The 124,582-nt window shown below is 48.6% G+C and overlaps 6 protein-coding genes, 2 long non-coding RNA genes, 2 other non-coding genes and 1 pseudogene across 39 annotated transcripts in view; 5 read left to right on the top strand and 6 right to left on the bottom strand.

Annotated features, from left to right (window-relative positions):
- The window catches only part of Rhbdf2 (rhomboid 5 homolog 2), a 25,794-nt gene extending 12,200 nt beyond the window's left edge, over positions 1-13,594 (bottom strand). For 4 of the 16 annotated variants that reach the window (XR_015450239.1, XM_021241106.2, XM_087208438.1 and 1 more), the window contains exon 1: positions 2,415-6,237. Coding sequence is in view for 3 of the 16 variants with exons in the window: in XM_021241106.2 (XP_021096765.1) it covers positions 2,415-2,608 (194 nt within the window). In the remaining 13 variants the exon portion in view is untranslated. The other 12 variants (XM_087208432.1, XM_087208433.1, XM_087208431.1 and 9 more) reach the window with 12 other exon arrangements.
- A 28,440-nt stretch (positions 13,595-42,034) lies between these two features.
- On the bottom strand, positions 42,035-51,969 carry Cygb (cytoglobin). 5 transcript variants are annotated; one of them, XM_087208150.1, is made up of 5 exons: positions 51,742-51,918; positions 45,736-45,967; positions 45,316-45,479; positions 43,277-43,351; positions 42,035-43,135 (listed from the first exon to the last, which is right to left on the bottom strand). In XM_087208150.1, exons 1-4 carry the CDS (start codon positions 51,882-51,884, stop codon positions 43,321-43,323), a joined length of 570 nt encoding a protein of 189 aa, XP_087064276.1. In that variant the 5' UTR covers positions 51,885-51,918; the 3' UTR covers positions 42,035-43,135; positions 43,277-43,320. The 5 variants fall into 5 exon arrangements, with proteins under 5 accessions (XP_087064276.1, XP_087064274.1, XP_087064275.1 ...); XM_087208148.1 differs by lacking the exon at positions 51,742-51,918 and adding an exon at positions 50,316-50,470; XM_087208149.1 differs by lacking the exon at positions 51,742-51,918 and adding an exon at positions 50,316-50,470 and having other exon boundaries at positions 43,277-43,348.
- Prcd (photoreceptor disc component) lies at positions 50,539-66,039 on the top strand. 5 transcript variants are annotated; one of them, XR_015450237.1, is made up of 7 exons: positions 50,539-50,671; positions 51,293-52,244; positions 54,699-54,767; positions 56,875-56,950; positions 57,298-57,380; positions 65,451-65,504; positions 65,630-66,039. XR_015450237.1 is itself a non-coding variant. In XM_087208430.1 (5 exons), exons 1-3 carry the CDS (start codon positions 54,382-54,384, stop codon positions 56,889-56,891), a joined length of 156 nt encoding a protein of 51 aa, XP_087064556.1. In that variant the 5' UTR covers positions 52,609-54,381; the 3' UTR covers positions 56,892-56,950; positions 57,298-57,380; positions 62,189-62,284. The 5 variants fall into 5 exon arrangements, 3 of the variants coding, with proteins under 3 accessions (XP_087064556.1, XP_004860816.1, XP_012933616.1); XM_087208430.1 differs by lacking the exons at positions 50,539-50,671; positions 51,293-52,244; positions 65,451-65,504; positions 65,630-66,039 and adding exons at positions 52,609-54,455; positions 62,189-62,284 and having other exon boundaries at positions 56,879-56,950; XM_004860759.4 differs by lacking the exons at positions 50,539-50,671; positions 51,293-52,244; positions 65,451-65,504; positions 65,630-66,039 and adding exons at positions 52,609-54,455; positions 62,189-62,284.
- LOC106010733 (uncharacterized) lies at positions 64,922-65,616 on the bottom strand. Its single transcript, XR_001184482.3, has 3 exons — positions 65,435-65,616; positions 65,203-65,324; positions 64,922-65,059 (listed from the first exon to the last, which is right to left on the bottom strand). It is a non-coding gene; the product is annotated as an uncharacterized LOC106010733 (long non-coding RNA).
- A 2,775-nt stretch (positions 66,040-68,814) lies between the features above and the next one.
- LOC101715869 (uncharacterized) lies at positions 68,815-73,524 on the top strand. 2 transcript variants are annotated; one of them, XR_015450238.1, is made up of 6 exons: positions 68,816-68,922; positions 69,375-69,543; positions 69,867-69,966; positions 71,297-71,406; positions 71,529-71,568; positions 73,175-73,524. It is a non-coding gene; the product is annotated as an uncharacterized LOC101715869 (long non-coding RNA). The 2 variants fall into 2 exon arrangements; XR_002388242.2 differs by lacking the exon at positions 69,375-69,543 and having other exon boundaries at positions 68,815-68,922.
- LOC147828752 (small nucleolar RNA R38) lies at positions 69,721-69,796 on the top strand. The gene has a single exon (XR_015450305.1). It is a non-coding gene; the product is annotated as a small nucleolar RNA R38 (small nucleolar RNA).
- On the top strand, positions 71,113-71,192 carry LOC147828751 (small nucleolar RNA R38). The gene has a single exon (XR_015450306.1). It is a non-coding gene; the product is annotated as a small nucleolar RNA R38 (small nucleolar RNA).
- A 163-nt stretch (positions 73,525-73,687) lies between the features above and the next one.
- On the bottom strand, positions 73,688-111,867 carry St6galnac2 (ST6 N-acetylgalactosaminide alpha-2,6-sialyltransferase 2). 6 transcript variants are annotated; one of them, XM_087208426.1, is made up of 10 exons: positions 111,741-111,828; positions 84,231-87,161; positions 83,661-83,700; positions 83,194-83,368; positions 82,075-82,243; positions 81,546-81,684; positions 79,591-79,694; positions 77,639-77,722; positions 76,400-76,499; positions 73,688-75,232 (listed from the first exon to the last, which is right to left on the bottom strand). In XM_087208426.1, the coding sequence occupies exons 2-10, from the start codon at positions 84,236-84,238 to the stop codon at positions 75,065-75,067; spliced, it is 987 nt and encodes a 328-aa protein (XP_087064552.1). In that variant the 5' UTR covers positions 84,239-87,161; positions 111,741-111,828; the 3' UTR covers positions 73,688-75,064. The 6 variants fall into 6 exon arrangements, with proteins under 6 accessions (XP_087064552.1, XP_004860819.2, XP_087064551.1 ...); XM_004860762.4 differs by lacking the exons at positions 83,661-83,700; positions 111,741-111,828 and adding exons at positions 91,008-91,150; positions 91,636-91,655 and having other exon boundaries at positions 87,101-87,161; XM_087208425.1 differs by lacking the exon at positions 83,661-83,700 and having other exon boundaries at positions 87,101-87,161; positions 111,741-111,867.
- Positions 77,718-79,552, bottom strand: LOC147828750 (testis-specific serine/proline-rich protein). The gene has a single exon (XM_087208429.1). It carries the CDS (start codon positions 78,539-78,541, stop codon positions 77,735-77,737), a length of 807 nt encoding a protein of 268 aa, XP_087064555.1. The 5' UTR covers positions 78,542-79,552; the 3' UTR covers positions 77,718-77,734.
- On the bottom strand, positions 96,741-96,848 carry LOC147828749 (U2 spliceosomal RNA; annotated as a pseudogene).
- On the top strand, positions 101,235-101,714 carry LOC101720503 (selenoprotein K-like). Its single transcript, XM_013078100.3, has one exon. The coding sequence runs from the start codon at positions 101,276-101,278 to the stop codon at positions 101,549-101,551; it is 276 nt and encodes a 91-aa protein (XP_012933554.1). The 5' UTR covers positions 101,235-101,275; the 3' UTR covers positions 101,552-101,714.
- Positions 111,868-124,582: the final 12,715 nt, after the last annotated feature.

Genomic DNA, 124,582 nt, shown 5'->3' with positions numbered 1-124,582 from the left:
AGGATTTGAGCCGGAATGATCTTGGGTACCTGGTTGGGGCAGGCCAGGGCCCCAGGTTACCTTCCTGTGGTCAATGGGCCCTGACTTTGTCCCTGGGAAGGGTTTAGGGGAGGAGAACGCAAAGCCTCCAGGACAACCTGGTGGGATGAACCACTGATATGGTGCTGGTACCCTTGCTGGCCAGGTGTCTGCGGTGGCAACCAGGGGCACAGGTGCTTCTCAGAGTGGGGATTCCTGAGCTGCACAGCAGGAAGCGGCAGCTCAACCTAGTTCCCAGAGGAGACAAACTCACCATGCCAGTCCCTGCCAGTCCCTGCCCCTATGCCTGTCAAAAGTAAATGAAGACTTTTGACTTATGCCTAAAAAGTGACTTATGCCTATAATCCCAACTACTCCTGAGGTGGAAGATTGCCTGACCCACGAGTTCAAAGCCAAGCTGGTCAACAGAGTGAAATCCTGTCTCAGAAAAGAAAAGAAGAAAAAGATAACTGAAAATGCCTGTCTGATATTTTTCCACAGTGGCAAATACATTTTAACAACAGAATTGATATGTGCGCCTGGAAACAAAAGATCTAGAACTATAATCTAGAAAGGGATCTCTGGGCCCCTTCCTCCAGAGCTGCCCCTCTCTCTGCTCCTGGAAACTACACACACTCACACCTTCTGACCTACAGTGTGGCCCTCTTTCCCTTTCCATACAGACAGACACACTTTATCTGCTTTGAAGACAGCCAAGATTTCATTGAGTGGAATGCACTGAGATTTACTCAACACATGGGTATTTAGGATGTTTTGGGCCCAGCACTGCAGCAGACACCCCAGCCCACACTGTCAGTGGTGGAGAACCTATGGCACGCATGCCGCAATAGGCTGTTTGGAGTCACTGAAAGCTCTAAAACGTTCGCCATCACTGCCTGTATACTACAAGTTCTAGGAACGGGAAGCTGGCGTGGAGGGCAAGTGCATCTGCATTTCATCGGATCCTGTCAAATGGGCCTGGAGGGAGAAGGCAGCAACTCACTCTGACTGGGCCTCTTCCATGCTCTTCCTGCTTCCATGCCCAACTCCCAGTTCCCCTCTGCCTGTTTCCTTCTCTTCCTTACAGCCCTGTTCTGCCCTATGACCTTTATCTGGCTAAAACCCTTAGTGTTTTCTCTCCTCCACTTCCGAGGTCCTTGGCAGAGGGTTTGGTTTTTCCTCCCCTTCTACAAGGCCAGGGACCCTATACCATCTTCTGAGTGGGTGCTGGCCAGGACTCATGATCAAAAGCACGAGAGTGGTGCCAGGCGTGGTGGCGCATGCCTGTAATCCCAGTGCTGGGGAGGCAGAGGCAGGAGGATCTCTGCAAGTTGGAGGCAGCAGCCACCCAAATGCCCATTAATCGAGAGAGGGATAAACAAAATGGGCTGATCCATGTTATCCCTTTATCTGCCACAAACAGGCACGTAGCATGGACAGATGCAGGGCACATGCGTGAGCATCATGCAAGAGAAGCAGCCAGAGATCAGCTGTGATGGGAGACTGTCCACCTGCAAGTCCTGAAAAGGAAAATCTAAAGGGACGGGAGCAGACAGGGGTTGCTTGTAGTGAGAGAGAGAGAGAGAGAGAGAGAAGAGAGAGAGAGAGAGTGTGAGAGTGTGTGTGTGTGTGTGTGCGCGCGCGTGTGTGTTTCTTCTTGGAGTGATGAGAATGTTCTGGCTGTGGTGACAGTTTCACAACTCTGTGACTGTACTGAAGACCACTGCATGTCACGTGTGAGACAGGTGAATGGAATGGTTTTTATGCACTGTATCTCCAAAGGGCTGTTAAAAAACAAAACCCTTGGGCCGGGGATTTAGCTCAGTGGCTTCACCCGTTGCTGCGCAAGTGCAAGGACCCGAGTTCGATTCCCAGTACCCAAAACAAAACAAAACAATAAAAAACCCTTGCCAGCTGTGGTGGTGCACACCTGTAATCATATGTCTGGGAAGCGGAGGTAGGAGGATCACCTCGAGTTTGAGGCCTGCCTGGGCTACATAGCGAGACCCTGTCTCAAAAACCAAACCGAACAACAAAAGCCTCAAACAGCTGCTCCACAGACGGTGGGGCTTGACCCATGTCAGTCAGCACCCCCATCAGGGGAGAGGGCAGCTTCTTCTGTTGCCACGGGCTGCCGCTCAGCTGCCACTGCCTCCTCACCTGCCTCAGAGCCTCTCTCTTTCTCGGTGCATTGGTCTTTTTCGTTCACTGCTGGCTTCTGCCAGGGGAGCGCTGGCCCCTCAGGTGCCATCAGCATGTATTTGTTAAAACAATCACGTGGATGAGGCTGCCCTGGGCTTGGGCCACCTGGGCCCAGCTTCTTACCTTCAGATCTGGGCTTGGCCTGAGGCTTCCTAGCCTGTGGAAAGGCGCCTAGAGCATGTTCTGGGACTCACCACCCGCGTACAGAGGCTCTGGAGTCCAGCCTCAGCTCCAGGGACTGGGGACAGGAGAGATGGCTCCACGTTAGCTTCCCTGGCACTGGTGGTCTGTAAGAAGGAAGGGTGGCTCGAGGGGGCTGCTGATCAACGAGTCCTTTCTTTTCTGTTTTTGTTTTTAGTTCTGGGCATTGAACCCAGGGCCTCTGCATTGAGCTACATCCCTAGCTCTTTTTTGAGATAGAGACTTGTGAAATTGCTAAGTTGCCCAGGCTGGGCTTGAACTTGCAATCCTCCTGCTTCAGCCTACCAGGGGGCTGAGATTACAGGTGTCTACTACCAGGCCCAGTTCATCAAGACCCCATCTCAAACAAACAAACAAAAAATAGAGTAAGGGCCCTACAAGTTGCTTGCAGCCCCACACACCACCCAAGGCCAATGTGGGCCCCCAGGGCCCTCTGGCTCTCCACCTGTGGGTACTACTGGAGTCTGGAACCTGCCTAGAGCCAGATGTTAAAATCAAGATGAAAAAAAATTTTTAATAAGGGTTTTAAATTTTAATCAGTCCATGTTTGCAGTACATAATGATTACATTCGTCATGAGGGGCTGGTACCTGTACTTAGCACATCTTCATTACTTCCCCTTCCACTCCTTTCCCCATCTCTAGATTCCCTTCCCACTTACAAAAGATCTGTCTCGCTGTTGCCTATTACCTATGTTTGATTTTGCTCTTTAAATTATTTACACTTTGGGTTTCTCCTGTAAGAGAAACCATGCAAGACTTAAGCTCGTGTATCTGATTTATCTCACGTAACATCATGGTCTCAAGGTGCATCCATCCTTATTTTTTGTTTCAAAATTAATAGAATAAAAACATTTAATTTTAACAACCCAGGAACTGCTGGCTGTCTTCTGATTAAGGTTTCCTTTCTGTTAAAATCAGCCAGGCATTTAAGACAAGTGTTGGAACTAGCTGGATGTGTTTTGTTATTAATAATTTATTGAGGTGAAATCTACGCAACATAAAAATCAACCGTTTTAAAGCGAACAACTCAGTGGCACTTCTGTGTGTTTTTAGGAAGTCTTGTGTGAGTGATCGCCGAGGCACATGGCAGGTCCTGCTGGGAGTGGACCCCGGAGCTGCAAGGAGGCGCCCCACTGGGTGGGCAGCAGCAGTCTGCTGCGCGCCAGCAAGCCCTTATCTGTCTCTGTCCTCCAAATACCCTTCAAGGTCAAAGTCACTGCTTCCTTTTTTTCTCCTGTGGTACTGGCGACTGAATCCACGGCCTTTACACTGAGCTATATAGTACATCCCCAGTCCTTTTTATTTTTTGAGACAGGGTCTTGCTAAGTTATACACACTAGACTGGAGCTGATGATCCTCCTGCCTCAGCCTCCCAGAGTGCTGAAGGATTACAGGCCTGTGCCACCACGCCTGGCCACTGCTTCCATTTTATAGTAGGGAATGGAGGGTCAGAGAGGCTCATTAACTTGCCCAAACTCACGCAGCCAGGAAGGGCTTGTAGCTGGGACTCAAGATATCTAATTCCAGGGCTAAGGTCTCCTGGGGGGAAGGAGGGGCAGGGACTCTCCTGCAAAGCAGAAAACAGGGGCATGTGTTCAGGGTTGGAAGACCCTCCAAGGAGCCAAAGCAGAGGGTCAAGCAGGAGGGACACCGGGTTTAGCGTGCCAGTGCTTTTCAAAGAAGCCCCACAGAGGCCTGAGGCTGCCTGGAGGGGACAGAGGGACTCCCCGGGGAAAATAGAGGCCAAGGGGCAGAACAGGTCCCTTCTGATTCCACCGCGCACTTCCCCTTTAGGCTCTGCACATGGCGGGGGGGCTTTGGCTGCAGAAGTCCTCGGCCCAAGTGAGGACTGTGGGTTGAGAGCGGACTCCCAGGTGGGCTCCTGAGACAGCACCCCGGGCCCGGGCTGCTCCACCTCATCCAGGGGGCACCTACAGCCTGGGTTTTGGCCCTGCTATCCCCGAGCGCAGGGCCACTGAGCCCACACTCCTGCGAGACCACAGATCCGTGACCCTCCCTGTGGGCTGGCCGCTGGCTCCGAAGAGCTCTGGGGTCTCCAAGGACAATGCTGCTCAGGACGGCTCTGAGGCAACAGCCTCCCCTGGGGCCTCCGAGGGGCACCTTCCCCAGCACAGCCTCCTCCGGGGCCAGGGTGCGGTGGGAGGGCCTCAGGTGGGCACTGCTTTGGGAAACTGAGGAGGGAGGAGGCAGCAGAGGAAGCCAGGTGGGAGGGGAGGTGGCAGGCAGGCAGGCAGGCAGGCAGGGTCTTTCTGGAACCCTAAGGAGATCGCACTCAACCCCCTGGAGCCAGAACTTCAGACCTGCCCCGCACCCACCAGACCTCCCACCAGGCTGCCGGCAACTCCTCTGCCTGGCCACGCGCAGGGTTCCTGTAGGAGCACTACCTCCTCCAGGAAGCCTGCCTCTCCCCACCAGGCAGAAGCCACACTGACCCCTGCTGTCCCACAGCGTCCTGCAGACTTGCCTAAGCGGCGGTCCCCTGCCGGACCCCGGGCAGCACGGGGCCCGTACCCAGCCGGCCCCCTGAACAGGAAACCCATACATGGAGCTTTTTCTGTACCACTTCCTCCCAGGGCCTCTCCACCATGAAGCGGAGGGGCTGCCAAGACCACCGCGGCCCGAGGGTGTGCAGAAGAGGACGGGCTGGAAGTCCAGCCCCTTCCTGGGGCTCAGTGGGTTGCTAAGTGCCCGGGCAGAGGGGATACTGTCAGAGCCACCCTGGGCTCTTACACGGCCCACCTCCAAGCCAACGGCAGAGGCCCTGAAGAACAGAGTGCTGGACCGTTGGAGGGAGCACCCACTTACCACTTAGCTCCGCCCCCAGTGTGCATGCTCACCACACAGGAAATTGGGACATCTCGGGACCAGGCCTCCTCCTGCCTGCAGTCGCATCCACCGCTCTCTCCAACACCCCAGGCTGCCTTCTCGGCTGACCTGGGGTTGAGTGGGTGGGGGTGTCTGAAGGACCAGGCCGTGGGACAGCCACCTGCCCATGCTGGCTTCTAGGGAGATGCCCACCCCAGAGAAAGACCTCTAGGCTGAGCCCCAGAGGAGCTGGGAGACTCAAGGGCCCCAGATAGAGGGAGTGGGGCTGTGGGTGGGTCAGACTCCATTTCCTCTTCCTTCAGGCCGGTGTCCAGCACGGGGTGGGGGAGGGACAGATCCAGAGGAAAAGGAAAGTATTCAGATCCCCGAGGGACCACAGGTTGAAGAATCTATACCTGGGGCCAGGGGTCAACACCTGCTCTAGAGTCACAGCAGCCAGGACCAGGTGTACACAGAAATGCAGGCTCAAGAAACCACCTCTGCTGCCCAGAGAATCTGGTTTCCCCACAAAGGGTGGGGCTGGGCACTCTCAAGCAGGGCCTGTCTGGTGTAGCCAGGGTAGACAAGGCCACCATAGGGAGGTCCACCAGAAGCACCACCAGCACCCAGTAGAGGCAAGGTGCTGGAGGGCGGCCCTCCCCACAGAGCAGGTGGCATGAGCCCAAGCTCAGTGCCAGCCCGCTGTCTCCTCCCAGCCCCAGATGCAGTACCATCTCCATCCAGGAGTCTGGCTGACGCCCCTCTGTCTCTCCACCTGCCCATCACTAACATGCCCACACCGGAGGCTTCTGGAGGCTCCCCAATTCTTGCTAATGATGAATAGATTCCCCACACCCCTGGGCTCTGCAGATTTGCCCAGAAATTCAGCCAGAAATGGGGGCAGAAGGGAGCGAGGGCCCCTGGGTGAGGGAGGAAAAGGACCCCATTCAGAAGGCAGGATGTGAGCAGGAAACAGGCAGGGAGGGGCTGGTCACCTGCGGTCACCTGCCAGGCAGTGAGGAAACCACAGCCTGGCTCAGAAGTCACTTCCAGCTCTGGAGCCCTGGGGACGAGTCCACAGCGTCCCCAAAGAGTAGGCGGCGAGGAGGGAGGGGGCAGCGGAAGGCCGGTGGCAGCTGTGTGTCAGTCCTGGACAGAATCACAGGATGACACCACAAAGCTCGGGGTGCAGAAGTTGATTCTCTCCCCTGCTTCCTGGCCACAGACACCGAAACTCAACCTCCCTCCCAGGCTGCTGCTGGGAACCAGGGTGTTTTTAAAAAGCAGCCAAGAGGAAGAGGGCCCAGCAAAATGCCAGTTCTGCTGACCTCCGGGAGCTGTTTGGCCCTGCTGGCTGGCCCCGGAAGGAAGGCTCATGTAAGCACTGTCATCTAACTCTGTGTCCCCTGGCCAGCCCCCACACAGCCCATGACTCATCCCTGCACACTCCCGGCCCTGGCCAGAGGCAGTGGGATGCAGAAAGGGCAGGAAAGTGAAAAGCTGGCTTGCCTGAGGCCTGGGGACAGGACTTGGGAAGGGCAATGAGGGACAGAGAGGCACCAACAGCAGCGAGTGGCCAGGTGGGAGGCCAAGCAATGGCGGGCAGTCCCAGGAGAGGAGGGGAAGAGGAGAAGGGACCTGAGCTCCCTTCCCTTCCAGGACCCTTCCTGAGGAGAGGAGCTGGAGGCACAGACACCAACGACCCGCTCCACCTGAGCCAGGGAGCCACTCAGAAGGAGGGAAAAAAAAACGGCCCGGCCGGGGGTTCGCACCCTCAGGAACCTCACAAACAGCTGGGCTCTCTCCTCTCCCTCCCTCTCCCAGGCTTGCCCCAAATTCAGAGCAGGTTTGGGGACTTGGTGGCCTCTGGTTTCTCTGGGCTTTTCCCCATCAGGCCCCACTCTCTTTGACCCAGTTACAGTGGTTTGGCTGTCAGAGACCACCACAGACACGGGAAGCGGGTACTGGGCCCCAGAAGCCGTCCCGAGCAGGGTGTGAGGGCCTGGCCTGCCTGTGCATGTGACAGGCCGAGGGGCACACGCTGCTCCTGGGCACCCCGTGCCCTCTGCCCCAACCTCTGGCCTTTCTCAGGACCACTCAGCAGAGGAGCTGGCAGCAATGCAAACGCTTCCTCCTCCGCTGGGGGACCCTGACCCAGGTAGTGGGCAGAGCTGGGGGTGCCTGAGTTCTGGGTCCCCAAACCCAAGATGCAGCAGCTGCTGGTAACATTCAGAACAGGCACCACAGATGTGGGGATGCAGCCAGGCCTCCCCACTGGGCACCCTCTCACTCTGGAAACCGCTGGACCCCAGGTGTTTCCAGTGTGTGTGGGGGTCTGGCCAGTGATAGCAGCTGGGCAGGGATCCGGGTCCCCTGGACAGAACTTGGGACATACTTAAGACTGACAACAGCAGTTCCCAGAGCTGGGGGTTTGACTGCAGCTCTGGGGGGCCGTGGAAAGGGAGCAGGCATGGTTGGGTCCCAGGATGCTCACCCAGCAGCCCAGTCTCCTTTGGGGGGGGGCTACTGCCTCACTTCTGTGGGCCCCTCCCTGGCAGCCACACACCAGGACACAGGAGGGCCCTGGAGAGGAAGCGGGCACACCGGGTGTCACATCAACACAGGGTTGGTGTGAACTGCGCTTTGCTCCAGTTTCCCAGATTTGCTCTTGGGCTTGGGTAAAAGTGAATTGGGTTTTCATTGGTCCTTAGAAGCAGCAGAGGCCCAGCACATGCTCAGCAGTTCGGGCAGGAGATCGGTTCAGGCCGGGTGGAAAGCAGACATGGTCTCTCTACTTTCCTTAGGGGCTCCTTGACACCAAGGTGTGACCACCCAATGCATGTAGCTGAGGCTGTCTTGGGTTTGCAAACAGATGGGCCGCCCAGTTTCCATCTCCTCTTGGTCAGACTGTAGACAGAGAAAATATAGGTCTACCCCCATTGGCTGTGTGTCCTCGGGCAACATTTCTGAGCCTCAGGTGGATTATACACCAGACACTGAGCAGCCTCCCAGCATCTCAGATCTGGCAGCTTTGTCACTGCTAACCCGGGATCACACTAAGAACATGCTCAGCTGAAGGACAGAGACCCTCCTATCTCAGAGAGTTAAGTACCCTGCCCAGTGTTACTCAGCCAGAAACAGACCCTGAGCTGGCCAGCTGGGAGCACCCAGAGCTCCAAGGAGCTGCAGGTCGCCCTGGGGCCTTATCCTCCACACACCAGGGGGACCCTGGGCATCCTCAATTCTGCTCTGTCTGCATGGAGCCCCTCCACAGGGAGGGTGCATCCCAGGCAGACACTTTTCAGCTTGTAAACAGTCATTAAGGAGCTAATAAACCTGATTTCCCAGAAACTTACCCTGGGGCTCCCCACTTCCCCTGAAAGAGGCTGGCCCTAGCCTCGGCGGCTGCCAGGGCTTGAAAGCACTTGGACATAGGCCCACCTGGGCTGTGCCCATAGCGGGTAGGCTCGAAAAGGCTCCTGTCCGCCACCTCCCCTCCCAGCTTGCTTTGGGGCAGCATTGGGTTCTCTGGTTGAGGAATGAGAAGGGGTCAGAGGCAGGGCCAAAACCTGGTTGGGCCACCTCACTGCTGGGAGACTGTGGGCACCCTGCCACTGCTGAGCCTGTTTCCTCTGCTGGGAGATGGGTGGTGCCCCGCCACGGGGAACCAGCAGAGATGACAGCAAAGATCCTGACACACAGTGCCTGGCACACAGCCAATAGCAGGCTGCTGGGTTTGTTTTGTCCTAGCTGAGCTCTGCCATCGCCACTCACATGGCCTCTGTATCTGAGCCAAGAGCCCCAGAGGTAACAGGGCTCTATTTGACAGGTAGGGAAACTGAGACTCAAAGAGGCTGAGTAACTTCTGAGGTGCCACAGTCAGGGAGCGGGTGAGGCTGCACCACCAGCCAGGGTCCTGTGCTCTTAACCTCTGTACTCTGCAGGCCCCTAGAAGTGAGGCGGTCAGGAGGCAAAATGATGCACATGGAGGGGCAGCTCCAAGTAGCTGGGGTGCACAGGCCTTTGGCTCATGAGCCCCTCCCACTACCAGGCAGAAGAGACAACTCCTCCTAAGAAAAGGCTTGGAAAGCACTTCTCAGCTTATCAAAGGGCTTTTGCAAACATCTCATCTAATTGAGGCGAGCAGCAGGAGGAGGTTGTCATTAAGCACCCTGGCTGCTAAGGTCCCCAGCCCCATGGCAGGTTCCCCCATCCTGCTCTTCCAGGTCCCCTAGTGGGCACAGGAAGTCAGGATGTAAGGAGACCCATAGGAGTGGGAAAAGGCACCCCCTGTGAGGGATCAGGGACAAGAAAGCCTCCTGGTGCCACCTGTGACACTGGGCACAGATGCAGGGGCCATGTGTGGGAGGCAGGGGAGAAAAGTGAACCCTGTCCACTCAGCCCAGTCTCAGCCCCAGGAGCCTCGGCCAGAGAGAGCCAGGGTGAGGGCCATCACCTCTGTGATTCCCCCAGTACTGTGAGGGATACACAGCCGGGTAGGTAGGGACACCCAGGGAGTGGGCAGCAATCCAGGCCCAGATGGAAACCCGTCCTCATTTCCCTTGGCCCCCACCCCAGACTCAGCTGCTTCTACAGAACAATACCAATGCCGCTCCTCTGGACTAGTTCCCACCTGGGCCCCCAACAGTCCATCCACAAGGCAGGGCCTCTGCCATGACCCAAGTGCGTCATGCACAGCAGCCATGCTCCTAAGATGCCCCAAGTCCGTGACCACAATGGCTCCGCTCACTGTCCCCATAAGAGCCACACACGAGCTAATTCCCACCGGAGTCTTCACCTCACAACGCTCCCACTGTCCAGCTGGGGAAACAGGCACAGACCATTTCAGTGACTCCCACCCTACGGGGCACGCTCTGATAGACTATGCCTGCTAGCCCCTGAGCCGTGCCTCTGCCCCCGAGCTTGGAATCACCCACTCCCCCTATCCATCATCATACTCACCCCTCGCCCTCGGCCAGGGCCCACCTGGCTCAAACCACAATCCTGCAGGGTCCAGGCAGCACTGGGGCCGAGCTGCTCCTGCACCTTTTACCACAAACGTGCCCCCGGGTCCTTGCATGAATATACTGAAGAGCCCTAAAGGTGTGTGGGCAGCTCTGCACCTCCCTGAGGATGAGAAGGAAAGAGGAGCTCCCCTTACACAATCTACTTCTCAGGGAGACAAAGGTCACTTGAGGGGCAGTCCCAGGAAAGCCCTTCTTCTCAACAGTGGGGCAAGTGGCAGCTTCTCCTGTGAGGACGCCTGTGTCCTGAGAGTTGCCTGGGCCTGACAGCTTCCCCTTCCCAGCCACTGTGCTATCGGAGGTCAGCCAGCACCCTGCAGACGCTGAGTCCGCCACGCCTCCCTAGCCTGGCTCAGCTGGAAAGGAAGCCGGGAGCCACTTCCAACACACTGCAGAGGTGTGAGCTCACTCCGGAAACTCCCTCAGGCCATGGAGCGGCACCTAGGCCTGCTCCAAAGCCTGGGGCAGAGATCCCAGGGGATGTGCAAGTGGAAGGTCACCAGGAAAAACACACACTTCCCTTATGCTGCACCAAGGACAGGTCGGGGTGGGCAGACCCAAAGGGAAGCGTTGGGTGGCTCATCCAAGTCACTGGGACACACCTGACCTCCTCCCGCTCTGATCTAGTGTCTGTCTGGGGCAAAGTTCATACAAGTAGGACAGGGATCCTGGTGGAGGCCACAGCAGTGTCCAGAGCTCAGGGTATAGAAAAAAAACTCCACCACTGGCCCCAGAACAAAACTGAGACCTGACATGGCCCCCTCAGTGAGTGTGTGGCCATGACTTAGTCCACCGCTTACAGGAACCGAAGTTTCCTTCCTGGATTCTAGAGTGTGAATGTGGGTGGGGGTGGGGGTGATGCCAGGAGCAGCAGTGGCTCGGGGATGCGTCAACCGTGTAGGAGTCACTGGGTGATTAGTTTACCAGGCTTTTCCAGTGAGCCTGGGGATGAAGAGCTCTGTACAGGTCTGGATGCTCAGCCCTGTGCCTCGAGAGAGACACACAATGGGGGCCATTAGGACTGTTTTCTGCCCAAAGGAAGGGTGGGTATTTCACTCCAGTCTGTTACGGTAAAAAGATCAAAACCAAAAACCAACCACATACCTCCACCTGCTGCCCTCTTGCTCTGCCAGGGTCCCCAGGCAAGGGGGCCAGGTATTAGAGTGGACAGGACTGGGGGAATGGAAAACTATTAGGAAATAGGAAGTGAGGGCCAGGGAGTGGCCTGGGCTCCTGGGCACAGATGTGGCTGCCTCATTTGACGCTGTCCTACTGGCCACCATCCTCAATACCAGAAAGCTGGGAGTCCAACTCCAACAGTTCCCAGTCATCCCTACCAGGGTCTGCCGGGCCCGCAGCTTTGATCTTCCATCCCTCACAGCCGCTCAGCTGATGCCATGATCAGCTGCCTCCTCCACTAGCGAGGTCCCCACCATCACACTGCAGGAAGGGAGATCAGGGAGCCACGGGAACAAGGAGCCCTGCTTCTCCTCAGGTATTATTTTCCTGGTATAAGTAACTGGAGTTAGGTGTGCACTCAGAAGGGAAAATTCCAGCAGGTCTCACGTCCACGCCAGTTTCAGCAATCCAGCTTTGGGAACACCTATGGGGCCAGGGCTCACCCTGTCACTTTCCATCCTCGGGGATATCTGAGCTCAAGGGCTGCCCTGGGGTAAAGAACCTCTTTCCCAGCTTGCCCTCCACAGCACCCAAGTCTGGTTCCTGCTGGGCCTATGTGAGAGGGGGAATCAGACTCCAAAGCACACCGCTTGCCAGGGGAATAACTGCCCTCCTTACCCTCATCTCCTTCCAAGCTGCTCCCTTTGGGCCGGGGATTTAGCTGCACAAGTGTGAAGGACCCAAGTTCAATTCCCGGTACCCAAAAAAAACCCCAACCTGCTCCCTTCACCACTGAGGAAACTGAGGCTGAGAGGGGAATCAATGAGTAGGACTCTGATGGACCAGGTGCTAGGGGTGTTCCTCAATCTCAGCGCGGCACTATCAACCTTTTGGACTGAACAGTTCTGTTTGATGTTTAGCAGCATCCTCAGCCTTTACTTTCAAAAGCCCAGTAGCAACAACACTCGCCTCCCCTCCTAAGTCTGTGACAACCAGGATGTCTCTAGACATTGCCAAATATCCTCTGGCAGGCAAAAGTCCCTGACCTTCAATCCCTCAATAGCCAGGAGTGTGACACACACCTGTAATCCCAGCACTCCGGGAGGCTGAGGCAGGAGAACTGCAAATTCGAGCCCAGCCTGGGTAAACTGGGTGACTTAGTGAGAATCTGTCTCAAAATAAAAAATTTAAAGGGGGTGGGGGGACTGGGGATGTAGTTCGGTGTGAAGGCACTGAGTTCAATCCCAGTATTAAAAAAAAGTGCCAGTTCCCAGTTGAGAACTACTGCTCTAAAACAAGCTTCACTTTCCCCTCCCCACTCTACTGTGACAACGGCATAACACTGACACTGGGTTCACTCTTCCACTAGCAAGTGTCACGCACACTGGGGTCCTAGGTCTAGCCTCGTGAGGGAGATTTCTCCTTCACCGCGCTCGCTCTCTCTGTGTCTCTCCTCTCTCATAGCCCCAACCCTCTCCCTCTCCCTTGGTCTTTCACTGAGCTGGGAAATCCCGGACAGCTGGGTTCCCTCTCTGCCCTGGGGTAGGTCAGCTCTCCATAACCTCCAACCCGATGCCCTAAAGAAGAGCAGAGGGGGGCAAACTGGTAGAAGGCAAGCAGAGGGCCCACTATCCCAAGCCCCTCAGTCCAGAAGTCGGGGCTCCAGGGTCCAAGTGCAGAGCTCCGGAGCAGCCTGGCCCCGCCCCGCCCCGCCCCGCCCGCACCTGTTCCACCTCGGTGAGGCTCCGCGCACAAACTTCGGCCCCGCCGCCCGGAGCTCACCCGGGACAAGCGGGAGGGCGGGGAGGTCTGAACTGCCGGCTCTTGTGGGGCGAGGGCGGGGCCGCGCTCCGGCCCGGACAGTCCCCTCTCCTCCTTCCGGGCCTTCAATCGACGTGTCCCGAGTGCGGAGACTCGCGCCTGGACCCAGCGTCGGAGCCGAGTCCGAGTCTTGCGGTCCCGCGGGCGCAGAGTCCGCCCCCGGCCTCCGAGGGGGCCCACGTGGGTGGCGGGCGCTCGCCAGGGCGGGCGCGTCCCTCCCCCGTCAGGCGCCCCGGACGCAACCCCGCGACCCTCCGGCGCCCGGCCCCGCCTGCCGACCCGTGCGCGCAGCCCAGCGCTCACCTCCGCGCGGCCCCAAGTCCCAGGACGCAGCTGGGAGCGACGCTGGTGGGCGGCTGGGCGGTGGTTCCTCGGGGGCGGGGCGCCGGCGCTCCGCCTCCTCGTTACCTGCGCTCGGGCCGGCAGGGGGCGGGAGGGGGCGGGGACGAGGGCGGGGCTCCGCTCGCAGAGCTCCTCCCTTTGCCCCAGTCCCGCGGGGTCTTCGCAGGGGCAGAGCCCTGTTTTCCTACCACCTGACCTCTTCCTTGCGCCTTCCTCTCCCTTCCTGGCACGAAGCACATGCCCTAGGTCTGCACTGCCACCATCACGCCTCCTCCTAAGGAAAAGTCCCCCGATTCTCCCCTCCCCCTCCTCTAGCGCCCCGTTCTCGGGCCAAGCCGGCTGTTCCCTCGAACCCTGTCCAGGTGTACTTATCACAGCCTGTGGGCCTTCTGTGAGGAACGAGTAGTGGAGTGGAGCATGTCAAATTGTCTCCTTTAGGGCCGGGGATTTAGCTCAGTGGTGCCGCCTGCCTCGGAAGCACAAGATCCTGAGTTCAATCCCCGGTACTGCCCCCCAAATTGTCTCCTTGAATGTGTAACTATTGACGTAATACAGGCGCTCCTGGCAGAGAAACTGAATGCAAGCTGACCGAAAGAAAGCCTGTCTGGGATGCAAGTTGTGATCACTCTGGTGCCAGATGCTGGCCTGCCCTGGGTCCCTTCCAGGCTCTTGTCCTGTTCAAAGACTTGGACGAGACAACCGAATAACGTAGAGGTTTAACATTTATTACAGGTGACAGTAGGGAGGAAAGAAGAGAAAAGTGTTCTTGGCTGGGAATAGTGGTGCACACCTTAATCCCAGCACCTGGGAGGCTGGGAGAAGAGGCTCACCGTGAGTTTGAGGCCAGCCCGAACTGCATGATGAGACTGTCTCAAAATAAATAAAATAAAAAAGAGGTCCTCTGAAGAGTGAGAGTGGGAAAAGAAAATATACCACTTCAAGGGAAAGACAGTGTTCCTGAGTCCGATGCTTGCCATTCTTTTATATCCCCATTCAGCCATCAGATCGGGGCTGACCTAGGCAGGGCTCTGAGGCTGTTCTGCAAATGTCTCCTGGCCATGATTGACAGGTCTCCATAATTGACAGGTCAAGCCCAACTTCCTGTCCAGTTGCCATCCCCTAATCTCCTGCCTCAACCCCATTCCCATGGCCCCTCCTCAAACATTTATATAAACCCCAGCCTTCCATCCTGATGGCATGGTTCTCTTGGACTTGCCCACTGCACCTTGCACAGCATCATGGATTGAACCCAGGGCTTTCACATTGAGACACATTCCTAGTCCTTTATTAATTTTTAAAAATATCCAGTAATTTAAACCAGTTTGTACCTTTCTGTGGTACATGAAAGTAATCTTTAACCTTTTTTGCAGTTACATTTAATCTTTGGGGACATACAGTGTAATCTGAAGAGTAACAGTTCCATTCATTTCCAGGTCTGCTTACTGTATGACTAGGTACACAGGCAGAGGAGCTGTCCTTGTCATTACATTGAAACACTGACCTTGTGCCTTGAGAAAGAGCCGACTAAACAAGATGACAGTAGCACAATGGGGAGACCTTGGGACTGCCTATTTAGAATGTAGGTAAAGTAATTAATAAAAAATTCATAAAGTTTATTTGAAGTGCACTTTTACATGCTTTTTCTTTATAATAAAAAACTTCCTAACTGCTGCAGTAGACTTGATTATTATATCATTTGGCCAAATATACTTTACCAGTAAACTTAAAACAACCACAAGAACAACAACAACAACAACAACAACAACAACAACAACAAAATCTTTGTCCTTTCATATACTAAGAAAGAGGAATGGCCTGGGTGTGGTGGCAAATGCCTATAATCTCAGCATTTGGAAGGGCAAGGCAGGAGGATTGAATCCAGTCTGGGGCTACACAGTGAATTCAAAGCCAGCCTGAACCATACAGTGAAACCTTGTCTCAAAAAAATAAAAATTGGCCACTGAAACAATTCAATGCAAGACACATGAAAATGACATACTTGGGAAGATGGCAGAGTGGTGAACAGCAGAAAACAGCCTCTCCGAGATTTGGTATTCAGATGCTGGTGGTATATAGCAACATGAGCAAGAGAAGAAGGAGGGAAATTGGATCCCAGGACCCATCAAGGATCTGAAGCAAGAATTGAAGCCTACAGGGAGAGTGAAGAGAGATACCTCATTGCAGAAGAAGGAGGTGGCAAGTGACACTTTCTCCCTGAGCCCTGACGTGCTGTGTGGGAGGGGCAGCTCAAACCCACAGATGCGTGGTGACTTCTGGCAACCCCAGAGGTCTCCACAGAGAAATGCACCAATGATGAGTTATTCAGGTTCAGACATCCCTCGGGAGAGGGCAATTGGCCAGTAGCCTTCCTGGAAAGGGGCCAACTGAGCTCAGATCTCAGAACAGCTGTGGGCTGGCTTCATTTAGCAGCTCCCAATGTCAAGGTGAGGAAGAAACAAGTTCAAATCAGCAGGAGGATAAGGAGCCAAGCTCAAGCTGACAAGAGGCCCATGGAGTGTTGCAGGCTGAACAAGTCAGGTTCCAGCCTCACAACCAGAAACCAGCCTGAATTTCAGTGGCACTAAAGGAACAGGCCTGCTGGGATTAATCAGCACAGATCTGGGCTCTGTCTGCCCACTCTACCAGTGGCAGCAGAGATATGCCCTGAAGTGGACTTTCTTTCTTTCTTTCTTTCTTTCTTTCTTTCTTTCTTTCTTTCTTTCTTTCTTTCTTTCTTTCTTTCTTTCTTTCTTTATTGTTTTGGTACTAGGGATGGAACTTGGGACCTTGCATTTGTGAGGCAGGCAGTGGAACCACTGAGCTAAATCCCTGGCCCTAAGTGAACTTTTCTTTTTCATCTTCTTTTTTTGTTTGTTATTTTATTGATTATTTATTCTTTTTTTTGTGAGTGAGAACATTATGTCTAGTTTTTTGTTGTTGTTCTTCTGTTCTGTTCTTTTTTTTTTTTTTTTTTTGGTACTGGGGTCACACTTGGGTCCTTGCACTTGCGAAGCAGGTGGCGGAACCACTGAGCTGAATCCCCAGCCCTCTGGTCTTGTTTTTATTTCTTCCTTCTCTCTTTTCCTTCTGTCTTCTTAACCAGTTTCCCAAAGGTCACGTAATCTTCATTTGTCCTCCAGCCTGTCTCCTAATCTCTTCCCCTTCCTCTATTTCTCTATTTTTGTCCCTAACCCCCTTTAAATTTTCACTATATGAGGGTATATTAACCATATAAAATTTCTGGTTTGTTTTAGATTTTGTTATATAACCACAAATATAGTTCATACAATTAAAGGTGGCAAATTAATAGTTACCACAGTTAGTCATTTTCTACGCTATGTTTGATGCTATTGTTATTACTGACTGTATTACTTTAGCCAAGGTGACTGTGGTAGATTCACTAATGGTCAACTTGGAATGCCCAGCTGAACTGAATCAGTGTGGTTCTGGGCATGGGAGACCCACCTGAGGATTGTTGCCCATGGCACATAAAAGAACTGGAGGGGAAGATAGTTGGCTGTTGATTTTCTTGGAGATGCCTGCCACAGCTAGTTTTCCTCATATGAACTTGGCTGTTCTCATTAGAGGAGCTTGGATCCTTGCCGTTACCAGAGATGGCTGCTGTTCTCCTCAGGGGAGCTCTGGTCTTTGCCTTAAGCATCATTTCCTGGCTCCAGTGCAGATTTCTCAGTCTAGTGGCACAAATCCTTCACCCTGCTGGTGCAGACTTTCTAGCTTCCACCACTGACCTTTGGGCCTTCCCAGTCCAGATCCTTGATATGGGCTTGCAAGAGACATTGCCTTGGGCTCTAGGCCTCTGGCTATACTCATGGAGGATATTGCTTTGGGCTCTAGGCCTTCAGCTGGACTTGTGCAGGACATTGCTGTGAGATTCAGGAAGTTAGCTGTATTATTTGGGTCTCTAGTGTGTGGACAGATCTCTTGCACTTCTCTGCATTTGACTTTTTAGATGAATATTATAAAATAATTCTATAAATTATGTGTCCTGTATTAAATCTATTCCCTTGCAAACCCTGACTGCAATAGCGAAATTATGTTCTAATCAGTTGTTCTTCCTTGTATGCCAAGACTGAGATTGCATAAGGCTCATAAACAATACTATAGGTTAGTGCCAAAGAACCAGGGAGTAGGGCAAATAGACAACAATTTCTCATCTCCAATAAACTGAAGCGGTAGAATCTTGCAACAGATTCAGAACCCAAAAGCCAGCTACACCTGGAAGACATCTCTGAGAAGTAGCCATTTTTTAATGGTTCTCAATACTAGCAATAAAGCTACCTGCCATACACAATTTACAAGCATCAAACCAGGTATTCAACTTCAAAAAACTAGAAAATGAGAAGACATAGAAAATGCAACCCCAGACTTTCAGCTCACCAAAGGCAAACACAGGGGGCAATGAGGTGGAACAGTCCAAAGGCACACCCACTTGTACTCTCTGAAATAATAACAGCAGAAGTAACAAAGCAGATGAATGAGGCTGTAGGAAAAATCAAATCAGAAATAATTTCTCAGATAACTACAGAGATGGTGACAGTAATAAAGGACATGGTTAGTGACTCTAGAGCAGATACAGATTTTAAAAAATAGAGGATCTTAGGAAATGATGGAACACCATGAATGCCTGACATAGGAAAGAAATGGAGATTCAAACAGATATCCAGGAGATTAAAAATTCCATTGAAATTATATGCAGCAGAATGAGCCAATGTGAGGACAGAATATCAGATATAGAAGACAGGACTGCAGTTAGCAATCATGAAAAGAAAGGTTTCTTAAAAATAGCAAGGGTCCATGAAAAATCAATCCAACAGCTGCTAGATGATGCAAAGAAAAATAACATAAGATTGATCAGAGTCATTGAAAAAGCAGGAGATAGCACAAATGACATAAAAACTTGTTTACATAATTAATGGCAGAAAACTTCCCAAGCATGGAAATAGAATTTGACATACAGATAAGTGGGGTATATAGAACTCCAATTAGCCATGATAAAAAAAGCTACACCAAAGTATATAATAGTTAAGATTCCAGAAATTCAACACAAGAACAGAATATTGAAAGTTGTTAGAGAAAAGAAACAAGTCACCTATAAAGGAAATCCCATCAAAATTATAGCAGGCTGGGCCGGGGATTTAGCTCAGTGGTTTTGCTGCCTCCTGCGCAAGCACAAGCACCCGAGTTCAATCCTCGGTACCAACAACAACAACAAAAAATTACAGTAGACTTCTCAGCACAAATCCCCAAGTCAAGGCGAGCTCATAGTGAAGTATTTCAAGGCTGTAAAAGAAACAACCTCCAGCCCAGATTGCTGTAGCCCACAAAACTATATTTCAAAATTGATGGAGAAATAAGATACTTCCGTGACAAAGAACACCTGAAGAAATTTATGACCACCAAACCAGCACTCCAAAATGTTCTGAAGAACATTCTAGAGAGATAAAGAGGACTACAGCTCCATGAGCCCAAAAGAATGAATCCACCAAGCAAGGCGAGTAATTAAACAGAGGTGGAAAAAAAGGGAACCAACAACAGGAAAATAACACAACAAGGATAAGTCAATATATATCAGTTATAACCGTCAATGTAAATGGTCTCAATTCACCAATCAAAAGAAACAAACTGGCAGAATGAATCAAGAAGCAAGATCCAGCCAGGGATTTAGCCCAGTGGTTTTGCTGCCTGCTGTGCAAGTGCAAGGACCGCATTCGATCCCCGGTACCAAAAAAAAAAAAAGATGCCAGAGACATAAAGTTTTTGGGCTGGGGATTTAGCTCAGTGGTTCTGCCACCTGCCTGAGAAGTACAAGGACCCGAGTTCGATCCCCAGTACCCAAAGAAACAAAGAAACAAACAAAAAAAAACGAAGCAAGATTCAGCTGGGGATTTAGCTCAGTGGTTCCACTGCCTGCCTCAGAAGTGCAAGGACCCGAGTTGGATCCCCAGTACTGAAAAAAAAGAAGCAAGATCCAACAATATGCTGCATACAAGAAACACATTCAATTCAAAAAGAAATCCATAGACTGAAGTCAGAGGATGGAAAACAATACTCCATGGGAAGAAACCTGGAAAAAGGCTGGGGTTGCTATTCTATTTGCAGACAAAGTGGATTTCAAGCCACAAAAAAAGTCACTACTTCCTTGTAAAGGGAACAATTCAAGAGGAAGAGACACAAATCATAAATGTATATGCACCAAATACCAATACACCCAAATATATTTAACAAATATTAACAGACATGAAAAATTAAATAAGAATTAATACAATTATAACAGGGGACCTCAATATCCCATTGTCACAAATAGACAATCAACTAGACAAAAAAATCAACAAAGAAATATCAGAACTGAACCGACCTTTTGAACAAATGAGCTTAATAGAAGTCTACAGAGTGTTCTACTCCACAACATCAGAATATACATTCTCTCAGCTGCACACAGGATTTTCTCAAAAATAGACCACACACTAGCTCATAGAACATGGTAGAACATAGAAACATAGAACACAGAAATTATGCCATGCATATTATCAGACCATAGTGCAATGAAACTGGAAACCACAAAAACTTCATAAACACATGGAAATTAAATAACACCCTCCTGAACAACAAATGGGTCATAGATGAAATTAAAGAAGAAATTAGTTTCTACAATTAAACAATAATGCCAATACAACATACTGGAACTTATGGGATGCAATGAAAGCAGTCCTACAAGGAAAATTCATAGGGTTGAATTCATATATCATAAAAACAGCTCAAATAAACAACCTAATGTTGAAACTCAAGCTACTAGAAAAAGAAGAGCAAGACAAACCCAAAGCTCATACAAGGCAGGAAATTATAAAGATCAGAGCAGATATTAATGCAATGGAGACCAAGAAAACAATACAAAGAATCAATAAATCAAAGAGGTGACTCTTTGAAAGATTAAATAAAATTGACAAACCTTTAGTCAAACTTATCAAAAAAGAAAAGATTCAAATCCATGAAATTAATAATGAAAAGGGTAAAATCACAAAAGATGCTGCAGAAATCCAGAAGATCATCAATACCTACTTTGAGAACCTGTTTTCTAATAAGATTGAAAACACAGAAGAAATGAACAGATTCCTAGATACATATGAATTACCAAAGCTGAATCAAGAAGATATAAAAATTCCAAATAAACCAATATCAGTCAACGAAGTTGAAGATGTAATTAAAAACCTACCAACAAAGAAAAGCCCAGGACCTGACAGATTCACTGTTGAATTCTACAAGAAATTTAGAGAGGACCTAATGCTGTTACTTTTCAAACTCTTTAATGAAAGGGAAGCAAAAAAAAAAAAAAAAAAAGAAAGAAAAAAAGAAAGGGAAGCAATGCTCCCAAATTCATTCCTAGAAGCAAGCTGTTCCTCTGATACCAAAACCAGAGAAGGATCCAACCAAAAAAGAGAGCCATGGGCCAATCTCCCTAATGAACACGGATGCAAACATCCTCAGTAAGGTACTGGCAAATAGAATGCAGTAAATCATTAAGAAAAGTATATACCATGACCAAGTAGGATTCATCTTGGGGATACAAGGATGGTTCAACATACACAAATCAATAAATGTAATACACTATATTAACATAGCCAAGGACAAAAACCATATGATCATCTCAATAGATGCATAAAAAGCATTTGAAAAGTCCAACACCCCTTCATGATAAAACCCTACAGAAAACTGAAATAGGAGGTCTTTATCTCAATCTGATAAAAGCCATCTATGACAAACCAACAGCCAACATCATACTAAATGGACAAAAACTGAAAGCTTTCCTTCTAAAATCAAGACTAAGACAAGGATGTCCACTGTCACCACTCTTATTCAATATAGTTCTGGAAACACTAGCCAGAGCAATTAGACAAGAGAAAGAAAAGGAATAAAGATAGGAAAGGGAAAAGTTAAATTATCATTATTTGCAGATGACATGATATTATACATAGAAGACTCCAAAAACTCCACCAAATGTGGGGCATGGTGGTCCACACCTATAATCCCAGCACTCCAGAGGCTGAGGCAGGAGGATTGCCATGAGTTTGGGGCCAGCTTGGGCTGCACAGCGAGTTCAAGACCAGGCTGAACTCTATAGTGAGACCCTATCACACACAACACACACACACACACACACACACACACACGCACAAAACAAACCCCAAACAATTCCACCAAAAGACCTTTAGATTTAATAACCAAATTCAGTAGCATAGCTGGACACAAAGTCAACACTCAAAAATCAATAGCATTCCTGTACACAAATAAACAGTGAGAGAGAAAAATTAGGGAAACCTCACCTTTCACAACAGCGTCCCCAAAATGAAATACCTAGGAATCAATCTAATGAAGGAAGTAAAAGACCTTTATGTTGAAAACTACAGTACTCTGAAAAAAGGAGATTTAAGAAGATATTAGAAAAGATATTAGAAAATGGAAAGATATCCCTTTTTCTTGGGTAGGAAGAACCAATATAGTGACTGATTCCTAGTTATCAAGAAAGCAACCAATAACAAATGCTGGTGGAGCTGTAGGGAAAGAGGAACCCTTCACCACAGTTGGTGGGAGTGTAGACTGGTGCAACCACTCCGGAAATCAGTGTGGAGATTCCTCAAAAAACTAAAACTAAAGGTTCCATGTGACCCAGGTATTCCCCTTGTTGGTATCTTCCCAAAAGAATTAAAAGCATCATACCACAGAGGTATATATACACACCTATATTTATAGCAGCACAGTTTGTAGTAGCTAAATTGTGGAAACAGCCCAAATGCCCATCAACTGATGAATGGATAAAGAAGATGTGTGGGTTTTCAAAAAATAAATAATGGACTACCACTCTGCTATAAAGAAGGATAAGCTTGAGACATTTCTAGCTAAATGGATGCACCTTGAGACCATACTCCTAAGTGAAATAAATCAGACACATATGTTTAAATACCACATTGTTTCTCTGGTGTGAGAAACTGAAAGTGTAAATAAGAACCAAGATGTATAATAGATATTAGGAAATGGGAAGAAAATCTTCAAATGGGAAGGGGAACAAGTGGGGGAGAAAGGGGAAAGAAAGGAAGGGATAAGAAAAAAAGAATAGAAGGAAAAAATGGAAACAAAGCTTTTGTAAATAAGTGTGGTTGAAGGGAGGGGAGAGGAATGGGGGGAATAAAGAACCAAGATATATCATGTACAGGTACAAAGTCCCTATGATGAATGTTGTCCATATGTATATCTAAAACGTACCAATAAAATGTGTGAAAAAAACCACAACATACTCTGGCACGAGTTGTTGGTAGTTTGTTGTGTTATAGTTGAAGTTCTGAGGGCTACAGTTAAAACATTCCAAGTTCTTCTATCTTTATTGATTCTCACGATTTCATTCAGAAACTTTTTGGGGGACTAAAACAGCAATACTTGTATCACACTGTTTCCAAGACTTCAAGTTCCCAAAGCAAACTGTTCATTAAACAAACAGACAAAAAACCAGAAAGAAACAGTTCCTGATTTGAGTTAGTTCCAGGGACAGACTATAGCACATACCTGAAGGTTACATGGTCTACAAATGGTGGCAATGATTTCCTTGGGAGAGTAGTTTTGTTGGTATATATATTTTAAATACTTAAAAAACTTCTATTTCAAGCAGCAATAAACACAAGCAAAATTTATTTAACCCTTAAACTAAACATTCAGAAAAAACCTGTCCGTACCTACAAGTGAAAGAATATGTAACACTTTTAGCACCCCCCCCCCCCAAGTTACAATAAATGTAGCTGAAATCTGCATTTCCAGGCCAGGGTCCAACAGTGCCTGCAGGGGCCCGGGGAGGTGGGGCAGGCAGTGTGGAGGGCACGGGTGACAAACGTGTCCCCTCTCTTGAGAATGTGGCTGACACCGGCTCCCAGGCCTCCTTTCCATTATGCTCAGGACTGACTTCCCCTTACCCATGGGCCATCTGGGGCACTCAGCCCAGGGAGGATGGACTGAGGAAGCCCAGAGTGGGAAAGGCCTGAGGCTCGCACCAGCCGCAGGCATTGATGACAAAGAGTTGCCATCTAGTGACAATAATAGGTATTGCACCAAGGAACCCTACCTGGTCAAGAAGCCCCTCAACCCGCTTTCTCACCAGGAAACCTGGTAATTCCAGCCTCAAAGTTAAGGGTATAAGGCACAGGTGTGATCCTGGCTAGTGAGATGCCAAATCTTATATAAATCCTCTTCTGCACCTGCCTGCCTTTCAGGACCCCGTGCCTGGGAAGGGCACCAGTGACCAGTCCAGGTGATCCTGTGCCCCAAGACCTTCAACACCCTGAGAGCTCCAGCCCAAGGGGAAGAGCTGGGGGTCCCCAGATGGCTGGGGGAGGTTGATGTGGAGACGAGGCCTTGGGAAACTTTCCAGCTTTCCCCTTCTGGTACTGCACTCTTCTCCAAGGTGGCCTTGAAATCCATCTTCTCCCACTCCTGGAACGTGCTGTCCCCACCCCTTATCCCCCCTCCACTTGGTCATCTTAGTCCCAGCCAAGGCTCTGTCTTCCCCACGGGCCTTTGGGAGTGAACTTTAAGTGCACCTGCCATATCCCAGCTGGGCTCAGCTGCAGACCCCAGGCCTCTGCTGCATTTCCTGCCACCCCCAGGAGGCCACTGTCACTGCAAACAGCATGGCCTGGGATTTCAAAAGGGCACACAACTGCTCAAGTATACCCAGCTCACCACTGACTACCAAGTTACCCAGCTTCAGGGTGCCAAGGCCTCCCTGGAAAGGCATGAAAGATGCCATGGACTAAAAGAACAATGGATTGGACACCACAAAATATTTGAAACATCTGTGCCAGAAAAGGCACTCTGAACATAATTAAAAGCCAAGAAGGCCGGGGATTTAGCTCAGTGGTTTCGCCGCCTGCTGCGCAAGCGCAAGGACCCAAGTTCAATCCCCGGTACCAAAAAAAAAAAAAAAAAGCCAAGAAAAGCCAGGTATGGTGACACATGCCTATAATCTCAGCTACTCAGGAGGCTGAGTCAGGATGATTGCAAATTTGAGACCAACCTGGGAAACTTGAGACCTTGCCAAAATAAAACAAAATAAAATAAAGGGATAGTGATTTAGCTCAGTACTTCCATGACGACGCCTAGCATCCAGATCTTGTCTCAGTAGTGGGTTCCCAGGGGAACTGGAGCCTCCTCCGGAAATAGTGGCTCCAGGTTCCTACACTGGGCAGGAACACCTCATTTGTAACAGAAAGCAAGGGAGCTTCCAGGGATGAATGGGGCCAGGCCACAATGACACAGCAGCCAGCTGGCCAACTTGTAACAATTTGAACATCAAAAAGAAAAATGATCGTAGGTAACTAAGATACACTGGATTTATGAAAATTCATGTATATATTCCTGAGAAACTCAAACCAGAAAAATCCAGAGACACTCTGGGGACCCCACTGAGCATTTTAAAAGTAGACTTTAATTTTATAACCATTTTCAATCTCATTCTCATTATTTTCTTTAATTGACACAATACTTATACATATTGCTTGCGTGGTTGTGCATGCCTGTAACCTCAGCACTCTGGGAGGCTGAGGGAAGAGGATTGCAAGTTCAAGCCCAGCCTTGGCAACTTAGTGATTTAATGAAACCCTGTCTTAAAATACAAATAAATTTTAAAAGGGCTGGGAATGGAGCTCAGTCCTTGGATTCAATGTCTAGTACTGCAATCCACCCATCCATCAATCAATCATTGTACACATTTCTTAGGGATTTATTAAACCAATGTCACACTCTGAAAACTGACAAATAAGGGGAAGAAGGAAGTGTCTGTGTTCCCGTAGGGGCTGTTTCACAGTTGCCAGGTGGCCGTAGTGGAAGGAAGGCGCTGCTTTCTGGAATGCCAGATGACCCCGGGACGATGGTGCTTATAACAACACAGTTGCTATCTCAGTTGCTATCTCACGGCTTCTGGGGTCAGGAATCCAGCCAGGCTCAGCAGATCCTCAGGCTCACTTGCAGGTTATCATCAGGGTGTTCCCAAGTCGTGATCTCAAGCCTTGGCTGGCAGACGGTCCACTTCCAAGCTCACTCACGTGGCCAGGGTGTCTGACTCCCCACTGGCCATTGCCCAGCCACAGGGCCAGCTCTGTGCGTGCAACACTTGGGCAGTGGTCCCGTGGTCCAGGGCCCCGTGTGCAGAAGGGCTCTGTGCTTGGTTTAAGAGTTACTGTTTTGGGGCCGGGGATTTAGCTCAGTGGTTTCGCCGCCTGCTGCGCAAACGCAAGGACCCGAGTTTGATTCCCGGTACCCAAAGAAAAAAAAAAAAGAGTCACCGTTTTGAGGTGCTTAATAATTGTATCTTTGAACTTGCATTTTGTAAGTGAAGTCCAGCAGGACAACAGAGCATGCAGAGAGCAAAGGAGGCAAATGCCATATGTGTCCCCCATTGTTCCGAGCCACCCGGTTCTCATAAAGCTTTCAAGTGGTCCCGACGAGTGCAGCACAATCAAGGCGAGTCACAGATAAGTGAGTGGGAGAAACCACTGGCTTCCTTACTGTTATAGAATCAAGCAGTGAAATAATCCCAGCACTTGGGAGGCTGAGACAGGAAGATTGTGAATTCAAGTTCACCTTGGGCTCCATATTGAGGCCCTATCTCCAAAAAAACAAAACAAAAAAAAACCAGAAGAGGAGGAAGAGGAAGTGAAATAAAACCAGCTGAGCTGGTTTTGTGTATGAGTGACACACACTATAGATGCATAGACAAGCTATGAAAAACAGGTTGTGTAATGTTGCTAATTCTGCATATGAGCTCTCACATTTGCATGGAGAAACTGGTGCTGCACAACAGAAACATGCACAGTGAAAGCCAGGTGTGGTGGCACAGCCCCCTAGTCCCAGCAGTCTGGGAGGCTGAGGTGGGAAGATCAAAAGTTCAAGCCAAACCTGGGCAACTTAGCAACTTAGCAAGACCCTATCTCAAAATAAAAATTAAAACACACAAGACTGGAGATGCAGCTCAGTGCAAAAGGTCCTGGGTTCAATCTCCAGTACTGAAAAGAAAAAGGAAGAAAGAAGAGAGGTGAAATCCAAGCTAATAATTTAACATTTTATTTCAAAATGAAAGGCATCAATAAATGATATTAAATATCAAGCAGAAAACACCACAAGTCAAGCAAGCACCGAAGAAAAGTGAAAGCTAACATTTCTAGTTTAGCACCTCTAAGCCCAAGGGGCAAAACGGCAATTTTGTCATAAAGGCACAGAAACTTGGGTGTATAATACCCACATCTATTATTTAGAATATTTCTATTGATGAATTATTAATTTTAACTATGAGTTTTACTATATTAAACAATGGGTATTTAACAGGAAAAAATTATCAAAAAAATAATGTATTGAATTTTTAATATTTACTGTGTTCATAAAAAAGCATCAAAATTTTCAACATTGGGCCAGGGATTTAGCTCAGTGGTTCTGCTCCCTGCCTGGCAAGCACAAGGATCCGAGTTTGACCCCCGGTACCAAAAAAACCCCACATTTCAACATCAACCGCTTTTTGGTGTACAAAGTCCAAAATATAACAACAGAAATAAATTCCTATATGAACTATAATAAAAATACCAATAGCAGGGCCGGGGATTTAGCTCAGTGGTTTTGCTGCCTGCTGCGCAAGCACAAGGACCCGAGTTCGATCCCCGGTACCAAAAAAAACCCGATAGCAATCTACAAAAAAACCCCTTTAATTCAATTATCACCCCTAAGGCAGTCTTCACACGTGACAACAGTATGGCCCATACACATGTATCACTTACACTGGCAGCACATGTGTTTTGCTTTCCTGGCCTTTTGTTTTTCCCTTAAATTCTTTTATTGGTACACTTTAGGTATACAATACATTTACATTCATCATTGGGTGTTTGTACCTGTACATGATGTATCTTCGTTCTTATTTTTTCCCCATTCCCTTTGCTCCCTGCACCCCCTCCACCCTCCCCTATTTACAAAGTCTTTGTTTCCATGTTTTCCTTTTCTTATAATTTTTCCTTTTCCTTCTTTCCTTTCCCCTTCCCCTCCCACTTCCCCTACCCCTTTGGACCTTTTCTTCCTATTTCAAATTATCAATTATTCATTTTAATCATTTTAATTCTTATTTACATTTTCAGTTTCTCACACCAGAGAAACAATTCGGTATTTACACACGTGTGTCCTATTTATTTCACTTAAGAGGATGGCCTCAATATGGATCCATTTAGCTATAAATGTCTCTAGTTTGTCATTCTTTATGACTGAGTAGTACTCCATTTTGTAAAAAACCCACATTTTCTTTATCCAGTTTCCAGTTGATGGGCACTCGGGCTGTTTCCAAACTTTAGCTATTACAAACTGTGCCGCTGTAAACATGGGTGCACATATATCTCTGTGGTATGATTATTTTAATTCGTTTGGGAAGATACCCAGCAGGGGAATAGCTGGGTCAAATGGGACTTCTAGGCCTAGTTCTTTGAGGTATCTCCATACTGATTTCCACAGTGGTTACACCAGTCTGCTCTCCTACAAACCATGCAGAAGGGTTCCTTTTCCCCACATCCCCGCCAACATTTGTTATTGGTCGATTTCTTGATAGCAGCCATTTTTTCTGGGGTGAGGTGGAATCTCAGTGTTGTTTTCATCTACATCTCTCGAATGACCAGTGATGTTGAACATTTTTTCATGTTTATTTGCTGCTTTTACTTCTTTGTCTGAGAAATGTCTGTTCATTTCAGATACCCATTTTTGAATTGGGTCTTTATATTTGGGGGTTCTGATTTTTTTAAGTTCTTTATATATAGATAGTAGACCTTTGTCTGAGGTTTCTTGGCCTTTTTGTAGGACATATTTGACATCTCACTGGTCCTGCTGCTTTGTCAGGAGATTTTCATTATATTACACAATGTGTAGTTAACAGGAACATAAAATATCAATAAAATAAAGTATTAAATTCTTAATATGTATTGTGCATTTAGAATAAACATCAACATTTTCACACCAGTTGGGTACTTGATTTTAAAACCTAAAAGGTTACATCAGAAATAAATTCATATATGAACTACAATGAAAATACTAATAAAACTCTACAACAAAAATAATCTTTGCTTCAATTGTCACATTTACGGTAGTCTTCACACAAGACAACTGCATGTTCCATGTACACGTCTGGCTTACACTGACAGGACCTGTGCTTAGCTTTCCTTTCCTATGTGGCAGGCCATTCTTGTCACTTCTCTTCCTGTTTTGTCAGGAGCTTCCTACTATATTGTACAATGGGTACTTAGCAAGGAAATAACATATCAACAGAATAAAATATCAAGTACGTAAGGAGTGCTTAGCGTAGACATCAACATTTTCACATCAGCAGTTTGCTTGCTTACAAAACCTAAAAGATAGCATCAGAAACAAGTCTAAGTGAGCTACAATGTAAATACAAATGAAAGTCTACTACAGAAATAATCTTTGCTTGGGGCTGGGGATTTAGTTCAGTGTTTCTGGTGCCTGCCTCACAAGCAAAGGGATCAGAGTTCAATCCCCAGTACCCAAAAAGAAAAAAATAATCTTTGCGTCAACTGTCAAACCCAAGGCAGCCTTCGCACATGAAAACTGCATGCTCCAAATACAAGTATCACACTGATAGCACACATGTTTTGTTTTCTTGTCCTTTCTTGTAGGGTACAGCTGACATCTTTTTTGGTTTTCATATTGTCATAGTAGGTCTTTGTGATGCTGTGCATGCCTGTTCACCTGCCAGCTCACCAGTGTTTTCTACAATTTTTTTTTTGCATAATTCCCTTGGCAAAAAACATTTTGTTTTTCCTCTGTTGTCAATAATCTCTTACGAGTTCCAGTCCCAATCCTCTAAGAAAATTTGTCCAAGGTGTCTTGCCCTTGCTATTTTCTTTGTAATATATCAAACTATGCCACACATGTTTAGGGTTGAGTAAAACACAACCTTTGGCCAATGCTTTGTGTTTCAAGTGACATCATAGTTGTTACATAACTCATCAACAACTTCTACTCCACCTTTGATTTTGTTGTAGAAAGTTTCCATCTCAACCTTCCATTTTGTTGAGGTTTCCCTATCAATATTTCCATCATGGTGCAATGTTGACATCAGCAATACCAGTTTGTTTTTATTTGCCATAAACATGGCCAATGTAAATCTTTCTAAAATCCAAAGATTGTACTATACAATTCTCTGTTTTGAAGTTACAACATTTCATTTGGAATTTCTGCTTTGTTTCAGTGAACAGGTCCTATGCTGGTCAACTTGGCTCTCTGAGCAAATGTAACATTGACTGGAAACTGATAAACCAGTTGTTGAATGTCACATTCCAATTAGTTTGGGAGATGGGAGCAACAAGTCTGTTCACAACATCATTTGGTTTATTACTGTATGAATAAGGACCTGGTACCTGAGTTCCAGGATAAATTTCTAGATTGAAAGCATATTAAGTTTTTGTATCTACAAGGGCATAAATTTTTATGCCATATTTGACCTATTGTTTTTCCATAAGTTTTTTACATTCCTGCTACTACCATGAGAAATCCCTGCTAAGTACTTCAGACCTATGAATCCTTTCAGTTCAGCTAGTGACATTTCATAATAAATATATTTTTGAACATGGTTATTGGTGCACACAGAATGTTTTACTTGTATTTCAGCCTCTGTGTATTTCACAACATCTTGTAGCATTTCATCTGTTACAGTTTCCAATACTGAATGGCAGTGCTGGCATTCTGTCCAATAGGTTTCATCCCTGCCAAGATCCTCCCTATATTTTTGGACCTAGTTCTAACATTGGATCATTCCATTTGGTTGTGTGACCATTTTGCAACATTTTGACTACTCACATATGCACTCACCTTGCTGTTTTCTTTGTCATCTGAATCAAAGAGGTCTGTGTTTTCTATGTCTATCTCAGTTGATTCTTACTCCATTTCACTGTCACAAGAACTTTGACTCACATGGCCAGGATCATTAATTATCATCTTCATCATCCATCCAGGAGTAATTTGATGATTCACTTTTGACCTCCTCTAAAACTTGCAAATCTGGATTTTCATGTGCCATTGTACTGAATCGGGGCTATTTCTACCAGAAAAATCAAAAGAAAACTTAAAAAAAAACAAATCCTAAAGGCACAGAAATTTAGCAGTGAGCATTTAATGGGTAAAACTCACCTATTGCTGTTTTGGAGCTCCTGTACATACCTTGCTGTTTGTCTGCCAAGTGGGTGAATGCAGAGATGGATTTTTGCTTTCCCCAGGTGCAGCTACTGGAAGTCACACCTACATTCCATTATGAAAAACTACATGTTTTCATAACAGAAAAATAGTCTGGTGTGTTTTACTCCCTCTGATGCTGAGGTAAACATAAGGAAAACTTGTTAGGTGAAGCATTATATGGATAAAAATCCAGGTTTGACACTTCCACAAATGCACACACTTTGCCATTCATTGTACAGGTGAGTAAACCCAAAGATTGTGGGTAAACACAAAGATTGCTTCCTGTATTCCCCAGGGAAAGCTACTGAAATGAATAGCCAGCTACTATTATGCTAAAGAACAAAATTTTAGTAGAAAAGTATGGGATGGGTTGTTTTGACCCAATGTTATGCCCTTTGGGATAATTACTAATGACACCTTTTTCCTTACTTTTAAACAAGAGGCTCCTTTATTCACCTGTTCTGGTCCCTGGAAATGGCACAGCAGCCCAGCAGCCCCTGCCTCAGATGCCCATGTCCCCCCTCTTTTCATTTGTTTGTTTTTGTGAGAGAGACTCGCTATGCAATTCAGACTGGCTTTGAACCCACTATGTAGCCCAGGCTGGCCTCGAACTCATGGCAATCCTCTTGCCTCAGTCACCTGAATGCTGGAATTACAGCTGTGGAGTCACCACACCTGGCTCTATGGTGTCTGTTCTGTGAGCACCTCAGTGCCCTGCAGCCAGGTACCCTCAAGGGACAAGCAGGGGGATGGCAAGGTGGAAGCTGACTTTGTAACTTCACTTTTGCCCTCCTGCATGTGTTGCTTGGTCCACACACCAAAGTGGAAGAATCCAGGCCCTGAACTGTCCTTTTGAGGCAAGTCCATGGAGACAGAAAGTAGCTAGGGAGTGTCAGGGTCTGGAGTCCGCAATGGAAGAAAGTGCTTTATGGCGATGGGGTTTCCCTTGGAAGTGGTGAAGATGTACTGGACTAGACAGAGGTGGGCATGCAATGCTGTGAATGTGCTGATGACATCAAACTGATTGCTCCACAATGAATAATTTTGGCTGGGTGTGGAGGCACACACCTGTAATCCCAGCACTCAGGAGGCTGAGGGAGGAGGATTGATGGCAGTTTGAGGCCAGCCTGCCAATAAACACATACATATGTACATACATACATACATACATACATACACTGAACAGTTTTGCCAGGCACAGTAGTACCTTCCTGTAATTACAGCATTCAGGAGGCTGAGAGAGGAAGATTGAAAATTTGAGCCCATCCTATGCAACCTCATGACTTAGTGAGACCCTCTCTCAAAATTCAAAATAAATAAAGGGCTAGGAATTAGATCAGTGTGAAGACCCTGAGTTTAATTCCCAGTTTAAAAAAAAAACATGCCAGTTTTATGTAATATGAACTGAACTCATTTTTTTTTTTTTTTTTGTAATGGGGATCGAACTCGGGTCCTTGTGCTTGCACAGCAGGCAGCGAAACCACTGAGCTAAATCCCCAGCCCAATTGAACTCATTTTTTGAAACCACCAGGTCCAAATGATATCCAAGAGAAGATTACAACAAAGAACTGCTATGAGTTGAGTTGTGTCCCTCAAATTCCTGCACTGAAACCTTCCATTCCCAGAACCCCAGAATGAGATTTTCTCTGGAAACAGAGTTGCTGCAGGTGTAGTTAGTTAAGGAGAGATCATCTGGAAGTAGGGCGGGTCCTGATCCCACATGACACTGTGAAGTTTGGGGTTCTGCTGTCCCCAGGCCAGGGTGACCAGATGCTGGTAAGAGGAGGAGCACAGGGTCCCCAGCTCCTTCACAGGGAGCATGGCCTGCCAACTCCTTGACCTTGGACTCTGGGCCTCCTGACCATGACCTCATGGGTCTCTGTCCTTCAGGTCACCCAGTCTGTGGCATTTTGTGACAGCACCCTAGGAAACTAAGACAGTCATCAATTCGGGGCAGTGGGAGTCGCGAGGGGGCCCCATAAGCTGCCTGCTACCCCTAGCCCTGATGGATACACTGGGAGTAATCAAAGCAGAATGGCACCATTCCCATGGCTGAGTCAGGCAACGACAGTCATGGGCATCAGAATCATCAAGTGGGCTGGGAAGGCAGTGGCCATTCAATGACAGAGCAAACCACAGGGTCCCTGCCTGGTCCACGTGGCAGAGGCAGTGGCCATCAGCCTGTGCTCAAGGCAGCCTGGGCATCAGCCACTCGGCTGCCAAGGAAGTGGAGCAAACAGTGGGGCTTCAGCAATCAGCTCCTGCTGTAGAAAACAGACTGTGAGACACGAAGGGACAGAAGGACTCAGGGACCAGAGGAACCCTGCCATGACCTGCAGTCCTGAATTGGGTCCTGGTTTGGATAAACTTACCTTCAAAATATTTTGAGGAAGCGGGGCATGGTGGTACACACATATAATCCCAGCACTCACGAGGCTGGGGCAGGAGGACTTCAACTTTGAGCCCAGCCTGGGCAATGTAGTGACTTAGTGAAACCCTGTCTGAAAAATAAAACATAAATGTCCTGTGTGGTGATGCACACTTGCAATCCCAGGACTCAGGAGGCTGAGGCAGGAGAATGGCTGTGTTTGAGGCCAGCCTGGGCTACACAGGGAGTTGAAGACCAGCCTGAACTACATAGTGAGACATTGTCTCAAAAAAAAAAACCCCAAAAAGTAAATAAAATAAAGAGCTGAGGGTGTAGTTCAGTGTGAAGGAACTGGGTTCGATTTCCAGTACCACCTCCCTAAAAATAGAAGCAATTAGGAGAATATTAATATGACTATGAGGTGAGGCTAAGGATTTTTACTTTTTTTTTTGGTACTGGAGATCGAGCTCAGGACCTTGCGCTTGTGAGGCAAGCAGCGGAACCACTGAGCTAAATCCCCAGCCCTACGTTTTGTTTTGTTTGGTTTGGTTTGGTACCAGGGATTGAACTTGGGACCTTGTGCTTGCAAGGCAGGCAGAGGAACCACTGAGGTAAATTCCCAGATTTTTTTTTATTTTTTTGAGACAGGGTCTTGCTATGTATTGCAGGCTGGCCTTGAACTCACTGTGTATTCCAAGTTGGCCTCAAATTCAATGTGCTCTTCCTCCCTCAGCCTCCGGAGATCTTGCTTTACAGACATCTGGCACACACCCAGCTTTTATTTTTTATTTTTTGAGACGGGCTCTAAGTCACTAAACTGCCCAGGCTGGGCTCAAATTTAGTGATCCTCCTGGCTCAGGTTCCCAAGTGCTGGGATTACAGTCATGTACCACCAAAGTGCCTAGAGATTTTAATTTATTTTATTAACTGTAAAAGTATTACTTTGGCTACCTAGATAAATGATTCATTTTTTAAAAAGATTTATACTAGGGAGCCAGCCATACTGGCACACACCTGTAATCCCAGCACTTGGGAAGCTGAGGCAGGAGGTTTGCCATGAGTTTGAGGCCAGCCTGAGCTACACAGTGAGTTCAAGACTAGCCTGAACTACAAAGTGAGACTCTGTCTCCAAAAACAATAACTAAAATAGAAGAGATGTGGGAGATGTCCCTCCATTCACTGACTTGGAAAGATCTCCAACACATATTTGAAGTAAAAAAATTATGCCTAACGTCTGTTCCATTTAAATAAAGGCTATATGGAACGTGTGTAGTGCACAGAGCGGCACCAGAAAGACACACACAGAGGTACTGTGAGGTTGTCTCCAGGGAAAGGAGTGAGGAGGAGGATAGGCAAACAACAGTGACAGTGGAGGCCAGGTGTCAGTGACAGACCCCGGGCGGCTATGTTGTTTATATTTACTAGTTCACTAGAGCCTCCCAGCAGCCACTCCCAGATGACTAATGGAGGCACCGGAAATCCAGCCCGGTGCTTAGCCAGGCCTGTGTCCCCGCCCCAACACAGCTCTGGGCTGGCCTGTCCCACACTGCTTCCCATCAGCAGCCAGGCCAGACCCTGAGTGGTCTTTTGGCTGCATCCAGCTCCTCCTCAGTTTCCTCCTGGCCCTCAATTCACTCAGTGAATCTTTTCCAAGCCTCGGAGCTGCCTGGGTGGTAAAAGAATTGAAGGCAATTCCGGGCGTGGTGGCACATGCCTGTAACTCCAGCACTGAGGAGGCTGAAGCAGGAGGATTGCCGTGAGTTTGAGGCCAGCCTGGGCTACATTGTGAGCTCAAGGCCTGTTTGAACTACATAGCGCGACTCTGTCTCAAAAAAATAAAAGAACTGAGGGCAAGCTGGGTGTGGTGGCACAGGCCTATGATCTCAGCACTGTGAGGTTGAGGCAGGAGGATCAAAAGTTCAAGGTCAGCCTGAGCAGTATAGTAAGACCCTGTCTCAAAATCAAAAACAAATAAAGAGTTGGGGGTGCACTTTAGTGCAAAGGCCTTGGGTCCAACCTGGGTACTGGAGGAAAAAGCCTGCATCAAGTATTATTCCTTTGATTGCTGAACTGTGGGTACACTCTGTTAAATTCTTCAGAGGCTAGCGTCCTGCTTACTGCCCCCTGGTCCAACGAGGTTGACAACGAACCGAAAGGGCCACATCAGGTAGGAGCCAGAGCCATGAGGAAACAGAAGCCAGGGTAGGGGGGATGGAGGGTCGTGCTGTTAGAGAGGCGCCTGGGCAGAGCCACTGGCGACAATGCTGGGAAGAGCATTCTGGGGGCTAAAAGGCCTTGGGGAAGGAGGCGGAAGTGGCCCTGGGCCCAGTGAGGAGGCCCGATCGGTGCCGGGAGAGAGGTCAGGTCCGGGAGGATGCCCTGGCTGGGCAGGCCCTTGTGCAGGCCAAGTGTGACTTCAGGAAACAGGGATGGTTTTGACAGTGGGGACGGAGGCCACATGACCCGGTTCACACAGTGACAGCATCTCCTGTGGTCTCCTGGGCGCTGCGTGGAGACCGCAGTGGGGAGGCAGAGGGGAAGCAGAAGGCGAAGAGGCTTGCGCATCCCGGGGGGACAGACAGCAGTGTTGGGTCATGTCGGGCACACACGTGTTTCCGTGGAGTCCAGGGCTGCGACCCTGCCTGTGTGACCTGGATCTAAACTCAGGCGCTGTGCAGCCCCAGAGGCCTCTTTCTGAGAACAAAGGGGCCTCTGTGTGAGCCATGCCATCCTGACCTGACCTAAACCATACACATGGTGTGGTCAAAAAACACGGTAAATGCTTTGATTAAAAATATGTTACAATAAAAGACAGCTGGGGGTGGTTATGCATGCCCATAATCTCAGCATTTGGATAGGCTGAGGCAGGAGGACTGTGGTGAGTTTGAGGCCAGCCTGGGCTATAGTAAGTTCCTGTCTCACAAACAAAACAAAACAAAAAGTTTATTACAGTGAAAGACACATTGCCATTAACACCTCCCTTAAAATCCATCCCCTTGCCTCAAATACACTTATCCCATCATTCTTTTTCTTTTTTTGTTTTTTGGTACCGGGGATGGAACTCAGGACCTTGCACTTGCAAGGCAGGTGCAGTGCCACTGAGCTAAATCCCCAGCTTGTATCCCATCATTCTTGTCACTTGTGTTTTGAGACAAGGTCTCACCACATAATGGAAGTTCAGGGAGACTTGAATTCACTGTATGGCCCAGGCTGGCCTCGAACCCCTGGTGTTCCTCCTGCCTCAGCCTCCCAAGGGCTGGGAGTACAGGTGTGGGCCACCTCCCAGGAGGAACTCTTATGGCATAAAAAGATATCCAACACTCACTGTGCAGATTCTTTCTTGCTCGAAGTCATAAATCTATGTCTAAAATAAACACTACCTGTACTTCTGCATGGCTGCCCGTGTGTCTTTCCTGAATTCTGTCTTCAAAGTTAAGGGGTCCTGGGGTGCTGAAGTTTCCTTCTAGAGGTGATTTCTAGGTACTTTCTGCCCTGAACAAAGAATTGGTCGAGACAAGCCCAACTTTTATTTTTATTTATTTATTTTTTGGTACTGGGGATTGAACTCAGGACCTTGTGGTTGCCAGGCATGCTCGGTGCCACTGAGACACATCCCTGGTCCTTTTACCTCTATTAAAGGTAGGAAAGGAAACGCTCTGCAGAGCGAGTCTGGGCCAATTAGAAGTGGGAAAAGAAGTACCATTTTACAGTGTGCAGAGGGACCAAGGTAAAAGAGAAAATACAGTAGTCTCCCACTCAAGGGTCGTCTGTAACTCCCACACTTCAGGCTGACATCAGGTCTAGACCAGCCTGTGTCAGGAACCTGCTTAGGTTCTTTGGGAAAGAACTGAAGCTAAGACTCTGATTGGTTCCAAGTGCAGGGCTTTGGGGACTGTTCAGCCAATGTGTCCCAGAAGTCTGTGATTGATGAGCCACACCCACCCCTCCAGCCAGTTTGCTGCAGCCTAATCTCTTGTCCCACAAAGATCTGGGGAATGTGAGGGCCAGCCTTCAATGTCAGGACCCTGGCTTCTGGTGACCGGGACCACAGGTGATTTCTAGCATCCAAGCCCTGACAGTCTCTCCAGGCTTCTGACTCCGGTGTCTGCTTCCTGGATCTTCCCTGTTGCTTTTCTTCCCCCCAGAACCCTACAATGACCATGCATTACTTTTGTAAATCATGCTCAGCCACTGTGAATGCAACTTCAAAGATTCCACATACAAATGTAAAGCAGTATAAAATGTGCAGTGTATACAAAAGATATCCACAAGACCGGGAAGGGTCTTGGGTTAGGATAAATTCTTTTCTGACTTTCTGTGTTTTTTGAAATGCAGTTAAATAAAAACATTTTTTTAACATAACAAAATTGTAATTTGTTGGGATGGCTGGAGATAGAACCTAGGAGCTCATGCACACTAGGTAAATGCTCTACCACTGAGCTATACCCTCAGCCCCATATATATATATATATATATATATATATATATTTTTTTTTTTTTTTTTTTTTTTTTTGAGACAGGATCTCACTACCTATTCCAGGCTGGTTTTGCACTCACTATGTAGCCCAGGCTGGCCTCAAACTCACAGGACTCCTCCTGCTTTAAGCCTCTCAAGTGCTGGGATTACAGGCATGTGCCATCACACTTGGCCTCTCACACCATTTTTATCCTTTTATTTTGAAATAGGGTCTCATTAAATCTCTAAATTGCTCAGGGTTGGCTTGAATTTGGGATCCTCCTGCCTCAGCCTCCCAGAGTGCTAAGATTATAGTCATGTGCTGGCCCCTCCCTCCTCCTCTTCCTCCTCCTCTTCCCCTTCTTCTCTCTCTCTCTCTCTCTCTCTCTCTCGTCTCCAGGGTCTGGCCTGTAGCCCAGGCTGGCCTCAAACTCTAGAATCATCCTGCCTCAGCTTCTGGAGTGCTGGGATTATAATAGTATTGCATGTTTTGTTTGGATTTGAACAAGCTCAAGAACTCACTCCCCCCTGCCCTACCAGAGCCACTCCCTCCCTCCTACACATCCCCACCTCTGGGCCGAAAAGGGGAGGCAGGGATGGGGGCTGGGCTCCTCGGGTCTGTCTTCCCACAAAATAGGCATCCTGTCGTGGTTACACACAGAGATGGCTGCTCAGATGGCCGGGCAGTGGACCAGAGCTCTGGGTAATGAGCCTGCCATCCCATCTGCCTGGCCTGTTATTCAGGACATCCCTGCCCCCTGAAACTCACAGCTGGCCAGGGAGAAAGTCCCCGGGCACTGGATGCTCCTGCTTCAAGCTACAGCTGCGCAGGAACTGAACTTGCCACACACTGAAGAGCATCACACTTGGAGCCACACACTCAGGGCCCAAAGCCTGGAGCAGAGGACCTCCCCTCCCCAAGGTGTTCTCCAAAGCTCCCCCTGCAATGGCTGAATGTGTGCTCCCCCTCATTCATAGGCTGTCTAATCTCAGAGATGTTAGGAGGTGGGGCTCTTCAGAGGCAATTAGGTCATAGGGTGAACACAATTAGTATCTTTGTAAGAGACTCCAGAGGGCTGGCCTGGTGTGCACCCCTATAATCCCAGCACTCTGGGAGGCTGAGGCAGAAGGATCTCAAGTTTGAGCAGTCTGGGCAACTTAGCAACTTATTGAGACCCTGTCTCAATGAAAAAAAGAAAAGAGAAGAAAAGAAAGAGGGCTGAGGATGTAGCTCAGTACTATGGCCCAGGGTTCCACCCTTAGTACCACCACCAAATAAAAAATCTATTGTAGACCACCTGTGTTCAGTGCATTGCTATAGCTTCCCAGACAGATGCAGACACCTCAACTTCCTCTTTCTTGGGACTCACCCCTGTGGTCACCCTGGCCCCTGCACTGCCATCTCTCTGTCTCTGTCCCTGGCAGGGATAGGGCCTGGCCGGGCTGGCGCCTCTCTCCCGAGCTCACATCTCCTTCCTGTCTCTCTCATCCCCGCCCTCCTCCCGCCCTCCCAGGGCGCTCTGAACCCTCAGGTCCCCAGGCACCGCCTTGCCATCTGTCCTCTGCTCAAAGCGGCAGAGCAGACACAGCTGGCCGGGCCTGGTCTCCTCCCGCTTCGCCCCAGCCTCAGCCCCAGGGCTCCCAGACTCTCTCCTCCTCGGTGATCTCATCCAATCCCAGATCTGATCCCAGCCTTAGCCTCTCTGGCTGACTTCCGGCTGGAGTGTCCAAGTCCCACAGGGCACAGCCCCTGTAATTCGCCCAGACCTGTTCTTGCTGGGCATTTCCCCCGCGGGAAGTGGTGACTCCATCTGTCCACTCCCCAGACTCTGGAGTCATCCCCGCCAGTGCATCCTCTCTCTCACTCGCCGTGCCCCACCCATCGGTGAATCATGGACCAATTTCAAAATTCAATCTTAGGATGGGCAAGGCAGTGCTCACCTGTGATCCCAGCACTCTGGGAGGCTGAGGCAGGAGGATCAAAAGCTCCAGTCCAGCCGGGGCAACCTAGTGACTTAGCGAGATCCTGTCTCAAAGTACAAAATCAAAAAGAGGGCCAGGGCTGTAGCACAGTGTGAGGGTGCTGGGCTCAATACACAGTATCAAAAAGAAGAATCAAACAAACTGCGACAAAGAAAAATTTTAAATTTTAGGCAAAGATAGGCTTCTTTTATTGTTTTTTTGAGACAGGGTCTTTCTTCATAGTCCGGGTTGGCCTTGAACGCTTGTCCTCAAATTTCCCTCCTTGGTCTCCTGAGTGCTGGGACTAAGGTACACACCAGCACGTTCGGCCGCTTGTTTGTGGGGTGGTTGTTGTTGTGTTTGCTCTTGTAGTGCTGGGAAGGGAACTCGGGATCATGCGCAAGCTCTGCACCACTGACCTACACCCCAGCCCTTTCAAAATTTAACTCTAAGGTCTGGGGATTTAGCTCAGTGGTTCTGGCACCTGCCTCAAAAGCACAACGTCTTGAGTTCAATCCCTGGTACAAAACAAACAAACAAAAAACTCCAAAATTTAACTTAAAAATTTTGAGACAAGGCCTGGTAAGTTGCCCAGGGAGAGTTTGGAGAGTCCGCACCAACCTGTGTCGTCCCGGTTTCTTAGCGCATGCGCTGCCAGAGCTACCCGGGTTCTTGCTGTCTGGGTGACCCCGTGCGGCTGGGGGCCCAGAGGAAGTCCGCGAAGGCCGCTTCCCCGGCGCGGTTCCCTCCGAGGCCAACAGGGGTCGCTGCAGAGCCGCGACGCCCCGGCCACCGCCGCCTCCTTGCACCACAGCTCCCGGCCCCTGTCGCCCACACTCCGAGCTGGCCTGCGAGCGCTGACCCAGTTGCTGGGCTGAGCCCAGCCCCGAATGTGGGGCACGGGACAGAGCCCCGACACCCTGCCCCTGTTGCACAGAGGCTGCCCCTCCCCCGCCGCCCTTGCCCGGCCCCAGCTCAGGCGGGGTGGCGTCCACCGTTCTCTCTCAACGTCCCCGTTCCAGGACAATCTCGAGTCTCTTTTCTTTTGTTTTCAGTACTGGGGATTGAACCCAGGGCCTTTGCCCTGAGCTATAGCCCCACTCCTTAAATAAAATATTTAAAAAATTTTTTGAAACAGAGTCTTGCTAAGTTGCCCTGGCTGGACTTAAACTTGAAATCTTCCTGCCTCAGCCTTCCAGAGGGCTGGAATTGCAGGCTTGATCTCAGTTGCCACCGGTCCAGAAGCCCCTTCCCCGTTCTGGAAGGAACTGAAGTGGGGAGGGAGGGGGTCTTTGTCCTTACGGAGTGTCCCCCACCCTGACCCCAGCTGTCCCTTCTGGTCCTCTGGTCGCATGGTCACCAACCCACCCTGGCTCTGGTTCTGTTCTGGTTCTGGCCCAGCCTGCCCTGCTCTCTCCACACCCCAAACCATCTTTCAGTTCACAGCTCACTCTTGGCCCGTGTGCTTGTCTTGCTTTCTAAGAGCGGTATTTATTTATTTGCATTTCCGTCCAGTATTCACCGTGCCAGGCCCAGGAGATGGAGGCGCGGCCTGCGGTCGAGTTCACAGTCTGGGAGACGGGTTTCCTGTGTGTCAGCTGAGGCTTCCCAGGCAGCCCAAAGGCCTCCCAGGGGGCAGAGGCTGCTTCCTGCTTCTCCCGCAGGGGCCTCACCCCGGGATGGGGACCGGGAGGCTCTCTGCTGCCGTCTGCAGCCTTCGCAGTTGGGTGGGGGCTGACCCGGGTCTGCAGCGGCCAGCTGGGGGAGGGGCTGGGGGACAGGCGGTTCCAGCAGGCTTCCTGCCTTCCTCAAAGCCTCGGGGCTTTCGGTCCGGCCCATGAGTCCCTGGACAGCCCGGGCTCGAACTCACTTGTCCCATGGGGCCACGTTCAGGTCTAGGTCAAGGGTCAATCCTCACGCTATGATTACAGCGCTCAGACCAAAGGGCCTTCAGCCGGGCCATCTGTCGCAGCCTGCTTCCTCCTCATTTATCCCATCCCCTTGTGCGCAGCAGCTTTCTAGAACAAAATCTTTAACCCCTTCCCTTTTTTGTGGCTCTGGTGATTAAACTCAGGGCCTTTGTATTAAACTACGTCCTCAACCCCTCCTTTTGTCTGAGACACCGTCAGCCCGCCTCAACCTCACTAGGACGTGACACGCATGCACCACCACCACGCCTGTCTCCCCTAACCCTGTGATCTGGCAGATGCTCTCCTGGCTCCCAAAAGCCCAGCTTCTAGTTTTCAGCCTTGGTCTCCGGATTAAACAGTGAGGAGCCCCATGGCAGTCTCGGGCCCAGGTTAGAGAGGGGCTCACGATTAGCCGAGGCCCACCAGGGCTTTCAAGAAAAAGGCTGGATCCCAGCGCTGAAGAGGAGAGGCCAAGGCAGGTGGCCAGGACAGAAGGAAGAGCAAGTGCACGGATACAGGAAGAACGGGTCTGTTTAATGACACAGATGGGTCTGGTTACAAACATCAGAAACTACAAAAGAAGGACAGGCAGTTACACGGTGACAGCGTGAGGATAGACAGGAGGGGACGCAGGCACAGTAGTCACAGCAGCAGAACATCCTTCGGGATGATACCTGTGACCAAGGGGCACATACGGGTCGCTGATGAGGCTGACACAGGTGGGTGGACAGGACCAACTGGCAGCCAGGGGGAGGTCAGGGAGAGCCAGGGGAGGCCCTGTGGCCCTGTGCCAGGGCTGGCCCTCCAGGTTGGTCACCCATGGGGAAATTCTGGGCCCGTCTGCCCCGGGCCTTGCCAATTCTAGGGCAAGTCCGTGAGTCAAATCCCTGCCTTGAGGGAGCCGAGTCCTGTTTTCCCAGAAGTGGAAAGGGGGGATGTGGGGAGCTGGCAAGCTGGGTCACCCCAGGCCTGATCCTTTGTGCTGCTGTGGACTCCACCTGCTCCGGAACTCCGCCCGAGTGCGACCAGGACCCTCGAGCCTCACAATGGGCGGGTGGGGCGAGGGCCCCAGGCTGCAGACACACATGGTAGATATGTATGTGTGCATATATATATATATATTCATATTCATAGAGATTGTATAGAGAATATATCTGTATAGTATATGGTAGACACGTGTGCGTGATACTCTAGATGGTGAGGTGCAGACCTGCATGCTGGTCGGCACGATGAAACGGGGCTGGTTCATTCCCGAATGACTCACAGACCTGTACCCGTTTCGCGCCAGCCGCTCAGCTAGGTCCTCCTCTAACAGCGAGTAGAAAAGCTAAGAGTGGGCCCCGCTCTGCAAGGTGGAAGGGTCCCCGCCCGCCCTGCTGCGCTGGGCTCGGCTTCCAGGCAGCCAGCGCGCCATCTCCTGGCAGCTCAGGGGACTGCGGCCGAGGCAGAGGTCTCCTTCGGGGAAGGCGAGTCGGGGTTCTTCCAGCTTCCTTGGCACCCAGAAAGGAAGGGTCAAGGAGGGTCTTCAGAACTCAGCCTTCTGCTCAAGGTGCTGCCAGGGAGGGGGAGCTGGGAGGGTCCTATGGCCCTGAAGAGGGCAGCGTGGTGGGTGGGCTGTGGACGAGACAGGAGATGGAATAGGTTACAAGGGTCAGGGAACCTGGGGGTGGTAGGCAGGGCACTTCCTGCTGAGATCCAGCATGGTGTGGAAAGTGATCAAGAGACCCAAGTTCTAGTCCTCCCTTTGCCACTAACCTGTTGTGTGTCTGGAGGCCCCTGCGAGCCCCAGATCCTTTCCTCTAAAATTCCGATGTCTGCTTTGCCTGCCTACTTGAGAATGGAGATGGGGTAAAACAGTATTTCAGGAGCTGCAAAGCACCGAACAAATCTGGGCTTTTTTCTATTCATTTGGAAATGTGGTACATTCTATTCGACCTGTCTAGACCTCCCCTAGCCCAAGTCTGGGTGCAGTCTGAGCACATGCAGCCCCCCTTGGCTTGCTGACCACACCCCTGCCCACTACCCCTCCGCCCACTCGAGATGCACACACCCCGAAACAGAGACGTTTAATAAACAGTGGCGTCTGGCCCACCCCTGCCTCCCTGATAAGAGGAGCTGGCGGGGGCGGGAAGGGGCCGCACTCCAGAACCCGGCTCTGAACTCGCTCCCACCCTCTGAGCCTGTGTGATCCTGGCCATCCCTCTGCTCTGCAGGCCTGGGACCTGGGATGCACACCTCCTCTAGGGTCCACATCCCATTCCTTTGGGAGACCAGGGTGGAGTGCAGGGTGAAAAGGGCTGGCTGGGGGACCTCAGTGTGGGTGCCTTGGCTGGTCCTCCACATGGCCCATCTCCATGCGGGCCATGAGGAGCAGAAGGTGGGGGGGGCAGATGAAGCCATTTCTGCATTTCTGATTTCTGCATGTTTGGCTCCATCTAAGTCCCTGGGGTCCAGTGGGGGCCAGAGAAGGGGGGTGCCTGCCATGTGTTTCTGATTCACAGAGGCTCAACCGCCAGCTCTCTGTGCAGTCCCTCTAGGCCCCCTGTAAAAAAGCCCTTTTCTCAAAAAGCAGGAAGTCTTGTCTCCGGGCTGTAAACAAACCCATCTGGGGGCAGCAGAGCCTCCTCCTCCTGGGGAGAGGAGTTGGAGGGAGGGCGAGTCCTCCCTCCCGTTTCCCTTCCCGCTGGCTCCTGCCTGGTCCCCCAGGGGACAGCTTCCAGTTAACCTCAGCTCTCCAGCTTGCCAGGACCCTCCTCTGGCAGGTAAAAAGCTCCTGCTTACTTCCCATCTACTCTGGGGTCTGGGGCAGGCCTGCACCCAGCTGTGCACATCTGGAATTGGCCTGGCTGCAGCCCCAAGTTCCTGAGCGCTCTGCTCAGCTCTCCTGGGGCGCTGCCTATGTGGGGGAGGATGTAGCACAAGCTCCTTGCCTGCTGGTCAGCAGCGGGAAGGGCAACAGGCCTGGGTTCCCCACTAGCCTGGGGGGACTTCCTCCTCAGAGGCTGGCCCGGGCCTACCACGCCTCAGGCCCGTGTGGAGGCTGGGGAAGAGACACTGAGGGTTCCATGGGAAACTGCTGGGAATGTTTCTTTACAGCACGTGTCCTGAGCCGCTGGCTGACCCTTGGCTTCCATTCCCACCTCCCTCCTCTCTCTCCTTCCTACTCCAGCCCTGCTCCCCTCTTCCATTCAGCTCCCACAGTCAGCCGGCTGCCCCTCCCCAGGGGCCAGAGTGTTCCCAGCCGCCTGCCACGTCTGAGCTGAGCCTTTCCCTCATGTTCCCCCGACAGCTGAAGTCACCGAGCCCGGCCACCCTCCTTGAGCCTGGGACTGGGAGCTGGCCTCGGGGTCAGCCTGGACGTAAACATCCCCAGAGAGTGTGCATGAGTGCCGCCCATGCCGGTCCGAGTGGGCCTGGGCATGTGTGTGCTTGCACATGTCCTCGTGATCCTCCTGGCTCTGGCCCTGTTGAGGCAGAGGGTGGTGGGAGCACTGGTCAGTGCTAGATGGAAAAACAGGCCCATGTGATTGGTGCTGGGGAGGAAGTGGCCACAACTGGTCTGGGCTGCCTGGAAGCCCCAACAGCCGAGCTGGCCACCAGGGCACTCTGTCAGACCTCCGCTCTCCTGGCAGAGGCCTTGGATCCTGTGCTCTCTTGCTCTAGGGAAAGGACAGTCTGCCCTAGGGGAGTTGGCCGCAGGCCTGTCGGTGCCGTAAAAGTGTCAGCCCCAGGACCCCAGGAGAGACAGAGGACATGGCGGGAGGCTGCCCAGCCCACCCTCACCCCCTCCTCACGTGGTGGTGTTGGGGACCTGCTGTACCCAGCCCACTTCCTTGTAGGCAGCAGTCACGTGGCTGTAGATGAGACCACAAAGCTTGGCCCAGGCTCTCTGTGCCTCTGGCGGGAAGTCATTGGCACACTCCTCAGCGATCACCTCCAGAATGACTCCAGAGATGATCTGGGGGTAAAGGGAGGAAGGGGGAGTGAATGTACGGACCGCAACCTCCATGGCCCCCAGGACCCACTTCTGCCTGTATCACCCAAGGAAATGGTTCCTAACCCGAGGGCCTGGCAGCTGTGGGAGCCAAACCCCTGAAGGAAGGGCCCAGCCCTTTTGTCCTCCCCTCCCCATGGAGGGGTCTTCTCCAGGGTAGGAGGCCGGGAACCCTGCTGGGCAGAGTGGGTGTGGGTGGTGGCGCTCCCCAGTGGCCTACCTTGAAGTACATGGGCTCCACCTTGTGCTTCAGGGCATGGGCTTTGCCCACGAGAGCCAGCACGGAGGATACCTTGTCGGGGTCGTGCAGGTTCTCCACCACGGTGTTGAGGGCCCCTACAACCCGGCAGGCGTGCTTCCGCAGCTGGGGGCTTCGCTCCATTTCCAGTGGCTCCTCCATGTGTTTGAACTGGCTGAAGTAATGCTTGGCCGAGGGAAAGTTCACAAAAAGCCTGGTGGGAGCGGGGTGCGTGTGTGTGTGTGTGCTGGAGCAGGGGCTTCTCCTCCTCTGCACCCCTTGGAGCAGCCAGGGATGGTGGCCAGGGTAGGGGCTGGAGAAGCAGGATCCGCCCCCACTTCTCACCCCAGTAACTTTTCACTACCACAGGTAGCTCTCCCTCCAACACAGACCTCCCTCTGCTGGGGTCCTGCCATGTCTACGGACATTAGGCTGGCAGCTTCCTGTTGCAGGCCTTTGCTTGCCTCCCTCCCTCCCTCCCTCCCTCCCTTCCTTCCATTACAGACAGCTAAGTTAGGTAGAAATATTATAGGCAGTCAGACAGGGCTAAACCTTGGAAGGAATCAGGGCAGAAGAGAAGGACACTTTACAACCGTGGCTGGAGGCGCATTCATTGAAGGCCAGGGCTCAAGATAAAGATGGAATGACCAGGCCTACATGCCTCCCCGAGGGATACTAGCATCAGTATTACCTGGTCTAATACAGTCTAGATAGGCATTAGTCACCCGGTTGGGTGACCAAGACCTCCTGACTCTTCCAAAGAAGGCCCTTGTTCTTTCCAGGTACACTTGCTATGTGACCTGCTTTTCCATTGGATCGATATTACCTAAGTTGCTATACTTGTAATCTTATTGGTTGATGGTAATTTTGGTCCACATTGTACCCACCTCATGGTTTTGCTCTATAAAACTTCCTCTATGAAGTAGGCTGGTTTGCAACCATTTTCGGGGTCTCCTCCTGTCTCTGTCAGGAGCTGTCTCTCTCTCAATAAAATTTTGCTACTCTTAACCTCCGTTGTGCCTCAGAATTCATTCTTCGATTTTGAGAACACAAACTTGGCATATTGGACATCTAACAAATTGGGAGTTACATTATTTCTCTTGTATCATTTGGAGGTCCTATATCACTTCCTCCCTCCCTCCTTCCCTCCCTTCCTTTTTTTGTGGAATTGGGGATCAAACATAGGGAATGCTGAGCTACATCCACAGCCTTTTTTATTTTTTAATTTTGAGATAGTTGCACTAAGTCCCCCAGGCTGTGTTCAAACTTGCAATTCTCCTGTAGCTGGATTGCAAGTTTGGGCCTCCACACCCAGCTCTTTCTAGATTCCTATCTCCTTTCTGAACCTGGCATGTCCTTCAATGCCTGGCCCAGTCACTACTGACAGGCTCAGAGTTGGGGCTCTGGAATCACAGCTCTATTATTCTCCATTTTATTTTAATTTTTAAGAGATGGGGTCTCCTTATGCTGCCTAGGCTGGCTTAGAACTCCCAGGGTTCAAGCAATTCTCCTGCCTCAGCCTCCTGAGTAGCTAAGACTATACTGGTAGGTGTGTGTCACGGCATCCCGCTTGTTATTCAGCTTTTCTAAGCCTCGGTTCCTTGTCTGTAAAAGTGGGTATCATTGTTCCTATGCCGTGGGCTGTTGTAAGGATGGAACAAGAAAGAGCCTGTCCTCACCGCAATGTCCGCAGGATGCGCCGACTTGGTTATTATTTTATTATGACAGAGTTAGAGCTCACTTTATGAACAACATCAACTGGCTAAGGTCACTCAGCCAGTGAGAAGACACAAGACTTAGTCCCCTTTCTCCTGCTCAGTCTCTCCTTTCCTTCCCACGCTGATCCCTTCCTCAGCCTGCAGTCACTATCGGTCAGCTGGTTTAATTAAAAATAGCAATTGATTTTTACCTACCTGGAGAGGGTCTGGTGTTATTTTGTACCCAGAAGTCTTAGCTCCTCAGTGAGCTGGCAAGCTCTTAGAGCAGACCCCAGGCTCCCTAGCTCCAGCCCGTCTCCTCTCCAGTTTGTCTGAAATTGTCTAATTCCCCCAAATACTGTTTTCATTCTGTCACTATCGTGCTCAAAAGCATTCAGTGGCTCCTGATTGTCTACTGGACAAAAATAAAAACTCCCTAAGCCGACACTCCAGACTTCTCACAGACCGCCCTGCTGCCGCTTCTCCAAGGTAGTGGCCACACTGTGCCGACCCAAGTCACCTTGCTCCAGCCCTGTGGCTTCACTCACTGCAGGTGACAGTGCTCAGGCCGGCTGTCTCCTGTTCCTGGAGGTTGGTGCATTCCTGACAGACTATGCCCTGTGAGTGCCCAGACTGGCCCCGGCCTGCTGCTGTCCCCTCCAAGCCATCAGTGCTACTCAGGTGGCCTTGCCTGGTCCCTTTTAGTCTGTGGGGCTGGACCCCAAGCCCACAGGCAGAGGCCAGGTCTCATGCACACCCTGGCCATTGCCCAGCCCAGGGTCCTGCAGGGCACAGAGCAATGGCAGTGGGGGGCTGTGTGGCACAACGCTGGGCTCAATCATAACTTACATAATTTCACGGCTCCCGAGGGTCTTGGACCTGTTTTCTCAGGTGTTTCCACCCCTTGGCAGGTCCCCTTTGTGATCAGAGAGCTAACAATTTGCCAAGCTAGCCTTCTGGCCGGGGGTCGAGTCTCAGCAGGGACCGATGCAAAGAGGGCAGTCCATGTGGAGGCTGAGAGGGCCCCTCTTTGAGGCTCAGTGTGACCTTAGACAAACCACTGCAGGCCCTCCCTGTCTGCAGAGACCAGTGCCAGGGGAGCCCTCCCGCTGGCTCCTCTGCAGACACCCGGGTGAAGAAAAATGAGGCAAAGGGTCTGAAAACATATCATTGTTTTCTGGAGAAGCATTGTAATGAGGCACAGATGTGAAAGCCCTGCCTGGACTTAACTGGGCACCTCAGACTTTGATGTTTTTATTTGTAAGGCATCACCACCTCTCTTACTGTATTTAATTGCCACAACCAAGCAGGTATTCTGTCCATCCAATTGCTGAGGAAATACCCAGGAATATTTGTCAAGCACATACAATGTGAGCTCATGAATTCTTGTCATACCCTCCTGAGGTTAGCACTGTTTTTACTCCCGCTCATGGGCTAGGAATTGATGCCTATGGTTGCCCAATAAGGTGAATGGCAGCACTAAGAAAGAGCCAGGCTTTGAGGGCTCTCAGGGTGTTTGGAGAGACCGCTGGGCAGGGGGCTGGTGGCCTGGGATTCAGGTAAATCTCCTGCCTCAACTCCCAGGGCTTTGTGGTGGCCCTGAGGAGAGCTCTGGGGAGTTCCAGCCCACAGCCAGGGGACCTCAGGGGCCTGGAGTGCTGCACCTGCCGCCTAGCCGCTCCCCCTGCCCCCGGTTACCTCCCAACCCTCCCAGGCTGGCCTGCGATGCCAGGAGAAGCCTCAAAGCCAGTCTCCGGGAGTTTCTCAGCTGCAGAGGCAGCTGGGCTTCCAAGAGCCTGAAATAGGCTCATCTGAGTGTGAGGGAGAAGGTGTTAGCGTTACAACTGGGAGGAGGGTGGGTGTTCCCTCCCGGTCTCCTCCCGGCAGTGGAAGTGTGGGGTCTGCCTCAGAGCCCCAGACAGCTCCTCCTCCTCCACCACCGCCTTGCTAACTGCTGGAGGTAGGGTGTGGAGGCCCCTGCCTCTTCCTTTTCCCACAGGCAGAGAGGGGCAACTGCGTGTGCATGCGTGTGTGTGCGTGCGTGCGTGCATGTGTGTGTGTGTGTGTGTGAGTGGCAATGATCAGAGGGCCAGTGTCTCAGGCTCTAAACAGGACCTGGTCCTGTGGATGTGCAGACTGTAGGTGGACAGATGAGGGGTCATGACAAGTCTCATGGGCACAGGAACTAGACAGGGACACAGGAGCCCTGAGAAGCTGGTGGCTCTTGTCTTTGTCCCTTCCTACCCCTCTCCCATTGCCCAGCCCCTGGGACAGACATCAGCAGGAGGAGGACAAGGACAGGAAGGCCTGTAGGACTGGGAGCTGGGAAAGAGTGGCTGAAACAGTGCTGGCCCAGGTTGTCCAGGTGGCCTGCTGTGCACGTAGGGCTGGGGACAGTGAACTGTGGCCAGGGTATCAGCAGGCCATGTCTGAGCGCATCTTGGGCTGTCTGAGATTAACTGAACGCCTTTATCTGAAACTGAGCTTACTGGTATATACCCTCCCTCCCCAGTGTCAGGAACGGGCAAGCAGCCAGAAGGGCATGCAGAGAAAGAAAGAAGGGGCTGGGGTGTAGCTCAGTGGTGAGCGCTTGCTCAACATGCACAAGGCCCTAGATTCCATCCTCAGCACCAAAAAACAAACAACAACAAAAAAGTGGAGAGAAAAAAAAAACCATGCCAAGAGCTCAGCTCAGAGATACAACAGCCCTGCCTGCCTTGGGCCTTAGCTCCTTTCTCTGCCCATCCCAAATTCCTGGAGAGAGAGAGAGAGAGAGAGAGAGAGAGAGAGAGAGAGAGAGAAAGGGAGGGAGGGAGGGAGAGAGAAACCACGGAGGGTGCTGACAGGATCTGGGGCTCAACAAACCTGGAGGAAAATGTCCAAGGTCCTGGGGCCCCACACCCGTGTGTCCAAGGCCACTCAGCCGTGGGCCGACACGGCCAGGCACAGCCCTCCAGTGCAGTCTGGCGCACCTGCGAGACTCTGCTCCCCACCGCGAGCCCGTGTGGGTGCCCACACATGCCAGGCAGGCTCCAGCGCCTGTGGCTTCAGGATCCCAACCCCTTTCCTAGCTTCCCACCGCCCCCACTGGGTCCCTGCCTGGAGCTGCAGAAGGAGCTGCCCTTCCTTGGGAGCTGCTTCTAACTCCTCCCAAAGCGCTATTTCCTCTTGTCCTCCAAATCTCTTTCTAAGTTGGAATGGGGACTATCAATATGGAGCTGGTAGGTCCCAGATTTGGGGAGGCAGAAGGGAGAGGGGGAGCAGGGGAGAAAGAGGAGCCAGCGACTCACAGGACTGGGAGACTCTGAAGGGTCTTCGCACAGCGAGGTTCTGCCCATCTCCACACACATGGCTGCCCTGCTCTGTCCCAGACTTGGCAGCCTCCTTCTGCCAGGGTTCAGGGGCTCAGGCTGAGTGTTTTGGGTTCTACACCTGGACCCTGGGCCCAGCTTGTGCGGGGAGAGAGTCTAGATTTGATCTGCAGCTACAGTTTCTAGTGCGTGGGGCTTGGGGACATCAACTTGCAGGTGTGTGTGCATCCGTGGAGCGCCAGGTCACTGGGCGGGGGCTCAGCGGTGCTGGTGCCTGAATGAACCCTGCCTCACTGCGCGTCCTCCCTGGCTGGGGTTTCCAGGGCAGGGCCCTGTTTCCCCAGGCTTCTGTCTCCCCTCACCAAACTCAGCAGGGACTATATCCTAGGGGACCGTTTGGTTCTAGCTCACCTGCGCCTCACCTGGCGCTCCCTGTTGGGGCCCCCCTAAGGACAAGGAGGCGAAGCTGGGAAAGGTAGACCTTCGCTGTCTACTCCTCCTGACCTCTCCCCTTGGCTCTGTTCTTTCTAGGCGCTGAGCTGGACGGAAGGGACTGCCCCTCTCTGCGCCCCTTCTCGGCTGACGAGCCTCAGTTTCCCCCGTCTCTAACGGGGAATCCCTCTGACCTTCAGAGGAGCTGTAAAATGTAAGAGCATACAGTTCTGCGACGGGTTGGCTGGAGTCCTCGGGAGGGAGACCTGGGAAGCCAGGAGTTCGGGGGCCAGGGAGGAGCGGGGCGACCGAGGTGCCCTCCTGTGTCTGGCTCCCAGTTCTCGCTGAGCCCCACGCCCCGAGCCAGGGAGGGCTCAGCCTGGGCTTCGATCTCCCGAGACGCCCCACGCTGCGCGCGCCCCCGCCGGCCCGGCCAGCCTCACTCGCAGCTGGGGAGGCAGCGACGGAGCTCGGACCCGGGCCGAGTCGCGTCTCCACAGAGCCGCCGCCTTCCCTGCCCTGGGCCCGGCCGGCCGGGAGACACCTACCTCACCAGGATGGCCACCCCCACGTCCTCGCAGTTGGCATACACCCGGGCCCACGTAGCCTGCACCGCCTTCCTCTCCGCCTCGGACAGCTCCTCGCTCCGCTCCCGGCGCTCAATCTCCATCTCGCCCGGCACTTTCTCCATGAGCAGCTCCAAGCCCAGCCCGGCCTCGCTCGGCGGCGGCAGGCGCGGGGCGCCGGCTGCGTGCGCGGCGGGCGGGCGGCGAGGGGCAGAGCGCCGGAGGGAGGGAGCGTGTGTGTGCGCGCCGGGCGTGAGTGTGTGAGTGTGAGTGTGTGCGTGTGCAGGGTGTATGTGGGGGGAGCAGGGGGCGGGATGTGTTCGCTGGAAAAATGTTTAAAAAATAAATGCGCTCCAAACCCCCAGTTCTGTGTCGGTGAGCCGATCCTGGCAAGGTGAAGGCTGGGCGGGGTGCGGGCGAGCGACGCGGCTGGCGCTTGCCCGCCCACCCGCAAGGCCACCGCGGGCCCCGCGGGCGGGGCGAGGGTAGGTGTGGCTGAGGCGCCGTGGGGTCCCTGGAGGATCCGGCGGTCACGCGGCGGCACCGGAGTGCGCTCCGGCGGGCGCGGGACGGGGCCAGCGGGGCCCGGCTCCGGCTGCGCGCGGCGTTTGGCTGTGTGCAAATGCGCACCCTTCACGCGGGCGGCGGGGAACTGGCTGCTCAGTCAGGCGCTCCCAGGCACTGACGGCGAGTGCGGCCGCGGTCCGCCCGAGGGGACGAACGCGAGGTCCGGGACGCGCAGAGCCCGGCTCCTGCTCCGCCCCCGCCCCCACCCCGCTCCGCAGCCGGGCGAGGCGCCACTCCGGGACCCCACCCCAGGCTGTGGACCCCAGGCTCTGGCAGGTTGAGGACTGGGGTCGTCTCCCTGCCCCCCTACGGCTCGGGCTGTCCTAACTTGGCCACCCACTGGCCTCTGGCTTCCAGAGGCCTGCGCCCCCTTTCCGGCCCGCCAGCACCCCCTCTCCCTCAGAGCGCGGTGGGAAGTGGGTCAGTGCAACACCGGCTGACCAGAGCCCGCTGTCCTGACTTCTGGTCCTGGCGTGGCAGAGGGAAGTCCCAAGGAGAGGCACGGAGGATGGCACCACGCGGAGGCCCTGGGGGTCAAGGCCTCCTGAGGAAGGCCCTGGCCCTGCAGGCATCTCAGCCCCACCAGGGTCCCAGTTCCCGGGGGGGCAGGGGAGGCACAGCTTCCACCTTCTTCGTGGGGGCTGCTGGGGAGGGTGGAGATTGGGCCAGAGGTGCCGGACGGTGCTTCCCAGAGTCCCCTGTCCCCTCAGGCGGCTGCTGAGTTCTGGGATGGCCAAGCCCATCTCAGACTCTGGGTGGAAGCCTAAGGCCACAGAGGGCCTGCAGTGTGGGACACCGAAGTCACAGTACCTCTGGGGTCTCTGGTTCTCCCTGCGGTTCCCTGGTGACCCTTATCCTGCCCAACGCTTGGGTGTCCCACAGGCTCTGCTCTTCAGCTTTGGTTCATGTCTTTATTTTTAAAATCCAATTTCAAGGTTGAGAGCCCAAGGAAGCATGGAGAACCCTGGCTGCGCAGGGGCCCTCCCTGGGGCTCAAGGTTTAGGCGCCCTGATGGGACCTCCCAGGGGGAGGAAAACTGAACACCTTCTGTAGGTCTTGGCTGGGTGCAGGGGAGCGGGGTTCTTCCATCACTGTCAGGCCCGTGTCCTGGCCGGCTGTCGCTGGCTCCATGTTCCACACATCCCAATCTCCCCTAATAGTTTCCTGCAGCTGGTGTGGAAACTTCCCCCAGAGGCCCCCTAGGATAGAGAAAGAAACCAGGAGAAATCTCATTTCATTCTTTATCCATTTCATGTGTCTTACAGTATAGGAATGTGTCTGTACAGTAGTCTAGTATACAGTGTATGAGTTTATACTTTATATACAATTATATAAGATAGTTATATAAGGTATAATTTGCATCTATTTTGTGAGTGCACTCTTACATTCCGCCTTTTACTAGAGGGTGTGCACTCAGAAAAGTTTGGGAGGGCTAACGGGATGGAACTGAGCCAGCCCTGCGCTCTGTGGCCGCCCTTGTCTTCCTGGCTCCATCATCAAATATCCTTCCCCTCTCCTCCTCCCGTCTCGCTGCTGCCTCCACTGTGACATCATTGCTCTTGGCTCATTACCGGAAGATGCATGAGTTTTTATGTCTGCAGCCCCCGCAGAGCCTCCTGAGGGTCTGGAAGTTCCGATGTCCCCAGGTCCTCTTTGCAGCTTTCCTGCCGGCCTGCAACTCCAGAAGTGCTCCAGGGCTTCAATGCCTTGACTGTAGTTACTTACTTTACTGAACAGCTTTTTGGTTTAGACTGGCAGCCCCTTGAGGACAGCCCAGCGACTACCAAGTCTACCTTCTGCATATGCTCACCCCGAAGGGGCTGATGTACCCAGCCACCAGAGGGGAAAGCTTGGGTCCAGTGAGGTTAATCAGCCTGCTCAAGGTCAGGGCTGCTGACCCCACTAAGCAGCTTGAGCCTCCTAATCCATTGCCCAGCAGGAGAGCTTAGGGACAGACACAGACGGCAGTGGCTTGAGAGAGCTGGCCAGGGCCATTTGGTCCCTGGCCTGGGGCCTTCTGCAGATTCAGCTTGGAGGGGATGGGGCAGCTGAGCCATGTGCACCACCCTCTTCCTGCTCAGCACCTTGGCCATGCTCTGTCGCCGCCGATTTGCCAACCGGGTGGAACCGTGAGAAACTGACTGGGCTCTGGGGGTGGGGCCATGGGTCATGGGTTATGGATTACAGCCAAGCTGAAGTGGGCTGCCACTGCCTTGACCTCCAGCGGGCTGGGAGGGGAATTGAAGGAGTCCCTGAGAGGGTCACTCTCAGAGCCTCTGGCCCCACAGCCCTAGGTGGTTGGGCTGTGGGGAGGGGCTGGGCAGGGCCAGGCACTGCCCACAGCTTTCCCTGCCTGCTCTTCTTTCCCACAGAGAGCCCACTGGAGCAGATGGGGCAGTTACGGGCAGCAGCTCAGATGTGGCCCTCCAGTCCTCAGGCAGGTGAAGCAGATCAGGGGGAGGGGAGGGAGGGGCTGCCATGGAAGCTGTTGCTGTGTGTGTGCGTGTGTGCGTGTGTGGTCGCCCTGCATGCCTGGTAGGCAGGACAGATGTCTGTTTTCCCCAGGTGGGAGAGGGGAGGAGAGTGTGAGCCCCTGGCCCCTACTCTGGACCAAAGCTGCACTGCCTTGCTTCTGTGAGTGCCCATACTATGTGTGTGAGCCGTCCCCAGGAGTGCCTTCTGTCAGAAGGAAGGCACAGGGGAGTGGGAGAGGGAGGGGCAGAGGCAGCTTTGGGGTGCTTTGCTCACCCGTCCTTGCCCTTCCCTCCCCCTCTGTCTCCCTCTGCCCCCCCCCCCACCGCCTCAGCAGCTCCACTGCCTGAACCTACAGCAGGATTCGCTGTCCAGTCCCCAATAGAAGGTGCAGAAGGAGCATGACATCATCAGCACCGAGTGCCATTGGCTGGGCAGTCCCTGGGGCAGGAAGCTGTCTCCAGTGGTCAGAAAGTTAACTCTTCCCTAGGCGGAAGCCATGTGGCCATTAGGGGGTGTGAAGTTATGAAGTTCTAGACTTTTCCTCCCCTGGCTCTTTGGTAGAGGCTCATAAGACCAAGAAGACACTGAAAAAAAGTCAACCAGTATCTATTCAGGACCTATGTGTAGTTGTTTTGTATGTGCCTATGGACCACACCTAGCGTTGGAGACCTTTCTGAAGAGCGATCTCTCATCCCTACTGAAACAGAGCAAAAAAGATCTAGGGGGTAGGCATGGTGATACATACCTGTAATCTTAGCACTTTAGGAAGCTGGGGCAAGAGGATTGCAAGTCCAAGCCCAGCCTGGGCAATTTAGGGATTTGGCTAGACAAAATACAAAACAAAGAGGGCTGGGCATGTAGCTCAGTGCAAAGGCTCTGGGTTCAATCTCCAGTATTGGGAAAAGAGAGAGAGACTGACTGACTCTGGGAGGCCCTCTGGCTCCAGGGCCCACTGGTAGGAGGGTGGAGTACAGCTCCTCAGGTTGGGAGTACAACTCCTCAGGTTGGGAGTACAGTCTGCATGCATATCTGGGACCCTCCATGTCTCTGGGTGGAAGACCTGCCTGCAAGGTGCCCCTTAGATGTGTAGAAACTGGCAAGAGAGAGAACTTGAGTCTCTCTCTAGTCTCCTGTCGTCTTGGTCCTGGAAGTCTCCCAGATTTGGACTGTCATAGGCCCAGTGTGAGTGTGAAACAGGCATTTCAGAGATACCTTCCTGACTCCACAGCCAGCTAAGATCATCCAGACAGTGCTCAACGGTGTTACTAATTAAACTGACATACATAGTATGACTATCACTGGGCCTCACCTGCAAGAGGCATTCAAATGCTGGCTGGTCCTCACTGCTGTTTGGTTGTGGAATTTAAATCCTGGTTCCTCTCTTACTGAGAGACTTTGGATAATTTATGTAACCATTTTATTTCTTATAAACTGGAATTAGTAACAAAGTGGCTATGGGTTTCTGTGAGGACACAGAGTAAACTACTTGGCAGTTATTATTTTACAGGGTCAGAGCTTTATTCTTCCCCAGCGGTTTCTCACATAGTTACTCACGTAGAGGAGGGTTGTCAGGACATGTGTTTTCTACACCTCTTACTAATGGTTAAGAAAACTGAGGAACAGGAAGATTTGAAGGGCTTGCTTAAGATCACCCGTCCACTTTGTGTCTGATGTGGGACCATCAGGCCTCTGACTTTCAAGCAAACTCTCTTTTGCCTGAAATGGGCCTGGCCCTCCTGGCAGGAGAGGAAAGGGCAAATCTGCAGACCATCTGGCCAGGCCTGGCCTAGAGTGATTTAGTCAGACTTGGGATCCAGTTATCTGGAAAAATTGGTCCGACATGGAGGAACCACCTGCTGACAGTGACCGCCACAGAGGGCTGGCTGAAGGGAGCATAGGGATGAGATTTCTGCTTTCCAGTTCCAAGTCATAAATTCCAACTTGTTTCTTAGGTACTCCTTCCCTCAATATCTGATGAATGGCTAGGTGTGGGGGTACAAGGAAGAAGAGAGCCAGAAATGTGAGTTGTTCTTTTCCTCCAGTCCTTTGACTCCAGTGCTTTCCTCCACTTAGGGAGAAAGAACCTCTGAAGTAAGCCTTCACTTCGTCAGGCTGGGCTCAGCTCTGGGGACTGGGATCAGCTGGCCAGGCAAGTAGGGCAGGGCCAGGAGCCCTGGAGGGCAGAGGGTAGAGCTGGGTCAAGGAAGAAGAACCCAGGTACACCAGGCAGTCTTCAGCTCTGTGGTCACTGGTGGAGGTGGAGTGGGAGGATGGTCATTCATTCAGCACCTTCTTCAGCCTAATACCTTCCAGGCCACGGGCAAGGGCTGGCTAGAGGAGAACCAGGTATGGGAGAAGTGGTGGCTGTGCCGAGGCCTGTGGATCGTGCTGGAGAACTTCTAACAGGAGGTGGTGCTCCGGGATATCCCTTCTCCAGTCCTAGGCTGGTCTGTGTGCATGGGAGAAAGCAATGATCTGTTTGGCCTTCTGTTTCAGTCCAAGTCTTTGTTTGACCTCCAGCCCAAGAGGACACGATGGGTACAGCAGTTGGGAGAAGGAGAGAAGCAGCAATGGAGAAGGTAAGCTCCTCCCTTTCGGCCCCTGGACAGACCCCCGCTGTGGGGCTCCTGAGTGAGGCCTATTTGGGGCTAGGGATAAGAATCGAGCTGCTTGCTACTCTTGGAGTTCCTGGGCATCCTCTGAGGGACAGAGGAACCCAAGAAGGGCCAGAGAGAGGGACTTGCTGGGGTCCACCGGGTTAACTCTAGGGCAGCCCAGCAGCTCATGCAAGAGGCAGAACCAGCAGAGAGTGAGGAGCATCCAGAATCAAGGGACAGTGGCTAGCTCGTGTGCATGAGTCGGGGGCTTTTATCTTTCTCCAGTTGATTCCTCACAATAACCCATGGAGATGATCTGCATTGTGTAACTGAGGACAAAGAGGCAGGTTCAATAACTTGCCCAATGTCACCTACACTGCTAAGTGGGGGACCCAAGGCTCACCTGGAGGCTGCAGAACCTAACCCAGTCTGCAGCTGCTTGGTGAAAGGGGGAGTCTGCTAGCTTGGGCAACTGTGTGACAGAGCCCGATCGATTCTATTAAAGCCGGCTTGTGGTCTAGGGCTGTGTCGGTGTCAGTTTGCCACAGTGGCCATTTTCTGTGGCATTTGCCTCTCCCCAGAGCTCACCCTGTCATTTGGCTGCTCTGCTGAAATCATCAGTAAGAAAGGCCTGCTGGATCTGTGACATGTCTGCCTGCAGCTGGATGGGAGCAGTCACCAGCTGGTCTTCTGAATGTGTTTTCTGTGTGTGTGTGTGTGTGTGTGTGTGTGTGTGTGTTCCAAACGGGCAGTCGTGTGTGGGAAGGGAAGAAGCATGACACTTGTTTTTGCCAATGTGCTGACTGCTCAGTAATGGTGGTGGCCTCCTTTGCCCCCAGCTGCTCTGCCATTTCTCTCTCTTTACAGTCCTGCTCGAACCTGAGCAGAGATAAAAGCAGATTTCCGCTCACTCACAGATCCAGGCGCAGACCCTGCAGGCAGCTGCTCCCAACTGTCTCATAGCCATTAATCTTCAAAAGCCCCCCTAGTCCCCCACTCAGGCATCTCTCCTCCCTGGCCAGCCCCCCACTGCCAGCCCTGCAGCCAAGTCTGCCTGGCTGGCCTCTGCCCTTGACTTTCAAGCAGCAGGAGATGGGAGAGTTCTCTAGACAGCAGCACCCAGCCACTGCTCCACCTCCAAGGGGAGGCAGTGAGAGGTACCAAAGCCGAGAGGGAACCCACTCTGAGGCTGAGGGAGGAGGCTGGAGTCTGCTGATGCTGCAGGAGCCTTCCGTGGGAGCTTCTCAAAGGAGGGCAGGGAGGAGGCAGGAGAAGGTCGCCTCAGGAGAAGGAGCCCGCCAGAGCCAGAGCGCCTACCTGACCCAGGCCACGAGCCCGTGGCCACCTGTCTCAGCTCCTGTCAGTCCTGTCTTCCTCCTGGGAGGCGTGAGCCTTCCCAGTGACAGGAGTGTCAGGCTGAGGGCCAGAGGGCGCTGTTCCCAGGACCCCCCGTCTGTGTTCCCTGATCCCATCCTCGCCGCCCTCGTTCTCTAATCTACTTGCCATGTTCCTGTCACCTCATCTTTGCCTCCACTCTCTGCCATCGCTCAGTTGCCCGCCTCCTTCCAATGGTCTGTGGAATTGTCAGACCAAGGTTACGGAGCGGGCACACAGGGCTGGCTCCAGGCCCAGGCCCCCTTCCACAGGGTGGCACCCCTTGGCAGCACTGTTCGGTGAGCCTGGGCAGGATTCAGTCCAGGTGAAGGGTGGGAAAGAGAGAAGGGGCTGCTGGCAGTGGGGCATGTGGCTGCCTGGGTTTGAGTTTGCTTGGGCCTGGCAGCTGGGGTGCCATGTGGGCTGGGAGGGAGGGGCTCTCCCCCTCTCCCCCTCTCCCCCTAGGGAGCAGGCTGGCTTTGGTGGGAGCAGATTGTGTTTACACCTTCCCCGCACACCCAGCCCACGCTCGCCTCTTATTCCCGGGGCCTCTCCCACCCCTGGGTTCTCTGCGAAATCTGCACATTTGCAGCTCCTGCTGCAGAGTTGCCTCCCTCGGCTAGAACTCCTCTACCAGAGGCTCCCCGGACCCAGGAGCCCCTCCTTGGCCCCTTAGCTCCCATCACAGGGGTGGGTGTGAAACCTGGGTCAAGGGTGGACCCTTTTAGGGGGAGTCACTTAAATTGTGGCCATGACACTGTCCCCCCAGAGCGAGTCTTTTGTCTCCCTATTTCCTTGGAAAGACCCACTGCTTGGAAGTGGGAGCAGGAATGCTTAGGGGCTTGGTAGAGAGGGAGCTGAGCTGAAGAGCTGGGTTAGTCCTAGTTCACGATGCCGGCACTGATGAAATAACAGTGAAGGAGCAAAGAGCGAGGACTCCAGAGTCAGAACACCTGGATCTTCTTCCCTCTGTGACCTTGGGGTCCTTATGGCATGTTTCTGTGCCTCAGTTTACCTCCATACGATGGAGATAGTAGCACTTACTTCTGAGTTGGTGTGAGGGTTCAATAATGTACATAGTGATTAGCATACCTAGTAAGTCTTCCATACACGTGAGCTAGTACAGTTATCTGGGAACTGTAAGGTACTGCACAATGGCAGATTCAGAATATTTGGAGTTCCTCCCGTCTCACCCCATGGTCCTTCCCGCCCTGCCTTTCCATATACACAATCACTGGGCGATGGGCAAGTACAAAGCAAACTCGAGGAGGGCAGAGGGTACCCAGCGAGCCTGTACTGGCAACGACCACCCTGGCCTCTGGGTGTGCCCAGAATTCTGTCTCCGCCTCCATGGGGGTCTGGATCTGGATATCTCCCCTCAGCTGGCCCTGCTTCCCAAGTGCATCTCAGCTGCCGAGGAAGACAGGAGCCGTTTGCCCTCAAGCCTTTCCCCCTTCATCTGAATGCTAATCTTTCTGCTGGCCAGGGCCTGAGTGACAAGGAAGAGGCTGCTCAGAGCTGCAGGGTGCCCAAGGGTAGCAGCCGGAGCAGGGAGGTGCTGCTGTCTGCTCCTTCTGTGGCTGACACTCAGGGCTGCTTCCAGTCTCTCCTGGAGGTTGGAACATGACCAGAGAACTAATGAGGTGTTGGAAAGGAGCAAGGAAGTAGCCATGGCAGCTGCAGCAGCTGCTGCTGTCCTGCGTCAGCCTGGGGAGCAGATGTGGCTCTGGGGGAGTACCTGCCCATCTCAAACGTCTGGTGTGTATCTGTGTGTGTAGAATGGTCCTGAGAAAGGTGTGCACCAGAGGCCTTGGTCCAAGCCTACACGGGGAAGGCCTGGAGCCCAATTTGAGGCAGGCACAATGCAAGAGCCATGTACCCCACTCACCCTACAAGTGCCCTGGACCCCTCTGCAGGCACCTCACAGTCGGGTAGTAGCCTAAGCCCTTGAGCTAGAGGTAAGTAATGCTTCTTTGTGAGCCACCAAACGAGAATGGCAAAATGGCCTATGCTGAGGCTTAGGTTAATATAATGATAATGACCCTAAGAATGCTATTAATAATGGCTAACACGTATCAAAACTTTTTATGTGCTAGGCACTGTGCCCAGTGTCTTATTTATAAGCACTATCTCATTTATGAGGCAGGCACTGTTGTTATCCTCATTTACCCATTCAGGAAAGTGAAGTTCACAGAACCTGCTCAAGGTCACTCAAAGCTAGCAAGAAAGACAGGCCTGAGCCTGGGAAATCTGATGCCAAACCTTGGGGCAGACAGGACCAGAGTCTGGGTTGGTGAGGAAATTCCAGGTGTGACCTGTCAACAAGGACACAAGCACTGGAGCCCTATACCAGCCCTGGACATGTCTTTGCAGGGGCCAGGGTTATTCCTGCTGCTGTCTCTTTGAGGACACCTCAGGCAAGGGCAGACCAGTCTCTGGGGCTCAGAAAGGCCAGTCTTTGGCTGCTTGCTGAGGGGAGTGAAGAATGCCTCCTCAGGATCCATCAGTGTCCCTCAGGGAGGAAGCAGTCGCCCCTGGGAGGGATGAGACAGCAATCCCTGTCATTGCTTCCTTCAATCAGGGGCAGAACCCTGGGGAGAGGAGAGAAAGGCAGCCAGAAGCCCAGCTGGAGAGGAAGGAGTGCACGGCAGACTGTTTTGACCTGCTTGTGTTTGCGAGGGGAAGATATGGGCCAGAGACCAAAGAGGTGGCTTCAAGAGGGATTCAGGACAAGCTGGAAACAAGTCCTGTAGCTAAGGACCACAGACCCTCTCTGTGGGATACATGTGCCCCCTAGTGGGGGTTAAGACTAGATGGTGGCTGGGCTGAGGGTTTAGCTCAGTGGTTCCACTGCGTGCCTGGCAAGCGCAAGGTCCCAAGTTTGATCCCCGGTACCAAAACAAAAACAAAAACAAAAAGATTAGATGGTGGCTAAGAGAATTAAAACAAAAAAAAAAGATTTCCTGACCTTCTCAGCATGTGAGCTGGGGGAGGAAGTGCCAGTCTTGTCCCTAAGTGAACACACACTTAACATCATATGCAGAAGCCATGTGAACTAAGCATGGAAAGAAATTAATTTATTCAGGGGCCGGGGATTTAGCTCAGTGGTTTTGCCACCTGCTGCACAAGCGCAAAGACCCAAGTTCGATCCTCAGTACCAAAAAAAAAATTAATTTATTCATTTGATTGTTTACTTACAAGTACATATTGGGAACCTACAATGTACACACACTGAGACAGGTGTTGGGAGTGGAATGGTAATAAAAGAAGGTGTATCACTCTCTGCCCTTTCACTTAGTGCCATACAAAGATCTGGCCATGAAGCCTAGTTCTGCCAGCTTACCCTTGCCTGCTCATATAACCTTTTGTTCTCTAGACCTAGTTTTCTCCATTCAATAAACCTGTGTTGAACCTAGGTGATATTTAAAGGACAAATGACCTCTTTGGGAAAAGAACCATGGAGCAAAATGACGGGATGGACCAGATGATCTCAACGCCCCCACAGATTTTCCTCATCAAGAGACTGTCTGGAGGTGCTGACAAAGGCCTGCCATGTGACAAACATTTACAGAGTGCTGTGTGCCAGGCACTCTGGATACAAAAATGGATTAAGACCTTCTGCCACAATCAACCAGGAAACTGGACAAAATATAAGAAACAGACACTTGACAACGGGCAGCACACAGGACAATGACCCCATGATTGCCTTGGCCTCTGCCCAGAGACAATCCCCTGCTGTTCATAAGGATATCCTGTAGACCAATGGAAACCAAAAACAGAGCAACAAAGGTATCTCAGTGGAGAAAGGAAGGTCTTTTTTAACTGGATACAGAAAGCACTAACTGTAGAAGAAAAATCCACTGGACTTTTTCAAAGTTAAACTTGTGCTCTTGAAAAGACTGGGAGAAAATATCTGCCAAATATCTGAGAATAGACTTCTATCCAGAATATATAAAGAACTTTTACATTTCAATAATAAGACAGCACAGTTATTAAAAAGGGGGGAGGAGGACTGGGGATTTAGTGCAGTGGTTCTGCCATCTGCTTTGCAAGCACAAGGTCCCGAGTTTGATCCCCAGTCCAAAAAAAACAAGGAGGGGGTTTAATAACCATTATACCAAAAATATACATCTAATCAATGGACACATAGAAAGATGTTCAGTTCCATAAATCATCAGGGAAATGCAAGTCAAAAGCATGATGAGATACCAGTACACACCACCAGAATGGTTAAAATTAAAGAGTGACCATAATGAGGTGAGGATGTGGAGAAATGTAATCCTATAACAAAACCACTTGGGAAATCAGTGTGATGTTCTTTATAAATGAATCCAAGAGGAATGAAAACTTATGTCTACAAAAAGATTTTACAGAAATGTTCACAGCAGGTTTATTAACAATAGCTCCAAGGGCTGGGGATTTAGCTCAGTGGTTCTACTGCCTGCTTCGCAAGTGCAAGGACCTGAGTTCAATCCCTGGTACCAAAAACAAATAAACAAACAAAAAACAATAGCTCCAAACTGGAAGCAACCTAGTCAGCAACAGGTGAATGGGTAAACTGGGGTACCTTAATACAATAACACTCAGCAATAGTGAACTATGGACATCAGTAACAACATAGGTAAACTGAGAAGCTAGACACAAAAGGAGCACCTCATGTGGGATTTTACTTATGAAATTCTAGGACAAGCAAAACTAATTGATAGTGACAGAACGCAGATCAGTGGGTGACTAGGGCCAGGACTGGAATGGGGCTGACTGTAAAAGGGTACGAAGGTGCTCTTTGGGATGACAAAAAATGTTCTAGGTCATGTCTGGGATTATGCCTGTTGGACTCTAATGGTACATTTTGAGTGGATGTATTTTATTGACATATATTATACCTCAATAAAGATGACCACACAGTTAAAACAAGAACAAAGACCCCATCCTTGTTTTGCTCACAGCCTAGCAGAAAATCCAGATGGGGAAAAAATAATTCCAAAACAGTGTGATGAGTGTCAGAAACATGACCAAGCAACAGGCGCTCCCATTCACTGGGTGTTTATCTTGTTCCCAGGCCTGGGTTAAGTGCTTTGCATGCAGTCATACAACAGTCCCCTGAGAGTGGATGATCACCACGCCTCTCATTTTACAGATGAGAAAAATGAGTCTTAGAGCCAGGTGAAGTAATCTGTCCAAGGTTACGTAGCTAAAGTCAGCAAAGCCAGGACGTTCCTCCAGGCTAGTCTGATTGCAGAGCATGTGCTAAACCACCTGCCGCAAGAAAGGAGCCTTGACCAAACAGCTCAGGACTGCTGTAGCATCACAGTCAAGGCTACGAAGAGGAGGTATTTATGAGCTGGACTTTGCCAAGCAGGGGAGAAAATGAGGGGAATTTCAAGGCAGAGGGAACAAATATCACCACAAGAAAGGTTATGCAACAGTTGTGAGAAGACAGATTTCTGGGAACAGAAAGACATGTCCAGGAAATAGATAAGGGCCAGAGAACATTACATAGTCTTCAAATTTGTTTATTTTTATTTTTCTAAATTCTGTGTGTGTGTGTGCGTGCGTGCGCGCGCGTGTGTGTGTGTGTGTGTGTGACTAGGGATTGAACTCAGGGCTTTCATACTGAGCTACATCCCCAGGATTTCCCTAAAATGCTAAATTGCCCAGGCTGGGCTTGAATTTTCCATCTTCCTAAACCTCCCAGAGTGCTGGGATTATAGGTGTGTACCACCACATCTGGTTTAAAATAGTAACAGTTTTACTAAAGGCAACAGCTCTGCAGAGCAGGTGAGTAAAATGCATGGCTTTTCTTCCTGAATACTATTGTAAACTCAAAGAAGTAATCTACAACTCCAAGATCTCTATTCTCAAAAAATAGAGTATACACTGTTACATTTCTCCTCCTCCAGAAAGTTAAAGCTACATTCAGTGATCTAAGATTTTTGCTGAACAGGATTTGTGGCATTGATTGACAATCTTCAACGAAGAAAAAAATCCTGAATGTTTTCACGATGAACTTTGTAGGAGGATGAACTGAAATCACTGGAGTTATGCAAAAATGTTCCAATGTCACTGCAGAATATTTTGGGAAACATAGCATGGTGGTTATGTTAGCATCCTGTTACTATAATAAAACACCTGAGATAATTCTCTTACAAAGGTAAAAGTTTTATTTTGGCTCACAGTTCTGGAGAGTCCAGTCCGAGATTAAAGGCACTTGGGCCTTTGCTTTGGGCCTCTAGTAAGGCAGCACATCATGGTGGATGGGAGGTGGTGCCAACTGCTTAGCTCCTAAACTAGGAAGCAGAGAGGGAGGGAGAAGAGATTGAGGTCCCTAAATCCCTTTCAAGGATACACCCCCATCCCCTAAGGACCTCCCACTGAGCTGCACCTCCTACAGGTTCTACCACCTCCTCACACTGCCACCCCAGGGACCAACCTTTTAACATACAGGTCTTTGGAGGACATTCAACATCCACACTATAACAGAACTGTAACTCGCAGTCAAACCACTGTCTGGGATTTTCATGATGCATTCTTCCAGGGAATTATTCTTACATGCTAAAAAAGATACGGCAAGTGCCAATATCATTTAGGATGATTTTTACTCTAACAGAATGCCCAATTAAAATACCTTAAACAATACAGATATTTAAAAAAAAAAATCTCACCTTTTGTATTTGACAGAAACTGAGATGTCATTGCTCGTAAGACATAGCCTGCATTTGGAACTATTAAAAGGTAAAAATACATTTCTGAATCAAAACAAGAGGGCTGAGGTCAGGGTTTTAGGACTGGCTATTTCAGCAGTTCATTGGCATCACCAAGGACTTGAGTTCTTTTTTCTTTACTCTCTGTCTTCATAGGTCTTCAGCTCTTGCTTTTTATTTTGTACTGGGGATTGAACTCAGGACCGTGTGCTGAGCTTAAAGCTTTAGCTTGAGCTATATCCTCAGCCACTCAGCTCTTGCTTTGAAGGAAGCCTCACGGATGCAAGATGGCTGCAGCAGTCCCAAGTATATCTTCACAATGTCCCAAAGCCGGAAAAGAGGCTGTTACTTTTAAAAGCATAAAATTTTCCCAGACTTGGCCAGAATCACATTGCAGATAAGATGGAGGAAGAACAGCTTGCAGAAGGGCCACTACCAGTGCCTGCATACAGATGTACTTTGGTGCAACCACTCCAAGTGTCAACTGCCTGGGATACAACCTATCCTCTTTCATGTTTTTATTAATAAAACTAAAGATTCCTTTTACGGTTAAGGAGTTAACTTAATATTGCGAAGATTCTGTCTTCTATTACTGTGGGTTTTGGATACCACGTCTTAAGTCTATCAGTGACTGCCAAACACAGCAGACCAGCTGACTAACTCTTCCTTTGCACTCAGAGCCTGGGTCCGTGAACAGCACTGGAGACTCCTGGCCAATTTGGTTTGTGATCTACTTTTGTCACTTATAAATAGACTGGGATTCTTCCCATGTCAATAAATACAGAGCTGTACTAGTCTTGTTTAACAGCTATACAACAATTCCACTGTGTGTAAAACTCAAACATACTGGATCTCACCATGAGTAGAGACGAGATCACAGTAACATGAACACTTCAGTCCCAACCGCTCTGTCCTGAATGGCCAGCCGCTCACTCAGGGATTCTGATGCATTCTTTGAAGTTTCTCTGTTCTTTCTGGACCGCCTCCTCTGTTGTACCTCGCTTGCGCTCAGGCACAAGGCCTCTTGGCCACTGGCCAGCTGCCCGGAGCACTCCATGGATTGTGAAACTGCTGCTGTTCTAAGCACAACTGTGCTCTGCAGGGAAGCTGTGCCCTATCAGGTGTGGCAGCCACAGTGACTGTGGCTGAGGAGAGAGCTATAGAAAATGGCCCTCCTTGCACACTGGGTGGCAACTAGTCTGGGGACCAACCCGGCCTGTGAGAGCCTGAATCAGAGTCTTTCCCAAATCACCTCCCATAGACGCTCACCCTCACTCTTCCTGCTATCAAGGGGCTCAAAAGAGTGGAGCAGGTGCCCAGCATTCTCCTCTTTTCATTTCTGATTTGTCCCCAACCATCTCTGCAAACAAAAATTCTCTTCCCTTCTTGTTTGCCCCTCAAAAATTCTTATAGATAGGTAATGGAGAAAAAAAATAACCAAGACATATCATGTACAGGTACAAATACCCAATGATAAATGTAAATGAATTGATTATCTAAAATGTACCAATAAAAGAATTTTTAAAAATTCTTATATATTAGATCAACTCATTTACGGTGCAGAACAAGTTAGTGGAGAAAGCATGGATTCTGCAGGCTGGGATCAAATCCTGATTCTGCCAGTTACCAGTTATGAGAACTGAGGCCAAGCTCCTTCATCTCTCAGTGCTTCTGTCTCCTCTTCTGTAAAATGGGCTAATGCTAGTACTTCACAGTGCAGTTGTAAGGGTTAAATGAGTTAAGATACATAAAGTACTCAGTGCAGCGAACAGCACCTGGTACATGCTCTAAGGTATTAACTACCATTATTACCTTGCCTACAACAGGTCACTTTTCCACTTCAGCAGTTGCACAGCTAGCTTTTGGCAAATTCCTCAGAACTCACCTGGCAAGTCTCAAATGAAAGGAACTTTGCAGGGAAGGGACACATTCTTCCTCCAATAATTTGTCATCAAGGGTAAGAGAAAGTAAGGGCCAAAGTTCCTGCTTGGATGATGAATTAATGATGATTTGCTCAGTACTTACTGAGAGCAGAGAACACCCAAATACCAAACCTGGCACTGGGAGGAAATGACCAAGAAAGAAAAATTAAGAGATTTTTCCTGCCCTTGAAGAGTTTACAATCAAACTGAGGGGGGTACAGAAAAACAACTGTGGAAATTAGTGGGGTTTTTTGTTTTTGTTTTTTGGTATCGGGGATCGAACTCGGGACCTTGTGCTTGTGAGGCAGGCACCAGAACCACACTGAGCTAAATCTCCAGCCCCGAACTGTGGAAATTAGAAAATAAATACAACATATTACCACATACAGAAGAAAATAAGACTAAATGCCACAGAGATCACTGCTAATGGGTTGATGAGAACGGAAAGAGGAGAATGCAGAAAGGGATCTACGGTCTTACAAATTTAAACTTATTTCCAAATAGGTGTAAATTCTGGCCCCCACTTTTTTCTGTGCTGGGGGTGGAACCCAGGCCCTTGCTTTGGTGAGGCAAGGACTCTATCACCCAGCCACAGCCTGGCCTCAATGTGTTTGCTTTCTTTGTTTTTTCCCTCTCAATCAATTAAGGAAACCCTGGCTGCTGTGGGGTTTCCAGCCCAGCTCAGTGAGTTAGACCAGCCCTATAGACATCCCAGGCCATCTCGCCCCAATTCTTCCTTCCCTTCCCTCCCACTGTCCCTCTGTCTCTGTGTCTGTCTGGCTCTGTCCTTTTCCCCTCCCCTTCCCCTTCCGGTTCCCCCCCCCCCCCCCGCCGTCCTGGAACTCAGGGCTTTCGCACTGAGCTACATCCCCAGCCTCATTTATTTTATTTTAAAATTTTGACACAGGGTCTCACTATGTCACTAGCTTGAAGTTACGATCCTCCTGTCTCAGCCTCCCAGAGTGCTGAGATTACAGGCATGCCCACCACACCAAACTCAATCCACTTTTAAAAGCACTCGACCGGGATGTCTAACGATTCCCCTAGGAATCTCCTTCATTAACTCAGCGAACCACCCCCAAATTACCGCAGAGCAATCACAAAGGAAATTGGGCTGGGCCTCAGTTTACTTCCTGGTTCCTGCCTCTTCGAACTGAGCCCTTCCAAGCTCGCCCAGGGACTGTCTGTGCACTGAGAAGCTCAGCGACTTTCTGGTAGAAGTTACCTCCACCTTCCCTTTCTGACCGCTGTAGTTCTCTACAGACCAGGCCTCCCACCCCCGGACCCTCTGCTGCCCCTGGTGGCGGCCACCATCTTACCCTGGTTCTACTGTAGCGCTGAGGTGAAGAATCAACCTTCTCCCCGTGACGGTTGTTTTGAACTACACTTCCCATGAGACATTTCTCAAAATCGCGATATCTCTGACGAGACTACAGGAAAGACTAGCGCGCAGGCGCACTCTCGCGTTCTTTCTGAGGTCTACCTCGTGCGTCTAAGTCATGGCGATTCCCTACTGTACAGCACCCGGTGAGCAGCCTTGAGGTTTTGGTGATGGTATAAGGTTGCAGTGGTGGGAAAGTGGGGTTTTCTTGACACGGTGTTAACACTCTTGGCCTCCCCTTCCTCGGAGCTGAAGGGCGATGATAAGTCCCGTCTCCTTATGGAGTTGGGGGAGGGGGTGTTGACCTTCTGGATCAGATAATGCATTCTAAAAGGCGAGGGTTTTTATTTTTGAATGGAGAGAGCTAAAGCCAGTTTTTGGCGTCGAAGGGCTTGCACCTAGCGTGACCCAGTGCACCTCAGAGCCATTCATTCCTGTGATGAGCATGGGCATTCTGACGCCTAGGACAGCTCTAACGTGTTAGTGTTAACGACTAGTCACCCATTTTTATTGAACCACTACATTTATTTAATGAATGGGATTGTACACTCTGGAAATTCCGTAGCTTTAATACCGAACCTTTTTTCTTACCCTGAAGGCCTTTCTTTGGCATCTCCAAAGACGATGAACTTAAAAGTAATGGACGCAGACAGGCCAGGACCTACGAGGTCCCCAAGGAAGCAGACATGGTGTAATGGTCTATCTGGCATATTATTTTGTTCTAAAGTTCAATTACATGTATGCATGCTGCTCTAAGTCCATTTAGGGTAAGAACTCTGCCCAGAATCTACAATGCTAATTCTCCAATGGTAAAAATGTGGAGGGTGGGTGCTGGTGTTATTTGGGGCCACTAGGTGTCACTGTTTAAATGAAGCCAATTTGAATGCCACTATGTAAGGAGTGAAAAACGTGGGTGAATTGGCTGGGTTTAGGAGTGTTACTGGTTGAGCTGAGGATGATTTAAAGTTATCCCTGTCTGAAATGACATCTTTTGTGGAGTCTTGACTTACTGAGGCTCAACTTTTAAGCATGTTTTGAGAGTAAATTCCTTAAGGTAGTTAACTGAGAATGAAGTTTGTTTTCCTTTTAGATTGAGTGTGCTGGCTGTGGCCTTTGAATAAAGTCTTGTGAAAACTCATCATCATAAGATGTTGAGCTAAAGGATCTTCATGATGAAATTTCTGTGAATGGTAAGATTTTTAGCCATTTCATAGGATTGCATGGATTATGGTCCCCCTTAAGTAATGAATGGTTTGTTAGATTTGGGAATGCGTGAGTCTTAAGAATTCTGATGGCCTAGATGAGGGGAGTAGTACAGAATTCTTTCTGTTTGGGTAAGGTTTTCCCCTCACTTGGCTACTACATTAGTTAATAAACTGAGGCTTGGGGAATTGTCATCAAAATTATACAACCACTTATTAGCACTAGATTAGATCAGTGGCTCTCAACTGTAGATGAGGGGTCCTATTTATCACATGCAGAATATCCCACAGGCTCTATGAGAAAGAACTTATCAACCTAAAATGTCAGAGGAGCTGAGGTTGAGAAATCCTTGGAAATTACATACTAGATCAACAAGATAGCTGAGTACCAGTCTTGGCCTGCCACCAGATAATGGCCTTGGTGCCTTGTTTCTTCATTTGTAGTGACAGTTAGTGGTTTCCAATCCTGGCTATATGTCAGAATCCCCTACAAAGTGTTAAAGCATACACATTCCTGGACCCCACCTGTAATAGCCTTAGAGGCTGTGCATTGGCTGTACATTGACACCCCATAATCAAGTGTGCCCTGTCCAAGAGCAGGTGCGTGGGGACAATTAGCTGGTCTGATCTGCCTTTAGCTCAAGGAGTTTATTATAGCAAGATTATAGTGCTGGCTATTTTTAAGTAGCTCTTGGGGCATATCTCTAATCTTCAGTTTTTAAAAAAAACAAAAGCCACGTGCTTGTTTTATGGTTACCAATGGGTGAAGGAGAAGTGGACGACCTTGTACGACATTGCCTTGTGGCAGCAGGTACTGTGTATGCAGCTGGCCCTCGTTAGGCTAGCTGAAATAATGAGTGATCTGTACTGTTTCAGGCGTTTTATTGCCGTGCTAGAATGTGTATCCCCTACTGAGCTCAGACATTGCTGAGTGACTCTTAAGGGTAGGAGCTATTCTTGTGCCAGGTCTGGGGTGTTGGGTACATATAGATGCTAGATATAAACAGCTCTTGCTGTGGAGGGAAAACATCGTAATAAAGTTCACATGAGGAAAATAAACACAATTTGTTAAAAAAAAATAGTTCACATGTGCTGTACTCTTGTTGGCGGTGTTGTGGTTGCCTATGGTGGGAGCTGAGTCCATGATGATGTAAAGTTATCCCTGTCTGAAGGCAGAGACCTTTCTATGTGGAATGTGGATCTCTGAAACTCAGCTTCCTGTTTGCTTTCTACAAAATTTAGGCAAGATTTTAAAAAGAAGTACTGTGGCTCTCTTTTTATGTAGGTTTTTTCTTTTTAAATTTCTCTTCCTTGCCAGGTACATTCTCAGTCCCAGTTTCTGAGGCTGAAAGAGGATCCTCGGGTAGCTATACCGTGGTGGCCATCCTGCTTCCATACTTGGGCCTGGACCCAAAGTGTATCATTCATGTAAGCAGAGAATTCCTGAGCAGGCTTGGGTGGAATGTTAATTCTTTTCCTTCCCCTGCCCTGGTCTTAAGGCTGTGAAAACTGGTTGGGAGACTTTAATCTAGTTTTGTTTTCTTTGCTAGGTATCTGTGGTATGAGACAGAACACTGAACTATTTTGCAGGCAAGTGAAACAGTTCTGTCCTGATATCTGTAAGCTTTGTGTTCCCATCTTTTGTCACCCTAAGAAGCCCCACAGCCTTTGATGGCTAGTTATCCTTCTCTGAAAATGCCAACTGAAGAGAATTATTTCATTCTGAGAGTTAGAAGCGGCTCCATGCTTCAAGAGAAGTTCAGGCTGTACCAGGGATGGAGCTGAGTGGACTCCATGGGGAGTTGAGTGTGCCCAGCCAAGGCCCCAGTATAGTGCATCCCTCTGAAGCTTAAAAACCAAAGATCTGGTTGCCCTGTTAAGGCTGGCCCCTTAATTTATGTTCTTTGTGGAATGAAAGAGTGCTTGTCACATATTTCAAGAAAATGAATGTGCTCTTTGAAACAGAGATGGCAGTGAATAATGTATGCCAGCTTGGGGCAGTGAGAATGCTTAATGACTCTGACCTTGTGTCCTGACATTCAGGAAAGAAGGGGTACATTGGCCCTGGCAGAACTGTTTGGTTTCCAGGTGCTTTGTTAACACCAGGAGCCCCCGTATGTAGCTTAGATCCTGTCTCAATGGCATGACTGGCACAGGGCTGCTGCTTGGGTTGTAGAGGCTGGGATGTAAGCAAGAAAGAAGCAAAATGCTGTGTAGGGGGTGGGACGTCTTTGTTCTCACTTAAATGCCACACTTGAAGTGGACACAGATTGCCCTTTTCTGTTGAAATTGGCAGCCATGTGCAGGCTCCTTAAATTTAAGGTCACTTTTTTTGTCCTCTTACCCAGGAAGCTGCCTTTGGGGTGAGATTTAATGATCCTGAACATTGGCTCCAGCAGCTTATAGCTTGCAAGTAAAACAAAGTGAAATGGTGGGCTAGCAAGTGAGAAAGCTCTGTTATCGACTGCTTCTGAGAGCAGACTTGTCTGTTCTGTAGGACTCAAGTAAACCCTAAGGTTGGTGTCCAGAGGGAGTTGAATATAAATATCTCTGCAGCTTACTGGGAATTATTTTCTTACCACTTAGCAGAAACTTTTCCCTTAGACACTGTCTCCTTGAAACTTGTTATCTTAGGGCCGGGGATTTAGCTCAGTGGTTTTGCCTCCTGCTGCGTAAGCACAAGGACCGGAGTTCAATCCCTGGTACAGAAAAAAACCCCCACAAAACTGCTCATCTTAGAACCTTACCAGCCTGCATTGAAACTTGATTCTCCCCAGTTGTGACCTCAACACACTTAGGTCCATAAATAATGGTTAGAATGAGTCCTAGACTGATGGCCTTTTGCGCTGTTTTTTTTGGGGGGGGTGGTACAGGGGATTGAACTTGGGACCTTGCGCTTTTGAGGCAGGCACCGGAACCACTGAGCTAAATCCCCGGCACTTGGTGGCCTTTTTTTTGCTCCTAAATTAGTTCTTTAAAATACCTTTCAGCTGGGCAAGGTGGCACATGCCTAAAATCCCAGCACCTGAGGCAGGAGAATGGCAAATTCAAGCCTGGCCTGGGCAGTTTGGCCCAGGGTTTAATCCCTGCTAACACACACACACACACACACACACACACACACACACACACACAATTAACTTTCAGTTTTGAATCACTTAGTTGGCCATTGACTTCCTATTCTTTGCCTTTACAGGTTATTCCCACTGATGCTGGACCGGATCACACAGGCCTGCTTCTCCTAACGTCTAAAACTATCTCCCCAAAATGGAATCAATTAGGAGTTCTTTGGGTTTCATTTAGGAAGCCTTTGGCAGTTATTGGAATTAGAGTATAGACATTCAGAATCCAGTTGAGGTGGTCTGGGTACAATCTCATGTACAGGAGGGACTGCAGTGATTGTAAATTGAACTTGACATGTATGAACTTTGTTGGGAGTCTAAAGGGAAACGTGTTTAGCTTGGAAAAGCCTTTCTTAGTGGATTTATCAAGTCAGTTTCTTGGTTTTAAACTTTGAAGCACAAATAAAGTTATTTTTTTAATTGACTTACTACATTGTGGGTTATTCTTTGACTTTTGGAAAATGCATTCTTAGGGTTTTTGCAGGATAATACTTAGGCTCAAAATTACAGAATTTGATCTGATATTTCCTGTTTTCATAATTGCCTATTAAATTGTACCCCCACTAATGAATTGCCACCCACACACATTGCTTTTACTTCAGATTTAATGAAGCATTGATAGCATCTGCAGATTTGATGGGAGTGGAGGAAAGTAACGTGTGTTGAGGAACCGTTGGGGTTTCTCTATCACTGTGTGAGTGGTAGAATGGGATGTCAGGGGTCCTCCTATATCCTATATTGACCACCACCTGTCAAAGGAACATACTGCTGTCCTAGAGATGAGGGACCCTTTGACGATACCAAGGGAAAGCCAGTTGGGAGTCTTTGTCCTAATGCCAGTAACTGAAGTATCGTGGTTTCCCACTTGTCTGATTCCTGTTCTCTGGGATGTCGTGGCTTTCCAAGTAGCTCCTTTAGTATTTAAACCCCAAATGTCCATTCTGTTGATGCTTCTGGATTTCTAAAGTTCCAGTATATCTCTGGTGTCTCAGTGAATCCTCTCTCTCCTAAGAGCTGATAGAATCAGCCTTGTGAAACCAGAGACAAGCTAATAAGTGGCCTATGTGGGTTGATGTTGCTGCGAAGTCTGCCAGCTCTCCATGGGGAGACGTCTCCCTCTGCTTTGTACAATGTAGCATGTCAAATTGTCCAAAGTCACTAGGGTTAAGCCAGTGACCAGCAGGGCGTGGTCAAGGACTGTAACCCAAGTTGATTTTGAATCCCATAAAACTGAAATTGCCTGTCAGCTGGCTGAAGTTCGTATTTATTGAAGTCACGATGTGAGGGTTCAATATCCAGCGAGGTGTCCCCAGCCCTTGTTTCACATTCAGATTGTGAACTCCATGCCAAGCTCCTGCGTTTTATATGCTCTCTTCCCCCGCAACAAGAAAAAAAGACAAAATGCCCATCCATCGTTTATGCAGTTAGCTAGCTTCACATTACACTCTGCTTTTTGTTCTCCCACTTCACCATGAAGCAGAAGTTTCACGTTACTAGAGTTGAATATCTTTGGCATTCGTGTGGAGATGACATGCAGTGGGAAGGTGAAGTGGGCTGGAGGGAGGCATTTGCCTGTATGCACTGCTTGGTCTTGGTTACTGATAGGCCCTGAATGGGGCCACGGACCTTCCAACGTCTGTACTGCTGGCTTTGAGCTGCTTATCTCAGGTATGGCGGGCTGCTTCTTGCTGTCTCACCGTGAGAGTCTTCGACAATCAATCCACTTTCCTGTGGCCTCATGCAGGCATCTATCAAGACTCAGGAGTTGCTTGCGGAAGCCAAGGACAACATGGAGCCACCTGCCTTGAATGGGCTCTGACAACATCTCAGTACCCTTTACTGGGAAGGAGAGGGTTGAGGACTTGAAGCCCCTCTCAAAGGTTGAAAAGTCAAGAAAGATGCTTTGTCCACTTGAGGGAACTGGGCCCACGCTCTGCAAGAAGCAGAGGAATCTCAGTTTGGAATTAGCGGTGGTACAGCCAGAGGATGTGTGCCTTGTGTAGATTCCCCCACAGGGTAGCTTCCAGGCGCAGATCGTGGTTTGCATAGAATTTCAGTGGCTGCTTCTTTCTTTCGAAGTAGTGGTCAGAATATTTCTGGTAGTTGGGTGTGATGAATCCATAAGCACTGACCTGGACAGAGACAGTCAGTGAGTGAGAACAGTGTTTCCTGAGCTCCTGCAGGGCAGACAAACTCCTGTAGTGGAGAGGAGTTTGGGAAGGCATGCCCCACCCCGTGCAGGCGTTTGTGTGAAAATAAACTGAGGCAAGCATTGTACTCTTGATATGTGCTCCTTCCAGCCAGCCTTCCAACCTCAGATGATTCTTAACCCACTGAACAAACAGGAGAAACTGGTTAACTAAATGTGTCTACAGATAGTGCTGGGGAGTGGCAGAGCTGGGTCTGGAACTTGGGTGTGATTCAGCAACTACCTGATACCCATTCTAGTAGACTACAGTCGAGACTAGTCCAATAAAATAGGGAAAATACAGAAGGGTGCAGTGATGCATGCCTGTAATCCCTGTATTCTGAGAGGCTGAGGCAGGAAGATTACAAATTTAAGCCCAGCCTGGGCAATTTAGGGACTTAGCGAGACCATATTTCAAAATAAAAACGATTTGGGGATATAGCTCAGTGTGAAGGGCTTGGGTTCATCTCCTAGTATGTGGGGAAAAGGGAAAAAGTATGGAGCCAGAATTTGCCCTCCAGCTCTCATCCTGGCTTCACAGGGGTCAGGGCCTGTTCTTAAAAACTGCTGTTAACTTCTTGCCTCTGCAAAGTTCACATAGGCAACATCCCGCCAGCAACCCCCCCTGTGATTTCAAAGTTTCTATGGGTGGAAGGCTAAGCCTGCCATGCCATGCCACCTCTAGGATGTCCCTGGAAAAAGATGTCTCCAGTTCTGTAGAGAAGATTTTGCTTTCAGAAAGACATTTTTTTTTTTTTTTTTTTTGGTACCGGGGATTTAACTCAGGACCTTGCATTCTCGAGGCAGGCTGCGGAACCACTGAGCTAAATCCCCGGCCCAGAAAGGCAATTTGATTTGAAACTTAAATACCACACAGTGAAGGAAGGAAGCCCCGGGACAAGTAGCTGTGGGAGCAAAGGCAAGGCTGGCCTAGGACCCATCCTTTAGAGGACCCTACGTAGTGGGTGTTCTCATAGCTGGGGAATCCTTCATGGGGCACAGGCCAAGAGTCGCCATCTGAGGGTGACTCGGGAGGAATATCAGAGGTCATTCTGAGTTCTGTTCACATACATCCTCTGCTGCCATGGCCAGCCGGAAGGGGATCTCCTACCTGGTCACAGGTGTGCAAAGCTGTGAGCAGCATGAGGGCCCCAGTACTAGGCATGTATATGTCTTCAAACCCTTTGTTAATCAACTCTGATTTCAAAAATCTGGAGGCAAAAAGAGTCATGAAAGCCTGAGAGACGTTGAAGTGTTACTTGCTGGCTCTATAGTTGTACCATTCTGTTTTATAGCTGTCCATTCAAACACATTGGGAGACTTAATTTCCGGCTCTTCTACCCCAACCAGTTCCCTATTTGGGGAAAAAGCCAAGTGAACTCCTAAATGCAAGGCTCTTTGGTTGAAATAAAAACCTTACGTGGGGTGCTGTGAGAAAGAGGAACCCCAGATGCCATCCTGGCCCTTTCTCCCTCTCTACACTGTTTCCGCCCCTGGGCTGCTAGGTAACCACAAAGCCTAGGAAAAAGGGCCCTGTTTATGTGGTCTGAGACCTAAGTTTCTCTCTGCCCCACCTCTTGACCAAGCAGGGATCACCTAGGAGGCAGGGTATCCTGGTCTGGACTCGATGCCGTGGTGCCCAGCTGCTCCAGCCTCGGACCTGCATTCATCTCTAAGCCTGGCCAGGAAGGGCACCTGAATTTGCTGAGCCTTTCTTCCTCTGCAGAATGGGGCTTCCACAGGCCTCCCCAGACCCACCTGTACCCCTCTCCTCCCTGTCTTGGGATGTTTGCTTCTGTGGTCTTAGCGCAGTTTTTCAGCCATGGCACGGTTAATATTTGGGGCCATACAGTTCTTTGTTGAGGGCCTGTGCTGTGCACTAGGGTTTACGGTGGTATCTCTGGGCTTTACCTACTAATGGCGGCCCCCCGCTCTGGACAGCTGAAAATGTCATCCTACAGGACTAGGCATTGCCCCCACCTGCTCCCAGCATGGAGAACCTCTGGTTTCAGGGAGGGAGGAGGGAAGTGAAATGGGGCTGTTTGTACCCCGGTTTCCTCCCCAAGTCGCCTTGGGCTAATAATGCTTCTAATACCCACTACCACCAGAACTTCCTGTCCATTTCCTATTACTCTGGCCACCGGAACACCACCTCCATTAAGGTAGTAAATAAAATAGTAACGTAAATAAGTGCTTGGCACTGTGCCAGGCACGTGGCACTCACTGACACCGGCCACACTGAACGGGGCTCCTGGAAGGCACCACAGATTCAGAGTAGGTTTGCACAGGAAGAGGAAAGGTTGCTGATCTTCCGGCCCCCCACCCGTCCCCAGCCCTGACACTGCCTTACCTCTCCTTCAGGTACCTGATGAAGTCTGGGTGAAGAAGCTTGAATTTACTGGCAGAGGTTTCAGGTCCAAAGTAGGTGTGAGGCCTAGAACCGAGGTTAGAAGTGGACAGAGCACCCAGAGCCATCGTGTTGCAGGAAGGCTCTGGGGCGCCGGTGGAGGGAGCGGTAGGCATGGGGCTGGGAGTAGTAGCGGGAGAAGGGGGTGTAGAAGGTGGCTGGCAGCACTGAGGGGACCACATGTGGCTTCCCCCTCACTAGGACCTCCGTGGGTGGGGAGTAGGAGAGGGAAGATGGGGGTGTGAACAGGGCAGGAGGCATGGGGAAGGAGCAGTTCTCAGAGGGGACATAGGGTGGTGGCGGGAGGAGGGGTAAGTACAGGGAGCTGGGGGGAGCTGTTGGGGGCTTCGGGGCTGGGCAGGGAAAGTCACAGGGAAAGCACTGGTTTTGGGGAAGTGGAGATGTAGGGGGCTGGACAAAGGGGGGCTCCTTCAGGAAGCGGGGCACGTAGGGGGTGATGTAGGATGGGATGCTCCGAATGGGGCTGAGGCAGGAGGCCGAAGTGGCAGGGCTGTAGGAGGGAGACCTGGGGGTGAGGGAAGGATTTCGGGAGAGGGGTTTGAAACCAGACTGGGAGGGAGACTTGGAGGTGGGAGGCGTGCCGGGCTGGGTAGCCCCTCGGGAGGCAGGTTGGACGTGAGGACTGAGGCTCAGGGAGGAGGCGTGGGAAGAGGGCTGAGAGGGGCTTGGTGTGGGAGGGTGGGAGGGCAGCTGGGAGGAAGTCCCCTGGGTAGGGGACAGGGAAGGTGCCGAGGCTCCGGAGCTGGCAAAGGACTGCTGGTTGGGATGGGACTGGGAGGGGGACTGGGTGGGGGATGGATTGGGGGTATGGGCGGGGGAGCTCATTGGTGTTGTGGAGCCTTATGTCCACCTGATGTCTCTGAGCCAGTGCCCCAAGAGCCCAGACCTGCCAGCCCGTGTCACAGAGCCTGTCCTCAGGACCAGCAGCAGAAGAACTAGGGAGCAATTGTTGGGTAATCACAAGGCGGGGCGGGGGCTGGCCTAGCTTTTGTGACTTAACCCCAAGACCAGCTCAAAAGCTGCTCTTCAGACAAGGTGGCTCATGTCTGTCATCCCAGCCCTCAGAGGCTGGGGCAGGAGATTTACAAATCTGAACCGGGCCTGGATAATTTAGTGGCTTAGCAAGACCATGTCTCAAAATAAAAAAATACATAAAAAAGGGCAAGGGATGTGGCTCAGTGTGAAGGCCCTGGGTTCAACTTCTAGGACTGCAAATAAACCAATGCCCCCAAAACCGTGCTGTGCTCTTTGGGAAGGGGTGAGATATCCCCAGAGCACAGGGAGGAGGCTGGTCATCTCTGGCATAGCAGGGGCACGGGTTTCTGAGTGCCTGATCTCAGGGCCAGGACGTGGTCCACAGGGGGCTGGACCCAGCTGGCTGCACAGGAAGGTGGGAGAGAGAGGACAAGGTGCCCTTTGTTCCCACCTCTCAGGACCCTGGGCCTGCCCAGCCTGTGCTCCTGTCTCCTGGGTGCCGCGCACCAGGAGGAGTGGACTGGGTCCTGGCCCCAGCTCTCAGTTTGCCCTGAAACATGCTCAGTGGGCCAGGAGACCCCGTGTATGTCCCTGAGCCGCTGATGGCCGAGCTGGTGATGGAGCCAGCAGCCTGTGGCTGGGCAGCCAGGTGTGCTTGCCCCATTCAGAAGACCCTGAGCCAATAGGGGACCAGTAGGGCCTCCTGGGCTTCCCTGAGGCTAGGCAAAAAAGGGGAGGCTCTCTAATGCTGAATTATGGTGAATGGTTTTGGATCACTGAGTTCTTAGGGATTTTCTCATTGCCCTTCACCTAGCTTCTCTACCCCACCAAGGGCCTGGGAGCCGGGGGACAGGACCCAGCTGCTATTGCAGCCTCACACCACTGCCCCTGCTGCTCACCTGTCTCCTTCATCAGGGCCCTCAGGGACAGGCACACCCAGAATGGCTGATCTCAGCATCAGGTACTCACGGATGCTTGAGGGGATGAAGATATAGCGCAAGTCCTGTCAGGGCAAAGCCAGGGCTGCATTCAACTGCTGCTCTGAGGGAACAGCCCTCTATCTAATCTTGGCACTTGAGCTAACAGGAGTCTCTTTACAGGGCTTTATTCCCACTCTGTGGTAACATGGTGATTTTCACTATATGCTCACAAGTGCTTTGAAACTCCTCCCTACAAGAGACAAAGCCTTACCCAGGAGGCTAAAACAGGAGGCTCACACATTCACGCCCAGCTTGGGGAACCTAGTGACTTGATAAGACCTTGTCTCAAAGTAAAGAATGAAAAGGACTTGGAATGTAGCTTGGCGTGAAGGCCGTGGGTTCAATTCCCAGTGCTGGGGGGAAAAAAAGAATAAAGATCCAGGTGTGGCAGCACATGCCTGTAGTCCCAGCACTTGGGAGACTGAGGCAGGGGGATTGCTGCAAATTCCAGGCCAGCCAGGGCTATATAGTGAGTTCAAGGGCAGCCTGAACTACATAGCAACACCTTGTCTCACACACACAAAAAAGAGTTTTTCTGTAAAATAGAAAAAGTGGGCAGTAACAGCATATGACTTTGGAGACTAGGTAATAAAAGGGGCTGAGGCTTCCTTGCTGTCTTTGAGTGAAGCTAACTGTCACGAGGTGAGGCCTCTCTGGGCGCACAGAGGGGCCCGGGTGGCAAGCATCTGTGACTGGGCCATCCTGACTCAGCTCCGACTGAGGCTTCAGATGACAGCAGTATTACCACCACCTGAGAGAGAGCCAGAATCACACCCCAAAGCCACTCCCAGACTCCCAAGTCATTGAAGCGGTAAGATAATACATATTTTTTGTTTAAAGTTTTGGAGTCGGTTGTTATGTAGCAATAGATGACTCATGCAGGTGCTGAGGCCACACTGGAAACCAAGCTGCTGCCCCATTTCGTTCTGTTATGAGCTAATGGGGTGCTAGGGTGCCTCGGACTCTCTTGCATGCCCTGCTCAGAGGAAGAAGCTTCTGGAAACCCAGCCATGCCTTGTCCCCACCACAGATGCCCTTCCCTAGGAACTCCTTAGCCCTGCATATGGCACCCGGAGCGCCTGAGGTGGGAAGTATGGATTTAGGGCAACTGTGTACGGTTGAAAGAACACAAGGCCAGCAGACAGGTTCACATGCTGGTTCCTGCTCACTAGCTGTGGCCTGGCGCATGCTCCTTACTTTCTTTGCATCTGTTTCCTACATAGGGCTATTGTGAGAACACAGGGGGTCAAACAGTATTCTTTTGGTGGGCCCGGTGGGGAAATGGAAATAACTTTACTGCTGTGACCAAGGGGCTTAGATTTTGATAATTCTAGCTAAGTGACCTTGGACATCTTCCCAGGTTTTTCAGTGTCTGAGTTTGGCCATCTGGAAATAGATATGATGATCCCACTCCTGTGGGCTGCTGTGACGACCATGTCCGTGCCCCGTGGCATGCTGGGAACAGGGGAAGGCCCTTGATAAATACCCTTCCCCTGTGCACAGCTCCTATAGGCTAATCTTCTCAGAGATTGTGAGCTCTTGCCAGGTGAAAGGGCACCGAGTTCTCATCTCCCCACAAGTAAAGGGGTTTTCCTGGCACCTGTCAAATGCCTGGTATGATATCAGCATTCAGTAAATATTAGCCATTCATCTTCTGTGCTCTAGAGAAGGCCTGAGTGGCCTGAAAGAATGTGGAGTCCTTGACCAGCTCCTCCTGCAGCTTTAATTGCTCCATCCCAGGCACCCAAGATCCTGGTGCTGCCTCTTTCTATGCACTGGACATGGGCCCCGAGCCCTGGGGTCCACCCCACAGAGGGGCCCCAGGAAGATGGCGCCCACTGCCAACCACAATGCTGTGCCCAGCAGGGCCTCACCTGTCCTTGTGGCACAGAGGTGAAGCCCAGGTCCCAGTAGGAGATGAGAGAGTTCTTCATGGTGTTCACAGTGAAACCATAGAAGGAGGTCTTGGTGCCCACATCGCGCTCGAAGCCTTTGATCACAGCTCCGTTGAGTCTGGCCGGGGCAGAGGGCCGTCAGTGTCTTTGTAGTTACACCACACTACTGCTTTACTTCATTTCCATGGCTCTTCGCCTGTCGCCTTTGCACACTTCTGCACCTAGGTCCAGAAGCCAGCCCCATGCCCACTCCCCCAGCCCTCAAGGGATGCCCAGTGAGTGGGTAAATCTGGCCCCGGTGGCCCCTTCCTCCCCGGTCCCCTTGCACTGGGCACCCATGCTCCATGTTGAGGGTCTGCTGAGCCTTCTTCTAGGCTTGTCTGTCCATCACGGTTACTTGGCCCCTGTTTCCCTGTCCCTTGTCCTCGGGGAAGACGCTCCCTGGGCCACTGAACACCAGTTGTCCACCCAGCTCTTCTGCTCCCACACCTGGCTTCTGCCCTCATACCTGAACACATAGTCATGGGCATCAATGTCCAGACCCTGACGGGACCCGTTCAGAATGCCTCCGTTACGCACCACGGCACACCGGATGCAGTTGCCAGGGGGCTCCCTGGAGGGGGCAAATAGCTCTGCGGTCTTGGAGCTGTTCAGAAGGCTCAGGGTGGAGGTGATGGCTGTGGGTGAGGACAAGGGGTAGCCATGAGGAGGGTGGTCACCAGGGTCACTGAGGTCTTCTCAGACCCTCTGGCCAGGCACCTCAGCTCACCTGAGGCCTGACCCCAGCCCCTCCCAAGAAGCACAGAAGCTGGGTGCAACATGGCAGGAGGGTTGAAGAGGCGTGGCTGGGCCTTCATGGCCTTAAGAACTTCTACAACTGATGGCACAGGCCTATGATCCCAGCACTCAGGAGGCTGAGGCAGGAGGAACACCACAAGTTTGAGGCCATCTGGGGCTACATAGAGCGCTCAAGGCCAGCCAGCCTGAACTACACAGCAGGTCCCTTTCTTAAAACAACAAACAGGGCCAGGAGCCGGGGATGTAGCTCAGCAGTGTAGTAGCAAATGGGAGGCCCTGGGCTTGATTCCTGGTACCAAAAAAGAAAAGAAAAAGAAAACTCCCCCATAAAAATTTAATAAAGGGCTGGGGTATGGTCCAGTGGTAGAGTGCTTGCCTATACACGTAAGGCCCTGAGTTTGACTCCCAGCATCCTCCCTGCAAAAGAACTCAAATAACCAGTCCACTCAATACTGTGTGCATTACAAAAGAAAGGAATCTGAGGCATGTGTGGGGCAGATTTAACATGGAGGGCGGAATGGAGTGTGGCATGGCCACAGCAAAAACCATAAGCAGGGCTGTTGAGGCCCCAAGGGCTCTGTCCTCAGTTCCCATTGGACAATGGACACTTTCATGCCAGGGAGGCCCCGGGGATGGTGAGGCTGCTGAGTGGGGGCACCCTCACCCCTGCCTAAGCCCTGGGTGCTTGGATGAAGGCGCGAGGTGCGGGAGGATTCACACAGCTGGGGTCTGGGAGGAGAGAGTCACAGGAGACTCCACGTTACAGACGCTGTGAGGGCAGAGGGCCTGGGGGCACAGAGCAGGGGAGAGGTAGCAGGTGGAGGGTTACCTTGGCGGGAGAGCCCCTGCCAGCCATAAGGGGCTTTGTGGCGGCTCAGGCTGTCCCAGAGCTCTGGGGTGAGAAGGCCGCCCCACAGCAGCACTGGAATGGAGAGATCAAACAGGCCCCAGAAGTGGCGGTGCTGCCTAATGGCCATGGAAAGGGAGTGTGGGCAGGGCCCGCTCTGTGGGAGAGAAGATGAGGGCTGAGCCCTGTGGGGCAGGGCTTGGGGTGGGGGGAGGCCTCCCAGGAGCCCACAGACCCCCCAGGAGAAAGAGTGACAAGGCCTGAGCCGCCCTCCCCATCTAGACTGGGGCCACCCTTGGAACTTCAGGCTGAGACTCTGGGCGTCCAGCAGCCTGATGGGGTCGGAGAGCATTCTGGATTGAGTCTGTCCAGCCCTCCTCCTCCAGGCGCCACCTCTCCATGCTCTGTTGAGTCTGGCATCCTACTCCTTCCCCTACATGTGGGCAAACCTTGGGCACTTTCCAGTGGCTGGGTATGACCTGGGCGTTGGCATCTGTAGGGGACAGGGGAAGGGGACGTTACCAGAACCTCTGCAGTTAGTCCTGGTCTCCTGCGAGCCACGGCAGCACACGGCGAATTACAGGAAAGGTAGAAAAATGAGACCGAGAAGAAGCTGAGCTTTGGGTCTGATCAGTGCTGCTGTGGGCAGCAAAGACAAAAGCCCCCAGCTTACCACACCTTTTATTCAGTACATCGGGAGAAACAAATGTAACAGATGACTTGCAGAGAGTTTAATAGTTCACATTGGGATAAACAAGGCGTAACGGAAGGCTTGCAGAGAGTTCAGTACATCTCCGGCAAACAAGATGTTAATCAGTCCAAGAACAATGAGGAACTGAGCAGGTGTTTGTTCTCCCAGGATGTTTCTTGTCCTGGAGAATCACAGCATCACTGGATCACTGAAGTCTCAGTTGTGACCGGAGGCCAAACTGGAGTTATTCTGTAGCTGGGCTGTAGGCAAGAGGACTAGGCTAACCAAATGATTTATCCCTAGAATTATGTAGCATTGCTCCCAACAGGCATCCATCAACCTGGATGGAGATCTTAGCTCTGGTAATTGTCCCTGTAAGATTCCAGTGTGAAAGGGCTGCCAGGAAGATTTATAATCAAACTTCTTTCTTCCTGTTGATATCTACTTTCAGCTCATGGAGTGTTCCCCCACCCCCAATATTCAAGTTCATCTAGAAACTTAGGATGCGACTTTATTTGCAGATGTAGTCGAGATGAGACCATGCGGGGTTAGGTGAGGCCCTAACTCCAATGCCTTAGCCCTTCCTGAAAGGAGGCCACATGAAGACAGAGAAGGCCGTGTGATGATGGAGGCGTAGAATGGAGTGCGGCAGCTGCAAGCCAAGGGACACCAGGAGCCACATGATGCCAGGAGAGACCAGGGAGGCTTCCTTAGAGCCCTGGCCATGGCACTGCCAACACTTTGGGCCTTCTGGCCTTCAGAATTGATGGAGAATCATCTGCTGCTTTAAGTCACTCAGCCTCAGCGGCCATTTGTCCCAGCAGCCACACAAAAGGAGCACAGCACCTTGGTGCTTGAGGGCCCTGGGGAGGGCAGAGTTGCTTCCCCACAATATGGGAATCTCACTCAGCCTTGTTCTCTCGAGGGTTACTGTTACTACCGAACAGGGCTCTTCATTAAGAGTTGGTTTGGTCAAAGGATGGAGCAAGCAATGGCCATAAAGTTGTTTCTGCTATGATATAACACGAGAGTGTCTGAAATTCACTGTATGACTCAAAACTGTGCAATCAAAACCACAGGACTTACGGGGCGGCAGGATGAGTGGCAAAACACTCAGAAACATTGTCCGTGATGCATAAAACTGAAGATAGGGATTCAAGACAGATGGAAACCTGTTGCCTGGTGGAGAAACACAGAAATACTAACAAAACGATGGCACTGTATCTTGCAAAGACCTGAGACTTGCTTGTGGATGCGGGTGTTGGAAGGGCAGCCGCTTGTGAGTTATTGTGAAATGGGCAGCGGGTTTGTCAAAACAAGAAGGGAAGCTGTAACAGCGGGTCACCGCACGCGCAGCCAAGCTGATGGTGTCACAAGGGTTGTGTATGTGCGCTTTTTGTGTCTTCCCTCGAGGTTCTGCTGAGTTGGTGTGATTTCCACATTTACCTAGCGTCCTCACAAAGCCGCTCAGAAGGAAACTCAAAATTTGTAGGATGCTCAAGTTGGTGCTAATATAGCAACCTCATTGGAACAAAGTCTCAAAGCAGGCAGTACTGCAGAACAGACCACAGTTGCAGGGGCACTTTATGAGCTTCTGGGGAAAATCTCCAGGTCTCTAAATCAGGAAGGGCTGGGCTTCCCTTGGGCAGCTGGCTTGCTTTTAGCTCATGGATATGGTAGTGAGGTTTCTTAGCTCTGGCCACCAGGAAGCTCAGAGTCCTGTGGTATACTTTTCAGGCACTTATCTAATATTGTCTTATTTTTCTACCTTTTTCCTCATTTTGTTTTATTATGTTTTGGCCTTATGTATGGATTCAGCTTGACATGAGTGCAGCCATCTTAAAGCATAACTGCCATGCTTGCCCCAAAGTAACCCTCGCTGGTTTTTCCTGCATAGTTTCCCAGCAAACTATAAATAGATAAGACCATGAAAGTCACATGTAGACTTTACAAGCAGAGACTGGCTCCAGGGATACATCAGACTCTTTGATATTAAAACCAGATACATTTCAGCCAGGATGAAGTCACTGTTGTCATATCCTATAGGTACACTCCTCTTTCTGCCCCAAATAGAGGTGCTCCAACTGGTCTTCCTGCCACCCAAGGCCATGCTTGAATCAGTAAGTCCCCCAGTAAACTCTACATCTGTGTGCCTCTCTTTTTTAGTCTCACACACCTTGGGGCCAGTCCTCATACACCAGGACCGAACTGTCCTGGAGTACTTTGTTACATGTGTCCAAAAGCCACCTCCAACCCTTTGTTTCAAATCAGGCAGAGATATACATCAGGATCAAGTAGCAAAGACTTGGGAAACTTATAGATCACCTGGTCCAAACACTCTAAAGATGCATAAGGCCACTCTTCAGCCTGCTGGCCAAGTATCCACTGGCTTCCTCTTGACACAAGTGGCCCCATGCCCTGCTAGGGTGGTTGACTCCGTTTCTGAACACGTGACTGTCACTGAGCTCTTGTACGCAGTGAAGTCTTTCTCCCTGAGGCCCTAGCTCAGTCTCTCGGGGATTAGGAGCAACTTAACCCATACTAATCCAGAGCGATAAAGTCATCACCCGATCGAGGTGTGGAGCCAGGGTGGCAGGGGGCCTCTAGCCCACCTGGTGCACAGCCAGGTTCTGTGAGCAGAGGAGGCCTCACATCCCCAGCTCCTTGAGTGAACCTAGCTTCTCCGTGCCTCTGTTTGTTCCTCTGGAAGGGCTCCCTCCTCAGATGCTGTGGGATTTGATGAAAGAACAGGGCTAGACAGGGCCTCGGGTGCCTGTGGTGGACACTGGCTACTGCTCAGGGTTATGGACCAGGTCTCACGGTTCTCAGGCCCTGAGCAGTCAGGAACCATCTTCCCAGCACTTGCAGAGGACACTGTGGTGAGCAGTTACAATGGGACTCAGAGTAAGAAAATATTTGGAGGAGTAGAGTGTAAAATCCACTTGACATTTCAAGATAACATCTTGACTCCTAAGAACGTTTCAATAGTGACATCCCACGAGTACATATTTATTTGTCCTTCTCTGCTATCAAGATACAGGAAACCCTAGTGGTCAGGTCTAGGATACCCAGAGAGGATGAATGCTGGTGGAGTTCCGGGGAGCTCAGGCCCAGCAATCTCATGAAAATATTCTTTCCCCGGCTTCTGCACTAACTTGAGGATGCTCAAAACTGCCACAGGGTGGCCAACCACTGTACCTTTCTGGTCTCAGAATTTGGTGCCTTGAGTCCAAAGAATTCTCGAGGTGTCATGATGTCCCTGGGGAAGAAGGCAGAAGTAAAGGAAGGGTCTGACTCAGCCACGTCGGCAGGGCCAACTGACCCCCGAGGAGTTTCCGGGCGGATTCCTTAGCTCAGGGTCCAAGAGGTGTCCGCCTTTTGCATCCTTTTGCTTCCATGCTCCTATTCTTGCTCATATCTCTTCTTTAGGCTCAAAAAATACTGTCACTTAATGATGTTCTGCCCAGCTGCATAAACCCCCAAATTAAGGGAATGCTTCAGAGAGGGGCAGAAATGTGACATATAGGGACAATGGGATGGTTAAAATACAAAAATATAGGCAAGATCGCTAGTCTCTGGAATTATGACAATCTGAGGGGTCCCCTGCCAGAGCCCCAGAGGCAGGCAGGAGTGTGTCCAGTGTCCGGCTTGGGGCATGGCTCGGAGGCTGGCTCCCTGGTGTGTACATGGCTCTACCACTGGCCAGCTGTACAGTCTCAGGCAGTTACTGAATTTCTTGGAACATCAGCCTCCTCATCTGTATGCTAGGGATCACCAGACTGAGTCCCCCTGATTGTTGGGAGGAGTTCAACAGAAAGTGTAGGTTATTGAACATGAAAAGCACCCTCTGAATGTTGGCTATGGTTACCTAAAGGAGCAAGGCAAAGGACCTTGTGCCAGCTTCTTATTAGTGTCTTTTCTGGAAGGAGTTAAGGAGCTAATGCTACTACCTGGTCCCAACTCCCAATTCCTAGGCACCAGGTGGTGGCCCGGGCAGCAAGGCAGAGGGAAAGCAGGAAGGAATACGGGCCCTGGTGCATTCAAAGGGTGGCCAGGCCGCCCTGGCCCCTCTGTTGCTCCAGTAGGCACAAGGAAGCAGATGGGGGAGGACTGGGAACGGCCAATTTGCAAGGGAAGCAAAGGCCTCATGTAGGTGTGAGACAGCCGAGCCACTCAGGAGCCTGTGACCTGCCTTCCTTAGGTTTCCCAGATTTCTGGGCAGACCCTAGGGGGCTTCCCAGAAAGAGCGGGGATGATCCTTTCCCCTCTCCTCCCTTTCCCCCTCTGTCAGGCCATGAGCACAGTGTGAGCCCCTCTGAGGAGGAGCTGGGGCGAAGTGCTCAACCTCAGCTATCCAAGAGAAAAACACATCTCTGGATTCTGATCTGATCCATTCCACTCCCACCCTAATTCCTACCAGGTGATTCCAATGTGCAGGCAGATTTGAGAGCTGGATGGAAGAACTGCTGAACAGGACAGATTTGAGACAGGCGGGGGAGATTTCCTGGAGGGCAGTAATGGGACCCCCTCCCCAACTTGATTGTTGCTCAGAACTCTCCCAGCCTCTGGGAAGCCAGGTGTTTCTTCCAAGTATCCCTTGTAGTCTTTGACTTCTCCCAGGATTCCAAGCGCTTCTGGTTACCTGCCTGAGTGCCAGGAAAGGCACGGGAAGAGGGCTAGCCACCTGTGCCCCTCAAGGAGCTCTTACCGGTCTCAGGAAAAATAGGACAATGTCACGCATCTTTCAGAAAATTAAATTTCCTCAACCTACATCCTATTCTTACTAATTCAGAGTCCTAAAGGAGCTGGGGATTTAGCTCAGTGTTTCTGCTGCCTGCCTCACAAGGGCAAGGTCCCAAGTTCAATCCCTGGTACCAAAAAAAAAGTCTGAAGGAATTCAGAGTCCTAAAATGTTCTTTTCCTTTTTTTTTTTTTTTTGCAAAATAATGTTGACAATAGATGCTGACAGCCCTACTTTGACTTTCACCTTTCTTTTTTTTTTTTTCTGGTATGGGGGATTGAAAGCAGGACCTTGCGCCTTCCAGGCATGCAGCAGAACCACTGAGCATTTATAAATCCCCAGCCCTCTCACCTTTCTTTTACAAAAAATAAATCTGAAAAAAACAGGTCTGGAAATCTTCACATCTGGAAACCACTGAACCAGATTCTCCTGTGAGGAGATTTCCAGACTGGATTCTTCTTTAAGGTGGAATAAGAACCCCTACCTGGGGCTCCACAGACTCTATTACAGCCACTGTTCTTCCAGGGCTGGCCCAGTAGCCAGCCATGTCCGTTTGATGTCCCTAGCTGGAGGTCACACAGGCGGCTGTTCCTACCCAGCATGCCATCCGCTTCCCATCCTCCACTTTCCTGGACTAAATCTCCACCTCCCACAGGGAGGCTGAGTCCTGACCTGCCCGGGGTTTAAGGTACAGCACAAATATCACCAGAGTCTCGAACCATACTAAGTTTTGAAAACAAAATCTTTGAAAGTTTTTTCCAGGGGCTGGGGATTTAGCTCAGTGGCACCATGCCTGCTTGCAAGCACAAGGTCCTGAGTTCGATCTCCGGTTCAAAAAAAATTTTTTTCCTCCCTGAGATTCAATGGAGGAACAATAAACCTCATTTTAAGGTTGTATTAGGTACTTCTAGGATATTAATGACTTCAGGTATTAGTTGCTAAAGTAACCTTCCTACCAAGAAGACTTGGCACAGAATCCTCTGAACATGCTACCTGTCACTTTGCAACCTGCATGTGTCCTTCGACCTTACCTCCCAAGAGCAGACGCTCATTTGGTTTTCAGCTGCACCCTCTGGGGCAAGGTTGCTGGGGAGCATGTAGGTGTGCAGGTGCACAGAGCTGGGATGGGAAAAGCTGGTGGAGAGGCTTCCACAGGGGGCTGAGGGTGCTCTCCTGGTTCCACAGCTCAGACTCGGTTATGGCTCCATCTGCCTGCCACAAGTTTTAAAGCTAAATCATTTTGAGGCTTCTTTAGTAACTGGAACCTTCACCTACCAAAAGCAATGTCTTAGGTTTTTGTTGTTGTTGCTGCTGAGACATAATATCTGACACCCAAAGTTGAAGGAGGAATGGTTTATTTAGCTCACAGTTTATAGAGGTTTTAATCTATAATCTGCTGGCTCCACGGCAAGGTGGCATGGCAGACCAGTATTGCAGAGGACAAACAGTTTATGGTTCGCAGAAGGTAACAAAGCAACAAGAGAGGGACCTTAACAGCCTCCTTTTGTCCCTCATATCTTATCCAGGCTACTTGGGGTGGGCAGCACTCACACCCTTAATCTTAGTGCCCTTGATCCGAGCACTGCACCATGAGTCGATCCCAGCGTCACACACTCTGGATCCAGCCACCTCTGAAAAGCCCTACCTATGACTGCAGGAGGCTTTGGGGGGACGTCTAGACACAGCCGTAACAGGCAGGCCCTCAAGTTTCTCCTCAGGGAGCACGAATGAAAGACAGGTGGTCAGGCCAAGCCGATGGGAGGAGGCGCGGGCAGGGGTCTGGAAGGACCCAGACCTGGCCCGGTTCCCCTGGGAGTCCTCTCTTCGTGGGATCGCGCCCAGATGGGACTTTTTCGGAACAGAGTAGAGCAAATAGGGCCCAGGGGGAGGAGGACAGGGCAGAGACCAGAGTGAGTAGGGAAGGCCACTGGGCACCGCCTGCGTGAGGATCCTGGCAGAGGTGGAACCTGGCCGACTTGGGTCTCTGAGCAAGAAGTAGAGTCCGGCAAAACACAAAAAAGTGACATTATGGAGAGCTCGTGACTCCAAAGGAACTGTGTTTATCCAACCGCAGTACCCAGCCAGGTCTCAACAACAGAAAGTGTTCTGGTTAGGCTTGGAAGGAATTAACTGACACAGGTGTGGGGGCTTCGGGTCCCTCTTGGACGCGCGAAGAGGCCCTGGCGTGCCCCCAGGCGGGAGATCAGCGCCGGGCGCGGACTCGGGGCTCACCGCGAGCCGTCGCAGAGGGGTCAACGCGGAGGGCGGGCTGAAGGCTGACGGCGTCCGGGGAGCCCTGGGTGGTGGGCGGGCGCCTCCCCGCTGGCCCCCTGCGCCCTCGGGTCAGCGCCCCGCAGACCCTACCTGGCTCCGGACCAGGGCTCCGGGAACGGCTCCACGGACGAGGAGTACAGGGCGAAGAGGATCCCCGCGCAGGCAGCGACCAGCAGGAGAAGCAGCCAGAGGACCCGGCCGCGCGGGAACCCCATGCGGCCCCAGGCTCGGTCCTGGGCGAGGGGAGAGGCCGGGGTGGGCCTGGCGGTTGGCGGAGGCGGTAGCCCTGCCCATGCCGTTCCCGGCCCTGCCCTGCCCTGCCCGGCCCTGCCCATGCCGTGCCGCCGGGGCGCCTCCCTGCCCTCCAGCTCCCCCTGTGCCTGGGCCAGGGCACTGCCGCACCTCGGGGACATAGCGGGTCCCGAGGCCGGCCGGAGTGTCACCCGGGTCCGAGGAGCCCCCGGGGGCTGTACCCCGCTGGGGGACTTGCCGGCACTCTGGGCTGGGCAGGACGCGGTCCCCGAGCGGTCCGGGGCCAGCGCGCGCTGTGCAGGGACAGGCTGGGCGTTGGGACGCCGCCACCTGCCGCGCGGGCTGCTCACTGCGCGCACCCGGACCGGGCCGCGGGCTTTTTGACCCCACAGGCAGGTGGGCGACCTGCAGGGCTCCCCTGGGAAGGTCCGTCAGACCTGTGGGTTTGGAAGGCAGCTATGCTCACCACTATACCACCAACGGAAGAGCTGTGGGTTTGGGCTGTGGCGCCTTGGTCCGGTGAGAACCTCAGGTGAGGGACCAGTTCACTAAAACAGCTGGGGAGAAGGAGGCTGGAGATGGACGGACGGACGGACGGACGCACGCACGCACACGCACGCACGCACCCAGCTCAGACTCAGGGTGAGGCAGGGAGCCTGCTGGAGTGCACGGCTGAGCTTTGGTGACTACCAAAGAAGTCAGACCGCTCATCGCATTGCAGTCCTTTTACAAAAGGTGGCCAACCTGGAGAGCCGAGCAGCAGAGTGGCCTGAGGGGTTCAGCAGGACCCAGCACCACCAGGAAGGGCTGGGGACCTCAGACACGGCGCTGGGGAGGCAGAGCCCTCCCTAGCAGTGGGCAGTAGGCAACAGCTGTGTTATCCAGTCCGGATCCCCAGCTGTGTGCAGGCTGAGTGGGACTCGGGCCTCCTGTCCCAGGTTGGGAGACAGTTCGGCTGCAGCTAGGGCATTTGCCTGATTTCGAGGCTCGCCGAAACGCTCCCAGGGGCCTGCGCCTGTGGTCAGGAGTGAGTCTCTCAGAGCCTGTTCTGCTTTGCCTGCTGTGGCCCAGCTCAGGATCCCTGGAGGGCAGTCGTGCTGGGCCAGCCCTTTACTGCCATAGAGAGACAACTGCACCTTGCTACCCTGCTGATGGGCACTACTTGGAATCTATGGTTTTGAGTCTTTCATTTCAATCTTTGTGATCTTCACTTGTGAAAACCCCTGCAGATATTATTTACCCTGATCATGACCATGTCATGCATTCTGTGTGGTTTATAGGACTTCAGACCCTTTCTCTGAGCTCAAAATTCCCTGTCCCCTTCCTTCCTACTTCATGAGAGAAAGGGAATCACTAACTAGTTATTTCTTCAACTTTCCATCTTCAAGTCTACAAATTCAGACCCATCATAGCCCAGCCTCTCCCTGTCTCACAGCATGGCCCCAGCCGTGTGGAGTTGGCCCCCAGCGTGTCCATGGTTGGATTCCTCTTCAGTACCCGAGGCAACACCCCTCAGACTGGCACTTCCTGGTCATCTGCCTGGTTGGAGCTCCTCCCGGGACCTGCAGTCTCTCCCACTCCATCAGCCCTTTATCCGTAGTTTTCTTCTCTTTCCAGGCAGCACCCTGGGTCATAATCAGAGCTACTGTTTCTTGACTAACCCAGATTCCCTTGTATTCCTGGCTTTCAGCCCAGGACACTCAGGTTCACCCTTGAATCTGTCCTGTAGTGTCCTCTCCTGTCTCATCCTCATCCCCATCCTGCTCACCAATCATTCTTCCCTCAAGCCTCCCTTTGTTTCTGCCCCCCTTTGAGAAAACAGAGACCATCAGGATATGCATCAACATCCTGGCCCCTAACCACTGTCAAGAACCAGCAAGGGGCTGGTTTGCCAGCCATAGTTCTGGAATGCAGGCAGAGGACATGCAATTCCATGGTCAGAGACAAAGAACTGTATATCGCTTGTGGCATGAGAGCAACGCAGGCTTCATGTTTGTGTCACTTTTGGGGGGTAATACTGGGGATTGGACTGAGTGGCTTTGCACTAAGCTACTCCCCAAGTCTTTTATTTTTATTTTGAAACAAGGTCTCACTAAGTCACCAAGTTGCCCAGGCTGGGCTTGAACTTGCAATCCTCCTGCCTCAGCCTCCCAGAGTGCTAGGATTACAAGAGTGTGCCACATGCCATCTTGGGAGAAGTCTGCTCTGTCCCCACTTCTCTCTGAAGCTGGCTTCCCTAGCTTCCCTGCCACTGAAACTGTGCCCACTGGAGCCACTAGGGACCATATCATTCCTAGTAGGAGAGGTACTTTTCAGCTCTAATTTTGCTACAATCGACTCTCTGATTATGACTCTGAGCTCCTCATAATCTCTGTTTGGAACTCTTTTTTCTCATGGTTTCAACAACCAGCTCTTTGTTGGTTCCTGAATCTGTGTTTGTCTCGAGCTCGGATACTCTCATCAGCTGCACCCTGTTCAGCTCTACGAGGGGCACTCTGGAGACCTTCTAAAGCTTCATCTTCCCCTTGAACTGTCTCTCTGTATTCTCTCTCCCAGAGGCTGGATCATGTCCTCAGTCACCAGCCTGGAACCATCCTTTATGCCCTCCCACCCCTAAATACTGAACTAGTCATCAAGTGGCGGCCATTTTATTTCCCAAATCAGCAGATACATGACAGGCAGGCCAATGTCACGATACCACAGAACCTTATTGGTACCTGAGAATTTTAAAAAATGTTTATTTATTTATAAATTTATGTAGATATTTCAGTTTCAAATTTAAAAAGAATAGAGAAGGAGCCAGGGGTTAGCTCAGTGGTTCTCCTGCCTGCCTTGAAAGCTCAAGGTCCTGAGTTCAATCCTCACTACCAAAAAACAAAACAAAACAAAACAAAAATCTAAGATGTTTTAAAAAGAATAGAGATACAACCTAAGTGTTCACCAGTGAATGAAGGGATAAACAAAAGGTTTATCCAGACAATGAAATATTCAGCCTCAGAAAAAGATGTTCTGAAATATGCTACAATATGGATGAACTAGATGACATTATGGTAAATGAAATAAGCCAGTCACAAACAGTATATGTGAGATACACTTATATGAGGTGCCTAGGATAGTCAAATTCATAGAAACCAAAAATAGAATAGGGGTTGCCATGGGCGATGGCAGTGGTGCCGGGCACACATGTTATTGTGTTTTTCTTTCAAGACAAAAGATATTAATTAATGTATGAGATTTTTTTCTAAACTGAAACCTCGGTATTCAGGTTTAATTGCCATGTTGGTTCTTTATGATAAATAAGAGGGTTTTGGGTTACAGTTTGGGTGCTCAGTCTCTAAAAGATTTGCCATCACTGGGCTAGGGGAAAGGGGAAATGAAGAACTGTTGTTTAATGGGTTTAGAGTTTCAGGTTTTGCAAAATGAAAAGAGTTCTGAAGATTGGGTTGCACAACCACATGAGTGTTCTTAACACTACTGAAGTAGCATGGTAATTTTATGTGTATTTCATCATGATTTTTGAAATGAGAAGTAGGAGGAAGGATTGAATTTCTAGTAACGTGAATTTCTATTCAGGTTTATTATGAATATGGACACGTTTTTGTCACCACAAAGAACAAATCTGAAGACAGAGCTATGGACTAATTTCAGGTGGATTAGGATGCTGTGGCAATAGTGTGTAGAAGGATGCCCAGCAGCTTCCTAAGTGCAGTGGGACTGAGTCATCTCCAAGCTGCATACTGTGTGTGTGTGGGAGCTATCGTCAGCCATGCTTTGGGGCTATTTCAAGTATTATGTATAAACCAGTTTGAGATCATGGCATTGAATTTAAATGCAAAGTTCTTGCATCATAATTTTTTAAATCAAACTTTTTATTTTGAGATAACTGTAGATTCACATGCAATTGCAAGAAATAATGTGGAAAAATATGGTGTACCTTTTCCCGTTTCCCCCAGTGGCAACACCTTGAATAAATAGATTGTAGAATATCAGAACCAGGATGTGGACATGAATAAGGTCAAGATGTATACACCATTGCCATCACCACCAGTATCCCTCATTTCCCCCTTTTTTTTTTGGTACCAGGGATCGAACTTGGGTCCTTGTGGTTGGGCAGATTTTCCCCTTTTATTGTTAGAGAAGTGCTATACAATAAGACAGGCCCTGGCCTTGCCTCCATTTTTTTTCCCACAGAATGTTTTGTTTTGGAAATGTAAGTTGTGCTGCTGGGCTCCTTCCCAATATATCAAAATGGTCTGTGGCTGTTGAACTGTGTGACCTTTCAGGAATGTTCTCTTAAGCCCTGCCCCTCACAAGAAGATTAGTTACCCGCCCCATGTGTTTCAGGAATGTTCTGTAACTCCACCCCTTTGCTTCAGTGAGCATGCTCACCTACCCTGTAGATCCCTATATAAGGCGGCTGTCATTTCTGGTAAAGCACTCAGATTCCTCTGAGCCCACTGGGGATTGCTGGTATAATAAAGGTTTGTTCTCCACCTCTTCAACTGACCATTGGATTCTAGAGTCTTCAAATTACGAGAGCTGTGTTCCAGAGCTGCCACACCGAGCTGTGGCACTTAGCTGGGACACTGAGCTGTAACACTTGGCTATAGCACTGAGATGCTCTGCTCTGCCACAACATTATAACCTCACCTACCTCCTTCCTACCCCCACCTGACAGCCACTAGTCCTCATTTCTATAATTTTGTCATTTCAAGAATTTTTTCAACCATTTTTAATTGGTTTCTTTGTGTGTATGTGGTGATGGAGATTGAACTCAGGGCCTTCACACTGAGTTACAATCCCCAGTCCTTTTTTTGGTACTGGGGATCAAACTCAGGACCCTGTGCTTGTGAGGCAGGTGCCGGAACGACTGAGCTAAATCCCCAGCCCTTTTAACATTTTTTATTTTGAGACAGGGTCTCATTAAATTGCTAAGTTTCCCAGGTTGGGCCCAAACTTGTGGTCCTTCTGCCTCAGCCTCCCAGAGTGCTGGGATTACAGGCATGCGGCACCACGTCTGGCTTGAACTGGCTCAGTGTAAGTCTCTGGAATATTATTGAAGTTGTGTGTGACAATAGCTCATTCCCTTTGTGGTGCTGGGGATTGAACCAGGAGCCTTGAATATGCTAGGAAAGTGCTCTACCTCGAAGCTACATTCCCATCCCTAGTTGCTTTCTTTTAATTGTTGAGTAGTAGTCCTTGATATGGATGAATTGGTTTGCTGACCCATTGAGGACCTACATATTGTTTCCAGTTTTGAGTTATTATAAACAAAGCTGTTGCTGGGCATGGTGGCACACACCTGTAATCCCAAACTCGGGAGGCTGAGGCAGGAGGATTGGTGCAAGTTCGAGGCCAGCCTGGGCCACATGGTGAGTGCAAGGTCAGCCTGAACTACATAGTGAAACTCTTTCTCAAAAGACCCCCCAAAAACAAAACAAAAAATTAGAATAAAACTGTTATAAAAATTCCCTTATAGGTGACTGTACATACAGCATAAAATATTTATACAGATATTGTCTTCATTTCTCTGGGTACAGTTATCCCCAGGGTACAATTGCAGCATTGTATAGTAGGTGTTTGCATGTTTAATTTTTTTAAAAGAAATTTCCAAACTTTTTCACACTGTGCCATTTTATATTTCTACACTTGATCTTAGCCAAAAGGCCGAGAAGCGATCCGTTTTATATTTCTACCATCAATGTAGGAGTGATCCATGTTCTCTGCACCCTACAGCATTTGATGGTATTTCTTTTTTTTTTTTTTGGTATTGCTATTTTTAATTGTAGTCATTGACCAGGCATGGTGGTGCACACCTACAATCCCAGCACCCAGGAGACTGAAGCATGAGGGTTTCAAGTTCAAGGCCAGATTGGGCTACATACTGAGTTCAAAGCATCCTTGGGCTACCTTTCTTTGAGACCCTATTTCAGAAAACACAAGAAAAACAAACAAAGAGCCCCAAATTTCTTGTCTCAAAAAAAATTTGTGATACTTTATTTTACCTTTAATCTGCATTTGTCTAATGGCTAATGAGCAACATCTTTTCATGTGTTTATCTACCATCTCTTTGTCTTCTTTCATGAACACTTGTTCATGATTTTGTTTATTTTCTAACCAGATTTATTTAACTTAGGTAGTTTTGAGGATGTTATTTTGTTTTGTTTGTTTGTTTTGGTTTTTTGAGACAGTCTCATTATGTAAGTTCAGGCTGGCCTTGAACTTACCATTTAGCGCAGGCTAGCTTGCAGCAATCCTCCTGCCTCAGCCCCCCAAATTCTGTTCTTTTTTTTTGGTACCGGGGATCGAACTCAGGACCTTGCGCTTTCAGAGCAGGCGGCAGAACCACTGAGCTAAATCCCAGCCCAGCCTCCCAAGTTCTGGGGTTACATGTGTGTGCCACCATGCCCAGCTTTATGTGTTCTTTATATATTCTAGATACTAGTCCTCTGTCAAATGTTTTTGGCAGTATTTTCTCCTTGTCTGTAGTTTATCTTTTCATCCTCCTAAAGTCTTTCCAAAACAAATGTTTTGAATTTTGATGAAGTCCAGTTCATCAGTTTTTCTTTTTATTGGTTGTTTATGGTATCAAGTCAAAGAGCTCTTTGTCTAGCCCCAGGTTCCAAAGGTTTTCTAAAAGTTTTACAAAATCACATTTTACTGTTCATTTATTTATTTTGAGGTAGGGTCTTACTATGTTGCTCAGGCTCGCCTGGAATTTGTTTTTTGTTTTTTTTGAGTCTTGCTTTTTAGTGGAGGCTGGCCTTGAACTCAAGGCAATCCTCCTGCCTCACCTTGCCTTGGAATTGTGATCTTCCCACCTCAGCCTCCAGAGCAGCTGGGATTAGATGATGCACCACCATTCCTGGTTTACATTTTACATTTAAGTTTGTGGTCCTATTTTTTTTTTTTTTTTTGGTACCAGGGGGATCAAACTCAGGACCTTGCGCTTGTGAGGCAGGTGGTGGAACCACTGAGCTAAATCCCCAGCCCAGTCCATTTTTTATTAACATTTGAATATGCCTTAAGGCTCATTTGTTAAGGCTCATTTGGTTTGCCTATGGATATCTAGTTGCTCCTGTACCATTTGTTGAAAAGGACATACTTTCTGTTGAAAATTAGTCATTTTCTTAACCCAACACACCTTTGCCCTCACCAACCTCTGTGCTGCTATTGGCAAATATGTTGCCAATATTGATGGGGTAGGGGAAAGAACTGAACCTCCAGAGCCAGAGTAGGGCTGGTCCTTGGGAGGGGTGAGAAAGTGGCTAGGATAGGTCTGGAGGTGGGGAACTGGGAAGGAGATGGATTAGAGGTATGGGAGGGAGAGCTCGTGGCTTTTTGGGAGCCCTACGTCCACTTGATGTCTCTGAGGCAGCACATCTCCCTGACCCTGCCCATGTCACAGCCTGTCCATGTGACCTGCGGCAGAATTGGGGAGCAATTGTTGGGTAATCATCTATAGGAGTGGGCACCCAGCAAGAGCTGGAGGCAGGAATGGGGCCAGATGCTGGCCTGACTTTTGCGACTTCGTCTGGAGGGACCACCTCAAAAGCTGCTCTTTGGAAAGGGGTGAGATATCCCCAGAGCACAGGGAGGAGGCTGGTCATCTCTGGCATAGCAGGGGCACGGGTTTCTGAGTGCCTGATCTCAGGGCCAGGATGCGGTCCACAGGGGACTGGACCCAGCCGGCTGCACAGGAAGGTGGGAGAGAGAGGACAAGGTGCCCTTTGTTCCCACCTCTCAGGACCCTGGGCCTGCCCAGCCTGTGCTCCTGTCTCCTGGGTGCTGCGCACCAGGAGGAGTGGACTGGGTCCTGGCCCCAGCTCTCAGTTTGCCCTGAAACATGCTCAGTGGGCCAGGAGACCCCGTGTATGTCCCTGAGCTGCTGATGGCCAAGCTGGTGATGGAGCCAGCAGCCTGTGGCTGGGCAGCCAGGTGTGCTTGCCCCATTCAGAAAAACTGCCCCTTGGGAGGGAGTGTTACTGGGGGCCAACAGGGTTAGCTGGGCTAGACAAAAAGACCGTGTATTTCCACTGAATCTATAAATCTCTCCCCAATTGTTTTTATGGAAGTCCCTGCTTTTTGTTGTTGTTGTTGGTGGTGGTGGTGGTGTGTATGTGTGTGTGTGTGTGTGTGTGTGTGTGTGAGTGTGAGTGTGTATATACTGAACCCAGAAGCTCTGCCCTGAGCTGCATCCTCGGCCTTTTTTTTATGTTTTATTTTGAGACAGTCTCTACGTCACTAAGTTGCTCAGGTGGGGCCCATACTTGCCATCCTTCTGCCTTGGACTCCCAGAATACGGGGGTCACAGGCGTGGGCCACCATGCCCAGCTTCCCTACAGCAGAGAACACCCTTAGAATCGAACTTCACCCACGATTGCAAATGCAGTCTGTTCCTTTGCGAAGAGATTGGTTAGGACCTGTTTGTTTCATAGCCTGGTTCTTTCTCCAGGCCAAATTTCTGAACCAGGATTCTGGGGCTGGAGTAGCGACATTGGTGCATTTCTCTCTGAGATACTTTTATTTCAGGATTGAATACCAGATGGAAAGGAGGCAATAGCTCAGATCTTCTCAGCTTGGGTGTCTTGGGATGGAATCATTGCCTTGTAAACCCCACCATCCTCAGTGATATCCTGGCCCAAATGGAACATCCTGGCCAGAAGAAGGGAGTCTTTACCTCCTGGCCACTCTTGTTTGTTTGTTTGTTTTTGAGACAAGGTCTCACTATGTAACTCAGGCTGGGCTCAAACTGGCAGTGATCCTTCTGCCTCAGCCTCCTAAATGCTTGGATTACAGCACCACCACACCGGGCACCTCTTGGCCACTCTTGACCTTAACTTAGCCTCAGGCAGCTGGGGGAGTATGAGAAATGCTGATGTCCTGCTCTTCCAAGAAGGAAGTTCTCTGACTGGGAGCTGGGGCAGGGGGACCCCCCTGATCTGGCTGCACTAGTTTGGAGGAGTTTTTGTCTCACTGAGCTGGGAGCAGGAGGAGAGGGAGCAACTCAAGTATTTGGTTCAAATACCACCCAACTCTTCTTTTTTTTTTTTTTTGGTACCAGGGATCAAACTTGGGTCCTTGCGCTTGCAAAGCAGGCACTGGAACCACTGAGCTAAATCCCCGGCCCTATCTTCTTATTAAAGGTTAGTAGATTTTCTTGAACAGTGTTTCTTTGTTTGCTATATTCACTTAGGATCATTTCCAGATACTTTGAGTGGTTTTATTAATACAACATCAGTTTCACTAGAGAATGGGTCTGCAGAGTTCCTCATGCTGAAAGTTCAGCTCTTGTAATCGTTTTTAATTTGGCCTTACTGTTGATTTATAATCTTAAAATTCTATTTTTTTTTTTTTTGGTACCGGGGATTGAACTCGGGTCCTTGCGCTTGCGCAGCAGGCGGCAAAACCACTGAGCTAAATCCCCGGCCCTTAAAATTCTATTTTTGAATCAGGGAAGTTTGCATAGGAACTGGATATTTGGTGAATGTATTAGTTTCTGCTACTAAAACAAAATATCTGAAACGATAAACTTACAAAGAGGAAGGGTTTGCTGTGGCTCATAGCTTTGGAGGTTTCTGTCCATGGTTGGTTGGCTCCACCGTTTTGGAGCCTTTGGTGAGCAGCACACCATGGTGGAAACACATAGTGAAAGAGCAGAGTTGTTTATCTCATGGCCAGGATCCAAGGAGGACAGAAAGTGCTGAGTCCCACTCAGCCTCCTCTTCACAGGCACAGCCATTATCAAAAGACCTAGATCAACTTCTTCACGTTTCTGCCACCTCCTGACGGCACTGTGGGCTGGGGACCAAGCCTTTTAACACATGAGCCTTTAGGGAATTCATATCCAAACCATAGCAGTGATTCTAAGGAATTGTTAACTATTTCCAAGGCATGATAATAGCATCATGGTTTTTTTTTTGGGTACCGGGGATCAAAATCGGTACCTTGCACTTGTGAGGCAGGAGGTGGAACCACTGAGTTAAATCCGGGCCCAATCATGGTTATTTTAAAAAAGTTATTTGTTAGAAATATATACTGAGGGAGATACGGAAAGCTAGAGAGACCTGGCGTTTTCGTAGCTCCGGAAACAGAAGGGAGCCAAGATGGTTTACATCTCGAATGGACGAGTGTTGGACAGTCAGAGTCAGTCCCCGTGGAGACTAACACTAATAACAGATTTCTTCTGGGGAATAGCTGAGTTTGTGGTTTTGTTTTTCAAAACTCTGCTCCAGCAAGATGTGAAAAAAGGAAGAGGCTACAGAAACTCATCTGATTCCAGATACGGTGATGGAAGAGGGCCCCCAGGAAACCCTCCCCGGAGAATGGGTCCAACCAATCATCTTCAAGGTCCCAGTCCTCCTCCAATGGGTCGTGGGTGAGGAAGGTAAATGTCTGCTGTAGGAAGCAGACAACTAGACATGCACATTCATAGCAGAAGGAAACCATCAGAAAGTGGAGCGCTGACAGTGCTGGACAAGTAGATGAGTGTGTGTGTCACCACAGGGATTGCTCTGTGTTCTCACAGATGAATGAGGTCATGCCAGGAAAACTCTGCAGAGATCTGGCCTGACCCATAATATGCAGTTCTATCGATGCATATGTTTGTCTCATTGTCGTTTTTGTATAGTTGATTAAGGTATTGATATAATTTTAATAAATATTTTTAGGTTGCATACTGACCCTTCATCTTTATATAATTAAGTCACAGAAGCTCTGACCCTGGAGAAAATAAATAAAAGCCTGTGTGTTTAGTACTGAAAAAAAAAAAAAAAAAGAAAAGAAATATATACTGAGGAGGGCCGGGGATTTAGTTCAGTAGTTACGGCGCCTGTCTTGAAAGCACAAGGACCTGAGTTCGATCCCTGGTACCAAAAAAAAAAAAAAAAAAAGAAAGAAATATATGCTGAGGTATTGACAGATGGAACAATAGGATATATGGAATTTATTAAAAATCCCATATTTATAGTCAAGTTTGGGCTATAAGTGAGGAGTGGGTAGAGGATACAGATGAAATAAAATTGGCTAATTATTATTGTATCCGCAAAATGGATTCATGGGGTTCATTACACCATTCTCTCTACTTCTAGACATGTTTGAAATTTTCCATAAAAATGAAGTTTTTATCTTTCCTACATCTGAAATATACTTCATTTGGTATTTTAGAAATATAACTAATCCGGGGCCAGGGATTTAGCTCAGTGGTTTTGCCGCCTGCTGTGCAAGCACAAGGACCCGAGTTCGATCCTTGGAACCAAAAAGAAAAAAAAAAAAAAAAGAAAAGAAAAAGTAGAAATATAACTAATTCATTAACTTGAATTAAAATTTAAAAAGCTGTGTGGAGTAGTGTATCCCTGTTATCCCAGCTACTGGGGAGACTGAGGCAGGAGAATCCCAAGATTGAGGCCAGCTTGGGCAATATTAGCAAGCATCATCTAAAAAAATTTTAATTAAAACATTATATATATATGGTTTTGCAAAACCAAGAGATCAAAACTCCAAGTACTCTATGTTCTGAAACAATCATGTGTAAGCAGCTTTTGCAAAAATACATTTTCACTAAAACCAGTTTAGTTCTCAGTATCTGAAACTGCATGAATTTCAATCAAGTTCCCAAGAAATTTTATTAGATATTCTAATTGTGTATCAGAGGCCGGTTTTGTCATTTCAATCAAAATCATTTGTAGATGATTAATGACTTTATGAAAAAACGCAATTATGAAAATTATTCCAGTTGTATGTCAAGAATTTCTAAAAAGGCAAATTTGTGCACTGAATGGAGGCTGAGTGGAAAGTGAGTTTGCAGAAAGAAAACACAGTTGACGACTGCCTTTTGAAATGAGCTGGGATGTTCTGGATCAGTTAGAAAATGGATTAGCATTTGTGATTCACACAATTAGAGCCTGATGCCTTTCAGAATTTAAAAAGTTTCTTTTTTGTATTCTTTCTATAGACCTACTGATGGGATGATTTTTTTCAACTTCTTAAAAATGCCAACTTAAAAAATGTTTTGTCATAAATCAGAAACTAATTTTGACAATAGATCATTGATTTGCCTACTTGCATTACATGGTGCAATTGATAAAATTTTGCATAATTATAATTGGTCTTGCTAACAAAAATGTTAAAATTATGAAACTTAAAACTTTTTCATTAATCTCAATTGTGCTGCTGTAACATTGCATGTCTTGTAACTCATTATTTCAAAATAAATCATAATGATTTATTCTTTTCTTGATATTCTTTTTCTATCTATGATAATTATATTACCATTATTCAGAGGGATTTTTATGTTGGTTTGGAATCCAGGTTGAGTCCATTTGCCAACTCAATCCTAAATATTTCTCAACTCTGTACCCATCTCTGGCCTGATTCCTAGTGCTTCATGCCACTTGGATTATGATTGTCCTCTAGTGCACTCCTTGCTTCCCATCCAGTCCTTCCAAGTTCACCTTCCCCTCCAGCAAGGTGCTACAGTGGTTTATACAAAATGCAGATCTGACCAAATCTCTCTTCTGCTCAATTTGCAGTGGCCACAAACCACCGACAGCAATTACTCAGTTTTGAGTATACAAAAGGAGAAGCCCTGAACTCCACTTTGAGAAATTCTGCATTAGCAGTTAGGTACAACATGCCAGTGTGGGAAACTGCTAATAATCATAAATACAAATGTGGAAACTGAAACCTTGTGACAATACTTTATTGTATTCTTGACCAAGTAATTTATTATACTTCTTAAGATCTCCCAGAAGCTGACTACTAAATTATTCTTGAGGAGGCAAGAAACAAAAACCAATTTATACTATAGAACCTTCAAAGTTGTTAAGAATTATTGACATTTTGCACCTCTGAAAATAGGATGAGAGTGTAAATTAAAAGAAGGATTGGTAGAAATTTATTTAAGGAGATTCGTTTCCACATTAAACTTTTAAAAGAATATTATTAAACTCCCAACTGAACACTCCTCTTTGACTTCCTATATAATGAGAACGGATTAAGCACATCTAATTATGTTCCCACCTGAAATCCCACTGAAATGGTAATGTCGAGGGTTTTTGCCTTTTTTGTTTTACCGGGACTTGAACCCAGGGCCCTTCACACTGAGCCACTTCCCCAGCCCAGCCCTTTCTTATTTTTTATTTTGAGATATGGTCTCACTAAGTCAATAAATTGCCCAGAAAGAACTTGGACTTGTGACATTCTTGTCTCAGCTTGCCAGAGGGCTGGCGTTAGGGCCGTGGGCCACCACACCAGCTTACGGATTCTTAAAAGCACAAGCTAAGAATGTTGGGGAGGATAGGACAACATCGCTCAGAACTTAAAAACAGAAGGATAAGAGGTAATTGATTTAACATCTCCAGAGAGCTGGATATTAAACTATTAGTGAGGAGCTGGAAACAAACTGATTTATACTACAGAATCTTCAAAATGGTTAGGAATTGTTGACATTTTGCATCTCTGGAAATAGCATCAGGATGTGAACGAAACAAAGATCAGTAGACATCTACTTAAAGGAATTCCTTTCCACACACTATTTACCCACTTGACTGCCCCTCCCAACCTTGGTATTTTAGTCTGTTTTGTGTTTCTGTAAAAAAGAATACCTGAGGCTGGGTGACTCATAAAGTAATGAGGTATTTAGCCCACAGTGCTGGAGATTCCAGAGTGTGTTACCCACATCTGTTTGGCTCAGGCGAGGGTCTCCTGGCAGCTGGCATCACAATGATGGGAGCCCGGGAGGAAGAGATCGCTTAGAGACAGGAAGCCAGGGCTCAAGGGGAGGCACCAGCTGCATTATAACAACCTACTGTCTCGGGACCTAATCTACTCCACTAATCCCTCATGAGGGCAGTGCTCCTGAGACCTAATCATCTCCCACTAGGTCTCACCTCTTAAAGGTCCATTACCTCTCAATACTATGATGTTGGGGATCAAGAGTCCAGCAAGTGAACCTTTGGGGGACAAACCATAGTACCTGGCAAAAGACCTGGAGTTAGAGTCTTGATTCAGCAGTTGAAGATGCAGTATGTTAACGAGGACAGGTGTATTAAGGGGATATATCAATAACGAATGCTTCCAGAAAGGAGGATAAAGAAGATAAATGGATGGAAAACAGTAGAAAAAAATAAGAAAAACTAGAGGACACATAAAAAAGACCCAATGCCCAAATAATAGAAATTCCAGAAAGAGAGAAAATGGCAGGATTATGAAAAATCAATGCAAATAATTCATTCAGGCATGGTGGTGCATGCCTGTAAACCCACTCCCCTACTCTTGAGGCTGAGGCAGGAATATCACCGAGTTGGAGGCTAGCCGGGGTTACATAGTGAGTTCAAGGCTAGCCTGAACTACATACATAGTGCAATCCTGTCTCAAAATACAAAAACAAAGAAAGAAAAAAAGAAAAGAAAGAAAGAAAGAAAGAAAGAAAGAAAAATTCTATAAAATTTTCTATAATCAAAGGACAGGAGTTTCTCAAATGAAAGAGTGCCTGATACCCAAAAATGATTTTACAAGATTCCAGAAAAGAAAAAATAGGTCATATGAAAAAGATTCAAGAATGGCTTTAGGTTTCTCAAAATAGAGGCTGGAGCCGGGGATTTAGCTCAGTGGTTCCATGGCCTGCTTCACAAGCACAAAGTCCCGAGTTTGATCCCTGGTACCAAAATAAAAAAAAAAAAAAAAAAAAAAGTAGTTGGAACAACGGAGCAATGCCTTGAAGACTATGAAGGAAAACTTTCTAACCCAGATTTCTATACTTAGCCAAACTATCAATGCAAAGGTGGAACAGGCTTTTTCAGATTTAATATCTTCAAAACTTTTCCTCTCTCATACTCCTTCACAGTAGGAGGCTTCTGGAAGACTTGCTCAATCAAATGAGAATATAAATTAAGAAGAAGATGTGAGGTACACAAGGGAGATTCAACACAGAAATATGTTACCAGAAAGGCAGTGAAAAATGAGCCAGGCGAGGAGCACAAGATTGCAGGAGGTCAGAGCTCAGGGAAAAATTTCTTCCTCAAAATAATGAAACAAATGAAATCCTTGGTGTGAATTAACAGCTGGAGGGGCTATTTAAACAACTGGCAAAAAATTTGGGATAGAATTGTTGATGACTTCATAGAAAACAAAGCAAATCCCCAAACATAACTAGTATCAATGTTAGTGTGGGCAAAGTTTTAAGAGAGGAAAAGTAATTGTATGAGGGCCTGCTGTGGATGGGATTTACGTAAGTGTAATTATTTGAACACTGAATTCTAATCTATCCAAAATTATGATATGATTAAGCTAGGAGGCAGGAAATGTGCATATGTTTGTTTGTTTTTCTGGTACCAGGGATCGAACATAAAGAAAGTATCAACATGAAGTATCAAGGCAAGTACGGAATTTAGAAGGTTTGGTAAATACCAAATGGCTCAAATGGAAAAATCTGAAAGCAGTTGACTACGGGAAAAAGAAATAGCAGGAGAGTGGCTGGGAACTACTGATTTTGAAAAACAACCCTCCTAGAGTCCCAAATTGAACTTTTTTTTTTTGGTAGCGGGGATCAAACTCAGGACCTTGAGCTTGTGAGGCAGGTGCCACCACTGAGCTAAATCCCTGGCCCCCAAGTTGAACTTTGTCCTCGGGCCCAGTGCTCAGAGAACAAGACCAAATTCTGATGCCTCTCCTTCAAGGTCACCTGCAACCAGAACTTTGCCTACTGCTCTTGTGGTATTCCTGCTCTGTGTCTTCCGTGACACCACCAGCTCCCTGTAGGTCCACATGAACATGGAGATGTCACACCTGCGCCCCTTTTTGCCTGGCCTCTACTTTTTTTCTGTCTGCCCTCTACCTGCCCTAGCTTCTCTTTTCCTGCTGTCCTGCGGGTTATTTTTTATCATTCCATTTTGACTCAGCTGTAGTGGGTTTTTTTTTGTTTTTTTGGTACCGGGGATCGAACTCGGGTCCTTGCGCTTTCGCAGCAGGCGGCGAAACCACTGAGCTAAATCCCCGGCCCCAGCTGTAGTGTTTTTCAGTGTCTGTCTCTATAGCTCTTTAAACACTTGTGTTTCCTACTAGGCATCTCATTATACATATGGATCCCGTCACAGTGTATTGCTTCCCACACTGTACCAGTGTTATCGAGGCATACAAACTTCCTCTCTATTTAGGTTCCTTTACCTTCTCCCACTGATAATGGAGTTCTCCTAAATGTTTACATCTCTTACAACCACTTTAGACATGTTATAACTTTTGCTTTAACCATCAACTATCATTTAGAAACTCAAGAGGAGAATTTTGGTCTATTATATTTACTCTTATTTTGATATTCTTCACTGTTCTTTCTTCACTCTGGATGGCCCCTGTTTCTTTCTTTTATAATTATTTTTTAAGTTTGAAAAACTTTCTATAGTTATTCTTTGGGGTTTTTTTGTTTTTTGTTTTTGGTACCAGGGATCGAACTTGGGACCTTGTGCTTTCAAGGTAGGTGGTGGAACCACTGAGCTAAATCCCTGGCCCTCTATAGTTATTCTTTCAGGATAGTTCTTCTGGGGACACAGATCTCGTCCTCTTGTCTACACTCTGTTCTGCTTCTCTGTCAGTCTACCCCTGGGCCTTAATTCCTGCAGCTATAGAAACATTTTCATGGAGTGAGAAATAATGTAAGAAACTTAAAGAATAAGACAATGATGACAGTAAAGTTTACATAGCTGAGGCCAGTTGGAAACTCTTTGTCCTGATGAGACAAAAAGCTTGGCTTGCATCCTCAGTACCTTTATTTATAGTGTAGATAAGGAAACCAGAAAGTGGCTGCCTGATTGGAACAGGGAGAATGGCTAGGGTCTGCAGGAGATAATGCTTGATGTTTCTCTGGCAAATGGGTGGGAAGGAAGATAGTTCTCTTCTGGGCCAGGCCTTGCTCCACCACGCCCTCCACGGGAGGAGGTGAGTTAGGCCATAGTGATCTACAGTGCATGGCTCCCAGCACAAATCTGGGAGTGTAAGGCCACTGTCATATTCCTTCAGTATTGCTTCAGCTATTCTGGGCCATTTTAGTGCAGGACCCAATTTCGTAGAGAGATGAATTGCTCGTGTGGAGCTGACTAGCATCACTCAGTATTGTACACAGATACCCGCGACACAAACTCACAGCAATAGCAAAGGGGGTGGTCTTGAAGCTACAGAATTACAGGAGTCTAGAATGTAGTAATTTTATATAGTTATGATTGAACGCTCCTCTTTACATTGGCTCACATTTTTCTCAACTGCAAATGGTGCCACGTACAGTCTGTGTTTGAGCGCATAAGTTTTGATAAACTTTATAATAGACTCATGTATATGTTATGGTATAAATAAATGATCTCTTATCTGCAGATATTTTGTACATTCACAACATACCTTTTTATTAATCTTTTGATATTTCTAGGCAACATAGTTCATCTGTGAGCTTTTTCAAATGACTATTAAATGTCTAAAAGAAACAAATGCACATATAAGTGGGCCCATGTGGTTGAAGGGTCAACTGTATATCTAATAACAGAACTTCAAATATCATGAAGTCATGGAGCAAGAATTGGCAAAAACTGAAGGGAGAAACATAAATTTTTAAAAGTCAGGTATTAGTTAAACACATACAGTCTAAAGTTAAACGTATACATTCCTTATGATGCAGAATTCACCTGTATTTACCCAAGAAATATAAATATATACGGTAATACCTCAGTTCACGAATGTTTTGCAAACAATTCAGTTCTCAAATAAAAGCATTGGACAAAATTTTGCTTCCATTCACAAACTCCACATGAGGTGACAAACACAACCACAGCATCTTCCCCACACGAACACAAACACGGACATCTTCCTCAAAATCGTAAAACAAAGTTTGTGAACTGAGGTATCACTGTATAGACAAAAAGTTTTACAACAATGTTCATAAGAGATTCATTAATAATAGCCAGGACTGGGCATGGTGGCACACACCTGCGGACCAAGCAGTCATGAGGCTGAGACCCAAGGATCACCTGTAAGTTCGAGGCCAGCCTGGGCTACATGTCAAGACAATATTTTTATTTATTTATTTATTTTTGGTACCGGTATCGAACTCGAGGTCCTTGCGCTTGTGTAGCAGGCAGCAAAACCACTGAGCTAAATCCCCATAGCCTGGGCTACATATGAGTTCAAGGTCAGACTGAACTACATAGTGAAACCCTGTCTCAAAAAAAAAAAAAAAAAAAGCCAGAAATGGGAAACAACGTAAACATTCATCAGTGAGAGAGTAAGTAAAAATTGTGCAGTGTATTCGTGCAATGGAATAATAAATACTTACACAGATCTTTTGCAAAAGGGAACAGGACCAAGAGATAGAATGAGGGGGAGGGAAGAGATGGGAAGGGAAAATAAGAAGAACTAAGATGTGTTATGCGGATTGTAGATGTATCAGTTTCCCATGATGAGTTTAATCACTGTGTCCTGAAAATATGTACCAATAAAAATAGAAATAGAAACTTAAAATAGGAACAAACTATGACACATGCAATCACAGAAAATATATACAGTATGATCATATTTTTTATGAAGTTTGAGAACAGTCAAAACTAATGCACTGAAAGAAATGGGAGTAGTGGCTGTCTGTAGGAATGGTAGATTGATTGGAAGATTACAAGGAAATGGAACTGTCTATGATGGGGTTTGGATTACATGGGTACATATCATCAAATGAATTAAATCATACAGTAAGATCTCTGTCTTCTACTGTATATAAATTGTTACTTAATTTTAATATGGGATGGCAAAAAGCAATCAATGTAGGGCCGGGGATTTAGCTCAGTGGTTTTGCTGCCTGCTGCACAAGTGCAAGGACCCGAGTTCGATCCCCGGTACCAAAAAAAAAAAAAAAAAGAGAGAGAGAAAGCAATCAATGTAGTAATTCACATTAACAAGAAAAAGAAAATATGATTATCTCAATTAAATGCATTTTCAAATGCAGAAAATGCATTTGACAAAATTGAATACTGATACATGATTTTTAAAATTTTTAGCAAGCTAGTAATAGAGGAGAGCTTCTTAAATCTGATAAAGAACAGCTACCCTCAAAAAAAGGTCAGCAACAATTATCATTCAGAATGACAGAATATTAAAGACATTCCTCTAGAGAATAGGAAAAAGATAAAAATATCAGCTCTTTTCACTACTATTTGATATTACATTGGATTGCTAGTGCAGCAATAAGGAAAGAAAAAAAGACATAAAATGGATAAGGATTGGAACATGATTGTACATATGGAAAATCCAAAATAATCTATAAAATATTATCATTTTCTAGTTTGTTGTGGTGGCATACACATGGAGGCTGAGGCAGGAGTATATCTGGAGCTTAGGAGTTCAAGGCCAGCCATGGTATAATAAAACAATTCTTTTTATATGGTGCTAGGGCATCAAACCCAGTGCCTCGAGCATGCTAGAGTATTATAATTAATAAGTGAATCCATCAAGATCTTTAGGCATTAAGTCAACTAAACAAATCATTGTGTTTTTACGTGTCAGCAACTAACAAAGAAATTATTTTTTTAATATGCGGTCTCACTGTGTTGCCTCAGCCCCCCGAGTAGCTGGGACTATAGGCGTGGCTCACCACACTTGGCTGAAGAAATTAAATTTTACAAACAACATTGTTGCCAGGCATGGTGGGACATCCATACAATCCCAGCTGCACTCAGGAGGCTGAGGCAGGAGGATCAAAAGTTTGAAACAAGCCTGGGCTATGTAGCAAGTTTAAGACGAGCCTGAACTATATATCAAGACCCCGTCTCAAAACAAAACCATTGTTTATAATAATGTCGAAAAGTGCCAGACATGTAGGAATAAATCTAAGGAAAAGGGTGCCCAACTCTATACTGAAAACTGTAAAACTTTATTGAGACATTAAAGAACCACAATACATTGAACTATATGTTAATATTCATGAATTGAATGATTCCATTCAGTTAAAACACAACATCTATCTGAATTAATCAACAGGTTTAATGTGACCCTAATCCGATCCCAACAAGTTTTCTTGTAGAAATCAAAAAGCTGATTGTAAAATGCATGTGGAAATCCAAATGGCCCAGAATACCTGAAGCAATAATGACAGCGGCCTTACACTCCCAGAGTTGCAAATGTTAAGGCCCAGGGGTAGACTGACAGAGGAGCAGAACAGAGTGCAGACAAGATAAGAAATCTGTGTCCCCAGAACTGTCAGGCTTCCTGGCCCCAAAGCCCACAGCTCTCAGACCTCCTGTTTGGCAGCACCCTGCTCCCCTGACTATGGCTGAGAGTTCTAGAGGCTTAGCAGGTACCAGAAGGTTTATTGAGACTCGACGTTTCACCCAGCGTTTACGTGTCTATTATACAGTATTTTATTTTTGGGGGTACTGGGGATCGAACTCGGGACCTTGCACTTGCGAGGCAGGCAGTGGAACCACTGAGCTAAATCCCCGGCCCCTTATGCAGTATTTTAAATTAATAAATCTAAAACCAATTTTCTTAATTTAAAAACAAATCTACTGGGCTAATATTGAGTTAAAAAGAACCCTGAAATTCACATACTTGCCGTGCAGTTGGCTATCTGGAATCTGGAGACCTCACCATTCCGCAGTTGTCGAGTAGATAGAGGGAAGGGTCCCCACCGCCATGGCAGGTGAAGAGCCCTCTGCCTGCTCGCTGGAGCCAGAACACAGCACAGAGCATAGTCTGTACCTGGCTGCTCTGCCTGGGACTTTTAATCTGGAGGGATTGAAGTGGAGTTGCAGAGGTGAATGAAGACTTCCTGGACTTGATGCCCTGGGTGGATCAGGAGTCTGCTCGGGTATCAGGTACTGGGGCAGCGACCTAATGGCATCATCTCAGTGGACAACTTCAGTGGCCTTGGAGGCCATCTCAACTGCTTAGTCCTGGGAACACTTATTTGGGTTGAATTTTATACCTCATATGAGTGCTGCCTGAAAGACTCATGAAAAGAAGGCATAATTAGAATTGTGTGTCTGTATCTATATCACAGGGGTATAGTGAGGTAGGTGCCAACCAGTGACCTGCAGCTGGTGCTCGGAGACTTGCACATGCCTGCCCGCCCTCCATCTTCTCTGCTTGAGTCCTCTTGAGGAATCCCATATGTGAAACTTTTCCCCAGAATGCAAGACCAGGCAAGCTCTCCTCCATGTTGCTTGTTTCTAGTGGGAGGCTCCCTCCTCAGCACCAAGACAAGTCCTTACCAGCTTCTTTCCCCCAGGGAGCCCTGGATCTCAGATGTGCTTGCCAAGCCCTGCCCGCTTGCCTCCATGGCTGCTGTTTGACTTCAGAGAGGTAGCTGGGGAGAGAGGGCCAGGGCCCAGCCCCAGTCATCATCCCAGGGTCCCTTAGCTTGGCCTCCTTGGATTAGGAAAGGGAGAAAGGAGGACCCCCAAGGAAGAGAATGCTTCCAGACACCTCTGATGGAGACCCCCAAAAGGCAGTAGAGTAGTTAAGAGGGTGGATTCCAAAGCTCTGCTAGTTACTGTGTGAGTTGGGCCCAGTCACCTAAACTCTTTACGCCTCGTTTTCTCTTTGGAACATGGGAATAATTGTACCAGCGTTGTAAGGGTGGCTATACAGATGTTGGCTATTGTGTCCCCACGTAGACCAAAAAGTGATATGCTGGGGTCAGACACTGGATTTTTTTTTCTAATACTGAGGATTAAACCCAGGGCCTTCGTATTGAGCTGTTATTCCCAGTCCTAGTTTGTTTGTTTATTTTTTTGAGACAAGGTCTAGCTTTGAGGATTGCAAGTTCAAATTCAGCTTGGGCAACTTAGTGAGTCAGTGAGACTTTGTCTCAAAATCTAAAAATTTTTAAAAGGGCTGAGGGTGTAGCTCAGTGCAAAGGCCCTGGGTTCAGTCCCCAGTTTGGGGTTGGTGTCTGCAACAAGTCCTCCCCTCCTTGAATGCATACCCTTTGCAATGTGATTTTGTCATCCCTCCGGGCAAGAGGGACCCACCCCTTAACTCTGGATTGGCTTTGTAGCTTTCTTTGCTCAATGGGATGTGGCAGAAATGATCTTGTACATCTTAAGACCTGCTCTCAAATGGCCTTCCAGTTTCTGCTCTTGTGTTCTTGGGACCCTCTGTTACCTTGTCAAGGGGCTCAGCCTAGCCAAATGGAGGGTGAGGGGCCACATGGAGGAGAATCAAGGCACCCAGCTGAGAGCTTGCCTGAACTGTCAGGCAGGACAGTGAGGCCATCTTGGGGCATCCAGCTCCGGTCCAGTCACTAGAAACCCCAAGTCAGAGGAGAAGGAAGCTGATCCTATCCAAGTCACTGATCCACAAAATCACAAGCAAATACATGGCCATATTTTTAAGCCTTCAGATTTTGGAAGACTTGGAGTGGAGACCAGCTTCACAGGTAACTGAATTGTTCCCAGACTCTCTCTTTATTGTATATAGTCCCAGGGTCAGTGGCACTTCCTCCCTGGGTTCCACCCAAGGCCTCTCTCTCAATGTGCTTCTGGTTCATCCTTCACCCACAAAGGTGGAAACTCTTCTATGTTATATCGCGGCTTGAGGGACCCCAGAAGACTGGCCTGGCTGCTGAGGAAATATCAAACTATAAACCAACAAGGCCAAAAGACCATGGACTTTTGGAAGGGTTAGGAAGGGAAAGGTTAAACACTCAGAACTGTCACCCCCTGAGGCAGAATTAGGGAAGGGCCTGCTGAGAAATTTAGCCAAACAATAACAGTCTTGTCAAAGAGAGTCTATTAAAACATTTAAGAATGATTTTTAAAAATTTCATGATTTTTCTAATTTAAAAATTCATCAGACAACCTGGAAAAAGAAAGTGATCTCTACTGAAATGCCAGTTATTGGTATATAGGGGGGAAATTTTTGAAAAATGTAAATTATAAAACAGTGAAGCAGCAGATTTGGAGGACAGATTCTGAGATGAAAAGAGAATATTAAGAGAAGCTGGAGAAAACAGATACATTAACAGGGCAATAGTAAAGGTTTTTCTGCTCTGACAAAAAAGAAAAAAGCTCTGCTTGTCAAGCTCAAGGTCCTGAGATTGATCCCTGGTACAAAGAAAGAAGGAAAGAAGGAAAGAAGGAAAGAAGGAAAGAAGGGAAGAAAGAAAGAAAGAAAAGGAAAGAAAGAAAGAAAGAAAAGAAAGAAAGAAGGAAAGAAGGAAAGAAGGAAAGAAGGAAAGAAAGAAAGAAAGAAAGAAAGAAAGAAAGAGAGAGAGAGAGAGAAAGAAAGAAAGAAAGGAAGGAAGAAAGAAAAGAAAGAGGTGAACTTTGCAGAGTAGAAAGAAAGGCTCACAGATGCCCAGGTAGGATTACCTCCCAAAAGATAGGTCTAGGCTAATCCTGGTGAAACTCTCCAATTTAAGGAGAAGAGGGAGGATTTTAGTTTCCATTGGCCCCTGCAGTTTCCTTAAAAGGGAAAGAGAATTCGCTTAACATTGGCTCTCTAGTTTCTAGCACTAGAGGCTGGAAGACAAAGGCAGGAGAAAGAGGTTCCTGCTGTTGACCAAGAATAAAGTCAACCTGCCTGAGACCAAAGAAAATTACATTTATTTGAGGCTATTTGGAATTGTACTATGGGAAAACACAGATTCAGCCAGTCTTGAAAATGTGCTCTGTGGTTTTACAAAATGGCGGCTATGTAGATTTAAGGGGTTTGGAAATTACATCACTTGTTAGGAATTAGGATTGGTCCTTGCAAAAGTTAAACTGTCTTGGAAGAAAGAGACTGGGTGTAGTCTCAGCCTTGGTAGTGGGGAGAAAGGCATCTGTTGTAGGGAAAAATCAACAGAAGTTGACAGCATTTAAAGGTCAGCTCACACCTGGAGGTGGTGTGTCTGTAGCCCTGTCCAGAGGTTTACTCTGGATGAGCCTGAAATCTGAATAACAATGGCCTTCCGACTCTTATTTTAAGTGCCCTGAACCAAGGCTACTTCAATTTTATCTTTTCCTTGACATTTCCCCTTTTGGATCAAAAAATTTCCACAGGAAAGCACTGATGATCAATCTAAGAATTAAAGATCACATTACTGGGATGGATCTGTCCCAGGAAGTCATGTTCCTTGTCACAGGAATGGAATGTCCTAGGAAGTCCTGTCCCTCTTCAGGAGGTGTATTTGGCAGCAGTGGTCACAGAGCAAGTTGGGGGGCTTTAGGCCACATTTAAGCAACAAGGAGGCAATTGAGTGACTAGAGTCTCAGGCAGGTCAAGGACTAATCAGTCTCTGAAGTCATTAAAGAGGGTAAGGGGAAGCAGCCTTTTTGTTTACTCAGTGTTGAAAGTCCTGTCAGCTTCATGAATTTGAGGCAGTGAATTTAGGTTGAAACAAAAGGTCACAGAAACCCGTAACTCTTTTTCATCAGTTCATTCAGCCTCAAGTTAGTTAATTCTTCTTCTGCCTGATTTTGATTTGCAGTTTTAGGAACTCTTCAGATTCTTCATCAGAGTTTTGTAAAATTCTTATCCAGTCCAGTTTTTGGAAATCTACAATTGTCAAAGTTCTTTTCATCCTTTCCATAAATTTTGTTGTTGTTGTTTTTGTTGTTGAAACTGGGTCTCACTATAGAGTTCAGGCTGACCTTGAATTTGCTATGTAGCCCAGGCTGGCCTTGAACTTACGAATCATCCTGCCTCAACTTCCTGAGTGCTAGGATTACAGGTGTGTGCCACCATGCCTGGCCCTCCATGAGTTTCCTAGTGACACAATACTTGAGGATTATTGCACAAAGCTTCCAGAAAGGCATACGAATAAAACGATTTAACTATGGAAAAGATTTAGAGAAGCCATGATTAAAGGTATGATGATCATTCACAATTGACAAAGAAATCTCCATGTTTCTGTAGCAAACAATAATTTAACATTAGAATTATGACTGATAACATAATAGGACATGTTAGATTTCTAGGAATCTCATACAGTTTTGGAACACATCAATAACACTTTTACATAACTATGTCTAAGGTGAATATGTGTCTGCTTCAGGACTTCCTTGGGGCCTTCTGGAAATCTAGAAGTGAGTTTTAGTCCAAAAAGACAATTTTAGAATTTGATTTTGGTAAGTTTACCAGGCATATCAAAGGCTTAAAACACTTAGGTAAATAGGATCATTATGAAATAAAACTGAAGTGACAACATTTTTAAGTAAAACTTCTCAAAATCTCCTAGTAAGAGCAGATCGATGCTCTTAGAAAACTACCATTTGATGGTGCTGGAAAAACTGGATTTCAACTTGCCAAAGATTAAAACTAGACCCCTATCTTTCACCATGCACTCAACTAAAATCAAAGTGGATTAAAGATCTAAATATTAAGACAGAAACACTAAATTTGCTGGAAGATAAGTTAGGTAGAACTCTCGAAGACATTGGCATAGGAAAGGACTTTATGAACAAAACCTCAGCAGCATGGGAACTAGCACAAAGAATCAACAACTGGGATCTCATCTTATTAAAAAGCTTCTGGGCCGAGGATTTAGCTCAGTGGTTTCACTGCCTGCCTCACAAGCACAAGGTCCCGAGTTCAATCCTCAGTACCAAAAAAACCAAAAAACCCCAAAAAGCTTCTGCACTGCAAGAGAAACCACCAATAGAGCTAAGAGACAACCTACAATGTGGGAAAAAATTTTTACCAGCTGTTCCTCAAAGGTCTACTATCTAGAATATATAAAGAACTAAAAAAAAATCAGACCCCCAAATATAAAGACCCAATTCAAAAATGAGCATCTGAAATGAACAGACATTTCTCAGGCAAAGAAGTAAAAGCAGCAAATAAACATATGAAAAAATGTTCAATATCACTGGTCATTTGAGAGATGCAGATGAAAACAACGCTGAGATTCCACCTCAACCCAGAAAGAATGGCTGCTATCATAAAATCAATAACAAATGCTGGCAGGGCTGGGGATTTAGCTCACTGGTTCCGGCATCTGCCTTGCAAGTGCATGGTTCCCCGGTACCAAAACAAACAAACAAATGCTGTCAGGGTTGTGGGGAGAAAGGAACACTTCTGCATTGTTGGTGGGAGTGCAGACTGGTGCAACCACTGTGGAAATCAATGTGGAGATACCTCAAAGAACTAGGATTGGAAGTCTCATTTGACCCAGCTATTCCTCTACTGGGTATCTTCCCAAAAGAATTAAAAGAATCATACCACAGTGATATATGCGCACCCATGTTTATAGCGGCACAGTTTGTAATAGCTAAAACTGGGAAACAGCCCAAATAGCCATCAGCTGGAGCCTGAATAAAGAAGATGTGGGATTTTTGTGTAAAATGGAGTACTACTCTGCCATAAAGAATGAGAAACTGGAGACATTTGTAGCCAAGTGGATGCACATTGAGGCTATGCTCTTAAGTGAAATAAATAGGAAACGTGTAAATACTGAATAGTTTCTCTGGTGTGAAAAACAAAGTGTACATAAGAATCCAAATGTATAACTGATATTGTGAAATAGGAAGAAAAGGTCTAAACAAGTAGGAGAAGTGGGAGGGGTAGGGGAAAGGAAAGAAGGGAAAATAAAAAATATGAGAAAACAAAAAACATGGAAACAAAGTCTTTGTAAATAGGGAAGAGTGGAGGGGGTGAAGGGAGGGCAGCGGAATGGGGAAAAAAATAAGAACCAAGATACTCATGTAAGGGTACAAGATCCTAATGATGAATGTAACTGTATTGTACACCTAAAATGTACCAATAAACTAAAGGGAAAAAAAAGAAAACTACCATTTGAGCTGGGTGGGTCTATTTATAAAGTCACAGATTCCTCCAGCCAGATGTGGTAAGTGTCTCTACACCAACCAAGCCCTGTGACTAATGACTCTGCTCTGGTTGTCTAGGGTCCGCATAAATCCATAGCCTAACTATTTCCTTATCCTGTACACCTTTCTCACCAAGCCTTTCTTTCGGACCCAAATTGTACCATTTGATGAGATTCTTCTGATTTCTTTACCTTTAACTTGGCAACACTGATAATCTTTGCAGTTTTCTGATGCCTCGAGCAAGAAGTAATGCTGGATCTACACAGTGCATGTCTGGGAGAGGAATTCGCTCCCCTTGATGTTTGACTAGGTTCGCCTTTCATTCTCATGCTTTAGAGTGTGGTGTCTACAGGAAACGGAAGGTCATGCAGGAACATGTGTCTTCTGGCCTGCAAGCTCAGCAGGTGGAAACTCTATGTCACGCATCGCCCTGGAGGCTGCTGGTGTTGAGGAAGCTGGAGTGAATGCATGTGTGTGTGTGTGTGTGTGTGTGTGTGTGTGTGTGTGTGTGTGTGTGAAGGGCCAAGGTAAATCCTCTGGCTTCCTCTTTCACAGGTGCCAACAAAGTGCAGGCCTCTGTGCCCACTCAGATGTGATAATCCAAAGGTGTTGGGCTTACCTCAGAATTAGCCCTGTGGGTGAAGAGCCACCCATTTCCCAAGAGGAGAGACTGAGCCAGGAATTTGGGGTTATGTGGTTTTTTAAGGGAGGGGCCTTCAGAAAAATACTTAGAAGGGAGAGGAAAAAGGGATAATCAAGAAGAGAAATTGCTCTGACTTAAGGCAATGCTTTTGTACCCCTTCAGTAAGGAATCAGCTTCCCAGGAGTGGGGACAGGGTGACATGTCTGTCATGGTGAAGCACTCCCATCAGCCAATGCGAGATTCTTCAGAGAAAGTCACGGGGGCAGCCATTAGCCTGGGCATGCGGCACTGGCGGTGAAGGAGATTTGGGTAGGTGTCCTACAGTGGTCTGTTATTCATGTCAGGAAAGATGAATAGATATATCAGGAAATTACTCAATTGCAACTGCAGCATCAGAAATGCTAAAGAGAGAGATTCCACCTTTCAGGCTCAAGACATTAATCTTTCTTGAAATCATATGCTTCATTTCTCCTTTTTTTTTTTTTAACCCATTTGATCAGATTTATTGTTTAGCAACTGGTGCGTATTTTAAATGCATAATAATAATTGTATTCATTATATTTGTGATTGTTTAACTTTCTCATGGAGAAAAAGAAACCCAGGCATAAAAATACCTGCTGGGCCTTCCACATAGTTTTGGTTTTTACAGATACTTGGAGCCTGTGTCTACAAGGTGGGCAAAGAGGCGCCACCAAGTGACCAGGCCCGGGTTGTGACCTTTGGCCCACTGCTCAGTCCATCTCAGGATCTGGTTTCTGTTGTCCTCTCGCTCTTTAGGCGTATTGCTGGGCAGCTGGTGCACAATATCTTCCTTGTATGGTAACATGGCCTCTCCATAAAGAACTTGAAAAGTCTCACACTCAATCTTGTCTCCTAGTTTCTTCTCATTATAACACCTTGTTTCAAGTCTTTTGTACAATATACTGTTATCTGTTCTCAACACGAAAACTGCATGAAACCATCGTTCAGGAAAGAAATCACAACCATGGTAGTCAACAATAACTCCACCTTCTGCCATTTGGTTCTCTCACTCATCAACTACTTTTTCTTCATCTAAAATGGAACACTCATACTCTTCATCTTAGCTATTATATAATGCCCCCTCTCGATCTACATCACCCACATTAATGTACTTTAGTCCTGATCTGGATGCAAGCTCTTTGCCTAGTGTGGTTTTTTCCAACTCCTGGTGTACCGGTGATCAGGATGTTCGGAAGCACCATAGTTCCCGACGCCGTGGCCTGAATGCATCAGCTCGCTCTCCTAGGACATGCTGTCCCTTTTTTTTATAGTAGAGATTTAAACCCTGCCTCCCCCATTCTTACTAGTGCCACATTCTCCCCTAGTCATACCACTATTTCTTCTCAATGATTTTCGGTCGGCCTCGAATCACAGGTTAATAATGTTATGTAAATGGTAACAACCCAGTAGAGAACACAGTACCAGCCCAAATTTGGGGTTTTGGGCAGCACCTCCTGGAGTGACTCCAGAAGAGAGTCTGAGTCCAACTTACTGAGCTGGGTCTTTTATGGATAGGGCAAGGGGGTTAGTGGGATGGGCCTAGGTGGGATGATGCAAAGCTGGGAGTGAGAGACTGGGGAGGCGAGAATGGCTGTGTGGCTGTAGCAATGAGCACTGTCACCTAGCAGATAGGGCGGGTGTGTCATGTCCTAGCAAAGTAGGCATTGTTCCTGGGCTCAGAGGGGGGCTGTAGGGTGTAGGAACGGGTTGCGATTGTTCACAGAGCTCAGGAATCTGGCAGGGGCTGGGGGCCAGATAGGGGTCAGACCTATCAAATAAGAATAGCTGTACTTGGTGCATACTAAATGATAAATTAAAAAGTTTTTTCCTGCTTGAAATGTAAATAACTTTAAATATGTGTGCTGCTGTTGGGGTCCATTCTTTGTATCTTTATTAGAATGGATCATATGGACTGAAGTATTTTTAAAGTTTTTTTTATTTTCCAGGAAGAGAGATAATGTTTTTATTGCATTTTTAATGTGTGTGACTCAGTGGCTTGTTCAATATAATTGGTCCATGAAACTAGAACCACTATCTCCTTGCATGTTGTCATGGCTCCTGCCTCTTCCCAATTGTAATGCTCCCAACACTCTAGTTTGTGTGTCTTTCCTTAGATTGTGCACTCTAGGGTGACAAGGAGGGCCTGCCTCCTTCATCACTGCTTCCCAGCACATAGCCCGACCTGGCACACAACAGACACTGAATAAAAATTTGCTGAATGAATGGGTAAATAAAAAGAGTTCTTCAGGGCCATACTGGACTGAACAGTGTTATCCCTGAAATTCATGCCCACCCAGAGCCTGCCAATGTGACCTTATTTAAAAATAAGTTCTTTGCAAATGTACTGAAGTTAACACCAGGACACAGTGGATTAGTTTGGGCCCTAATCCACTAACTGGAGTTCTTCTAACAAAACAGGTAAATGGGGTGGAGCATGCCTGAAATCCCAGCACTTTCAAAGCTGAGGCAGGAAGATCACAAGTTTGAATCCCACCTGGGCAACTTAGTGAGAGCCTGTCTCGAAATAAAAAATAAATTAAGAAGGAGGAGGGGGTACTGGGGAGGTAGCTCAATAGTAGAGTGGCCCTGGAATTGGTTCCCCATGCATACATGAGAGATGGTGGAAGGAGAATGGAGATGTCTCCAAAATACAGTAAGGCCAGGGGGTCTCAGGGTGGTTTTTTAATTTTGTTTTTGTTTTTGTTTTTGGAGAGCAGTTTTACTAAGACTTCTAGACTTGAAAGGATTCTTTTAGAATTTGCCACCCCCGCAAACCTGTTGAGAAGCTGAATAATCTCACTTGTCTCACTTGTTGGGAAACTGGATTCCATTTGCACAAGTAGAAAGCAGCCTGACGGGGACATCTCAGAGGACCAAGGCTAACTTCCCACTGTCTTCCACTCTGACAGGCTGGTGACTGTCACATCATGGTCTCAGTAAGCAGCAATGAAAACTTCGCAAAAAAAATACGATGTGGGTAAAATGTTCTCATGTTTAGGTATTCACCCTCACAAAAACAACCTTGAGGCCTGCTGCCAAGGTAGTCAGTGAAGAAGTGGTAAAAGAACCTGAATTGGAGGGCCAGGGATTTAGCTCAATGGTTCTGGTGCCTGCCTTGTAAGCACAAGGTCCCGAGTTCGATCCCTGGTACCAAAGAACATGAATTGGAAAAAGTAGAAGCTGCTGATCATGCTTAGGAGTTTTGTTTTCATTTTTAAAAATTTCAAGCCAGGAATGTGGCCGGCTGTAGTTTTATATTGATAAGGAAATAACGCACAACTAGGCAGGCCTTTGCCCCTCCTGCCAAGTTTTTGCCATAAAATGTTCTGTTCAAGCAATGTAACTGTGCTGTACCATGTTTCTGCCCAATGTATCAAAATGTTCTGTTCAATCAATCTAACTGTGCTGCACATGTTTCTATCTCAGATTTCAAGAATGTTCTGTTAACTCCACCCATCTGCCTCAATGAGCGTGCTCCCTGGTAGGTAGGTGAGTCCACCCCCACCCCTTACCCTGTAGATCTCTATATAAGGTTGCTTCCATTTCTGTTTGGGGCTCAGACTTTAGAGTATGAACTCCTCTGAGCCCACTGATAGCCATAACATTTGGCTGTAACAATGATGAGCTATCACACTTTGCGAAGCAATATAACCTTCCAAATGTTACATCTTCCCCTAGGAAAGTGGTTTCTGTTAACCACAATAGTATTCAGTATAGCCATTTTAAGGGAAGAAAAAATCATTTTGTTTCTCACTCCTTATAAATTCTTAGTTGGGATGGCTTCTAGAACAAGAGACAGATTAACAAGAGAAAAACCAATAGAAGTTTATCGATACGTACATTTTACACGTACATGGGAGACACCGGGGACTACATAGATCTCAGAAGTGGCTTTGAATTCCAGTGTGCTTGCTTGCTTTAGATGGAATCTAGGGGTCCTTTACTACTAAGTGACATCACCAATCTTTTTTTCTTTAATTTTAAAAATTTTGAGACTCACTAAGATGGGTCTCACTAAGTTGCCCAAGTTAGCTCCCAACTTGTGATCCTCCTGTCTCAGCCTTCCAAATAGCTGGGATTACAGACATGGACTACTGTATCTGTAGTATCTTCCACAAATAGCTGTGAGTTTTTAGAGAAGTGAGGAGACAGAGGAGGAGGACTGTGAGTCTCTTGGGGCAGCATGTTGGCGGAAGTCAAATATGAGGCAGACGAAGGCCAGTAAACACAGCTTGTTCATGTTGTTGCTCTGGGGCCATGATGGCGAACATTTTAGAGTGCCCAAACTGCAATCCAAAACCCACTTATTTATCACAAAGTGCCAATGCTACAATTAAACCTGAATACTGAGGTTTTAGTTTAGAAAAACAATTCAAACATTGACATCTTTTGTCTTAAAAGAAAAGATCAATAACACACGTGCCACAGGTTCACCACCACTGCTCTAGAGGCTCCAGGCTAAGTGGGTTTGTAGCCATCTTCAGTGGAGAGCCTTTGTTCTCTTTGGAGGGTAGGGCAACATAACTTTTTTTTTTTGTAACTCTGTGTCCTGCTTTTAGGCAAACAGAGGAACGGTTGAACTCTCCTTTATCATCTTTTTTTTTTTTTTTTTTTGGTGGTACTGGGGATTGAACCCAGGGCCTTCACACTGAGCTACATCCTCAGCCTTTTGTATTTTTTTGGAGATAGGGTCTCTGCGAAGTCACTAAGTTGCCTTAATTAGGCCAGAACTTGTTACATTTCAAAGAGACTATTTAATCCTCCCCTTTCATGTACAAACCCACCTGGGGAACAGAAAAGAAAATTTCCGGGACTAGAGAAGGGAATTAATGGAAAGTTTATACCTACTTTTAGGATGATCTTTATGAACAACATTTAAAACTATAAAATTCTGTTTGAATATACTTTAGCTGTGTCATGTGTAATGTGATGCTGTTTTACTGGTCACTAAATAGTTTACAACTTTGGGATTTTGGTGTGTGTGTGTGTGTGTGTGTGTGTGTGTGTTGGTACTGAATTGAACTCAGGGCCTTCACATTGACTACATCCTTAGATCTTTTTATTTATTTTATCTTGAGACAGTATCTCACTAAATCACTAAGTTGCCTGTGCTAGGCTCAAACTTATAATATTCCTGCCTCAGCCTCCCAAGTATTTGAATCACAGACATGTGCCACCACACCTAGCATAATTTTAGTTTGTTTATTTGTTTGTTTTTTCAATTAGTTATTAGTACATGTTTGTGGTACACAATTTTTACATTTATCTTAGCCTCCGGTAACCTCTATTTTACTTTCTTCAGAAACTTGCTATTCTAAGTCATTTTAGGCAGTTTTAATGATCATTGTCTAGATTCGTTATCTTACTAGGAATTGCAAAATGAGTTCTTGTTATTGTGGTTTAAAATTTTGTTTTACTCCTGGGCTTTATTATTTTTTTTGAAGCATTTTGAATTTGTTCAACATGTTTGATAACTTTCAACACACTGGTCTTATTATTGTTTTTGATGCTCAAATTATCTTAGCCTGTGTTGGGCACGCAGAGCCCTCCACGTTGGCTGCTTTGTCCTTTTGACACAATCCTAGGCATTTTTATAATGCCCTTGTTTTCACGTAATCAGAAGTACCAGACTTGTGCTTTTCCTGCCCCAGACCTGGAAGCAACCATTGTCCCGAGGAATGTTCTTTTCTTTTTATGGGAAATGATCTTTAGAAACCATAGTGTGAGTGTCGAGTTGCTCATTATTAATAGATCGGTCATGTTTCTGGGGCCCTTTTAACACATAAAGCTATGAAATAACAAAATTTTACAAATAGGAAAGTATATTTTGCTCCTTAAAAACATAAGACTTGGTGGGCCAGGGATGTAGCTCAGTGGCACAGCACCTGCCTGGCAAGCACCAGGCCCTGAGTTAGATTCCCAGTACCAAAAAAGAAAAAAAAGAAAGTCATCAAGAACATAAGATTTAGCTGTCA

This window comes from Heterocephalus glaber, unplaced genomic scaffold (assembly GCF_053883595.1).
Source record: "Heterocephalus glaber isolate CG9 unplaced genomic scaffold, H.glaber_assembly_v1.0 deba00000937, whole genome shotgun sequence".
NCBI lineage: Eukaryota > Metazoa > Chordata > Mammalia > Rodentia > Bathyergidae > Heterocephalus > Heterocephalus glaber.
The sequence above is the reverse complement of the archived record's forward strand: the minus strand, read 5'-3'. Positions and strand labels throughout refer to the sequence as shown.

Excerpts from the sequence above, each read along its gene's own strand:
- Cygb (XM_087208147.1), bottom strand. The coding sequence starts at position 50,470 with ATGTGTGGGCACCCACACGGGCTCGCGGTGGGGAGCAGAGTCTCGCAG. Across the intron at positions 45,480-45,735 it reads TGGAGCCCATGTACTTCAAG|ATCATCTCTGGAGTCATTCT; the intron begins GTAGGCCACTGG and ends CTTTACCCCCAG. Across the intron at positions 43,136-45,315 it reads CAGGTCCCCAACACCACCAC|CCCACCCACCACGCTGCCCT; the intron begins GTGAGGAGGGGG and ends TCTCGTCCACAG.
- Prcd (XM_013078162.3), top strand. The coding sequence starts at position 54,382 with ATGTGCACCACCCTCTTCCTGCTCAGCACCTTGGCCATGCTCTGTCGC. Across the intron at positions 54,456-54,698 it reads TTTGCCAACCGGGTGGAACC|AGAGCCCACTGGAGCAGATG; the intron begins GTGAGAAACTGA and ends TCTTTCCCACAG. Across the intron at positions 57,381-65,450 it reads GAGAAGCAGCAATGGAGAAG|AAACTGAGATGTCATTGCTC; the intron begins GTAAGCTCCTCC and ends TGTATTTGACAG.
- LOC147828750 (XM_087208429.1), bottom strand. The coding sequence starts at position 78,541 with ATGAGCTCCCCCGCCCATACCCCCAATCCATCCCCCACCCAGTCCCCC.
- St6galnac2 (XM_004860762.4), bottom strand. The coding sequence starts at position 91,132 with ATGGGGTTCCCGCGCGGCCGGGTCCTCTGGCTGCTTCTCCTGCTGGTC. Across the intron at positions 83,369-87,100 it reads CAAATTCTGAGACCAGAAAG|AGCGGGCCCTGCCCACACTC; the intron begins GTACAGTGGTTG and ends TCTCTCCCACAG. Across the intron at positions 77,723-79,590 it reads GGCCCTGATGAAGGAGACAG|GCCTCACACCTACTTTGGAC; the intron begins GTGAGCAGCAGG and ends CCTCGGTTCTAG.
- LOC101720503 (XM_013078100.3), top strand. The coding sequence starts at position 101,276 with ATGGTTTACATCTCGAATGGACGAGTGTTGGACAGTCAGAGTCAGTCC.